We start from the raw sequence: 112,850 nt of genomic DNA on the forward strand, positions 1-112,850 counted from the left end.
GGTGGTTTGGGGGCTCGGGGTGGTCTGTAGTGGTGGCGCCACGGCGAGCGGCGGACCGGCGGCGAACTGAGCCGCGGTGGCGGCGCTCCGGCGAGGTGTGGAGAGGGCGGCCGGGCCGGTGAGCTTCACTGAGTGGTCGGGATGCCGTTTCGGGGGTTGACTTGGGCGGAGGAGGGCTGGAGAAGGGAGCTCGGCGTGGAGGCCGGGCAGCGGCCATGGCGGTGTGGCCGTTTCGGCGGCGGTGGGGTCAAGCGGCGGCGGTGTGGCGCGGAGTGAGCGCCAGCGTGGCCGGGTGGTGCTGGCGCGCGCGAAGGCGCGGCCCGGTGCCGCGCGGGCACTGCCCGCGGCTTGCAGCGGCGGCTGGTGGCCATGGCGAGCAGCGCTCGCGCGAGAGGGAGAGGGAGAGGCGTGGGCGGCTCAGGCAGCATGGAGAGGCTTCGGGAGAGGAGCGTGCTGGCCTGCGAGCGAGACAAGGACGGCATGGGCGGGGACGCGCGTCATGAGCGCGCGCGAGCGGCGTTCGTGGCCAACTTGACCACGACGACGACGCACGGGAGAAAGAGCAGAGAGAGCTACATGTGTGCTTGACATTTTTGACTCAATTTGAATCTTCAAACTTCATTTAAGGCTCCTAATTGAGTGCTAATTGAGGGGTGTTACAGGTACCGAGCGCCAAGCGCGGCTCCAGACTCGGGAGAGCACGGTGGTGCGCGCGGCGTCCTTGACGGGGAGCCGGGAGACGATGTTGCGGAGGAGCGAGGCGGGGAGGGCGCTGATGCGGTCTACTCCGTTGGGGCTCAACTCCAAGCCGGCGTGGTAGAGGGGAGCAGCGGCGGCGACGGGCGGCTCGGGGAGGGCGGAGCAGACATGCTGCGTGACCATCTGCGGCGTGTCCTCCATTTTCTGGAACTCCTCGCCGCCGAGCAGCATCTGCATGAGATCCTCCATGCTGGTGCGGCCGCTGGCGGCGGGGGATGGGGGTGGGGAGTGGCGGCGGGGTAGTGGGGTGGGTAGCGGCTTGCTAGCTAGGGTTTGTTTTGGAAAAATAGGCGATTTGCCCCTTAAAACTTAATTCGAGAGTTAAGTTCAGCCCCCACATATCAATTTAGTTTCTCAATTTTCATTTAGTTTAAATTCATCTTTATACTAACTAGGTCGTTACTACGGGTTAACACTTAACATTATGACCAAACAAATAACACCTAATTAACATGTAAAAATAACAAATTGACCCTACCATTAAGTGAAATAATTAGCATATCTAGCCAAAGGCTGATTGCCCGTGCTTTTCATTCATCAATTCCAGAGTGCTATTCCTCCCTCTGCAATATCATAGTTTACTGAATACAGAAAGTACCAGCGAGTTTTCAAAGAATCTAATTTTTGGATGAGATTTATCAAAAAATCAGTTTGTATTAGACTGTTAGTCAGCAGGGAATCACTATTATTGCTAGTAAGTACAGCAACGAACTATGGCGGATCTATATAAAAGCAACTTAATGCAGTGTCATATATATGTACGCTAATACAGTGTCATATGTACGCCTCTTCCCTTTAGTCAGGGGCAAAGCTAGAGCTGAATCGAGAGGGGTGCACTGTCCATGGTTCTCCTGCTAACTCTCTTATTTACAAGGTGAAAATTTGATAATTAAAAGTGAGTTTTTATTTTACCGTGGGAGTGGGTGCACGGGCACCCATTGGAGACTACATAGCTCTGCCCCTGCCTTTAGTATTTGCCGAAGAATGGATTTACAACTAAATTTCCCAATATACACATATGGTGATAGGGGCATATATTTGTGACTAATTAAAAACCTTTCAAATAAACGACTGATAAACATCAGGTGAAAGCAGAATGACAGCTCAATTATGAACAATGGCCGAGGAAACATCTCATCTGACTATTCTAAACTGCTCTTTATTAGTCCATCATAGGTGAAACTACTGCCGAAGGCCTCAAACTTCTGGTCATCAAGAGCGTTTCGCCCGTCAATTTGGGCAAATTCCATCCGCACTTTGTTGTGTGACATGATTCAATTAGAAAAAATTATAAGAAGTCAAAAGTCAAACTATAAAAAATGATAGTGGTTCTTAACAACTAACAGACTATTCAAAATACTAATAAAAAATGTTACTGCATTTTCTCACCAAATCAGAGTGGGAGCCCACATAAGGTTAAACTTGCATGGTGAGGGAAATCCCAGAAAGATCTCTCGCTGCTCAAGCATTCAAGTTGCCATTCTTTGATTCAGGAACCGCACAAATTGAACAGCAAAATCAGTTCAAGCGAAGTCATTAAAGATAAAGATAGCTCTACCACAGGCAAGAAATTTTCGGATAGCCTACGCATAATTTTCAGGCTGCTCGAACCAACTAGATTCGTAATTGCGATGTTCCGAGATTTGTTTGACTACCTATTTTTAGCTATGAAAAAATAAACGTTCAAAATATTGAATATCTGAGATAAGAACCTAGCTCCTGCTAAGCTTTTTTTTTCTGCCTCAGTACACCAGCAAATTTCATAGTAATCATTTCTAGTTTTAGTACTCATCCAAATTGGCAGCATATAGATATCTCTGAATTAAAGGGAAGCAAATGGATGCCAATATGCCAAATGCAAAACAACGAATCATATGTATAGTCTCTACCACTAAAAAGAACTCAGCATCATCATTGGAGATCAGAAAAAAGATCAACATAATCTGAAATTTGAATTGACATTGCAATTTCCACCTACAAATTCAGAACTAAAATTTCCTACTATCAGATTGCAAATTCTGAATTCTAATAAAAGGTGCACATCCAACACCTAAATTATCTAAACTTTATAAGATCATTGTGAAATCACCAAACCTATCACTGCTGAAAGTAGTAAATAATACAATACAATGGTTATGTTTTTCACTATGGCTGGGCACACCCTTTTCATACATGGCCAGTAGTTCTTTCATGGTAATCAGAATCCCAAATAGCATGTACTGCTTAACAATCCATGAAGAACTGAATTTTCTCATAAATAGGTATATCTTGTTATATGGATCAAAATCACATGTCTAATGGTTTATACAAATGTCACAATTATTTATCAGTTTAGTTCTGAAAACATTTAGAGTAAGACAAATTAATACCCTATCTTTGATTGATACGAACGGCACAATTATTTATAAGTTTAGTTCTCAAAACATTTAGAGTAAGACAAATAATACCCATGTCTCCGTTTGATACAAATGGCACAATTATTAATCAGTAGTTTAGTTCAGAAAACATTTGGAGCAAGACAAATTAATACCCATGTCTTTGTTCGATACAAATACTGCACAAAGTAAGATAGCAATATTAGGAGGTCAATTGCAGGAAATGTCAATCATTTCTAGGTATAAAACACTGACTAACTCACCTGGATGGTCAATGGTGTACTAATTGCAGACTCGGTGGTTCTTGAAGATGTCTGGGAAAGGAATGAGCAGAAAAAGTTAGCGGAGCAAGGGAAATACTGCATTGCAGCCATCTTCATGAGCAGAATGACTTATAGACAAAATTAGCCCTAATTTGCCATCCTATATCGGTTCATAGCAATCTGATGATGAGTTTCAGCTCAGTCATTGTTATTTAATTTTTTTTCTATAAATCTGTATATATACGACTACCAATTTTCTAGAACCAATGGTGAAAGGAAACTCGACTACCAATTTTTTAAAAAGTAGAAAGTTAACTTAAAAACATGAATTTTTAACCATCTCTATATACGAGTCGCACAACAAAAGAAGGCCAATGAAAGTGGCCATGTCACAGGCTATTCCCCAGCCGTTGGATCGACCGGGCAGACGGCTCGGACTGTGCGTTTTCGGTCATTTTGCAAAAAAGCCCTCAACTTTAGAGCAATCCATCTGCGGTTCGGCATCCTCTCTTAGAAAACTTTGCGAAAAACTCCTTAGCTTTTCTCGAAATCAACCCGTAGTCCAACAGACTAGGTTCAAGTAAATTTGTAAAGAAAAACTTAATTTTTCATAAATCAACCCGCCATCCTCGTCCTCTCTCATAATTTTTTTAAAAAAACCTCAGATTTTAAATAAATCAAACCACAACCTGTTTTATCCCTTAGTTCTACACGACCAACATTATACGTACTATTTGAATACCAAAACGCATTGGAACCAAAAGTTGCTCAACACAGTACTTCATCAAGAATTCCAAAACTGCATGTAGTAACGGTTGGTGCCATGACCAGTAGTGTCGTGGTGTGGCAAACCACAGCCGGGTGGCGGAATGTACCCGCCTAAACCCAGAGGGTGAGTACTCGGGGGTTAGCTAGGATTAGTTCGAATTCGCTCAAGAACACGATGAACACAGCAGATTTAGAGTGGTTCGGGCCGCCGGAGCGTAATACCCTACGTCCACTGTGTGATGTATTGCTCAAGACTGAAGAGTTTGGAGCTGAGTCCAGCGTGCGTCTGAGTGTGCCCAAGAGAGCCTGCGCTGTACAGCGGGCGCCTCCCTTTTATATCTCAAGGGAGGCGCGTACACGGCCGTTGGGTCCCCGACAGGTGGGCCCAACGATGTAGTACAAAATAACATACTGTTCATATATTATGGCGTCGCAGGCGAAGGAGATCTCTCCCCTGGATTTCCTTGCCTGCTCCTGGAATCCCCCGTTCAGCATGTCCAGGCGTTGTCTTGTCGAAACGGCGCCAGGCGTAGCTAGCGGCGTCGCCTGCCACGTAGCCGAACGGGCCGTGTAGCTTGCGGCGTAGGCGGCATGATGGAAAAGTGTTGTGCCGTCGTATCCAATTAATGCGGCAGACGGGCTCTACGGGTGCGGCGCAGGCGGCTGCACTGTATACCTCGGTAACACGCGGTCTACAGTGAGGACTGACAAAGTCTGCCCCGCGAGCCGCGGTGGCAGAGCACACCTCAACCACCCGCATTGAATGTAGCGGGTGGGCGAGTCTTCCAGCGGAAGACTCGCGCCCGCGCCTGCGGGACACGTGGTGGCTCCGGACCCCCCCGGCGGTATGTTAGTTCTACGCGCGTGGGAGGTCCGGACGGGCGCGAGGAGGTCCCAGATCCCTATGGGAGGTCCGGGATCTCGGTGGTTGGCTCGGAGCTTCCCTTCCTCAGGGACACGTGGCGTCTCCGAACCCGTCCCAAAGCGGGGAGCGGATCCGGGGCCGTTGGCCCGGTGAGATAAGAGCCTGACCTGTGGGCCCCGGCTGTTCCGCCCTTTATCGTGTAGTTACGGATGACTGCGCGGGTCCTACCTTGCTGCAGTAGAAGTGGGTATCCCTGCTACAGGGTACCGACAAGTAGTGTGCCGCCAACGGTGGATTTATTTAATTCGGCCTTAAAGACATGTCCTTCCTAATCCACGCTGAACATTCAAGCCTGACAATGTGAGCAACCGGGTCTAAAAAACTCGGCCGGGTGGGGAAAGACCGCCCCACTGGTATTAGCTTAAGAAGAAGCCTCGGCTTCCCCGACCGAGAAAATCCCCGATCCCTGGCCCCGCCCTGACACTGGGAGACGTAACCCCTGGGAACTACCTGCCTGGGCCATGTAAGGGTCCTCAGGCCGACCTGGGTCGTCTCACAACCAGTGCTTTGGCACACGGGGCCAGCGAGAGGATTTTTTTACCCTCAGCCTGAAATTCGCTCCCACGGGGAGTCGAACTCAGGACCTGAGGGGTGCCGCCGGAGTGACTAACCAACTGGGCTAGCAGCCGTCAGTTTCAGTCACATATTTGAAATGAAATGCATGGAAACAGATCAAAACCACTGAGAGCGACGACCACCGGAAGCTCTGAATGCTGGCTGAAATCTGATGATCCTGAGTCTCCAAACCGGCTCGGCTGTCCTGAGACTATTGACCCAATGACCCATGCCGTGCTCCACAACAGAGTACATAACGCCGTCTAGCAAAGCGTCATGGGACCGAGTTTGCCAAGTGCCAAAGCCTGTTCCGATGGCCAAGCGCCGAAGCGAGCCAAGGTGTTGTACTCGTCCACGCCATCGCATGGTTCAGACATCACTGTCGCCATTTCCTATAGGGAAAATTGGTTCTATAACACTGAAAGAAGACCGTTTCCGTGAAATACCATTAAAAGATCTTTGTTCCGTAAAATAGCACCGAAAGAATCCACGTTACCGTAAACCAGCACTCAGTCATGTTTTCCGCTAACTCTCCGTCACGAGCAGCTGGGCAGGAGCTCCTTCTTCTTCCTCGCGCTGCCCCGGACGCTGACACTGACCCACGTGCGGCGCGCATGGACAGGAAGCAGGGCAGCCGGGCAGGGGCGTCCCCGTCCAATCCCTGTTTGCCTGGTGTTTTTATTAGCTCCCGCTCCTGCCTCCCTCGACTTGAGCCTGGCCAGCGGCCGGAATGCCCGAACAGAAGCGCTCGCTCCTGCCGCCCACCTCGCTAAGCCACGGACCGGCGCCACGGTACTGCTCCTGTTGCGCTCTCGATCGCACGCGACGGCCTGCCGACGCTTGCCGTCTCCTCCCTGGCGATGCGCGTACGCATCGCTCAGCGCTGTTTGCTGAGCCACGGAGCGATAGTCGTCGTCGTAGAGTGTCACTCCCTCCCCTCTCCTCCACGCGCCGCTTCCTCCAGCCCCTGCTGCTTGTTGCGCAGCGCTGGTACCACAGAAACTCGCCAGAGCTGCAGGGAGCCCACCGCCATCATTTCCTCTGCCCGATTCGCAGCTATTGTTGGGCGCCGGCTCAATCCACCACCACCACGAGCTTCCCCACGTTGATCTGAACTCATTCCACCGGTCCCCGTTGCTCATCAGGCACCAAAGCATCGCCGCCTCGCTTAGAACCGAGAACTGAGCCGCTGGTCTTCGAGGGCGGCAGGGGCGGAACCAGTCCGGTGACAAGGCGACGCCGGTTGTGTTGGCGGCGGCCGGAGAGTGGGAGCTGGGGGAGGCACTGAAGCGGGGCCTGCTGGCTGCTGCCCGAGCCCCCGAGCGCCACCTTCGTGCCCTGCTGCCGGGAGAGGAGGGAGGGAGGGAGTGAAGGGAGGCAGCGAGGAGGAAGAAGAAGCTAGTAACGGAGGAGTTAGCGGAGAGTTAGCGGAGAAAGTGATGGAATGCTAGTTGAGGGTAACGTGGATTCTTTCAGTGCTATTTTACAAAACGGAGATCTTTTAATGGTATTGTAGCAGAACCGCCCAAATTAAACCGGTTTAAGTGCGCTAACTATCATTTTAAGTATTAATCAAGCCACCGCGCACTTAAAACGGTGTAATCCAGCAGCCTGCTGGGTTAAGGATCGAAAACACCGGAAGTCTCACCCGAAGGCGAGCACAGATGATTACAAGCAGACTAAAGTTCTAAAAATTAAGTTTACAAAGCAAAGTATTACAATTAAGTTTAAATAAAAAATTATCAGAGTTAAAAGTGCAGCGGAAATTTAGAAAGGAAATTCAGTTTGAAAACGACGAGATCTACGAAGTCGGGGATTTGTCACATCGAGCCCACCGACGTGAATCCTGGTTAGCTCCAACCAGCAGCAGCTACCTGAAAACAGGGTGACAACAAACCCTGAGTATACTAATACTCAGCAAGACTTAACCGACACGGGTATACTTAGCCCACTATCTAGACATGCAAAGTTTTTTGGCTCTGGAGTTTGTTTTGCTGAAAGACTACTAATACTGGATCCTTACTTTCAATATTTTAGCTCAATTTAAGTTTATCAAGTACCAACTAGATTTGCTTGACATCTAAAGCAAGCATGGTTGATCACATTAAACCTCTATTAAAACCATTCAAACGTCTTCAACTCACTCTCAGTTCATCCTTTATTACGATGTGACAAAGTGACCAAGGTTCTCTTAACCGAGAGAGACGGTGAATCAATCCAATTTAACCTTGCAAGGTGGACCTAACTCACACGACACGTGCAGCCACGCTGGACCACATATGTCAACCGTTCCCATCATTACCCCGACGTCTGAATCACGCCTGCCAAAACCCCGGTGAAGGGTCCCTCACAGCGAACTCCCAGAGAACTAGGAGGCGACATACACTCCAACACCCGCCATCATTCCACTCCCAGAGTAGCAGGTCGCGATTCAAAGTATCATTGCAAATTAGGTATTTAGCTTACCGGTTTCGACTATCTCCTACTTCCGGCATGTGGTTAGTACTGTTCAAACTTGGTCAGCACTGCCAACAACGGTACGGTCCTCAATCGACACAGGCGGAGGCTTACTTTCCATCCATTTCATATCCAGAACCAATTTATCTCCGCCCGGTCATTCATTTCTCTTTCCTCATTGAATCATTCTCAAACCACATTGCCACAAGTAACAAGAACCTATAGCTCGCGAGTGACAGCAATCACTCGACTTCTACCGGATCGTAGTTAAGCATGGCAATACTAACGACACATGTATACTAGTATAGACTCATAGGTACCTAGGGAGAAACATGCATACTAAGGTTCCATACAACTCCTAAAAATGTAAATGCACAAATACTTAAATAAACATTGAATACTCAAATTAGGGGATTATGCTCCGGGGCTTGCCTGGGTTTGACACAAAGTCAGTTAGTTAGCTTGTAGTCTTGCACCGGCTTGACATCATCCCAGTCCAAGCATGCACTCCAGTCGGTCCTTCCATCTTCTGGATTGGTCCACTCGTGCACCATCTTCTGGCTCGGCTTCAACATTGCCCTCCGGTTCCACGTGTCGCACATTTAGCGTACCTAGATGATATGCAACGATGCAAAAGCAATGCAATTAAAGGAAAGACATGACTGGCAATAATTTATTGAGTAACACAACAAACAAACTCAAAAGGCAAAAGGGGTTGGTGCTGCAATAAGAGAATTCAGGTTAAGTATTTTAGCCTGAAGTGTTTCCTTCAAAACAACAACAACTAAACTTGCTGAGAGCAGCATGGATTAAGACAGGAGTTTGCTTTGTTGAGGGTACCCACGCGTGAAATAATTAACTAACAACAGTTATAAAGGAAAAGAGCAAAGCTAGGGGCAATTTAAAAGCAAAAACCTAACTTGCATACATGATCTAGCAACAAATATTTGCCAGATTAACGGGATATTGACAAAGCATGCCATTTAATTTTTCCAACATTTATTGACGACCAAAGTATTTATTTTAACCCTAGAAAAAAAATCAAACAACAATAGATCCACACACATGCACATAGACCATGCACTTGAAAATTTTACAGTGGACTACACATACAAAGAGTAATCTACTGAATAAATTTCATAATTTTTAGAGCAACGGAACAACCTGGATTAATTAAACCAGCTTAAACACAACCCTAATATTTGGCAGGGGCAAAAGTGACATTCCCATGTACAAGTATTTTTCTTCTGAAGATCTCGATTTTAGAAACCTAACAAAATTTATTTGGCATTTTTCTCATTTTTCTGTGAATTATTATGCAATTATGAAATCTCAGCTAAAATAAAACAAATAAAAAGACAACATTAAGGGGGGGCTGACAGCCGGGCCCCACTTGCCAGGGGGCCCAGGCCCGCCCCCTCCTCTGCTCCGCGCATGCCCACGATTGACAGGGCACCGGCCGGCGCGGCAGCGGCGGCGGCGCTGCCGCCAGCCAGCGGCGCGTCGGCGGCGGGGTCCGGCCCGACCGCGGCTAGGGCATCCCGGCGGCAGGGCCGGCGCCGGGCGAAGCAGAGGCGGCATAGGGGATTTCGTACGGCGGCTCGCTGCGGCCGCTGCGGGAGCGTGCGGCGCCACGGCCAGGGGGCCCAGGCGGACCTAGGGCGCGCGGTGGGGCAGCGCGAGCGCGCGCAGAGCAGCGCCGCGGCGTGCGCGCGACGGTGGCGGCGCGAACACGGCGGCGCGGCGGCGTTGCGGTGGTGGTGGCGCCGGAATCGCGCCAGGAAGAGGTCGGGGAGGGGAAGGAGGTCGCGGCCGAGCGCACCAGGGGCTTGATTTGAACGGAGGAGGGCCAGGGATAGGAGATCGACGGAGAGGCGGAGCTTCGAAGAAGAACGGCAATGGCGGACGGCGGCGGGAGCTCGATTCGGCGGGGGAAACGGCTCGAACGGGCACGGGACGGGGGCGGAGGAGGTGGAGGAGGTCCAGGGTGATGCTGCGGGGCACTGGGCGCGGCGAATCGAGGCGGGGTGGCGAGGAACGGCCGGGGTGAATGGCGGCGGTGCTCTGCTCGCGTGGCTCAACTCGTCGTGAGCTCGAGGAAGCGACGGGAGCAACTGGAATTGGCTACGGACGTCGAGGAGAGCGGCGAAGCTTCGAGGCGCGACGCTCGCCGCGATGGCCGACGCGTGGCCACGGACGTCGAGAAGCGACGACGGCTTCGGCGCGGCGTGCCGAGCAAGGGAAAAGATGGAGTAAGGGCGATTTCGTAAATAAAATAAAGTTTCAAAACTCCTGTTTATAAACTCAATTTTTCTCCCTATACTAAAGGTCAAATGAAAAACTTTTGAATACGGAAGTTGTTCAAAATTTTGAGATCTTCAAATTTTGTTTCAGACACTTTTTCATTTGAACAAAGGTTTGAAATATAAAATTTAAAACTTGGGTGCATTTGAAAATGTCCTATTCAAAGCAAAAATTAAAGATTTTCTTTAAATTTCGTGCTGAAACTTGAATTTTGGCTAAAATGAAAGTTGCAGAGGAAGAAAAGTTCTACAACATTGATGTTGGGCAAAAGTTGATTTAGAGCTCGGATTAGGGAGAAAACAAGATCGAACGTAGCTCAGTCGAAAGTTACTATGCGAACTCAATTAGCGCTAAAGACGATGATTAGCCTCGATTAGCGATTAAGCACAATGTTAGCGTCAAAATTAACACCGGGGTGTTATAGGTATTTCACAAAAACGGTCTTCTTTCAGTGCTATAAAACTAGATTACACTTGACTATATTTACATGATATTTTTTTATAAAATATTTTTATTTTATTTCAAACTTTGTGGATTTTTTTTTCAAACTCAGGATTGTACTTTTTCGGGACGGAGAGAGTATGCTTTTTTACCGAGTGCATATGCTAATCTTAATTAACTTGTCCATACGCGTGTCGTAGCAATTCCCGCAATACATGGTTTGTGCATTCAATAGTCATGGCAGCCGTGCTCTGCCATAGCATAGCAGCAAGTCGTGCGCACTAAGAATAGAAATCTCCTTCTCTCAATAAACGGTTGTAGTTTTTTTGAAAAGATAAACGGTTATAGTGTTGTTGCTAACTATACGAATACCTCAATTCAGTTTTAAATTTGCTCTACTATATTAACCTTTTTGCCATGCCCATATGTGTGAACGTTAAGTTGACCATACACCAACTTCGCATCACTATCGCGAGTCGGCGTGGATTCTCTAACGTCTTGAAGGAAAGTCACGGCTGACTTTACCATTCTCGGATGCCGTCCATTGCATATCCAATGGCTACAATAGATTTTAGTTTTCTCAATGCACAACAAGTCAGCCCAACTCCAATTCTCAGCCTAAGTAACGCCCAGCTCGGGTAAAAAAACAGAGCATACGCTGTGTTTGTGCTCTGCAGTCGCAAAAATAAATTTACAGCCGACACGTATTCTCACCATTAAATCTTCACTAAAGATAATTAATTAGCACAGTTTCGCATTGTTTTTTAACAAATGCTCAACATATTCATCCCAAAAGAATAAAGGGAATTTTCTTGCCCCTATTTAATCGTGAACGGTGATGCTGCCCTCATTTTTTGAGTTGTGCGATTTTACTCCTGCTTTATTAGAACGAAAGTTGTGTTTGCCTCTCCTTTTAACACCGTTAGTTGTATGTCTAGTAAAATAATTAAAATAAATTGGAGAAAAACATAGAGCAATGGAAAAAGATGTTCATGCCCTTAACACTATCCTCATATCTCCTTTCTCGTTCCACAGCCTAAGTTTTCAATCTCGAGCCTCTCCTTGACCCTAGCTGGCGGAGGCAGCCAATCTAGCGCGAGCACGAGCTGACCAAGCTGGCGAGCTTGAGCAAGAGCGGGCGAATGCGGGCCAGGCCGGCGCGCGACCGCGAGCGCCGCGCGGATTAAGCATTAAGCATGAATCAAACAAAATACTTATAGATTTACTGATTTTTCCCACTATTCATTTGGCAAACAAGTGCATTATCCCATAATAGGAAATATGAATAGGAAGCTCACAGCTTGATATGCTAAATTGTTCTGCAGCCGCAGAGTGTCAAGTAGCGCGCACTTCCTTCTGTTCCTAAATTGAATCTTATTTGGGCTGAAAGCAAAGCTGGGCACTTTTCTCTCGAATTGGTACAAGATCCTTCAAGAGTGGCTGTAACACGTATGCATCCAAACAGCACTAAAAAGAAAGCATTTGTTCTATACTGTCATCATCACTAGTCGTCTGCTAAAATTACACACTAATCGCGCGCCTAATCACCTGCCATATGCAGTGATAGCCGCGCTCTGACTGCGCCCTCCCTCCATTGCCGTTCGGTTGAGCTCCCTTTGAGCTTGAGAACAGCAGCATGGAATGGGATTTGGGAGACAAGACAACCCGTCGTATACCAAGTCAAAACCGAGCGATAGCTCGCTGTGAGACTGTGTGCGCGTGCTTGGACCGAGTCAACGCAGTCGCCGGCCGGCATGGACGCCGCTACCCCTTCCTCCCGTTGACCGATGTCGACTCCCCCTCCGCCTCCTTCTTCGGCCACTTCGGACCCTCCTCCTCCGCGTCGTCGTCATCGTCGGCGGCGGCGTTGTCCCTGAACTTGGCGTAGATGTCGCCCTTGTAAAAGTTCCTGGTCCGCCACACCAGCACCAGCGACACGAGCACGGCGGCCACTGTGGCGGCCGTGATGATGAGGAACGCCTTGCGGAAGCACTGCACGCCGATGCAGGTCTTGTCGCCGCCGGCGTCCAGCGACCCGCCGTGCTGCTTGGCGGCCTCGGCGTCGTAGAGGGCGCCGGCGACGCGGACGTTGAGGACGTAGGCGCCGATGGGGCTCGCCACGGACCCGAAGTTGTAGAGCGTGGAGTAGTACTTGAGCCCGAACACCTCGGAGATGATGGCGAACAGCAGCGGCCACTGCGCGCCGAAGCAGAAGCCGATCACCACGGAGGCGGCGTACAGCGAGTGCGGCACGCCGAAGGCGATGAGGAGGTGGCCGGCGCACGAGAGGAGGAGCACCAGCGTGAGCATCAGCGGGCGCGGGAACCTGTAGCGCGCCAGGAAGATCTCGGAGGCGAAGCCGGCGGTGACGCGGCCGGCGTAGTTCCAGATGCTGATGAGGGAGACGAATGTGTTGATGCTCTTGGCCGGGTAGCCCAGAGACTGGCCGATCTGGCCCATGTTGTCGATCGCCGTCAGCGTGCCGCCGACGCCGCAGATAGTGGCCAGGAACAGCACCAGCATGTCCACGCTCACCAGGGCCTGCAGGATGGTGAAGTCCTCCCCCTGCGCCGGCGGGCTGAACATGTGCCTTAGGCACGATCCCAGGCAACTGGACCTGGACGGCGGCGGCGGCGGCTCTGTTCCATTTTCCCCAGTGGTGGTGCTCTGCTTCTGCTGGCTCTTGGCCGCCGGCGGCTCAGCTGCCGATGCCATCTGCAGCGAGGCAGCTGGATTCTCGACGGTCACCGTGGGGGGCTCGCGGATGGACTCCTCGAGCTCCTTCTGGATCTTGTACTCCTGCTTGACGACGACGGCGAGCGGCAGGAAGAGGACGAGGAGCAGCGCCGCGGCCGACACCGCGTAGGCGGCGTGCGAGAAGTTGACCTGCTTCTGCACGACGATCATGACGAGGAGGTAGGTGGCGAGGGCGATGGAGATGTAGAGGAAGCAGAAGAAGGCGTCGTTGCTGGTCGCCGCCGCCGGCGAGCCCGCGCCGCTGCCGCGCCGGGGGTACGGCATGATGCGGACGGTGTGGACGAAGAGGATGGAGATGGCGGCGGGGAGCCAGGCGATGAGCAGCACCAGCGACTTGGCGTCGTCGCCGTAGATGGCGAGGTAGAGCTGCGTGAAGATGGCGCCGCTGAGGCCGACGAAGCCCTTGAGCAGGCCCAGCACCATGCCGCGGCTCTCCGGGAAGTTCTTGACGCAGGTGACGAGCGCCCCCGTGTTGGCGAAGGACTGCGAGTTGGCCCCCACGCAGATGTAGATGCACATGAGCCACACGGGCGGCCGCGCCGTGCGCCCGTCGATGGCGAGGTAGATCATCAGGTACCCCGCGAGGTTCATGGCGGCACCCATGGCGAGCACCACCCACGGCGGCGTCACCTCGTTGATGAGCCCCGAGAGGACGCCCACGTTGGCGCCCAGGTCCTTGAAGAAGGAGAGCGTGTTGAGCGTGCGCTGGTCGTACCCCAGCGACGACTTGAGCACCTTGGAGTAGATGCTGAAGATGTACGTCGCCCCCGACGCCGACAGGATGAGCAGGCACGCGAACACCATGAACCACCGCCCGAGCACCACCTGCCGGACGAACCGCGCCGTCAGCACCTGCGGGCCGCCGGCGCCGGCGCCGGACGCGAACGCCATCACTCCAACTTCTCGGCAGCGCTCTTGATCTGCTTCGCCGCTCGCTTGTCTGGTGGGTGGCGAGCCGGCCGGTGAGTGACACGGGACAGCCAGGGGGCGCTGCGCCTGTGCAATATATAGAAGAGGAGGGGTAATGGGTGGATGACTGTACTCTATGGACACTGCAGATAGCAGATGAGTGTCGCTAGCAATCTAGCACGTCACTTTTTTTTATTTTTTGCGAAGAAATCTAGCATGTCGCTTGCGCTGCACATGGATATGTTTTGGTTGGAGACAAATTTTGAGGCCAGTAAAAATGACCACAAATTTTGCCCAATTTCTAGGCCAAATTAGATGAGCTTTTGGTGCCAAGATGTCCGCTCGTGTTAAACTTGAAATTCTCTATAATAAGCTAGTTGAGCTGTGATGTTGCTTTGCCACAGTAAGCTAGATGATCAGTGTGGCGACACTACTATCTGGCAACTCATTCATCCTGCGGTCTTGAGCTGTGGACCAAGACATGCCATGGTCCTCAAGGAATGGTCTGCCTGTCTACTGTTTTCGCCCTGGTCTTCAGGGAATGGAGATAGAACAGGCAGCCTGTAGAACAACATGCTCGAGGCCGGGTCTCGGACGCAATCCTCATGCATTCATCACTGGTCGCTGCATTATTCGTAGGATCGACTACCTTGACTCGAGGGTTTACTGGGAGGATTTGCGAGGACTAATGAGAGTGATCTCTGTTGACTAACAGAGAGTGTGTGGTTGAAGCATGCTGATGCTGTGATTCCTGATCTGGACTCCTGCAAGGCTGCAACCGGCTCTCCTTATCCGAAGAGGCGGGACCGGCTTGTCAGTGAACCATCTCATGTTTTCCTTTGGATATTTAGCAAAGAATTGATGCTGGGGATTAAGAGGGTTCAGCTCTGCCACGTGGGAAGGATATATTAAGAAATCAGAGATATGTAGCACTGCACTGAACTACTGACCTGTGTGCAGTGCAGTGTGATCATCTCCTTCCTGTGAAAACATCGAGGTGATTTAGGGCTTGTTTGGTTCCAAAGACTTTTTTTTAAGTTCCTGTCACATCAAAATGAATCTTACTATTTTAGAGTATCAAATAAATTATGTTTATAAATTTTTTTTGACAGCTGAGTGCTAATTCACGAGACGAATATAATGAGCATAATTAATCCACAATTTACTACAGTTATGCTACAGTAACCATCTGCTAATTATGGATTAGGATACCTTATTAGATTCGTCTTGCAGTTTAGCCCCAGGATTCTGCAGTTAATTTTATAATTAACCTTTATTTAATATTTTTAAATACTAAAATTCTCTTTGATGTGACATAGACTAAAGTTTAGCCCCTCGAACCAAACAACCCCTTAACTACCGATTAGGCTTTAAACTATACCCATGAAGCAATATTAACAAAGTGTTCGTGTGTGCCCTTGTGCTTGGCAAACTGCCACGGCCATCTCTTTCCATGCTGCTTGCTGCCACTCCCTTGACAAGGAGGCATCAAGGATTCCAACGAAAATGCCCATGGCAGGCAGCATAGAAGCGACAATAATTTGATGTCAAATAGTGGCGACTCGGTAACAGGTCGTAGTCGTAGAAAATTAAATCAACTTGTGGAACTGGAATGGCGAAGAATTCCACGGGAGTGACAACGGCTAACGACAGTTACTGAATCATGACAGTGGACAATGTCTACTCATCAAGTTTATTTTTGTCAAAGGTTCCCTTGAGAAAAAATGGCAACGGGCATCGCGACCAGTTCGTTCCAGGCTTCCAGCGTTCCAATTGGTCTGCGTCATTCCTCGTATTTTTTTCCTCAAAAGGCAGGTATGACTGGATATGGGAAAAATACAAAAGTTGGGTAAATCTTCGACCTACTTCGTACAAAGAGACTAAGAGCATCTCCAAGAGTTCCCCATGTTAACTTGCCATCCTTTTTTTTTTGGCAAATGAAGAAAAAAAGGTCTCCAACAGCTTGGCAAACAGATTGGCAAATTTATCAACTTGGCAAATCTTCCCCTCCTAGCGCGCATATATGCGCGCGCGCTTACGGCTTCGCATCGCGAGAAAAGCCGGCGGCGCGACTCTTCCCGTCTCGCGTGCGTCATCGCGCGTCCCTCTCCGTCTCACGTGCGTCGTCCTTCGTCATCGCGTCCCTGCTGCTGCTGACAGAATCTGATTTGCTAGGGCCGGCGCTCAACGATCTCAGCGCGCAACAGTCTGACAGCGACGACTACGAGCATGGGCACACGCCGGCCGGACAGGAATTCAATAGTCTCTGCAAGCTCCGATCCCTCATGTTCCGCTTGTCTTTGTCTGTCAATTATCCCTGATGGAGTTAGTGCCATAGCATGGGCACGTTTTGAAAGGGGCCGCCCGGGCCTGCCGCGCCATCGGTCATCGGATCGTGCCGTCATGTGGACACGTCGCCCCGTGCGCTCGATCATATCATAGCCGATGGCCGTAACTACCACCACCGTGAAACGTGTGCTCCTGTCGACGGCGCAGCAGCGGGCCGATATGACCGGCGGGGGCGACGATCTCCCTGCGAACGGAATCAACAGCCACCGCAACAAATTAACTGCTGAGCCCACTATTTTATGTTTTGGCAAGCCAAAAATAAGGAACTCTTGGAGATGGCAAGATTTTTCACTTGGCATATCTTTTGCCAAGTTGCTAAAACCCAACTTTTGCCAAGCTAATTTTAGCAAACACTTGGAGATGCTCTAAGGGTCACTTTTTTTCCTTCGTCATCCCACCACTTCGTACGTCGCCGTGTACGTCGCATCCTCTCCCCCGCTCCTGTTTCGTTCAAAAAAATCAAGGGAAATTTGTCCAAAGCACATTGTGAATGTTCAGTTTTGTGCTGCACACATCATGAAAGTCAATTTAGTTTCCATCACACCGCAAAAATACAATTTGATCCTGCAACACACTATGCCAAATAAACAAAATATTTTCAGCTGTGAGGAGGTGTAAAAAGACTACTTTGCCCTCATGGAAGGGAGAAATGTTTTTTTTTGTCCCTCCTCCACGGTGACGACTTCTCGCTCGGCTTCAATGTCGGCGCCGCCTCGCTGGCGGCCGGCCTCTGGGGCCTTACGGCCTCGAGCCAGGCCGCCGCCGCGCGAGGCGGTAGGCGCCGCTGGTGATGTCAGGATTCTCGCCGCCGCGCCTGCAAGCTCGTTCCACCACCACCGAGCTGCCGCCAACCCAGTGTTCCCAATCATCACTGCGGCGCAGCTCACCCTCGTCGACGCCGACTCCGCCTCCGCCTCCGGGAAGCTGCTCGCGTCGTCCGCTGCGGGCGCCATCCAGATCCAGTTCTGGTACCCCGGAGCCGCAGGCGGGGGCTTCAGCAGCCGCGGACGGCTCCCCCGGCAAGAAGGCCCCTGCCATGCTGGACCAAGGCCACGGCGGGGACGGCTCCGGGTCCAGCGCGGTGACGCTACAACAGCCACGGCTTCGACTGCAAGCTAGGAACGGCGGCGCAGCGCGGCAGCAGCAGCCTAGGAGCCGGCGGCACCGCTCAGGAGCCGCCGTCCAGAAAACCTTGCGCGCACAACAGAAAAGCAAGGAGCAGATAAGGCTAGCAACAGCTGCTCGTCAGCCACAAAATATAGCTAGGGCAAAATCGTCTATTTACAAGGCATCAGCTCTATCGGTGGCTGCAAATTTTTTTTTTTAACATGGCCGGTGTGCAACAAGCTAAATGATATATTTAGGGTGTCCATCACACAAAATTGAAGAGTGCAGTGTGTTCTACCCAAAATCAAACTTTGGGAGTGTCCTCTAGACAAAAAAAAAACCCAAAAATCAATGTACAACGATTCCCGCATCAATCACCGGAGACGTGTGTCCCTTCCTTTCCTCCGTCCCGATCACGCCCCCATCGCAGAGTCCTCACCATGGGGCGCCTGCCATCCCCCGGCACTGCTGCAGATCCACCACGCGCGGCGCGGGCAGCCAGCGTCGCCATCACCGTCCCGTCCTCGCCACGCCCGACGCGCCCCCCGACGCGGATTCCCCATGCGCGGCTACCGCCCCCATCGCCGTCCTCGCCGGGCCATCCCCACCCCCGCCGCGGATTCCCCACCACGAATCCCCATACACACGCCATCCTTGCCGTGCCCGACCCGCCCCCAGCCACGGATCCCCCATATGCGGCGTGTGCGGCCCCCGTCCCCGCCGTCACTGGAACGACTTGCATTGGAGGATGACGGGCACACCTTCAGCCCGAGCAAGGAGCTCCAGCCGCTGCCATCCCCGACCGCGCGCTGCAACTCCGCCGCCCATCGCGCCGCCCCGCCAGAGATCCGCCATCCGCGACGCGCGCCTCGGCTCATCCGTCCCCGATGCACCGTCCCATATGGCGGTGGCGTTAGCCCACGAAGGAACAGCTCGAGCATCAGGCACCGGGGATCGACGAGCGGCCATCCAGAACGGTGCTTGGGCATGGGCTCCTCTTCCTCCAAGCAGCGATGAAGAGTGCCGCCGGGCTGGCATGCCGGGGAAGAGGACGACGGAAGGGAGCAGGGTCAATTGAACCATGTTCTTCAATTCTCTGCTTGGATCAAGAGAGGAACATGGCGGGATCGCCTTGGGGGTACCAACAAGAACCTCATCATCAACGTGAGTGCTGCTTGGTTAATTTGGCATGGACAGACTTTTTTTTTTTTGCCGCATCTCTTTTCCTGTATTTCTTTTATTTTCGCATCCAGCGAATAATTTAGGCAGCTTCACGAGCTACAACCACAAAGTAAATAGCATTTTTCATTTGCGGCATGTTGAATTTCAACAATGGTAATGTCAGTTTTTAATCGCAGGAGAAACAAGAGGTTATCATTGAGTTTCTGTGATGATCATGTCAGACCGTTAACGTTTGGTATAATTTGGATGCCAGGACCTTTTAGGTACATCGGAAAGCGGAATACAGGAGGGTTGTCATTGACGTTGAATTAATTTGATGAAAAACTTGGACTTAGGTTATGGTTGACTTAATGGGATGATCCTTTCCTGACCTGATATGTGTTCAAGCTTCATCAGTTAGGTCCTCTGCTTAATAGTAGCAAATATGTCTTGTATCAGTTTTGTCCCTGAACATGCACATTAGCACAGCTACAGCTCTACACAGTATATATGTAAGTTTGATGAAATTAGGATCTTGGACGAAATTAATGGGATGATCTTCTTTTTTGTTTTGCTGCAACAGTGGTATTCTGTTCTGTATGATCAAAGCTTGGATCAACTCCCTTATGTTTGCCACACCAAGTTCCCAGCTTACCAAGTGAGCAAATATTGAAGAACAATTCCTTTTTTTTCTTCACTTTTCCACCTTGTTTGTTCAACCTGAATACAAAGGTACATTATCTTTTATTGGCAACCATTGTCATATTTATATTTAGGGGCAAAAGCGTTTCTACCCCTGTTCGGAAGCAAAATGGTGATTTTGCCCTTATTTTTTAAACTTTGTGATTTTACCCTTACTCTTCACAAAACAGGGGCAAAATCAACTAAGAAAACGGTCAAAACAGGGGCAAAAACGCGTTGACTAGGGGTAAACAGCAGCTTTGTTTGAAAATGACGAGGGTAAAATCACAAAGTTTAAAAATAAGGGGTAAAATCACCACTGAGGTTTAGAGTAGGGGCAGAAACACATTATTCCCTTTCAATTTCGATGATTGTTCACGAATCTCTTATGATACTGAATTTTTTGAGTTCCCGTTACAACGCAGAGGCATACACCTAGTGAATGACAAAAGGAGCCTTTCGGGGGAAAAAATTGAATGGCAAAAAGAGAGGAAAACACGATCGACGATACGTGTGAAGCTTTTGGATCCCTATCTGCAGGAAGTCACACCTCGACGAATCTAATCATTCGAGCTATATTCCCTCATTAGTTTTTTTATTGCGCCATGCAGACTATGATGCAATTCATGATTCGCCACCAAGTGTCCCCGTGAAATGCGTCCCTTTGGGTCCAGGTGCCAGCAGATAGGCAAATTCTGCGACGAAGCAAAGCATACCAATTCAGGGATGGAACGAAACTGGAAGGAAATAGGAAAATGAATATTCGAGATATCCGAATCCGTATGAGTGCAAATCTAATACGCTTGCATCCTAGAGATGAAAATAGAAAGGAAATAATAGGAAGACGGATATCCGAGATATCCGAATCTATATATGCATCCATACGAATCTGATCTGCTTCCATTTCTAAACCAATTTGACTTGGCAGCTGGAGGAAATTAATTAGATGGAATATCCGATCTTTCGCCAAAAAAAATGGAATATCCGATCCTCAGCGTTTCTTTCTTGGTTGACAGGTGTGTGTGTCGGGATTTTGGTGTGCCCCGTTCGTGAAGCAACTGCGTGCCCTTGTTAGTTGTCACACGCACAAAAATTTAAGCTCGGATTGCAACGCACAGCGACTAACCGTGTGCCGCTGTTAACGTTGCTCATGCTCTAAAAAAAATGTTCGGATCAGTTCCTATGAGTTTATGATGCAAGTTGTGTCTTGTGTTATCCCGCACTGGTATCTAGGGGTGGTAAAGGGCTCAATATTTTGAACTAGAAAATCTAACGGCCGGACACTAAAAGAGCCAGACTCTAATCTTATATAATTTTGAGTTAAAAAATTTAAGGGTCTTGTTGGGTTGTAAGAGACCACTTGACATGGTTAATTACTTATTTCTTGAGTTGTCTGCGCTGCACGCTAGCTTCACGCTAACACGCATATGTGTGGCTCACCGGAGTCAACATCGCTATATCCTAAGGTCAAGTATGTTAATCAGGAAGCTAGAAAACTAATGTAGGCACCAGCTAGCTAGCTAGATAATAATGGTGTCACGAGATGCTAAGTTGCTAACCTTAACATACAGATACAGTAGCAATAATAAACATATATACGTACATTGTCTCTTGACAAGCTGGGTCACGAAGTATAGTGTATGCAAAGCGTGCATGGGGATGGGCGAGGCACGTACACCGAGCTGGAGATAGACAACCGATACGACAAGTGGTAACATTGTTTTTTTGCGCAAGATTGTCGTCGAGTCCTTGCTCTTTGATTTAGTGCATACACTTAAAGAACTGTATAAACAAAAGGCACGTATCTCAAACCAAACAAAGCGCATAATTCTTTTTTTCCTTTCTTTTGCGCTGGTAGAATTCACCTTCTAATCTAGTTTCACAATAAAGTCTATTTGCAAAACCTTTTCAGGGATGGGTGTAACTTTTCGAGACGAATCTAGTGGCGGTAATTAATTGATGATTTGCTACAGTGATGCTACAGTACCATCCTCTAATCGCGCGGTCAAAGGCCTCATTAGATTCGTCTCGCGATTTACACGGGGGGTTGTGGATGTGGTTTTGTAATTAGACTTCATTTACTACTCTAAATTAGTGGTCAAAGGTGAAAAAAATTCCATGAAATCTCAACCAAACACGGCCATATATTTATTTGCTCTGCCATTTTTATTTTATTTTATTTATTTATTTTTGTTGATAAGGCTCTGCCAAGTTGGGAGCCCGGTAGTAGGCGGCTACTATACAATGCATGAAACACATCTCTGCTGTGGTATTTATCCACAAAGACCAAACATCTTTCCCTTTTTGGTTTGGTAGTTCGGAAATGCATGCCTTCCTGGGATATTATCTTTAAAGAAAACTTTGTCCTGCCATAGAATTCCATGGTTGACACTAGGAGACGAGCTGAGCTGAAATGTCACTAACACTACTACAGAACTCCACAATAATCTCGGTTGGCAACTGCCTTTTGTCCCGGTTTTTCAACTGGGGCTATGAATCCGGGACAAATGTGCCAGACTCTTTTGTCCCAGATGGTATGGAACCGGGACAAATGTGTTTTTTCGAATAAAAAAACAGCACGTCAGCGCACGCAGCCCAGCGTCAGCGCACGCAGACCGCAAATCCAACAATTTCTCCAAAATTAAAATCACAAAAACAATTACAATCACAAATTATTCATTCACTAAATTAATCATAACCACATTACAATCACCAAGTATTCATTCACAAAATCAATCACAAATCAATACCACTCACAGGCACTTTTGGGAAAAAATTAAAAAAACCATAGGCGGAGGGGCCTGGTTGCGCCGCCGCCCACCGGGCCTGGCCGCACCTCCCGCCGGAGGTGGCATTGCCGGGTCGCCGCCTGCCGAGCCTAGCTGCGCCTCCTGCTGGAGCAGGCCGCGCCGGGGCGCCGCCCGCCGGCCTTTGCCGCGCCTCCCGCCGGATCTGGAGCAGGCCGCGCCGGGGCGCCGCCCGCCGGGACTTGTCGCGCCTGTGCGGCCCGCACCCGTCCCCGCTGGAGCTTGGCCGTCGCTCCTGGCCTCACGCGGCGGTGGCGGCGGCTCTGCGGCCCGCACCCATCCCCGCCGGCTCCTGGCCTCGCGCGCCGGCGGCGGCCGCACATGCACCCGGTGGCGGTCGCACACGCACCCGGTGGCGGCTCGCCGGCCCCACTGGCAGCGGCGGTCCGCTGAATCCCCCCCGCGCCGGGGAGGGAGGAAGCCGAGGGAGGGAGGGGGTGAGGAAGCTAAGGGAGGGAGAGGCATGGCGGGGATCAGAAGGAGAGAAGAAAGAGATAAGGGGGGCGGGAGGAAGAGGATAAGGTATAGAGAGAGAAGAGGAAGAGAAATGAGAGGAGAGGAGCCAGAGACTTGGAAAATATCGGGAGGGAGACGTCGGTAGCTTCTTTTATCCCGGGTGGAGTCTCCACCCGGGACAAAAGGTCACCTTTAGTCCCGGTTGGTGGTTCCACCCGGGACAAAAAGGGTCGTGGGGCATTTTGTCCCGGTTGGAGCCACCAACCGGGATAAAAGGGGGGTTGGTCCCGGTTGGTGCCTCCACCCAGGACAAAAGGCTCATGTCTCCTCGCTGGCCCGGCTAGCCGTTATACTCAGGACAAAAGCCATCTATTGTCCCGGGCCCAAAGGCAGCCGGGACAAATGGTTTGGAACAAAGGACTGTTCTATAGTAGTATAAAATATAATTAGCCTTAACCTCAAGTCTCCAACCAACTCGATCTCAAGTGAACGTGTCTTGATTCCTTTTGTCCCATGTATTTGTCCTCACTGTCCAAGCACACTGACGAATTTTCTTATGCTCAATAAATCCAATTGATGGGATAACACCGGAAAGTAAAGCTTTGGTGCTCAGCTGTTGGTTTTTCATGGCGCGCCGAGAAGTTGGGCGACCACACCCACCACTCATCTTCTCTCCTATTAAGCCAGGTTCTTCATTTTCTACTGTTCTTTAATTTTTTTACGGGAATACTGTTCTATATTTCACTGTGACACACGAGCAAATACAGCTAAACCCTCGATTACTTTCCCCCTTTTCCAACTGTGGTTTTTCCAGCAGTCTCAAAAAGTTTTTTTTTTGTATTAAGTGTGACGGTGGAGTGTATTTGCTGGTACTCAAGATTCAAGATGCCAAACTCTCCGCAGAACTTAGCTAAGCTCCTGCAATTGTATAGAAAGTGATTGCCATCAAGTGGACATATACACCTGCAATTTGGCCTTCGAGCGAGAGACCATAATAATAATGAAGAAACTAGAAAGTGATTGCCATCAAGTGGACACATATACACCTGCAATTTGGCAAATCCAAAAAAGGATGGAATTGCTCCTTGTTTGGGTCATGAAACTGACGGAGATGCATGTCCGTTTCACCAAAACGTGGAGAAGCCACACCACAGTCGCTGTATCTGTCAGAGACCCATCGACCCACAGTGTGCAAGTAAAAGGGAAGCAAACCTTTTGCCAAATCTTTTGTTTACTATAGGCAGCGTCATGGAGTTGCTTTTTTCTTCGTCTTTTCTTTGGTATAGAAAGCACATGCAACACATGCTATGGTCCTCTTTTATTGACATATTACCCTAGTCCCTTGCCATACACTAAGTTTTCATTTTTTATTCTTATTTACCATATGGTTATGAAAAAGAAAAAAAGATATATTATACTAGTAGTCAATTACTGACAGGTAAATGTAATAGGAGTATGGTACTCATTTTCTTTTCTGTGCTTTGTTATAACTAATAAGGTAAATAAGCTCTGACGATAATGATTAAAGGAAAACGTAATTTTCAGGATGAAACTGAAGGGCTCCTTATTAGCCAGCTGCCACGCACTTGCTGAAACTTTCAGGGGCACGAGTCGGCACACCAACCAAACGAGCAGGATGAACAAACAGGACACGGCTTCGCCAAGCATGACAAGCAGCTAGCTGCCAAGGGATCGGCGCAGCAGGAACACGACTGCACAAGGGGACGAAAGGAAAGGAGATTCTCCTCCCATTTCTGCGCGAAAAGCACCCAAAACCTCCCTCTCAAATCGCCCCTTTCCACCTTCCACTCTAGAAGCCTTCATCACCATGAGTCCATGACCACAATCTTGTTTTTGGCTTTGTTTTTTAAAGTGAGCATTGGCCACATCCAAGAAGAGCAGTGACGCCTAACTGCGATTCCCAGATCTGAAAGATCGATCATCAGACCGGTCACCACGACTGAAACGATGTACCACCCTCTGGCAGGCAGAGTAGGAGGATTTCCACCAAGATACCTTCCTGACGGCACGCCGGCACCTTGCAACGTGTCTCTTCAATACTTGGAGCACAGAAGCAGTGTTGATCTGAACCAACATCTTGTTCAGAAAAAGTATCCATGTAGGTGATAGGTAGGTGCTCGATGGATTGGCAGTAGGATCTCATGTCCAACGCATAGGGCCTCTGATTGAGATCCGGAGTGGGAACCAAAAGGCGAGTGCGATGGAACCTAAAGTCTCTGGCTCTCTGCGCACTAGCTGAATAGTCGGTGAAAGCATGCTGCACAGCGCAGCGACACAAACTTGCTCAGTTTCCCGTCCCCACGCAACGCGTTCAGTTTCCGAGCTCAGAAGATGCTCCTCAGCTCAGTCCACAAAAGCAAACCATGGATTTGAGACGGAGACGATCGGTCTAACCGGTGACCAGAAACACAACACTGCAAGTCAAAGCAAGTCCCTGTCTGAGTGGCATCCCTGTATGGCAATTGCTGACCAGCGAGCTGAGACGGCGTTCTGGCTGCTGTGAGCTTCTAGAAAACGTTCACACCTGGCACAGAATCAGATGATGACCTGACAGTGATGAGCCAGACAGCGTTAGCGTGTCACATATCAGATCCAGATTGAACAATACGCCCAGCAGAAACAGTCTTGAGACTGATCAGCCTCGGTTAGGTAACACAGCTGGACGCAACGGGCTGTGCTTCCTTCACTTATTGAGAGGTCAACAGCAATCTAAGGCACGGTGTGGAACAGTCCAGGTACAAAACTCTGTGACACTGTAGCATCAGGGTTGGAACTTGGAACAGAATTAAGAAACGAATGGTGATGGTTGGAGTGAGGAAAGCTCGTCAGGGCAACGGAGTTATTATCGTCGGCAGACAGCAACCATGCTGAAGCTCAGGATGGGCCAATCGTCAGGGCAACAAGTTGAGTCTTGCGTGCTTGAAGAACAGGTAGAAAAGGACGGCAGATGACACGAAGAGGCTTAGCAGTACCAGCCAGATTTGCCACACTGCAGTAGTACTCAGGAGAGTGAAAATGAGGCCGCATTTTGGTAAACATTGGATAGAGCAAGACCCGCTTACAGAGACGCAGACGCGTACCTTTCCATTCAGGAGGGACGTCAAGTTTTGTTATCTCTGCTCCCCATTGATGTGAGGTGGAGATTACAACCCTGCATATCCAAAGACAGTATTATCACAGTGCATCCCATGACTTGAACAGTTGCACTTGCCAGTTGCCACCAGGGTAAGGCATGTTGAGTATGGTGTGGATGCATATGGAGGAAACATTTTGCTTGTTCCACTGAGACTCTTAGCATATCTAGTGATCTTCTGGATATAACAACTTAACAAGCGATCGTTGCTAAATAATAGAGAGCTAGTAATGCTAACCTATCACTCTAGTGATGTACGGTTTGTCACTTATTGCAGCAAATACGAAAAATTACCTTTCAGTAGGGCAAAATTCAATGGAAGAAATTGGAGAGCCAAGATGAACCTTCTTGCTCCAGTGAGCGACCTCCATCGTCTTTACTTCCACGACACAAAAGTCGCCGTCACGGTTTCCTCTAAATAAAGGTGAAAATTATATCAATAATAATGACACCTCACAACCAAAGGAAAATCAAGCTTTTGTGGTCAAACATTGATAGATACAAATTTAGTTTCAAAGAAGTGTAACTGGGATGGCAAGTGGATATGTTACTTTTGTAGAAAAGGAAAAAGGAGCTGGTATCGTTTTCAATATAATCAATTGGTTCAGAACATTGTAATAGAATAGCCATTATATGTTGGCTAGCTAAATGTACTTTAGTCATTTGGATAAACTTCAGGTTAATGATTTCACTATTTATCTGCAAAAGGGTGCATTTTCGAAAATATTTAGAAATATTGCAACTAAACATATACTTTTGGCCACAGTTTATCATCATATACATGAATTTGACATAATAAAAATAATGAGTTCAGCTCAGCAGAGTTCACAACATAATGGACAGCCAATGGAAAATGCAAAAGGAAGATGAATTTCCAGTCTTGGAAAAATAACTATTATAATTAGTTTCAAACTTTGGCATTACATTTGTTCCTAAAAGTAAAATGGTAGATGGAAATGTGCTGTCAGAGACAATTCAGTGGTATACGTTAGTATCTCCTTCACTTACAGTGCAATATATTTCCCGTCCAAGCTAACTGATAGTGTGGAAATGGGCTTTGCTGAAAACCGTTTGTATCCAATTCTTTTCCAATTACTTATGTCCACAGCCATAGTCAAAATGTTATGCCCTATTTGGGAGACAAAGATTTAATTATAGCTGACTGCTGCAGCATTTCTTTAACTTCATTTAAAGGATTACCTTTTACAAGTGTGCAAAACAGGAAAGGTTTAGTTCCATCCCTAGAAAAGCGGCAACACTCAATCTTCTCATCCTGTAAACAAACATAAAACAAAAGAAGATCAGACAAAGAATTCAGTTTCAACTATGATGAGGAAATATAGGAAGTTATCATACTACACCAGAGATTTTGTCAAATTGATCAGTGGAGACCCCTCATTAATCTTCCATATTCTCGCAGAACCATCAATGGATGTCGAAACTAAAAATTCTGAATCTAAGCTACATGAGAAGGGTAGAAGAACTATATCAGAAGACATGAATATAGGTGTTTAGCTTGCAAAGTAACGAATCTACAGTAACTATATCTTCCAAGCAAGGAACTCAGACAATGACTACATTAAAACTACCAAGATACTAGCTAGAAGGTATGATGTGCACTTCTGGATCCTATATACTTTTCTGAGTAAGTAGCTAGTAGGTAGTAATAATACACGTCTAAATCATGCAGGGAAAAAGTGTCAAATAAAAGCAGCTTCCCCGTTTCTTCACCTGATGTCCATGTCACGGAAGGATTTGTGAGCTTTAGGTTCGTCCAACATAACTTCGAGATTTGGCCAATGAAATATTCTGAGATGTCCATCCTGTCATAGTGAAATACACTAGGAAAGTTCAGATAGAAAATTGAAACTTTTAGTTTAAAAAAGAAAAAGTAAGTCAATGAAGCTGTATAACTCTTGAACAAACATATGTAAAAAATTATCAGTTGATGAATAGTTAGAACTTTAAGAAAAAAACAGAACTCTCATATCGTATCATTAATACATAATCAAAAAGATCACCAATAAAAAATTAAAATAACGAGACAGAATGAGCTCATACCTCACCACCAATAGCAAACTTGGCACCATCAGTGCTGAATGTTAAACATTTTTGAGGGCCAACAGATTGGATAGGTAAAGAATCGTTTGGAATAAGGTGAATACCGAAATCTCTACAAACCAGCTTGAACACCCTACAAGAGCGACAAAAAAGCATATATAATAGTCTAAAACAAATAAATTAAAAGCCAAAGAAAAAGGGAACTGATCTTCATATAGGAAACAAAGGGCTTCATATAAGAAAAAGAGTATATATTACAAGGAGTGCAATTATACACACGCTTAGCCAAAGCTTTCTACATTACAAGCCTGAAGAACGCTAATGTTTGTGTACTAGTTGTTTGTCAGTAATTTGATTGAAGTAGAGAAAACAAGTTCAGATAAAACAACAGTGAAGTGGATTCAGATAAAGTCATCTAGGCAAGAGATGACACTTCAGTCCTCTGCACATATAAATCAAGCATTTCGCAAGAGTTCTAGCACTTACATCTATTCATCTAAAAGGAAAGTTTCCTACAATTCAAGCAATGTGTTAATACAATTTCCTAAGAAAGAGACTCACCTGCATCCTTTGGCGGTGGCGCAGACCAACTCCCGGCCGCCGGGGTGCACGGCGATCGCGCCAGGCGTGTCGGCTGCCTCCTCGCCCACGACGACCCTCGCCTGCGAAACCACAAGCAGCAAGCAAGCGCGCATAAGCTCAGGGCGCGATCAGACCGGCCCTCCCTCTCGCCCACGGGGGAAGCAGTCGCCACTCACCAGGGGCTCGGAGGCGAGGGCGGAGGCCCCGGCGTCGAACTCGAGGAGATCGACGAGCGGCGGGGACGATGCCGTGGCGCCGCGCCCGAACGCCACGAGGAGGCGGCTGACGCCGGGCGGCCCCTCATCGTCCCGCCGCCGTATCCACGCCGCACAGGTCACCTTCCCGACCGCACCCTCGCCGCCGTTCCCCGCCATAGCGACAGCAGCGGCGTTGGTGTCCAGCGTCCTTGTGGGTGATGGCCTCAATGGGGTCCTGCAGTTCTGCTCTGCTTTTTGCTGGCGCTCGGACCTTGTACTCTTCTAGGAGGCCGAGACGAGGGAGAAGGCGGCCGGCCGCGGCGGCGCGAGGCGTTGGTTGGACGGAGGAGTCGGGGCGGGGCGGAGTGCGCCACGGAATCGTCGGCCGCATCCAGTAGGAGATATGCTCGCGCCGGCTTGCGCGCCCGCGTGCGCATCAGCCGGGCGCTCGCGCGTCAGCCTGGCATGTCGCGTCGCTGTCTTCCCCTCGCGTCTCGGCACGAGCGAAGCGAGCGCACCGCTTCGCCGGCAGAACGGGCTCGTTTTCCCGCGTGTGCTGTGTGTATCGCCGCCGCCGGAGCTCGCTGGAGACCGTGGGCCGCGGAGGAGACCCGTAGGCCGTAGGGCGGCGCGCGCGGGGGAGGAAGCTTCTTTGAATTGTGGAGACTGTGGACACCAGGACATGGAACCGTGGAAATCTACAACGCCGTGCACTATGAAAAATTCTCATGTTCGTCAATATCGGCATGTTTCATAGGCCTTTACGTATACTTTTATATTGCACGTTCTGAGGTATGTTTTGAGCTGAAATTCATCCACGAGCATGCCATGGATGAAATATACAATCTATATGCAAGGTTAGCTTTAATTATCACCTTATGTCCTTATGTGAAATTGGCAAGATTTTCAAATTATTTAATGTATGTACTTTGCTGATCATGTTAATGGAAATTGGCATATCTGTATTGTATTTCTACATAACATCGTGCCGAAGCTGAAGGAGTGAGACAAATTGTTTTTGTATTTCTTCTGACCTAACCAACATTATGTACATATGCTATGACTCCGAGATTACAATTTTTTGGCCAAAACTTTTAGGTGTACATATGCTAGGGACGCCCCTGGGTGGCTTCATCCTTCCAAAATTGTTGTTACTGCTGAAAGTGCAAACCGTACCATTTACTGCCGTTGGAATCTCTTCATCATGTGCCAAGGGACCATCCACTCCACTCCCTTTCTGCTACTAAACCATGGTAGTAAGCCTATGATATGCTGAACCATGGCAGTAAGACTATGATAAGTCAGCATATCATAGGCTTCATGGCACTGGCAGTTTGTGATCGAAGCATTTTCTCAGGGCTGCCCTTATCTCCTTCAGCGTGTCATCAATCCCTATGTGCTTCCTGGAGAACATAATGAGTGATGTCAAAGCAGGGCAGGAAACAGGCAGCCAAGAAAAATGTACTGGTAATAGCAAGGTTGTATGTTATAAACAGAACAACGAATTTATGAACTTTGCTTTGGAAATATGAACAGATTGAAATTGAAGGCATTAACTATGCAATTTAGCTGGGTAAGGTGATGAGACATACAATACACTTGCAGTAACAACAGCTTGAGGTCTTGGATAGACTTCAAGTTCCTTTTCACTGCCTTCAACGTTAGCGTCCAATGGGACCTGATGTTCGCTTATGTTTCCATTTAGGTTATCTTTGCTGTCGTTTTTGACATGGGCTTCTTCACAGCCAATTGAAGATATTTCTAAAGCCAGTGACGATAGCCTATCATGGGCCTACACGGAGAGGAGGGGGGAAAAATCAAAGCTACAATAGTTAAACACCGACCATGCTAGCGTGAGGTCAAATCTTCAGGAAATTAATTGAAACAGAAAATGGCATCCTCCAATTAGGAAGACAATATTTAACTCAAATTAAGGAATTGAAGGGCACCTTAGGAAGATCAATCTTGTTCAGGACCACAACGTAAGGTCGCTCTAGGTATTGGGGATAATACATCCTTAATTCCTGCAAAGAGATGCATTCCAGGTCACTGTTCAACACTTCACCTTGACTTGAAATATAGACAAATGATTCAGTTTTCACTTTCACAAATCACAAGCCTGATATCCCTAACTGAAATTTGCATGCCTTAAGAAAGCAAATTTTATTCTAATATATTTTTGCTGTCTAGAAGCCTAGGTATATTACCTTCCCACTGATGTTAGTCTACAGCACGGATTATACAAATTGTGAACATTATAATACTGAGAAGTGCAAAGTGAAAACTAAACTGCACATGGGAGAAATTACTTCTCTGACAATCTTATAATCATTCACAGGGTCATCTGCAGCAGCATCGACGACATGGACAATTACTCTAGTTCTCCTTAGATGTCTCAAGAAATTGCGACCAAGACCCTGAAGTTAATGAAATCACATGATGAGTCCAAAGAAAAATAGGAAGGGGAAACAGCACTAAACTTCAGAAGAAATTTAGTGTAGAACCAATAAGGACATAGAAGTAAAACAAGTACCTTTCCCAGATGAGCGCCCTCAATCAGACCTGGTAAATCTGCCAATGTTGCTTCTGAGGAAAACTGCAGCGCCCCTAAAGCAGGATCTCCACCAAGCCGGCCAAGATTTGGCATTAATGTAGTGAATGGATAATCGGCAATGTCTGGTCTTGCAAGAGTTATAGCCGATAGGAGTGTTGACTTTCCAGCATTTGGAAGCCCCTGAAGATGCAATTAAGACGCTTTATACCAGCATGGCAACATTCGGAAAAATAGCAATGAAACAAACTCAATATGAAAACTATTTAGCTAAATGATGTAAACAATGTCTTATTCCTGAAAACTTGAGATGCCAGGATTAGTGAAACACCATACCACAAGGCCAACATCAGCAACTACCCTTAAGATTAGCTCCAAGCTTACTTCCTCACCAGCTTGACCATGAGTTAATACCTGCAAACAAAAACAAGAGGTCATAAAATCACCAAACTATTATGGACATTGAGAATACTAGCCAGCAAAATCAACCTGACAATGTCTCTTGAAATATTTAGGTTATCAAAATTTATCACACTAACAATGATTGCCATTTACCAGCAGTTCAGTGTTCCATATGTTTTAAAATTTACAATTGACTATTAGCATTAATGTTAGATTTATATGTACCCTTTGTAGTTTCCCATTGTATAAGGGGTTTTGTGCATATTTCCTAATGTCTGTACATGTATATATTCGGGCCTAGAGCCCTCATATTGAATACAAGTGCACGCCTGTCACAATTACCACTTAAGCAACTTTGGCGTCTTCTTCTCATGATCAGTCATTAACCATAGTCTGTGAAACTTTAGGTAAATTTGTGCTTAACATGGCATTGCAGACATGCAAGCAGGTTGGCATTTGCAAAGCATGTAAGAGGAGGCAGTCAACTAGATTGCACTATGTTTTCTGATGGGCTGTTTGTACAAACCTAAGAACTAAACAAATGATGCATTATTAGAAACAAAGAACTATGTCTATCCCCAATAAATCCTTCTCCAGGGTAGAAGATGCAATGAAGGAAATGTGTTGGTAAAATGTCTTTCAAGCTACCATGTAGTCCTTTTGAAAGGCCATAGTGACAACTTACTTTGTCACTAGCATCACGCATGATGTTTGGTGATAAAACCATAGCTTTCCTCCTCCTGTACTCAGGCACATCTATCAAGCTGATCTGAAAAAAATATAAAGTAGGACTGTAAGACTGGAAGGTCGTAATAATATGACAAATGAGAGGGAATAAACACAATGAATGGTAAAAGAATCCACAGCATAGAGACACATGAAAGAAGAAAATTTACAAAGCTACGCAGTTAGAAATAATCAGAGCATTTATACTATAAACTCAGTAACTAATGGAATTGGTACAGTGGCCATTTCTAGTCCGTAAAAAGTGAAATCAACACCATCTTTCATATGCAAGTCACAAGTCAGTGACTGACACCCATTTATAACACACCGGTAACTATGAATGATCAAGTTGCAGTCTTGCAGATCTTTGCTAGAGCGCTTGCGTACAACTTTCAGTGAGTTTGCGTACAGCTTCATGCCTTGGAAATGTTGAAATGCAGAGAGGGATGGTTAAGATTCTTACCACGCACTAGTCACATTTATGCTCAAAGTAATACTGAAAAACAATGACGATGGTGAAATGCTAACTATGCCCCCATAGCATTTTAGGGGAATGTTTCATAAAGTTTGGGGGTATGCTTCTGGGAATAGAAATTCACATCTCCCCATGACAACATTTCAGTACATAAAAACTCACCCCGCCCTGTCCACCCCTAGCAACGAGCACTTCATCACCGGGATGAGCCAAATCAGCAAGAACAGTCCCCTTCTTGCGCTTCACAACAGTTCCTGCAATTCGATGCCAGGGCAATGATTATGTACCCATCCTCACACAGGAAAAACGCTCGGAATTCACAGCACCGAATCCACAAACCTACAGGCACGGGTATCCTGAGCGTCTCCCCGGCGAACCCGCTGTGCATCCGCGAGCTCAGCGTGCCACCGGCGGCGCCCACGTTCCCGCCCCTCTTGGCGCAGAACCGCGCCTTCTCGTGGAACCGCAGCAGCGTCTCCTCGGCCTCGTCGGCGTACACCACGACGTCGCCGCCGTGCCCGCCCGTGGGCAGCGCCACCGACCCGTCGTAGTTCCGCTTGTACGACACCTTCTTGCTCTTCTTCTCGCCCCTGTTGAACCTGCCGCGGGGCTTGGCGGCGTCGGCGGATGGCGCGGGCGGCATGGCGAGCACGGCGCCGTGCCCGCCGTCGCCCGCGCGGACCGTGACCACGGCGTGGTCGAAGTACTTGTGCGCCTCCTTCGCCAGCAACGCCGGCGGGGGCGGCGCGCCGCGCGTGGTCGGAGCGGCCTCCTTGACCCTTGCCGCCCGGCAAGTCACCGCGAGTGGCGTGCGCTTCCTCGCAAGGCCGGGGAGGGGAACGAGGCAAGAGCCATCCGAGATGGCGTGGTGGTGCTGGGTGGCCGCGCGGGGAGGGTGGGAGGGGAGGCGGGGATGGAGGAGAAGCGCCATGGTGGGGATGCTGGCGGCTTGCCACAGCGTGGCTTGCAGTGGCGCTTGCGCGGGGCTGGGGATAACTGATAAGCCCAGTTGCGGCGCAACGTCCGCCGTTGAACTGCTAGGAGGAAACCATCGGGACCGTCCACATTGTACTGGTGCGAATTATTTCATCTTCAGCAAAACTTTTTTTTAAAATAAAGCAGGAGAAGCAGAAAACAGTCTTTACAAGTTAACATAGCTGTAGGCCAGTAATCAGCGCAAAAGAACCAATACTACTTGCAGATTACCCAAGATCATGAACTTCGATATATGGTAAATTGGCAACTAAAGGTTTACCTGGTAAAAATTGGCAACTAAAGGTTCTAGAACACAACATTTTCTTCACTCACACATGCACTTTGATAAATGACCTATAGACCATGTAATATGGACTTGAAGCAGTGGCATGTTCCCTTCAACAGCACAGAGAAAGAGTGACAACAACCAGTACATCAAGCTACACAATTCACTCCACATGATTCATTCACATCTATGGATGAATACCATCAGGAACCAATCATACAGGAAGGTATCAATAACAATTAAAAGTGCGTGTTCTTGAACCCCGAACACATCATATCTACTCCAATCACAACTCTATGAGGCCTTTGATGCAGTAGGTGCCCACAAGGAACCAGCCAGTCATCACTGCGGCGAAAGCCACAATGCCAATCAGGAATGTCATGCCGCCAAGGAGGGTACCAATGGAGAGAACAACAGCGAATGGTAAGAAGGTCTTCACCACGGACACCGTGCTCACCCAGCGGCCTCGTAAAAACATCACAGCAGCTAGGCTGACCACGTTCCATTTGTCATGGCCGGAGTAAAACAGACGGTTCAGATTGTTCACAACAAAGGAGTGACAGTTGCAGGTGAACAGGTTGTAATTCCTGTTCTGGAACTCCTGCGTGCCTTTCTTCAGTGCACCATCCCACGTGGCATCTCCTTCAGGTTCAAGAAGCTTATAGCACTGCAGATTCCGAAAGATCAATGTTTGGTGGTAAGCACTAGCATGTTTCAAGCATTCAGACAAGTCAAAGAGAAGAGCAAAAACAGCAGCCCGCAGGGTACAAACCTCATCACAGTTTACTTGAATGTAGCGTGCAACAGCTCCGAATGCAAAGTTGTCAACTGATATAAAATTTGGACCAGCGAAGTCCAGAATCACACCATCTTCTCTGCAGATACCTATGTGACCGATAAATGGTACCAACCATGTGATGAAGGGTATTGGAGTCCATACGATGCAACAAGGAAAGCGGGCTCTTCTTGGGTCGATCTGACCAAGCTGGCTTCTGTCATTTTCCATCAGATCTTAAGTTAGCTGTTGATCGATAGGTGGAGGGAATTTCTGCAAAAGAATGATAAAAGGAAAAATATTGAGCACTACTCAGAAACAACTGGGCTGGCATGCATGTGGTCAGATAACATAATGAGAAGTTACACAAATGCATGAAAATTCAGTAGTTAGCAGTATCCCAATTCCCAAACCGCACGACGCTGAAATATGTAGCACTCATACAGGATTCCAAAGGTAATGAGCAACTTAAATCCACTTGCAGAATGAGGCTCACATATATCATCGTCGCAACCTATGGATAGAGTCCTAGAGATGACGCGACACAATCTAGAAGGTGGTGTAGACATCGTCTAATTCAGCAAAAATCACTCTAAACCTAATCGATCACAGGATCAATTCGAACGAAATATCAAAAGGGGGCTGGCGCCGACAGAGGGAAATACCAGATCTGTAACCCGTCCGCCGCGGTAACGGCGGCTAACTCGCCGCCCGCAGCACCTCGCCGTCTCTCGTCGAGCCGTCGCCCACCCTCTCGCCGGCGGCTCTCGGTGCCGTGCTCGCGATTGGGATTGGAATGGAGGGGACTGGAAGATGGAAAAAATTGGGCTGGGCCCTACGGTCTGTAAATGGGCCGAGTTTGAGGCCTGGGATCTGGGCCGCTGAATCAATGGCGGCCTTTGAAGTTTCCTTGGCGGCCTTTGAAGTTTCCTTGGCGGCCACTCGCGCGCCCCGACCGACTCGGAGTCCAAACCCACGCCGTCGTCGGACTCACCCGCCCGCCGCGCCGACCTCTCCTCTCCTCTCCTCCCCTCCCCTCCCCTCCCCTCCGCCGGCTACAAATACCCACCCCCGCTACGCATCCCTCTTTCCGAGGTACCTCCTGCCACTCTCGCGCTCCAGCCATCAATCCGCCGCCGAGAAGAGAAACCAAGAACTCGCGCCGCGCTCCAGCTACCTCGAGGAAAGAAACCGAGAGCCCGCGCGCCCGCGCTCGGCGGCGTTCGATCTCTCGGCTCGATCAGCCCCGGCCTCGCGGCGTTCGTCCCGTCCCTCCGTCCGCGCGCCGCCGTTCTTGGGAGGAGTTAGTTCTTGCCCGGGCCGGAGGAGATGGGGAGGAAGTCTGCGCAGATTGGCAGCCGGTACGGCCGCGTGTGCGAGGAGCTGCTGGAGATGGGCGCCCGGGTCGCCGTGCGGTCCTACGGGCACTGCCCCCAGACGGGGCGCATGTACTACAAGCCCCCCTCGACTCCCGCCACCACCGACGGCAGCGGGAACGGGAAGAAGGCCGCGTCTGGAGGGCCCGGTAGTACGTTGGCGGCGGCCGCGGCGGCGGCGGCAGCGAGGAGGCAGCGGCAGGCGGCGTCCAAGGTGGAGTTTCACGGCTCGGAGTTCATCTTGTACGGCAGCGGGAAGGATTGACCCGCACTACGCGTCCACGGCGGCGGCAAGGAAGAACCGAGACCTGGTTCCAGATGAAGAGATGGTTTTGACGTCCGCATGATCAGAGCAGTTCTTGTCTTTGATTCTTTCTTTCTTTTGTTCTTTGATGATTCGGCTATCCGAGAAGTTTTTCCAACTCCCTCGATTCTGTGCCGAGGGTTTTGAGAGTTGAGGTTGTCGTTGAACTAATGTCCTTGATTGATTGAGCTGAAACTAGTCTGAGAACTGAATCCATGATTTCGTCTCGAGAATTTTGCTTTGCCTAGTTCCAGTGCTATTTTAATTTCAGAATGCATGGGGCATCTGTGAAATTGTTAGTGTTGTGATCATTGATAGTATTCACTTGTTTAATTTCTAGACGAAGCTTTCATGATGACTGTCGGTACCCTGTAGCAGGAATATCCATTCCTATTGCAGCAAGGAGAGGCCTACGTAGTTAACCGTAACTACTCCCAAAGGACAAGGGCAGCCAGGCCCCATGGGTCAGGCTCTTACCTCACCAGGCTAACGGCCCCGGACCCGTTCCCCGCTTGGGATAGGTCCGGAGACGCCACGTGTCCTTGGAGAAGGGAAGCTCTGAGCTACCAGCCGGGGCCTCGGACCCCCCATAAGGGTCCGGGACCTCCCGCACCCATCCGGACCTCCCGTGCAGTAGAACCAACATACCGCCGGGGGGTCCGGAGCCGCCACGTGTCCCGGAGGCGCGGGCGCGGGCTCAAGCGCGAGCCTTCCACTGGAAGACTTGCCCTCCCATCGCATTCAATGCTGGTGGTTGAGGCGTGCTCTGCCACCGCGGCACGCGGGCAGCCTTTGTCAGGCCTCACTATGCACCGCGTATTACCAAGGTACACAGTGCAGCCGCCTGCGCCTCACCCGCGCAGAGCCCGTCTGCTGCATTAATTGGATACGACGGCACGGCGATTTTCCATCATGCCGCCTACGCCGCAAGCTACGCAGCCCGTTCAGCTACGTGGCAGGTGGCGCCGCTACCTACGTCTGGCGCCGTTTCGACAAGACAGCGCCTGGACACGCTGAACGGGGGACTCCAGGAGCAGGCAAGGGAATCCAGAAGAAAGATCTCCTCCGCCTGCGACGCCGTAATGTATGAATAGTACATTATTCTATACCGCACCAGTTGGGCCCACCTGTCGGGGACCCAACGGCCATGTACGCGTCCCCTTGAGATATAAAAGGGAGGCGCTCGCTGTACAGGGACACACACTGAGGCTGACCCAAGCTCTCGCGGGCTCTCGCGAGGCAAGGAAATACAACACACAGTGGACGTAGGGTATTACGCTCCGGCGGCCCGAACCACTCTAAACCCTGGGTGTTCGTCGTGTTCTTGAGCGAGATTGAACTAGTCACTAGCTAACCCCCCGAGTACTCACCCTCTGGGCTTAGGCGGGTGACTTCCGCCACCCGGCTGTGGTTTGCCACACCAGGACATTTGGCGCGCCAGGTAGGGGTGCGCGGGCTGGTTTCAGTTCAACGCTTGCTCGTCTCCATGGTTCGTGTGGACGACGTGGAGATGACTGAGGGTGTGGCGTCCTCCACGCCACACGCCTCTCGCGATCCTGCTCCAGGGGCAACTGTGCCCGTGGAGCAGCCACCGTCGGCGGCGGTGCGTGCTGCTCGCCGGCAAGAGTCAGGGCGCCCGTCGAGGGCCCCCTCAAAAGTCGCGAGCGGCGGAGCGCTGGCGGCAGCTAGGGAGTTGCTTCGCAACCATCCGGCTGCTGCAGCCTCGTCAGACGCCCTGAGGCAGTGGCGGGACGACGTTGACCGTCTCCTCCATCTGGCTCAGGCCTCCCCCAGTTCTGCAAGGACTGGACAACGACCTCCTCCTGGCAATGCGGTGGTGCCATACCACCAGCGCCAGGGCGGTGCGTCGGCATCTGTGCGCTCTCCCACAGTGAGGGATGCACAAACAGAAGACCTGCGGGCGGAGCTCAACCGCAGACGCGCGGGTGAGGACGCCCGCATCTCTGTGGAGAGGGCGCGCGAGCGCCGTCTCAACATTGAGGGCCGCAACCTCAACGCCGACTTGGACGTGGTGGCGCCCAAGCCTCCGGTGAACGCCCGGATACAGTTGGGTGTCCCGGTGGCCGGGGTAGGCTGTGCTGCGCTGGCGGAGCACCTCCGCGCGGTCGCCTGGCCGTCCAAGTTTCGCCTGCACCTGCCGGAGAAGTACGACGGTACCACTAACCTGTTAGAATTCTTGCAGGTGTACGTTACCGCCATCACAGCGGCTGGTGGTAACAACGCCGTCATGGCGAGCTACTTTCATGTAGCCTTGTCTGGGCCAGCCCGGACAAGGCTCATGAATCTCACTCTTGGGACGATCCAGTCCTGGGAGGAGCTCTGTGCGAGGTTCATTGCGAACTTCGCCAGTGCGTACCAGCAGCATGGTGTAGAGGCTCACCTCCACGCCGTGAGGCAAAAACCCGGAGAGACGCTCCGGGCCTTCATCTCGCGCTTCACCAAGGTACGGGGCACCATTCCTCGTATCTCCGATGCATCTATTATCACTGCTTTCCGTCAGGGGGTACGTGACGAGAAGATGCTCGAGAAGCTGGCGACGCACGAGGTGGAAAGCGTTACCACGCTTTTCTCCCTGGCAGACAAGTGTGCCAGGGTTGCTGAGGGCCGCGCATGGCACTCAACCCCCCAAGATAGAGACACCAAAGCTGGTGGCTCCGGTGCTACCACTCAGGACGGTAGCAAGAAGAAGAAGAATAAGAACCGGAGTCGTGGGGAGCCACATCCTAGCGGACCAGTTGTTGCGGCAGCGGAGCCGGCAACGGCGCCAGCAGCTGCGGCAGCGGAGCCGGCAACGGCGCCAGCAGCTGCGGCAGCGGTTGGGGGCCAGAACATGCATGGCAAGCGTCCGCGCCCGCAGGGTGGCAGTGGAGGTTCATGCCCGGTGCATCCCACCGCTCGCCACAGCGCCGCTGACTGCCGCGAGATCCAGAAGCTCGCGAAGCGGGTCAGTGGGCGACGTGAGCAGTCCTCCAAGGACGGCTCACCTCCTCCTCGCCAGCGGCCTGGTAAGGATAAGGCTTCCGACAGCGGGGCCGCGGCCGGGGAGAAGGAGCTGGGGTATCAATCCCCCGCTCGGGAGTTGAAGGGCGTGTACCACGATGACAACTCCGACTCCGACAACGATGACCCCCGCAAGAAGCTGTACGTGATGTACGGTGGAAGCTGGGAGCTCGTTTCCCGGCGGGACGTGAAGACCCTTCGCCGAGAGGTCCTTTCGGTGAAGTCGAGGTCCCGAAGGCGGCGCCGCACCAGATGTGGATGAACACCACCATCTCTTTTGGGCCATCCGACTGCCCAGAGAATATGGCTGGGGCCGGTGTACTACCTCTAGTCATCGCCCCTGTCATATCTAACGTGAGGCTCTATCACGTGCTGATCGACGGTGGGGCTGGCCTCAACGTCATTAGCTATGCAGCGTTCAAGCAGCTGCAGATCCCGGAGTCCAAGCTGACGCCCTCTCGCCCATTCTCCAGAGTGGGCCCACATCCGGTGTTCCCTCTGGGGAGCATCACACTGCCGGTTACGTTCGGGACCGAGGAGAACTTCCGCACAGAGAGCGTTCTGTTCGATGTCGCGGAGGTGAACCTCCCGTTCAACGCCATCATTGGCCGGACAGCACTCTACCGCTTCATGGCCATTGCTCATTACGGGTATTTGGTCTTGAAGATGCCTTCCCTTGCCGGTGTCCTCACCGTGCAGGGCGACCGCACCGCTGCCGTCGCTGCAGTTGAGAGACTGCATGCTCTGGCGACAGAGGCTGCACATTCCGAGGAGGACCCATCCCCCTCGCAACCCAGGGCGCCTGCAAAGGCACCTAGTGTTCAGCCGTCTGATCCGGACGATGTTCCCGTGAAGACAGTGCAGATTGGAGCGGACTCCACCAGGACCACCCGCATCGCGGGGAACCTGGAGGAGAAATAGGAAGACGCGCTCATCGCTTTTCTCCGGGCAAATGTCGACGTGTTCGCCTGGGAACCGTCACAGATGCCCGGGATCCCCAGGGAAGTGATCAAGCACAATCTAAGGATCTACCCTGACACCACGCCAGTACGCTAGAAGCCTCGGAAGCAGTCCGTGGAGCGGCAGAACTTCATCCGTGAAGAGGTCCGCAAGCTCCTACATGCTGGCTTCATCGAAGAGGTCCACCACCCCGAGTGGTTGGCCAACCCGGTCGTCGTCCCAAAGGCCAACGGGAAGCTTCGAATGTGCATCGACTACACTAGTCTCAACAAGGCATGTCCTAGAGACCCCTATCCTCTTCCACGTATTGATCAGATCGTGGACTCCACCTTCGGGTGCGACCTTTTGTCTTTCCTAGATGCATACTCTGGTTTCCACCAAATTCAGATGTCTAGAGAGGATAGCAATCATACTGCTTTTGTAACAGTAGACGGGCTTTATTGCTACATTGTCATGCCGTATGGTCTGAGAAATGCCTTACCCACGTTTGTACGAGCTATGAACAAAACCTTCTGTAATCTAATTAGAGATATTGTTGAGGTGTATGTTGATGACATTGTGGTCAAGACTAAGGTAGGGTCAACACTAGTTGAGGATCTGTCCCTCGTCTTCGACCGACTGCGCGCCACGCGCACGAAGCTGAATCCCAAGAAGTGCATCTTCGGCGTCTCGGCAGGGAAGCTGCTGGGTTTCCTGGTCTCACATCGAGGAATCGAGGCAAACCCAGCCAAGATCAAGGCGATCGAAGCGATGAGGCCTCCCGGCCACATCAAGGACGTCCAGAAGCTTACTGGATCTCTCGCCGCTCTTAGCCGCTTCATATCGAGGCTAGCTGAGAGGGCCCTTCCCTTCTTCAAGCTATTGAGGAGGTCCGGTCCATTTTCTTGGACCGAAGAGGCTGAACAAGCCTTCCAGGAACTGAAGCAGCATCTCACCTCGCTGCCAGTATTGGTGGCTCCAGAGCCAGGTGAGCCGTTGTTTCTGTATCTTGCTGCGTCTGCGGAAGCGGTCAGCATGGTGCTGGTCGCCGAGAGGACGGAGCATGCTCGCCAGGGGGACACCAGGGTCTCTCCGGCCAAGGATGGTGAGTCGGACCCCAGACATAGGGGCCCGTCAACCTCACCTCTGCCTGAAGCTCCAGAACCCGGACAAGGGGGTTCGGAGGAGCCTCGCACCAGTGGGAACCCAGAACCGCTGGGGGCCCAAGGACCTGACGTGGAGGATAAAGGCGAACCGGACCCGGTCACTAGGGTCTGGACCATCCAAAAGCCAGTCTACTACGTCAGCGAAGTCCTTCACGAGGCAAAGGCCAGGTATCTGGAGACGCATAAGCTTATCTATGCGATACTTATTGCGTCCAGGAAGCTGCGCCACTATTTTTAGGCACATCGAGTTGTTGTAGTGACCTCTTACCCACTAACAGCGATCCTGCACAACTCCAACGCCACGGGCAATATCGCCAAGTGGGCAGTAGAGCTGGCTGAGTTCCAACTGGACTTCCAGCCTCGCCACGCAGTCAAGAGCCAGATCCTGGCTGACTTTATAGCGGAGTGGACTCCTTCTCCAAGCAATTCTGGAGGTCCGGACTTCAACGCCGGACCCCCAGAGCCGGAAAACAGGACACCAGTCTTCTCTGGGCCCCACTGGACACTTTTCTTCGACGGGTCCGCTCGTGAGAAGTGGGCCGGAGCTGGTGTGGTCCTCATCAACCCAAACGGAGATCAGCTGAAGTACATGGTGCACCTTGAATTCAAGGCCACCAACAACATGGAGGAATACGAAGCCCTGATCTTTGGCCTGACACAAGCCCTCTCTCTGGGGGTCCGGCAGCTTCTGGTGAAGGGGGATTCTCAACTAATCATCAAGAAGGTCCGAGGGGATTGCGGCTGCAACAATCCCTAGCTCGCGGCATACCTCATCCACGTGAGGAAGCTCGAGAAGGACTTCGACGCCTTGGAACTGCAACATGTTCCCCGCGAACTCAACTCAGCAGCAGATGATCTCTCCGCGAGAGCATCTACCTGGGCATCCATGCCCGAGGGCGTCTTCGAAAGACGGCTGCTGAGACCTACCACCCAGCCTATCGAACTGGGTGAAGGGGATCAAGCTAGCACCTCGAAGCTAGCGGTCCTGGCGGCATTCCACCTATGGTGCCCGACCTGGGCTGTGTGCTCTGTTGAGGATCCTGGAGACCTCATAGAGCCACCACCACCTGCTCAGGGAAGCCCCGATGCATGGATCTTCGAGATCCCGGGCTACCTGAAAGATAACATCCTCCCTGATGACGATGTGTCCGCTGAGCGCATAGTCCGATTGGCTAAATGCTACGCGGTGGTAGAAGGGGATCTCTACCGCCGTGGCGCCAATGGTGTCCTCATGCGGTGAATTTCCCAGGAAGAGGGCCGCGAGTTGCTCGCGGAGATCCATGGAGGCGAGTGTGGAAGTCATTCCTCATTTCGCATGCTTGTTGGCAAGGCCTTTCGGCATGGTTTCTACTGGCCGACAGCGCTCCAGGATGCGACTGAGCTGGTGAAGTCCTGCAAAGCATGCCAGTTCCATGCAAAGCAAATACACACACCGGCACAAGCTCTGCAAATGATTCCGCCCTCATGGCCATTTGCTGTGTGGGGCGTAGATATCCTGGGGCCATTCCCCCGGGCCGTCGGCGGGTACCGGTTCCTCTACGTCGCCATCGATAAGTTCACGAAGTGGCCGGAGGTTACCCCGGTGGTGAACATCACCAAAAAGTCAGCAGTCGCATTCCTCAAGTCCATTGTGTGCAGATTTGGCATCCCAAACTGCATCCTCGCGAACAACGGGACCCAATTCAAAAGCAGACTCTTCCAAGAGTATTGCGAGGACATCGGCATCCAGCTATGCTTTGCGTCCGTAGCACATCCCCGCAGCAATGGGCAGGTTGAGAGAGCGAATGCAGAGATCATCAGGGGACTCAAGACCCGCACCTACAACAGCTTGAAGAAGCATGGTGCCAAATGGGTTGATGAGCTTCCGTGCGTACTATGGGGCAACCGGACGACACCCAACCGAGCCACCGGGGAGACTCCATTCTTCCTGGTATACGGGGCTGAAGCATGCCTTCGCCCAGAAATTCACCTGGGCTCGCCATGGGTCCAGGCTTTTAATGAGTCCATGCAGGAGCAGCTGCGACATGATGACGTGGACTTCGTTGACGAGCAAAGGTGGCAAGCAGCAATCCGAAATGCACGCTACAACCAGGTGCTCCGGTGCTATCATCAACAGTTCGTGCATAGTAGGGAGCTCCGGGCTGGCGACCTCGTCCTCAGACGGATCCTGAACCGAGTGGGGCTCCATAAACTTTCCCCCAGCTGGGAGGGGCCCTTCAAGGTCACAGAGGTATGCCGGCCCGGATGCATTCGCCTCGCCACAGAAGATGGAGTGCCGCTACCCAACCCATGGAACATAGAGCATCTGCGTAAGTTTTACACCTAGGCAGAGCAGGGAAATAAACTTTTCCTTTGTAATAAGATAGAGTTAGCGTGCGGCCCAGAGCGGTTGGGGTCCACCCTCGTAAACCCGACCTCTGGCATCCATCGCACCATCGGCTAACACGCGGCTCAGAGCGGTAGAGGTCCGACCTCGTAAACTCGGCCTCTGGCATCCATCGTGCAAGCCATGTACATCAAGTTGCAAAGGAAAAATTTACCCCAGTTCTATCTTTGTGTCAAAATTTAATTTCGCACTTCAATTCTCAAAGATTTTACTTTTCTAACTTCCGCGCGGACTTCCACTCTTGTCGCTACACCCAAGATCTGTATTGAGTTGCTGGACTGCCGTCCAGATCCGGACCCTCTTGCTGCTGGAGAGGGGTCCGGACTCCTAGGGACCAGCTCTGGTGAGGGGGTGCTTGTTTCCTGGGGTGGTACGGAGTCCTGTGTAGCCGCTTAGCCGGTTCCGTACCCAAAGCCTACACACTCCACCACCCTGTAACGAGTGCCCTAGTACCCAGAGCTGGGTAATGAGGGGCCCGGACCTCGTTCTAGCCCAAGGGTTGGCTTCCTAAGTCCTAAACGGCATGTCCAGCTCCATATCTCAAAGGATCGAGTACGGAAAAATGACCTCACCCACTGCTGGGAAGGGTCTGGGGCGTCGAAGCCAGGTCCGGAAAGATGTGTTGTTTCCTGGAGTGGTCCGGAGCCCTGTGTAGCACCTTTGCCTGGTTCTGCACCCTAAGCCTACACCCTCCACCACTCTGTAACAAGCACTGAGCTACCTGGACCTGTGCATCTAAGAGCCTCGGACCTGGTACTAGCCTGGGGCCGGTCCGGAATAAGTCCCGCGTGCCTGCTACTAAGCTGTAACTTTGGAGTGCTACGCAGGGGGTCAAGCCTTGACTGGTGGTAGCTAGCCTAAAACCATTGAGCCTACCTACCAGGGGGTCCCGGCATCCGCTTTAAGGTTTCATGCAGATCGAGGTCCAATTTCGATGGTAGACAGACTCAAAACAACTGAGTCTATCTCCCAGGGGGCCCGGGGCGTTTGCTTTGAGCCACAAACCAGATCGATCCTGCATACATCGAACAGCTAAGTTGCAGTATCATTGTTTTCATACAAGCGAGTTTGATTCTTCTGCCTGTAGTTCTTTCTGATACACAGGGAAGAGAATAACACGCTCGCTCGGCTTGCAAACTATGCTACACCTATGCCCAAGGACACTTGCCCAACCTCATACCGGGGTCCGAAGTGTCTTCTACGGCTCGAGTGACAGATAGGTCCAGACACCTGCACCTATCCGCCAGGGGGCCAGGACGCCGGGGTGCTGTATACCGCAAACCAGCAATTGACAAAAAGCTAAGTTGAAGTTTTCTTCTATTCCAAAATTTCAACTAGTACAATGTTTGTTACATAATGCAAAAGATACAAAGGAACAATGCCCAGCTCAAGGCTCTGCAGGCCCCCGCTTGAAGTAGGCGGCGATGAAGTCGACGACCTCCCGCACGCTGTCCCGAGCGGCGGCCTCCGTCTCCGCTACAGGACCGTCAACCACGGGCGTCAGTGAGATGGCTGGGTCGTGGCTCCGGAGGCAGGTCAGGATGTGCTCCGCCACCATCCGGATCAGCTCGCGGCCCTCGGCTTCAAGATAGCCAGCAAGGACCGGCTCCAGACGCCGGAGCCTATCTGAGGCGGAGTTCAGCACTAGGAGGGCATCAGCTATCGATGCTGGCGGCTCCGCCACTTGGATTGGGCTCAGTCCAAGCGGCACCAGTGGTAAGCTTGCTTCGGATGCCCAGTCAGCAATTCACTGGGCCCCCGCGCGTTGGTCCTCCTGGAGCTTCCGGACCGCCTCCTGGACTGCCTCCTGCACCCGGGTGTCCAGAGCCGCCTTGGCCACCTCCATCTCGCGGGACCTCTCCTCGAGCTCGGCCTTCCTCTTCTCCGCCCACTCCTTCTGCTTCTTGAGGGAGTCCCACTGGCGCCCAAGTTGCTTCTCTGTGTTGGCGGCGTGGGACTCCCGCCTATCGAGGGACTTCCGGTCCTCCTCCAGCTCCACCTCGGCAACAACCAGCTTGCTAGCTTTCTCCTGCAGTTGCTCGCGCCATCCCTGCAGAGTCGCAGAGAGATTGTCGAGCTCCTTCCTCCGGACCTCGAGACCCTGGCTGCGAGCCTCCAGCTCGGACTGCTGGGCCGCGAGGCGAGTCTCGAGTTCGGACCGCTGAGCCGCGAAGCTGACAACCTCCAGGGCAAAGGTCTCCTCCCGCTGCGCCATGGTTTTCTCCCGGTTCGATACTGCGAACTCCCGGTCAAACACCTTCCGAAGGTTGACCCGGTAGGCCTCCTGGTCGGCCTTGAGTTTGGACCGAGCTTCCGCAGCATGGGAGGCTTCAGCTTTCGTCTGCGCCTCCAGGCGGGTGTGCCAGTCGGAGAGGCGCTGGCGTTCGCTCTCCATGGCAGCCCACTCCCGCCGGAAGGCCGCCTCGACGGAGGAGGGGTTGCCTCCATTATTGACTCCCGGACCTGGACCAGTACTCGGGGAAGCGGAGTCGCTTCCTCCTCCATGGGACCCTGCAGGAGCTGCCTGCCAAAGACCACCTCCAACTCCTCATCTGCTACAGGATTGGAGCTGGAGGTGGGAACTTCCGGTACAGGCGTCGGGGCCTCAGTGGCCGTCGTGCTCGCCGCTGCAGCGCTTGTCGCCGTCGCGCACGCTGCCCCTGCGTCGGGTGCAGCTGCGCCCAGCACCGGCGCCTCCGTCGCCGCTGCGTCGGGTGCGGCTGCGCCCAGCACCGGCGCCTCCGCCGCCGCTGCGTCGGGTGCGGCTGCGCCCAGCACCGGCGCCTCCGCCGCCGCTGCGTCGGGTGCGACTGCGCCCAGCACCGGCGCCTCCGCCGCCGCTGCGTCGGGTGCGGCGGCGCCCAGCACCGCCGCCTCCTCCATCGCCGCGTCCGCCGTTGCGTCCGCCGCAGAGTCGGGTGCTGCTGAGCCTGATGTTGGCGCGGCCGTCACCGCCGCATCGGGCACCTTTGGGCTAGCAGAGGTCGCTGCACCTGAGGTTCCCGCGCCCGCCATCGCTCCTGCTGTCGCCGCCAAGGCCTTGGTCGCCTGGGCACCAGTCGACGAGCCGGCGATGGCGGAAGAACTGCTGGGGCGAGGAGCCCTGGCAACAAAGAGGAGAAGCCTTCAGTAAAGAACAAGAGCACCCAGAACAAGCGGAATAAGCAGGATGGCACTAACCCAGGATCGCCGGGTATCCAGCGACCACGGAGGCCCGACGACTGCTTCTGTTGCTGCCGCTGTTCCCGTGGTGGCGACGGAGGCGCAACCCGGGACTGGTCCTGCTGCTGCTCCTGCTGTGGCTCCTGCTGTTGTTGCTGCTGCTCCTACTGTTGCTGCTACTGCTGCTCCCGCGGCTGCCGCCGCCGCTGCTGCCGGAAGGAGCTGTCTCTCGGCGGTGACGGTGGCGGCGCGGTCGCCCCGGAGGACCCGCGAGGGCCGGTGGGCCGGGAGCTGCCCTAGCCCGCGCCCTCAGCGGTCCTCTGGCGCTTCGCGGCGGGCTCCCCAACTAGGGTCCCGTCGCCCCGCTGCAACCTGCGCCGGCTCGCATCCCCCAACGACGCACCGGAGCTGCTCTGTACCTGGCTGGGACCAACTGTGGCGGCGCTACTGGCCACGGCCTACTTGCCCTTCGTAGTGGGCCCGGCCCCCACGTTGCTCGGCGTAGCTTGATCCCCGGACGCGCCAGGGATCCGGAGGCCACGGTTCGGGTCGCCTCCTGTCTGGCGTGGGGCCAGCCTCCCGTCGTCAAGAGTTGGCAGGGTAGCCAGCACCGCCACCCTCGCAGAGTCCTCGCAGAGGGGGACAACACCCTGGGGAAGGATCAGGTTCTCCGGGATGAAGGCGTCCCCCGTCACCGCTCACACCAGGACCTCCAATGCTTCCTGGGTCAGGTCGCTCCCCTCTCCGTGGTGGGTCCTGCTACAGTCATTGAGGCCGGTGAAGCTCCAAGCAGGGCGCGGCCGCTGCTTCAGGGGGGCGATCCGGCGCTTCAGGAAATCTCCAAGCACGTGCCACGAGGTGAGGCCGCTCTCCACCAGCGACATGATCTTGCCCAGCACGGAGTCGAATTCCGGCTGCAGGGACGGCTTGGCCCTCCAGGATGCTCGGTCGGTGGCGGGTCCCTCGGTTGGCAAGGCGAGGCGCTCGTTGGCTTCGGTGGTGGCGATCACCCAATCCTTGCGCCACACCTCCCACTTCCCGCCGGTGAGGCCGGGAATGTAAGGCGTCGGCGGGTCGCTCCTTGTCTGGAAATAATACGCCCCCACCTCGTCCTTCGCCCTCCCAGACTTCACCAGTATGAAGAAGTAGCGGAAGAGGATGATGCAGGGCCGCACTCCCACGAACATCTCGCACAAATGCACGAAGATGGACGTCAGGAGGAGGGAGTGGGGCGTCAGGTGCTGAAGTTAGAGACCGAAGTCTTCCAGCAGCAACAGCAGGAATGAAGAGATCGGCAGCCCCACGCCGGTGGAAATGTGCGAGGTGAATAGCACAAACTCCCCGGCGCGGAGGTTGTCAAGGGGAACCGAGCCTGCTTGAATCCCACAAGCAGTCTCCTGGGCACTCCATCCAAGCAAGCGGCACACCGTGCTCAGCTCCTCCTCGGACTGGAAACGATGGAGATGAGCAAGGGATGCCATTTCTCTGTGGAGGTGGGGAGAAATCTGTGCGGGGGAGCAAGGGGCAAGGAAGCTCGAAGGCAAAGGGGCGCAAAGGTGGAAGGAAGAAGGCAAATGCAGGAAATTAGCCGCGGTATGCGGTTCACCCCGTTATAAAGCCTGACTCAACCAGCGCGCCCCGGAACCGTCGCCGGAAACCAAGCGACGCCTGCACCTGGTGTTAACTGCCCAGTCCATGACATGGGGGCCCAGGTCCACTTGTCAGGGGGGCGGGTAACAGACAAAGGTGTGAAATGCGGGATCCGAACCGTCGCCCGCGCGCGGAGCGAGGCGGAAGCTGAGCTGACGTGCGCGTATTAAGCGCTGGCGTGGCCAAGCTTTTCGGGAACTGCGCCGGTAGTAAATATCTCGTTTACTCCGGCCGCAACAATGTTGAGCGTCGCGCGTGACTAGGTGAACCACTGTATGTGGGGTCCATAAGTCAGTAAGCCGTCGCGATGCGATGAGGCAGCAAACAACCCGATAGATCGTCAAAACCGGTCAAGACCCCTGCAGTAAGAAGCTTCAAGCTATGCAGAACCAAATCGCAGTAGTGGCCCCACCCGCGGGTTCGTACCTCCCCCGAGGTGGGCCCGGGGGCCACTGTCGGTACCCTGTAGCAAGGATACACACTCTTACTGCAGCAAGGAGGGGCCTACGTAGTTAACCGTAACTACTCCCAAAGGACAAGGGCAGCCAGGCCCCACGGGTCAGGCTCTTACTTAGCCAGGCTAACGGCCCCGGACCCGTTCCCCGCTTGGGATAGGTCCGGAGACGCCACGTGTCCCTGGAGAAGGGAAGCTCCGAGCTTCCAGCCGTGGCCTCGGACCCCCCATAAGGGTCCGGGACCTCCCGCACCCATCCGGACCTCCCGTGCAGTAGAACCAACATACCGCCGGGGGGTCCGGAGCCGCCACGTGTCCCGGAGGCGCGGGCGCGGGCTCAAGCGCGAGCCTTCCACTGGAAGACTTGCCCTCCCATCGCATTCAATGCTGGTGGTTGAGGCGTGCTCTGCCACCGCGGCACGCGGGCAGCCTTTGTCAGGCCTCACTATGCACCGCGTATTACCAAGGTACACAGTGCAGCCGCCTGCGCCTCACCCGCGCAGAGCCCGTCTGCTGCATTAATTGGATACGACGGCACGGCGATTTTCCATCATGCCGCCTACGCCGCAAGCTACGCAGCCCGTTCAGCTACGTGGCAGGTGGCGCCGCTACCTACGTCTGGCGCCGTTTCGACAAGACAGCGCCTGGACACGCTGAACGGGGGACTCCAGGAGCAGGCAAGGGAATCCAGAAGAAAGATCTCCTCCGCCTGCGACGCCGTAATGTATGAATAGTACATTATTCTATACCGCACCAGTTGGGCCCACCTGTCGGGGACCCAACGGCCATGTACGCGTCCCCTTGAGATATAAAAGGGAGGCGCTCGCTGTACAGGGACACACACTGAGGCTGACCCAAGCTCTCGCGGGCTCTCGCGAGGCAAGGAAATACAACACACAGTGGACGTAGGGTATTACGCTCCGGCGGCCCGAACCACTCTAAACCCTGGGTGTTCGTCGTGTTCTTGAGCGAGATTGAACTAGTCACTAGCTAACCCCCGAGTACTCACCCTCTGGGCTTAGGCGGGTGCCTTCCGCCACCCGGCTGTGGTTTGCCACACCACGACAATGACGATCTGTATTCTGTACTAAAGGGTTGCCTAATTCTTGGATCTTTTGATGATGTCTCAACAAGGCAACTATACTGTCGACAGAAGTCACTGACATTGTAAAACGACATAAGGGGGGGAAATGGAAACTATGGTATGGCACTCAATGAGTAAATATCTAACTTGTTTTATGGAAGTTTGAGGCCGTCGATACTCGATATCAGCAGATTCACATGGGGATTGGATTAGTGTCATTATTGAATTGAAATTGTTCATGTTTAATTTGTGCTCAACGGAGCGATCGCACACTTAATGTTCTTGACTGAACTGAAACTATTCTGAGAACGCAATCCATGATTTTCATCTCGATCAAGAATTTTGCCTGGCCTAGTTCTGGGCCTGTGCGTGAAATTGCGAGTGCTATGATCATTGATGGTTAGTTCTTTCTTCTTTGTTTAATTTCTAGATGTGATAATATATATGTGGTAGATTGCGCGCTATCTTCCTCGGTTTCAGACCATTGTCCACTTCTCTTAGTGGGCAGAAGAGAGATAGCCAAGTACTCGGGTTTCAGATTTGAGGTTTTCTGGCCAAAAGTAGCTGGATATAGTGAGGTGGTTCAAACAGCATGGGGGAAAGAACTCACTGTGGTTAACCCGTTCCTGAGACTGCACACAAAACTACAAAGAACAGGAAAGGCGCTGAGGAATTGGGCTCACTCCAAGATTGGCCATGTCAAGTTACTACTTTGTACAGCGAAACAACTTATTGGAATACTTGATGTTGTACAGGACTTCAGGCAACTCACTGAACAAGAGATTCAGCTAAAAAGAGACTTAAAGGCATGGGTTTTTGGGGCTTTCAGCTGTTGAGAAAATCAGAGCAAAACAACAGTCAAGGCTGACGGCAATAAAAGCTGAAAATGCTAACTCTAGGATGTTCTTCATGCGGATCAACGGGAGAAAGAGGAAAAATTTTATTCAACAGCTGCACACTGACTCCGAGGCGGTGTTTGGGCACAAGGAGAAGGAAGAAATCATCTTCCAACACTTCAGCAAACAGTTTGGCACTCCTGAGCAACGACAATTCACTCTGGATTGGGGGGCGCTTGGCATGTAGAGCCATGATTTGAGTGTCCTGGAGGAAGAATTTACAGAAGAAAAGGTTCTCTCAGTGGTGAAGGACATTGCCTCCGACAAAGCACCAGGGCCTGATGGATACATTGGAGCTTTTTTCAAGGCAAGCTGGACAACGATCAAGCATGACCTCATGGCAGCAATCAATTTTTTCTATAACCAGCACGACCAGCACTTCAAGCAACTGAACTCAGCGCACATCGTCTTGATCCCACAAAAGATGGAGGCCAGGTCGATCGGGGATTACAGGCCCATCAGCTTGTCACATAGCATTGCAAAGCTGGTGTCTAAATTGTTAGCAAACCGGCTCGCGCCATTTCTGAGCGTGTTAGTGTCTAGAGCGCAAAGTGCGTTCATTAAAAAGAGGAGCATTCACGACAACTTCCTCTACACTCAAAATCTGATCAAAGAGTTGCATCATGCAAAAATTCCCTCACTGTTCCTTAAGCTCGACATCGCAAAAGCTTTCGACAGTGTCAGATGGGATTATCTAATGGAGGTACTGCAGGTTCTGGGGTTTGGTCCGAAATGGCGCAGTTGGGTCACAACGCTACTAGCTACTGCAACAACCTCAGTTTTTCTCAATGGTTCGAGGGGCAGGTGGTTCAGACATTACACTGGTCTACGACAGGGCGACCCTTTATCGCCAATGCTCTTCATCATTGCGATGGAGCCATTGCAACATCTGTTGCACCTAGCCACAGTGGATGGCGAACTTGAGCAGATACCAACCCGGTCAGCAAGACTCCGGCTCAGTTTGTACGCGGATGATGCAGCGATTTTCTTGCGACCGAAGAAGGAAGAAGTGGCAAAGGTGCTGGAAGTTCTGACCACTTTTGGGCGGGTTTCTGGTCTGTTGACTAATACTTCCAAGAGCGCGGTTTATCCAATCAGTTGTGACAGCATTGACATAGATGCCGCAATGGAGGAGTTCAGGTGTCCGATCAAGGCTTTCCCCTGTACATATCTTGGGCTACCGCTGCACACAAGACAGTTAAGGAGAGTGGATGTTCAGCCTCTGATTGATAAAGTGGCAGCTCGGCTTCCATCGTGGAAGGGGAAGTTCCTGAATAGGGCAGGTCGTCTTACCTTGGTGAACTCAGTTCTTTCCTCAATTCCAGTGTATTTTCTCACGGCATTCCCTCTGCAAAAGTGGGCGATTAAACAAATTGATAAAGTAAGGCGCAGCTTCCTCTGGAAAGGCTCGGCTTATGCAAATGGCGGTCACTGTCTGGTTCAGTGGGCTAAGGTGAAAAGACCGAAGAAGCTTGGAGGGCTTGGAGTGTTAGACTTGGAGCTTTTCAGTAGGGCTCTAAGGTTACGCTGGCTCTGGTTTGAATGGGTCGACATGGACAGACCTTGGGTTGGTGGTGCCACACCGGTCAGTGAAGTTGACCGACAGCTCTTTAGGGCCTGCACCACGGTGCAAATTGGAAACGGCAACAAGGCTCACTTCTGGGAATCAAGCTGGATTGAAGGCAGAGCACCACGAGATATTGCACCACTCCTATACAAGCTAGCTTGGCGCAAGAAATTGAAAGTCAGAGACCAGTTAGAGAATCACAGCTGGACGCGTGGCTTATGGCGGATGTCAACAGTTGAGGAAATGGCTGAGTTCGTCAGGCTATGGGACTTGGTGCAGGATGTGCATTTTAGTGATGCCGAGGATCAGATTGCTTGGAAGTTCACGGCGGACGGGCACTATACAGCGAAATCGGCGTATGAAGTACAGTTTAGAGGCTCCTTTTGCACCTTGAGGCCCAACTGGATCTGGTCAGCGCATGCAGAGCCCAAGCATCGTTTCTTCACATGGTTGCTACTGCAAGAAAAAATCCTCACAGCAGACTTGTTGCAAGCTCGGAATTGGCCTTGCAACCCTGCGTGTCCCTTGTGTCAAACAGCTCCGGAGTCAGCGCTACACTTATGCCTGCATTGCCCATTTGCGCAGAGAGTTTGGGAGCTCGTCCAAGCCTGGACGCATGATCTGGTTTCCAAGCCAGCTACGGACATAAGCCTCGAGGTTTGGTGGCTTCACTCACTGCAGAACCTACCAAGAGCACAAAAAAGAACAAAAGCAATCGTGCTCATGTACACGACATGGAACTTATGGAAGGAGAGAAACATGAGAGTTTTTGAAGGGAAGGAAGCTGAACCCTCAACGGTGCTGCACTTCGTCAAAGAGGAGGTCAACCTGCGTTTTAGGGCGTGTGGTGCCCCTGATGTTTGTGATGTATCTTAGTTAGCTATGCATTTGCCTTTCATGCGTGCGGAGGTTTTAAAGTTTTTATGTAATCACAGTTATGTAAGACTCGGCCTTCTTCTTCTAACATGATCCGGCAGTGCTCCTGCCCTAATTTTCAAAAAAAAAACACGATCACCATAGACACAGACAAATCCAATAAAAACTGTGAAAACTCAATGAACTCCTAATAAAATCAACGACTTAACAAGAACATAAATAAATCAGGGACTCAACAGGGATATGCGGAGATATTTTGTGAGGAAAAACTCTTGGTTCTTGATGTGTTTACGTGAAAAACAGGCAACAAGGGGAAACCCCTCCTGTTGCTTCCAGATAGGAAAAAACAATGGGATGGGCTTAACGCTAGTGTGAGTTTCTTGGTCTGAGCCTAGGATGATTGGAGTGCCCGCCACTAAAAGGAGAAGCCACTACAACTTAGCAAAAACCAGAGCGCTCATTTACCAAGCAAAGAGCAGAATACTTTTTTAAAAAACTGAACACTGTGTTCGGCTAAAAATCTGCAGGAATTCAGTGGTGGTAGTGGGCTAGTAGCCTAGTACTACGCGAACCAGATCATTTTATCAGCTGGGTCATTAAGCCATATTGCCAGACTGCCAGTATACTCGGGCTCCCTGCACAGACTGCATTAGTGACAGAACCAGATCACACAAACACTCATGCATCATCAAGTACTAAACCGGCCGTCATAACCAAACTTGGCACTTGGAAGCCCGAACAGCACAATGGATATCTGCATATGCTAGGTGGATTAACTGTAACAAAATCAGTAAGTATGGATGGCAATCCTCTGAGTGTTGGCCGCGTAGAGCAGGACAGCGATCCCCGAAGAAATCGGAAGGCAAGATAACAGAGCTAATGACATTAGGGGTGCAAATAGGCGCCCCTGAGAGTATCCGCCACCCTTCTTTAGTTCAAAAATTTGTACTAGTTTTGAATCAAAGTAGGAGCTTATTTTGTGAAACTAGCATAAATTTTTAAACTAAAGAGAGGGATAATGGATACCCTAAGGGGCACACCTCTAAATGACACAGTAGTTGCGAACGTGTCCGAAGCACAGGCAGCTCTTGCTCAACATATCAAAGGCTTCAAAGCTGCAGATGTAATCAGGCGGGACATGGACACCCCTTTTGTGGCGCGTTTTAGGCAGCAGGAGGCAGAGGCCGTCCTTTAACAGCTCAAGCTGGCATTCATGGCGCCGGCCTTCATCCAGAGCTCTTCCAAGTGGAAACTCTCGTCCTCCCAGCGATCCGGAGAGTCCACAGGCACACAGTTGGTGATTTGGGTTGCAGTACCAAAATCCAAAAAAATTCGCGAACTAAACAAAACCCAAAAAATTTTGGGCTGGGCCACGCCAATGGACCCAAGACTTCTAACTTTGGAATTTGGAACAGTCAGTCATATAAGTTTGAATCTTACTATTATTAATTGGAGGCTCCTTTTGAAGCCTTCAGGTGAAGCCACCTAGAATCCTAGGTGGACAGTCTAAAAAAATAGAGAAATCCTACAAATTCTCACAAAAATCAGAAACATCCAAGCCATCAATTCGACAACTCTAATCATAATAGCAATTGGATCTGTTATCTTTTTTTAATAAATTACCCAACTTTGCCATTATGAAAATAGATTAAAGTAACCCCCTAAACATGTATCTAAATTACCCACCTCTGCCACTATAAAAGAATAATCTAAAGTAATCCCTAATATTCATATAAATTACACACTTATGCCATTATAAAATAATATCAAATAACCCTCCTAAATTTTCATATATATCTTACTATTACTAATTGGAGGCTCCTTTTGAAGTCTCCAGGTGAAGCCACCTAGGATCCTAGGTGGACAGTCTAAAAAATAGAAAAATCCTACAAATTCTCACAAAAATCAGAAACATCCAGCCATCAATTCTACAACTCTAATCATAATAGCCATTGGATCTGTTATTTTTTTAATAAATTACCCAACTTTGCCATTATGAAAATAGATTAAAGTAACCCCCTAAACATGTATATAAATTACACACCTATGCCACTATAAAAGAATAATCTAAAGTAACCCCCTAATATTCATGTAAATTACCCACTTATATCATTATAAAATAATATCAAATAACCCCCGTAAATTTTAATATATATTATCCAATGATAACATAATAAAAAATAAAATCAACCCCAAATCCCAAACAAAATTATGTTATTATAATAAAATCATAAAGCGCATCAATATAAAATTCTAAATTACTATTCCTATCATTATTAAAATATTATTTATGTTAGTATTTATATAAATATATATACTAACCATAAGGTGTTTGTCACCATATATTCATGTACAAGAGAAGAGATAAGAATACCAATTTTCATATTGTTTACATAGCTCAAACATAGTGTTCAATTAAACACATATCAAACATATATGGAGGTGTGATGCAAAGTGAGAAAAAATTAGTAACTAAATCTATCACATTTATTATAATTATATAATGATAAATATGTATCTTTGCAGTACTAGATTAGAATATTTAATTGATTAAAGAGAGCATGAGATAGATAATTATTAGATATCTCTAACTAACCCGTGCGTGAGCACGGGTTGATAGACTAGTTCTTGTTTATTCAAATAAAACGGAATTCTTTTAGACGAGGGAACTATATAAACCAGATGACAACGATACAATAACTCAGCCGTAAACGTTTGCTGTGATTTGTACGAAATGGTGGATGAAAATTTGAGTTTTGGATCCTAAATAAAGGAGAGAGGAACACATAGGGATATATAAATTAATTAAACCCTTCATCTAGCGCCCTTGCTCCTTTTTCTCCCGAGCCTAACGGAAGCATGAGGAAGATTTGATTTGTTGTACTAGGTTCCTGCTAGCGCCCGGCACCGGCAGGAGTCGGAGGGCACACGCCGCCGACGTTGTAACAGCCCGCTCTCGCGGACTGTCCGCGAGTTATGGGCGGACGGTCCGCCTCTGCTCGTCCAACTCATCTTTATCCCGAACAGAGCCTCCTCTCTTCTCTCTCCTTATCCATTTCTTCCCCAACCCGACCCCTCTTCTCTCCTAGGCGCCATGGGGGAGCCCCCATAGCTCCTTTCCCATTTGGAGCCTCCACCCTCGCCGGAGCTTCGCCGGAGGTCGCCGTCGCCGAGCTCCACCACCTAGCCATCATCTTCTTCCCTGGGATCGAAGTTTCCTCAAGTTCTTCTTCCTCTACTTCAAGAATAAGGTCAAGCCCGAGCTCAAGCTTCCCCAAGGCCACTTTACTCCAACTTGTGGCACCTCACCGGAGCCCTAGCCATCGCCGGTGAGCTCTCTTCCTTTCCGAATCATCCTCTCTTCTCTAGGGTTTTATTTTGGATTTCTTCACCATTATTGGTCTAGAGCTTCCAAATATCGATTCTCATCAAATCCATCCCTTGGAATGAGTGCTAGACACTCCTAGAAGCCTTTAGGAATAAACCCCGACCAAAGCCGTGGCCGAACTTGTCACCGGCGGCCTCGCCGGTGCGTCTCTGAGTTCTTGCAGACAGTCCGCTCGAACCCGGCGGACGGTCCGCCACTTGCACATCGAAACCACCAAAAACATCGCAGAAAGTTGTTTTCCAGTCCGTTGAACGGCGGACGGTCCGCCCTTCACCCACGGATGGTCCGCAGTTCATTTCCAAATCCCACTCAGAAACGGTGTGTTTCTGGAACCCAATCTGCCTTTGTACGGCGGACGGTCCGCGGTACAGTACCGGACGGTTCGCAGTACATTTTTTGACAATTACACAGAACCAAACCTTTTCTGGAACCCGTCTCGAATTTCACCGGCGGACGGTCTGGGCCTTAAGGGCGGACGGTCCACGGTTACTGTACCACTGTGCAGTAACAGCCCAATCAGCTTTTCTGTTTTGATGCATTTGCATGTCTCATCTTGTATAATTCATATAAAATTACATATAGCTCAGAATAATATGAAATAAATTTTGTTAGCTTCATTATGATATCAAGAATCAATTAAAATTATGTTTTACCCCAAGACAATTAAATTAATTATCTGAATAATTAATGTGTCATCTCATGTCTTTTGCAACTCATTCATGGCATATTTATTTATCAAGTATCATTGCACTCGTGTAGAGACCGAAGCGCCAACTCAAGTGGAGGTTGAGACCGAGCCGGAGTCCGTCGTCGACGACACTTCTTTGGTGAACCAAGGCAGGCACCCAAGCATCGTTTTACCCTGTTTTGGATCAATTAAAATATTTGAGTCTTATTTGTGTATAAGTCTATGGTATAAATGTTTGCTTAGCTCCTATCTTATGCATTACCTTCCCTGATTTAGAATAAATCCTTTTAGGTGAGTATGCTTGTGTAGGCGTCCCGATTTAATTGCTTATTCATGCTTAGTTCCGGTAGAAGTCGGGAGGTGGCAAGGTCACCACCACCCGCGAGCAATAGGTTGCTTGCTTAATTCTTAAAAGTTGAACCACTTGTAATATGATGCGGACTTGAGCATGAATGGTAGGGTCAAGTGAGATGGAGCTCACTTGGCTTAGTGTTTGCTTGGGTTGATTAAGGACCGTGACCCCATCGCTTTGATACTTGAGCACTTATGCGTACAGACCACATACCAAATTATGGGAATGATAAGTCAATTACCATAAGTCACACTTTGCCTTGACCGGATTCGGTGCGGGGTTGGTTGAGGTGTGATCGGCCGTCGTGTGGTGCATCTAACCATTCCGATCGTTCGTTCATAGTCGAGTGTGGTTATGCGAAAGGTTGAGGGCATGATTCAACCCTTATCCTAGGCCAAGGGTATGGGCGTTGGGCTTGCGCCTCGTGTGGGAAAAGTTGTACCCCCTGCAGGGTTTTTCATCTGTTGCGATAGCCGGGCTCCATGGTTAAGGAGCAAGTTCTTGTACTTTGACCTTGGGTGTAGAGTTACCGACTGAAGTTCATGGAAGATTGGACTTACTCACATGATGATCATCTTTACTTTATGCAATTTGATTGGTGTATTGCTAATAAGATAGAAGTCTTTTGCTTATCATAACTTTATCAAATGCTTTTATGCAAAATTAATTACCTTGCCAGTTTCCTTGCTACTAGCCAAATGCATCCTCCTTGAGAGTCGGGTTTTAGACCCTTGTTGGATAAGCCCTGCGGAGTACCCTTGGTACTCACGGTGCTGCCGTTAAGTTGATGCAGGTGAGCCTCGGCAGGAGCTCGTCTTTGGGTACTTCTACCCCGTGGACGGTGGAGCGGATGAGAGCTGAAGGCCAGTGGTTGAAGTAGAGCACTATCTCCATATAGTGTTCTCTTCTGGGTTGTATCCGTAGAGACATAATTAAATATTTTCGCTGTAAAACTCTGAACTTGTAATGTAGTCACTTGAATCTATTTATGTAAGAGACTTCTATGTATGGATATACTTGTATGTAATTGTGTTTTCAAGTTGTGCTTAGTGAGGTGTGTCATCCTAGGCATGTTCAGGACGCATCTCAAGAACTACCGGGGTTATTCTCCTTTAATTGGATGGATAAATGGATGATGACCCGATTAAATGGGTTTAACTTAGTCGGTTCCTCACAGACGTTGTTCCCGTAGGTGCAGTTGGACGGCTGCGCTGAGGAGTTGGTGGTGCCCGTGAACTCCACCGCGACGACGGAGCCGCCGCCCTGGCTCGCCGCCGGCCGCGCCGCCGCGCCAGGGACACCGCCGGAGGCGGCGACGGCAAGGACAAGAACAGCCGCTGCAAGCGCTGTCGACCTCACCATCATGGACGACGATCAGAATCGGAAGCACCGTGCCTTTGATAGCTTATTAGGTACGCTGCTAGCTGTTGTGTCAGTGCGTGCATGCGAGCTGTGTGTGTTGCAGCGTGGATCGATGCGTGCGTATAAATACACGCGCACGGGCACGGCTAGATGGGACTGCGTGGAGAAATGGGGGAGATGATGAGAGGGGGAGACGTCTAGCATTGCTGCATTGGATCTGACCTTGGAATGCTTGTCGTCCAGGCGAGAAAGAGAGAGAAAAAAAACCGGCGTTGGGTCTGGAATTGGAACGCGCGTTATTCCTCAGATTCAGACTTGCAGTCTGCATGCATGCACCCGGCAATTCAGATTCTTCAGTCCAGGAAGCAACAAGGAGGCCGATGCATTCTAATTCCTCTTTTTTTTTTTACTTTTCTCGACGTGTCAACAACTCAACATGACAGCTCTCTCTCTCTCTCTCTCTTCGTTGGGCGCGTGCTTGACTGCTAGACGAGGAGCTGGAAGCGTGTAAGCGGAGGACGGCGGCCAGCACTTTGGAAAGCAGGGAGCACTTGCTGCCGAGCCCCGCGAACCTGGCCCCCTCGGAGCCCAGGGACGTGGCTGCAGCTCAGAGTCAGAGCTCGCCTTGACGCCTTGGCGCAGGGAAGGAGGGGTGCGCGGATCATGGGTCGGGCCTAACACGCGAACCCTTTCGGCTCTTGTCTGCTGCGCCGTGCGCGCGTGTTGTATCGAGAGCACCAGCAGCTCAACTGCTCAAGCCATCGTCGGCGCTGGAACACCGAACAGGCGAACACGCACGTGGACCGGCGCACCCACGCGCACCCCGCGCGCACGGGCGCCGGTCCGATTGGCGGAAATGGGGCGGCGGCGAGGCGAGAAGGTTACGGCAACCACCATCGTCGGCGCCGGAACACGCCACGCCGGCGCGGTGCGCGTGATCCGGTATCTGGCTGGCTGATGGGATGTCTCATGTCTGGGTGGTCGACAGTGAGGAAACTGGGCGGCGGTGAAGGGGAGGCCGGAGAAGGCAGGATGTTTTGAAATTGTTTTCTTTTCTTGCATTCTGATTTCTGAACGTGTCCGGAAAGAGCCAGCGTAAACTGTGAAGTGGCAACATTCTTGCATCAAAATATGGGTCGACTCGCGTCAGAATTTTCGCGTCAGACACGTTTGGTTGGCCAGGACAGGGAGCAACCCAAAAGCTCTCCCAGGGAAAAGAAACCAAATCCTTTCAAAAAAAAGAAATAAAAATAAACAAAAAATGTTCTGGATTTTTTTTTTGAAAACAAAGCCCTATACATCATCTTCAGGGAAGAAAGAAAGAAAGAAAGCTCTCAAAAGTGCATATACACCGGTCACACGCAGGCACCAAAACTCTGCAATGCAATGCACATGACTTCACGCGAAATGCTCGGCGCACTTGCATACCCACAACCACAACCAAATGACAGCAACCGCAGGCACATGCTCCACTACAATCAGCTCATCATTATTTACACCCTGCAAAATTGACAACCGTCAGATAATTCAGTCAAGCTGAGGATAAATAACTTGTAACAACAAAAAAAAGAAAGCTGGATCAGAGACTCAGTAGTATTCAGACGTTTTCAGTTCAGTCAATGGGCTGACTGAAACATCCCATTACCTCTGCTACAGCAGTGACCGCCATCTTCAGCTAATCGTACTCCTTCCAAGTGATCCCCATCTTCCGGAGCTCCCTGAGGCTGCTGGCGATGTCGCGGATCAGCTCCTCGCCTGCCTCGCCGTTTCTTAGCGAGTTCACGCTATGCTCCAGGAAGCTCCGGTCCGCTTCCAGCGCCATCAGCCTCCCACTGACTTCAGATATCTGGTCTTCGAAAGAAGCCAAGTCATTCTCACTGACCATGGCATGGTACTGCCCCTTTGGATCATGTCCTCTGCCGTGTTTCAAGTCCCTGAATCTGTCCCCATTTCTTCCTAGATGCTTGTTGAATTCTGAATCGTCTCTGTTGTCGTCTTCGTCGTCATCTTCACACACATCCTCGTTGTTTCTGTCATCAACTGAACCTTCTTTGTCATCACTGAGCTTGGGAAATGGAACAAGCTTGCTACTGTTTGAGAAGTCATGAAGCTTCTGTCTCAGATTTCTCAAGCGCTTTGAGATGTACGTCTTCTCGTCCTCAAAACCCGAGAGTGATTTGACTCTGGAGATGCTAGTACCATATTCTTTCGGACATGAAAGGCGCATGTGGTCGCGTATTTCGTCGACGAGCAACTGATCCTTAAGTTTTATCTTGTAGCCTTCGATCTCTGATTGGAGTGTTTGAACTGTTTGAGCCATCTTCTGAAGGTCCTCGCGGTCGTACTCGCTTTGCTCTTCCATCATCCTCTGGTACTGCAAGGCTTCCATCTGCATTGCTGCCTTCTCTTCCTGTAGTCTAGTGATCATGGCCATTGTTTGGTTCGCTGCAACAACTGAAGCGTTTCTTTCTTCCTCCAGCTCCTTCCAAAGACGGTTTATTGACTTGCGGTCTAATTCGATTTGTTGCTTCAGTTGATCAATTGTGCACTCTCCTTCAGCTTCATGCACTGTGCTCTCAGAGATACCTGAATAATTCCTATCAAGGGAGAGTGCCCTAGTGATATTGTGAAGTATGGCTTGTTCATGCTGGTTCTGGACAGTAGGACTATCGAAGTCAGGTGCCTGTGAAGCAGTAGAAAGCTGTGACAACAGTGACTTCAAATCTTCATGAACTCTAAAAGAATCCTTCCTTCTTGCTGTGTGAGTAAATTCAGCTTTCTTTTCATCGGTTATGGTGTCTGTTTCAGCTGATTTAGTGTCTACTGTTAACTCCTCAGTAGAACTAAGAGCATTGTGCCAAGCATCATCTTCCAATTTATCTAATGAAAAAGAGATAGCATTGTCAATATATGAAGGAAAGGATCATAAGGGTGGAAAGATACTTTAACATGTTTAAGGATAAATTTGATAATTAAACCTTTTGTGCCGGGATGTTTAGTAATTTGCTGCTCATCTTTGATGGTAAGATCAGTTGATTGGAGGCTTGCCTTTCCATTTCCATCATCTAGGATGTTGTGCAACTCTTCTGACTTTTCAATAGGCATACTGTCAGAACCACCATTCTGGACTAGTGTCAGCTCAGACTGCTCAGGATTTTTCTCCTGTGAGCTGTCATATGGAGGCATGTCATATGCAATCTCTGTTAGTTGATGATGGCCCATTGCAAAACCTTCCTTCAAATTAACATAGTCATCCTTTAGTAAATTTCCAACATTACCACCAGGCTGCCAGGCCTCTGATTCAGTGTCAGAGGTCTTCAGCTCACTGTACGCGACATAATTGATCTCATCGATACTCTGATGATCTCTTGAAACAACTCTGCAGATCCCCTCGATGCCAATGCCACTAGCTTTACTCTGAAGAACGACAAAAGGATGAGACTTCACTTCCAATGGCCTCGAGCAGCATGAGCATAGAGTTTCCTTCAGGACTGGTGCTTCAGTTGCCTCATTTCCCGAAGTGAAGTTGTCTCTGCAACGTGCATTGTCAATACCGACACCAAGTTTTCCTACCAAGGATCGGTATGTCTCAAGGTTTGATTTCTTGTCAGTAGCAAATGAAAGAAGGCAGGCCTCACACATACTGTGGACATCAACAAGCTTTTGGTGGATGTGGCAAAATGCCCATGATGATGCTTCTGCCTTGTGAGAACTACACACAAGGTTGCAGTAAAAGCCCTTCTTTGCCTTGCCCAAGATATGATCCAACCTTGTGCACATTGGGCATGGCGGTTGCAGCTTGCAAAGGTGTGCAAATGTCGTCACCAGATAGGAGAGTAGCCCCTCAAGCAGCAGCAGAAGCATCAAAACCCATTCTAGGACTGCTGAAGATAATAGAGCAGAGAGATGCTGATATCTCCAAGGTTTACCGGTACTTGGTCTTGAACCCATTGATTTCGGCTGGAAACTTGTCACTGGATAAATAGTTTGTATCTTTCCTGGGATGATGATATTTTGGATAGGTACTGCAAAAGATACCTTTTTTAGGTGGTTAGAGGCAAAACGATAGCCTAAACTCTGAAACATAAGTCAAGTGGCAACCCCAGCACTACCAAAAAAACCCCGCAGTTAGATTCATCTCGAACATGCCAACTTAAATTTCCATGTCTAGGGGAGAATCAGGGTAGAAGGTTTAACGAATAGAACTTGTGATTCCATCCATGCTAGAGGGGCTCCTAAAATAAAATCCAAGATTATACAGTAACATATTTTTTTTATTTAACAAAAAAACTTCGACAGCCTAGTAGCCTACAACCTTGAATGAAATTAGACTATTAGAGGCAACTTATGACCCACTGCACACGAAGACTGCAAGAACGCAGAAAATTCAGCTTGCACTGGATCAGCCACAAAAAACCAAGAACTCGAATGAAGAACCAGTTCACACAACCGAAACTTCCAATCCTACTTTCCCAGTGCAGAGTCGGATCAAGAAAACCGAATTAACTCAAGAAACCCAACTCGTATCAAGGATTCAAGAAACTGAAGATCAAACGGCTCATCTAACATACCTTCATCACATTTCTGAGGTGATCATCAGCGTTCTTGGCTTCTTAGGATGGGAGACAAGAATGAGGAAAGGAACAGCTTGCTCAGATCTCCCCCATTCCGTGTCCCCAGAGCACAACTGGCCATGGAACCAATAAATAAAACCGAAAAACAAAGATTTTACTTGCATAAATAAATAAATTAAAGGACATGGAAGAAGATATCAATTGGAGAAATTAAAGTCGGGTACCTCTTGGAATTCGTCATAACAGGCTGTGATAGTACAGAAGGTTAGACACAGAATAAATAAAGAAGAGGCAAGCGAATGCTGATCTTTTCTCCTTTTTCTCGATTTTTCAAATTAAACGTTGTAGAGGTGACTTTCTCAATTTTTCAATTCAAATATTCTATCACACTCTGTCAGCCTATTCTTTTATTTATTTCATTTTCTGGCTCTGGGTCACGAAGTTTAAACCTTGACTCTGACACTGTAACGTGGGCCCATGTCATCACACACTACACCTTTGATAATATCTGGGCATAATTACTCATATTAGTTGGCCTCGAAATGAGGCGTTAGTTGCAGGCACCATCGACTATCCAGCCTGAATTTCAGTCTGAAAATTCACCGTCCTCTCCCTGAATTTCAAGGTGAAACTGGCCATCACTCGATGCCAGGAAACAACAGGAATATTGGGCAACTGTTGGGGCAAACTGCATTTCAACTGAAGCACACCTCACAAAATGGAGGCACGGAACTTCAGGATCTGCAGGCACCACAAAAGTCCACAGGGTTTCCAAACCTGGGGACACATGAACAATGCCACTCCAACAGCTTTCAGCCCACAAATTACTAGACTAGTTCAAGGGCTTCAAGGACCAATATATCGAGTGAGACTCCTTACAAAGACCCTCGAGTAATTTACAACATGGAACATCACATGGTCCCAGCAACAGAGTTCTTACAAGTACAAGGCGAATGAAAGAGAATGGATAAGGTCCAGCAGCGCATGCACTTGGCCATACAGCCTTCTTTTGGTGGCGATTTAGGGTGTAAAATAAGAGCAAAATGTCATGGAAAATGGAAATGGCTAAGAGTTAGGTAATTAGGTTTCTACAGAGACAATCGCATCGCTTGGCTGCTCCACGCTCTTCAAAGGGCCTTCAGCTCAGGTTTGACAGCTCTGGTTTTAGTTGCCACACCATTCTTCGGTGAGCATTGTACTCTATTAGCGTCCTTAGAACTTCCGATACTGTGACGATGTGACCGCGCAGATGATGCTATAGTGTTTTTACCCTCTGGTGTCTGTGCTGTATCACTGCAACTCTTTCTCCTTGAACTTGTAAACTTTGGTGATTTGGCACGAGTAGGAGGCACCTTGACAGAATAGAAGGCAAAACTCAAATTCACAGATAGAACTATTAAATAAGGGGAAAAGGTAGCTATGTATACTAACAGTTCACACAATATATTCATGCTACAAGCAACAATCATGCATTTCAATTTTTCGCACAAAAATAGTTCTGAAATACTACTTGCTCAAGCTAATTATACTCATGTTATTATTGGATGATTAGATGGTGTTAGGAGCAATAAAAATAAGGGCACAAAGTATGCCCTATTTATCAGTATATGCACATTTCCCTCTTGGAATGTTAGTATGTTACCATACCCTAAGCAATATGTGGCATACAACAAATAGGGTAACAATCACAGAGTCAGAGCTAAAATGTTTTAATTGAAATACAGCATTGAAATTACCTTCTTAAGTTCAGCCTTTGGTGGGGGGCCTTCTTGATAGAAGCTTGGCATGGGTTTTGCTCTAATGACCAATGACTTCCTTAGTTGCTTTAACGCAGCTTCTTGCTCTTCCTACAAAAAAAATAACCAATATGATTAGTTAAGGATAGATAAAAGACAGTGATAGTACTTTCCACAAAACTAGACAACATTTAAAAGGGAAACTAGAACATGCACTTACTAAAGGAAAAGCACAGATGCATACAGTCAATATAACTCTTGGCAGTTAGACAATTAGTTGAACGAAACAGTATATGATGGTCAATGCCATAGAAAAACAATATCTAACTTAGCAAAACATTGACTAGATGCCTATGATAGCCCTAAGATAGTAGATGGCATTCAACCAACCATAATTAAATGACCCGTCATTGATTAGATGGCCACAACAATATTTTAAAAACTATATGTGATGTCAGATTGAAAGTGCATAAAGTGTTTACAAAAGTAAATAGGAGACTATAACTGTTTATATTGTCATTAAACTATTAATTATATATGTGAAATTTAATATATCCCATGTTCCCATTTCTTGTATGTGCAAAAGGCATTGACATCTCAAACCTCAGTTGAATACAGAGAAAAACTGAAAAAAGAACTAGGGAAAGGAAGAAATAAGACTAGCCTGTAACTAAAACAGAAGGCAGGACTATGTGTGGTCAGTGAGAATCTTCGATGAATTTTGCAAATTTGTTATAAAGAAAATGTAACAAAAAACTCTCTTTGAGTGTACTCAGAAATAACCCTATTTGAATAGGGCCCATTATAGCTTTTTTCAAAACAGCATTACCATATAGATCATAAAAACAATCATTACAAAACTCAAGTCACCTGACCTACGATTGGTTGCTTCCAACACCCAAGAGACAGATCAGGTTTAAGAAGTAAGTTATTACCTTTTTCCTAGCCTCAGCCTCATCCTTCTCTGCTTCCAAAGCCTTGTGTTTCTCCTCTAGTTTTGTGTAGAACTGGATAATTAACAGCATCGTGAATATCAATAATTCATTAAAAAAACAAATCTGGAAATAACACGAGAAATTGTATACACACCTCCCTCCTCTTGTCAGCTCGGTTAGCACACACAAATGAAGGGGGAACAGGGACAGTTGTCTTAGTTCTACCAGCTCTTGTTGACGTTGTAGTTCTTTATGCAGCTCAGGAAAGTCGCATGCAATTCCAGAATGCTTGTGTTGTAAATTCATTTGTTTCCAAATTCAAACAATTAGCTGAGAACAAATTTTGTTTCCACATTCAAACAATTAACTGAGAATGAATGCATCATCTTTGCCGTGTGCATAGCAAAATGTTTTCAATTTAGAAGACATGGAAAACAACCATGAGGACCATGCTTTCAAGTTCACAGAAGATTCAGTGTTCATCATTACATATTCAATGGGAAAATTAGATAATTCAATGCTCAATTATGAAATCCAGTATGTGATTTTCTGATTATCTTTGAACATGAAGATTCAAATGTATTATTAGTCCATACATATGTAACTAGGTGTGAAAAGTTAGTAGGTCATTTTCATAAACTTAAATGTTAGTGCATAGCTATGGAACATCACAAGAAAAAGGAAAAGAAGCTCAACACATCTAAGTAGATAGAAAAAGGATACGAAGAAGTCACAGAACACGCGTCTTCTTCCTGAGGGTGAAATGCCTGCTCAGGCTGCAAAGTCTTCCTAGGTGCCATTGGCGTACTCTGAAATAAATAGCCAGAGTAATTCTGTTAGTATAACCTCCTTTTCTAAAAAGTTTTCTGAAGAATATTTTCGGACAAAGTGAAGAAATGAGATATGTCCCCCAATTAATTTAGAGATGATATGGATTCAGTTTTGTACAACAAATTTAAGATACTCCCATGTGGTCGAAAGACCCTTGTCTGATCAAATAGCTTCAAATTTCAATGCATAAGATATAATACATATGATATTAACCAGTAAGAAATAGCAGTTTATAATAATTGCGCAACAGGTAATATGACCAAAACAAAAACTTGCTAGGTAATAACAGCCTCAAAGCAAGAGGTAAATAATGTAGCAGTGCCTAGCTTCTCGCGGTGGACTGGTTAGAGCGTTGAACTCCGGAAGTCACTGAAACTTCCGTTCCAACCCGGGTTCGAAGCACGGCACCTTCTTAGAACAAAGCCCGGGTGGAGTCTCCTCCCGTGGTCGAGTTTTTTAGTGTCAGCATTTAATGAGAAACATGCAGATGGCCAGGACCATACCTTCTTTGTCATGCTTGCTGGAGAGATGCTATTTTTGTCACCAGATTTTTCCTTATTGATGGGTGGACTGATCACAACACCATTTCCTCCAGAAGACCTTCTTTGAGAAGAAAGGGAGAATGGTTGGGGAACAACACGTTTAGGCCTCTCCGATCCAGAACTTGCAGACTTCACTGGGGACTTGGGGGGAGCAGACTTCTCTTGATCAATCAACTTCAGTGAATCTTGATTTACACACTTGTCTTCCTGTGTGTCACCTTCCACGTCAGAGTCCTTAACAGAACTAGTTACTTGGTCTTCCGGGATATCATCATCGTGATTGCCACTAGTGGCTTCATCACATCCATCAGTATTACTTTTACCATTTGGATGGCATAAAACAACACCATCTGATTCTTCGTCTGTAGAAATTTCCAGAGTCCCTTTCACAATTGGACTGCAGAAAAAGAAATTAATATAGAACAAATAGACATATAGGTCAACAACTGGAGTCACATGTGAACTCAAATAGAAGAGAAGAATAATTATACGGTACATAGTACAATTGATGTCACTGGCTCACGCCACCATCAAGGACAAAAGAAACATATTATGAACTATTCACAACAAATAACATGTCACCTACATCAGAAATACTGCGATCATGTTATCAGGTAACTGAAGGGCCTCAATCTTCTAGAGTATTCTGGCAGAAGATTACCGACACACCTATACTCAGCTATAAATACAATGACAGATCCACAGTTGAAATATTTGGCGGTCTTTGATGTATGTGACTACAGACTTGGTAACAAAAACAGTTATCCAAACTGAACGCATTTAAAGTTTTAAACAGCATAGCACCAGGACAAGTAAACATTGATTTTGTTTCGTACTTTTTTACTGAAACTCACTTTAACACACTTATTTACTTATGTGCCTAATGCAGGTAATAACAACCATGTGCTGCATCCGAATAGTCCACGAGATTCCTAACGGGTGTCCAAGAATTGGGCCACAAATATCAGAAGATGTCAACTCTGTACGAACATTAAGAGATCATAGGAAATGTAACAAGGGAAACAAATCAGTCATAACCCAAAAAAATCTAGCAGGAAGCCACAGATAAAATATATCAATTGCCAGGAACATTAGAACCTCAAATCAGATGTCTAAGAAGTGCGACATCAAATATTCAATGCTGTTCCTGCAGGTTTAGAAACACGTCCATAAGAAATTTCAAAGCACCATAGAATGCTTCAGCATGTTCAACAAGATGGGACACAGCAGGTTCAAATTTGCCTCTTCAAAAAGAAGCCCATATCAATAATTCCCTACATGTAAACCCCCAGCAGTTGCGCACAATGACATAAATTGCTGAAGAAGCACTCGTTGGGCCTCTTGAAGAGCGCATTGCTTGGGGCAAGCAGAAGCTACTGTCCGCAAGACCGTAACAACAGCGATGAGGGATGCAATGCGATAAGGAAACACTTGCCCATCTCGTTCCCCTCAAGCTGCACATCTGCAAGGTCAAGCTATGTCTAACAACCAAACCCTAACTTGCCAGCCTAGACTAAGTAAAAAATCACCCAAAATCACAAAAAATCTCGTAAATCGAGGATACCTCAACCAGATCTAACAATCAGGTAGAAGATGAGCTCCAGCGCCAGCATTGCTGGCGAGAGGACACCGCTACCCACCCCAAATCCTCCGAAACAAAGGGAAACGACCAGAATGCAGCTAAAGGCAGTGGCATTACGTGCTGTCGGGCCCCTTATTGGTGAGATCCCACCGCCGGCGCGCCGCCGCCGGATCCCCTCCGCTCTCGCCGCTGGCCGCCATCGAGGGACAGAACAGCGCGAGCCCGCCGCTCCTGTTTTAGCACCGCAGCACTAGCTCCCCCCTCCGGACCTCGAGACCCTCCGTAGCCGCCGCCTCCCTCCAGTCACGGCGGCTGGCGGCGCCTCCGCCTCCCCGCCCCGCAGCCGATTGTGTGGAAGCGGAATGCGTTTTTTTTTCTTCTGGGGGCTCGCTGGCTCCCCCGTGCCCGAGGGGTCGGTGCTTCATTCAGTGGGAGGACCGAGGAGCGAGCCGTGATGGCCGCCTGGGCCCACGTGCAAGTGACCGAGGTTTGATGCTCCAACCAACAGTAACAGTAAATCCAACGGCGCAAAGCCATTAACTATCCGTTTTCACGGCGCAGGCAGGTGATTACGTTTAGTTAAGCTCAGCTGGTAAATCAAGCTGGAGCCCGGAGCAATTTCTGACCACTGCCGCAGAAGATCCGAAGCCCGGCGAGCTGGAGAAGACGATGGCGGAGGACGGCGACCGGCCCCGTTTGCTAACATCGGATGCTTGTACCTGACAGTTAAGCCGGTCAACCGTAAGCCTCACCGCACAGCGCCGCCCCCCATCACTCGGTTCCGGACGTGCTCCTCCGAGTACTATTTAGCTAGTATAATTTGGACCACGACGTGTTTGGTAGACGCTCTACTACATGTGTACTGTTATTCTGATGATGAGATGCTCCGTTTTGCGACGAGAAAAACACTCCCAGTGTTCGAATGAAGTCCGATCCCTCCCGAGGATCCGAGATGTTTTCCATGATTTTTGTGTAATTTGTGTGAGATTGTCCCCGGTTTTGAAGGGATCTCAGAAACAGTAATTCAGGATGTGGTTAAGATTTCGAATTTTTGTGCCTCACCATTACAATTTACATGTCATGTGCCGGAGATGACAGTGTACCGTAAAGACGCTGTCGGCGCGTCTTTTCCAGGCGTTATTTTCCTCTACGGGTCGAGTCAGCCGCAAGGGAACCCGTCGTGCCTTATCAAAGACCAGTACAGGTGAGCAGTGGCGATTAACCTTTGATGACGGCTTATCTACTGGGATTATTACTAAAAAGGCGATTCTTTACACAAAAGCAAAGCTTATGCTTCCACTGGTGCTGTCTTATGGTACAATCTATTGCTAACTTTAGCTTCTCTAAAGCAAACGGATTGTGGCAGGCAAAAAAAAATCGCGGAAAGGAGCTTGATAGTGAAGCTTGAGCTAATACCATGAGAAGTTAAATCTTTCAGCGTGGCATTTACTTGGAATTTATTCATGTAGGAGCTAAGCTTACCAGCCGAGAGGGTTTGCAGGACAACTAGCATGAGCGGGCACACTTTGTCAACTGAAAAATGATTCGGAGTCCACTAATACAAAAAAATGTAAATTTGTAATTAAATCACTGCTAACAGGTTGTTATTAGCATTTTCTCTTTTTTCTTTTTTTTTTGGATAACGGTTGTTCTTAGCTTTTGCTAGCTTGCTGCCGGGTTTTGCGGCTCCCGGCCGGATGGAACGTGCATTGCAAGCTCTGTCTGCACCAGCATTACAGCAAGTCAGCAACGGCTCGTGCATGTCGTTGTCGGTCGCTCATCTTAGCGAGTGGCGACCGCCGAATTAGCCGCTTGCCCCCGCTAGTGAAAAATTAGCCTGCACCTCTCTAGAATGGGCTAGCGCTCACGTTGGGCCGGCCCTGTTTCGGCCGGGCTAGGCCCACCGACCCCGAGTCCTCCACGTCCAGTTTAAAAACCCTAGATAGGTTTCAGGTGCGCCACGCTGACGACTCCCCCTGTCACATCCATCAGCCGGCCCGGCGCGGCGGGGCGTGTACCATGCCATGCGGCCATGCCGGCAAGGCGGCACGTCCGCGTCGGGTCATGGTCATCAGTTGGCAGTTGCCAGTTGCCAGCACTGTAAAAAGGTATGTAGTTTAGTGCTTATAAGAACCTCACTAATATATGAGGTTCTAGATTCGACTCCTCATGGGAGTGAATATTTTGAGATTTAACGGCATGTTCAGTGGCGATGTTCAACGAGACGCATGTGGTGGCTTCGTCAATCTCGAAGATTTATCGGCTCAGACTTCGAAGATACTCATAGAGGTAGAGTTTGCGTACGTGTGTTTCTTAGGGGTGTAAGTGTACATGCATGTGTTGTGTGTGTGTCTGCGTTGTACTATATAATTAAAAAAACAGTTGCTAGCACTGGTTGACGTTCGCGCCCTTCGCCTGGCGCTCGCCTCTTGCGAGTCCAAGTTCGCAAATGCCCGGCTGCGCCCGCACGGCCACAGACATCAAAGCTCGTGAACCGGAAGCACACCGTCATCTACTGCGCCATGGACGTGCTCGCAGCAGCTGTCTCCCCCAGCCTGGCTGGACCACCGGACCACTGCGGCGCGGAAACGGAAAATTCAGGATAGCGCCGAGAGCAATGAGCTGCACGGAACGGTGGGGAAGCCGCGGCAAAACGAAAGAGATGCGAACTCGGAAGGCAAAAAGGCTGGGTGCCACGAAAGGGGGAGAGGTCAAAAGATGAAAGTTTCCACGGCAAAAGAGGCACCCATCCTTGCCCCCACCTGCTTCTGCAGTGTGTCATTTTGTGTCACCTTAGCTTGGGCAGGGCGCTCGGCGGTTACTCGCGGCTCAAGATGGCAATGGTATCCGAAATCCGAGTACCCGACAGGTTTTACCCGATAAAAAGACGGGTATGGAATGAGTTTTCTACCCGTGGTTATATTATTGGGCAAAATCTTGTACCCGTCGGATATGACGGGTACGGGTGCGGATGTATACTACCCATACCCGCCTACCCGCGGGTAAGAAATACCCGCACAAAAAATAAGTCATCTTAAGTGTCTAACTCATTTTAGTCCATATGACCCATGAATTTGGCCCAAATTCAATTAATCCCTCCTATTATATATATTGTTGAACTCTCCTTCAAATCCTACTCCACACTCACTTCAATTTTAGTTTGAAATGAATTATTTTTCATATGAATATGTGATATTTATATGTAATTCTCGGGTATGCTTTTTGGGTACGGGTTACCCGTCGGGTATAAATTACCCGCCGGGTACGGGTATGGAAACATTTTCCTACCCGTGTACGGGTAACCCGACGGGTAAAACTTAGTTCTAGCGGGTACGGATATGGGTGGCCAATACCCGACGGGTATATACCCGTTGCCATCTCTACTCGCGGCGAATCTTCATCCACCCTGCCAGGCCTGGCCGCCTGGGTTTCTGATCCAATTCAAAAGCCGTAGGTCGGGGCACGTGTCGGACGGCCCGGCTTCACCGTTGCATTGGGTTGGGCCTCTCACGAGAACAGCACGAGGGCCCGCGACGATTTCAATTGTTTCAGCCCAACGCCGAGTGTACAGCAGCAGGCTTAGAGCCCAGAGCGCATTGAGACCAATCTTACACGGAACGGTTATGAAAAACGGCCATTATAATTAAAGACCATTTAATTTACAGGTCATAAAGCCACGTGGGTACTCCGAGACGTAGGGCGAAAGCAACATGCAAAACCGGAGGGAAAAGAATGCTGTACAAGTTGGGTCACGAAATCCACGCCAAGGCCCAATTCCCACCACCCCATAAACCCTCAACGGAAAAAAAAATCACATCAAATGTTTAAAAAATCCCATCAAATGTTTTGACATATTCATGAAGTACTAAATGAAGTTTATTTATAAAATTTTTTATATAGATGGGCTATAAATCGCGAGACGAATTTAACGAGCCTACTTAATTCATGATGATTTGCAACAGTGATATTAACGTGACCATTCGCTAATTATTGATTAATCGTAAATTAATTAACATCATTATATTCGTCTCGCGATTTACAACTCATAAGTGAAAAAATTTTGTACATAGATTACATTTAATACTTCAAATTCAAATTAGTAAGATTCTAAAAAAATTGTGATTGAACTAAACAGGACCCAAATCATTCTACCAACTTCATTTCAAAATACTTGTCACGTCAACTTTAAGCAATTATTTTTTTGTAAAATGTTTATCAATGTTTAATGTTTATATATCATTAGATTTGTTATAAAATAGACTTTATTATTATTATATATTTTAAATATTTACAAGACTTTTTAAAAAAATATTTATTCAAAGTTGGCACAATAAACAAAGAGTGACAAATATTCTGAAACAGAGATTAGTATTTCAGATCTGGAATTCAGACCAGATCACAGTGAATATAGTAATTCTCGACAAAATACTATCACCACATAATAAAACTTTAACAACACAATGCGGACCTCAAACACCTATATCAGCTACAGAAAATACAGCCCCTAACAAACTCCTCGTCGTCATCGTCATCGTCTCCGTTCTTTCTTTTCCCCATGGGTACGGAATGGCCACTGTACCCCCGCTCCATATCAAATTTACAAGCTAGTCCACCTGATATCCCCGCGACTAAGGGAGGAGGGGAAAAAAACGGAGAAACGTCTAGAAGAACCAAACGAGAACGAAAGCCTAGATTCCACATTTCCACTGACGCCGACCGCTCTACTTCTTCGCCTTCCGGGCCGGCACCTTCCTCGCCGGGGCCGCCGCCTTCTTCGCCGGAGCAGGCTTCTTGGCAGGGGACTTCTTGGCTGCCGCCGCGGGCTTCTTGGCCGCCGGAGCCGCCTTCTTCCCCGGAGTGTCCTTGGCCGACGTCTTGGCCGCCTTGGCGGGGCGGGTCGTCCGGGACGGCGTGGCTGGGGCCTTTATCTTGGCCGCGGGCTTGGGCTTGGCAGCAGCAGCCTTGGCCTTGGGCTTGGCGGCCGCCTTGGCCTTAGGCTTGGCGGCTGGCTTGGGCTTGGGCTTGGGCTTGGCAGCCGGCTTGGCGGCTGGCTTCGGCTTCGCAGCCACTGCCTTCAGCTTGGCCGCGGGCTTCGCGGCCGGCTTCGGCTTCGCGGCGGGCTTAGCCTTGGCGGGCGCCTTGGCCTTGGGCTTGGCGGCGGCCTTGGGCTTCTTCGCGGCAGGCTTCGGCTTCGACTTGGGCTTGGCGGCAGCAGGCTTGGCCTTGGGCTTGGCCTTGGGCTCGTCGGCGGCCGGGGCGCGCCCCGCTGGCAGCTTGTACGAGTTCTTGACCTTGGTGAGCTTGCCGGCGGCGACGAGCTTCTTCAGCTGCACGAGCAGCAGCTTGCGGAAGTTGGGAGGCAGCTTGGCCTTCTGCTTGTCCTCCACGAACTTGGCGATCGCGTACTGGCTCGACCCCGTCCTCTCCTTGAGCGACGTGATCGCCTCCGAGATCATCTGCGCAACCAACCAACCACCGCACGAACCCGTGAGATCCAGGCGCGACGCGGCAAGAACGAAAAGCAGCAGAGCAAGGACGGGGAAGGATTGAGCAGTTACCTCAGCGTAGGGTGGGTGGGTCGGGTTCGCGCGCTTCCGCGGCGCGGCGGGCTTCTTGGCCTTGGCCGGCTTCGCGTCGCCGGCGGCCGCGGCCGCGGCCGCGGCGGGGGCCTCCGCTGCGGCGTCGGGGGCCGCCTCCGCCAGCGGCACCGGAGCCTCAGCCACTTCGGTCGCCATCAATGCACCTCGACGAGGAAGGAGAGCTCGCGCGCGTGCGTGCCGAGAGAGATAGCAGAGAGGTAGGAAGAGAGCTCGGTGAGTCGGTGATGGTGGGTAGGGGTGAGGAGGTCGGGGCGGAGGAAGCGGTGCTTAAATAGTGGAGACGACGAGAAGACGAGGAGCGCCCAACGCCGCGCGCTGATTGGTCGAGAGGGCCTCGCCTCGGATCGCCCCCATCAGCGCCTCACATTGAACCTGGGCTGTCCGATCCTATCCCATCCAACGGTTGTCAACGAGCCTCCCGCGGTGCCGCGGATTGCTGCCCCGCAACCGGCCGCCGGGCTCCGGAACTGGCCGCAGACTGTGCTTCTCCTCCCGATTTGCGTCCGAATATCTCTTCGCCTGATGAACGAATTCAGATGAAATTTTGAAGTATCGTAGATACGGAGCATATCTTTCAAACGAGTGTCATATTACTGGATTTGGTTGGGTATCCACGGAGATATTGGCTCGGGAACGCGAACTGGTCCGGGCGGCGCCTTTGTGTGAGTTTGGACGGGATTTCCGGGCGGCGACACGGGGTGCGCCGGCGCACAATCCGGTCTGCCGGCACGGACGCGCAGCAGGCTAGCAGAGGAAGCCGGCGAGCTCGGGATCTCGCCGAACCGACGTCGTTTCGACGGTCTACGGCCGGCCGGAACGCGACGCAACTGACACACCTCGAAGCACCCTCGCCGGACCGTGTGCGAGTTCCGGCCACTTCTGCGCCTCCCGCCGGCGCCGCCGCCGGCCGGCGCGCCGGAGCACCGCCGCCCTCCGGCGCGCCGGTCCGTGGGCAAGACGGCCCGGCAGCTGCATTTGCGTCGCGGCACTCCGATTCGTGCCAGTTCGCTCGAGAGTGACACAAGCTGGTTGCCGCCGTTGGGGAAAGCATCCCCGGTGACACGAGCCTATCTCGGTCTACTTGTGAGGCCAACTGCGTCCATCGAACTCGTCTTGTGCTCGGAACACAGCACGATTCGCGTCGATCTCGTGATGGAACGATGAACTGGGTTTGATCTTTGCGAGTTCTTGTTACTGCAGTGACGGATGAACCCGTCCAGTGAGAGGTCAAAGTAGGGGCAGGGCGTGTACTCGTTTGCCTGATGGAACGGGCTGGTGGTCAAATCGGCGTTCCAATACTGGCATGCCAAGAAACTTTTTATACGGATTCTCTGCTCCTGGATGCGTACAATCTCACGTCCCAACTGGTCAAGGATTTGCGAAAAGAAAAGTTTACAGGTTTAAACTTGAGGCTAATCATCCTGTTTCACCAAACGGAAGGTTGAAGCTGGGTGTACGAGTGTGTGGTCTCGGTTCACCATGAACCTGGGCAGCCTTGGAACGGACGGGCACACGGCAACTCGCCTCGCACGCAGCTCAGGCACGCCAACACGCCTGCTGCAAACTGCAGGCGGCACCGGATCGTGAGCTTTGATCGACGGCTAACACCTGATCATGGCAGATGAACACACGGACGGGATCATTGGTTGCTAGGGCTGTACAGGTGTATCGTCATCCTCGGTTTCGTCCGTGCACCGCGCGGCACGCCATGGAAACTTTTTGCTTCCGGCAATTGCGTGCCCTCGTCCATGGAGTTCGAGGTCCCATGGTAATTTTCACTGAGCAGTAATAATTACCGTGGTGAAATGCTAATGGCCTTTGTTTGCCTGGTTCACCAGTAGTAGCACAGGTGGGGATCGAATTGGCTGCTGCTGCTGGCGCAGATAGCACTCGAGCTGAACGTGCTTGACCATTCCATCATGCCACTCAAGGCTCGATCGATCTATAAAGGGCATCGCTACATCTTATCTTTTGTTGCTCATCTTAGCATCTTAGCTCGAATTGCTGCTAAAGACGAACGAAATTCTGCTCGAACAACTAGTTTTCGGTTCCGTTTCGACATATCTTCGCCCAGAATTCGACATATCTTCGCCCAGAATTCGACGGAGTTGTTGTTAGCAAGAATTTGGATCGCCGAGCGATCACCATCTCCCGTCTCCATCGCGTGCCGCTGATGCCGCAGGCCGGTGACGTGAGGTGAAACACGGGGGCGCTACTAGTAAAGTACTTCGCCGTGGCCCTGCTGCGATTTCGCAACACGCCTGCTGCCTTTCCTGGGCTCTTCGGTCGTCCAGCCCTTGATTTCGACCCCCCCGTCTCGCCGTGGAAAGTAGAAACGCACTCTCGCCGGTCTCGAGCCCGGCGAGGAAGCAGATCGCCGGCGAGGTAAACGACTGCATCAACTGGGCGGATCTGCGAGTTCCGCGACTGGGTGTTGGGGTGACAACGACGTCACCGGAGGAGATGACGAAGCGAACGATGCTAGGTAGCTAGACCAGACGCCCGGTGGCTGCCACTATTCCCAGGTGCTCTCTGGCCACAACTTTGCACTGGCTGCAACTGCAACATCATCGTGGAGCTTTATTTTTTTTCATGTTATGGCCAGGAACTGAAGATCCTGTTGATTAGTTCACTGAAGCTTTGGGCAGGCATGATAGGAATTTGTTGCTGCCGCGGATAGCACTTGATCGAGCTGGTTTGACCGTTCCATGCCATTTGCCCCCTTGGGCCTTGGCTCCGAGCATCATTCTCCCCTACTGCCAGGGTACGGTACACACCGAAACAGAGAGAAATTCCGATCGAGCAGTTGGCTTCCGGGGGTTTTTTTTTCCCAACGTACTTTGCCTGAACTCGATGGAGTGTAGAGTGTTTGAGCAACCAGCAAACTTTTTTGGCGATTTGGAGTAGTAAGAAACATTTGCTGTAGTAGCTAGTAACCTTTGTTGCAGTAGTAATCTGCTGCCTCTGTCGAACTGGGCGGTAGTAGTGAAATCTTGTGTAGTTCCAACGCGGATGAATTTAGGACGCTGAGACGGATGGCTGACAGCATCGTGTTGGGGGGGAAAAGGGCTGCTGAAACAAGAGTAACGCTAGCTATCTGTTAAGTTCGTTTATTTCAAAGGAACCAGCAAAGGATTAGCCGGCCTGTATCCGCACAAGGTACTAGCTGCGCACTTCCGTTGCATCACACAGCACACACAGCGAGCATTAGGCCTGATCGCTATTCGCTAACCGCAACCGTGATGAAATGATCGAGCGGCATCAGGGTCCGATTCACCAGTTGTTGTTTTTTTTTTTGAAAAGTACGATTCACCAGTTTTGCCCAGGCACACACAGGACAAGACGGGAGAAGTGGCTGCTGGCGCTGACGGCACTTGGCCTGCAACCTGGTTGACCGTTCCCTGCCAGTTTTGCAACTCCAGCCCGCGGCATGCAGATGTAGGCGGCCGCCGGCTGCGTCATCATCTTGCAACCTCTCGCTCGTGCGGTCGTGGTCGTGCGATGGCCCATGGCTGTGAGCGGAAGTGGCAGGCAAGGCCGTCAGCTAGCAGCGAAACATTCTCGTGCAGCTCCGAGGCCGCCTGGACTCTGCCGAGGCGGCTACAGCGGACACGAATGGCACTCGTTGCCACACATGGCTCGCGGTATCGATATGATCGTCTTACAGAGAAATCTGTTCGAGCAATAATGGCTGTGTTTAGTTCCCCTGAAATCTGCTGCAAAGAGAGGTGAGGATAATGGAAGGGAAAGTAAAAACAAGTTGGGGGTTGATGATGGCGGCGAAGTAACATCACCAGCTAAAGATAAAAAATGCAAAGATGTTCTACTGTCCCCAAACAATACAGCTCGGAAGCTTTTTACAGGAGATTGTAAAGAAGCAACACTCACCACAAAGAAGCGAAAATCTGATAAGAGGTGGGTTACAAATGGTTCAGAAGATGAAAAGGATGATGAGGTAAATCCTATGGAAGTCATTGAGGGATCATCCACAGCCTTAGTGCTGTTGTCGCAGAGCGGGCAAAATAATCAAGAAATGTTGGGTGATAATGAGGAGGTTGCTGAGGGTTCAAAAAAGTTAAAAACTGATAACGTGGGGCTGCAGGAGCGGCCTCGCAGGCAAAAATGAAGCTTATTAGTTGGAACTGCCGGGGGCTTGGGAACCGACCGGCAGTTCGAGGACTTCTGGATCTCCAGAAGTGTGAAGCTCCCGACATCCTTTTTCTTTGTGAAACTAAGTTAACAAAGGAGAGGATGGAATGTTTTAGATGGATGCTAGGCATGACCAATATGGTGGCCAAATCTTGTGTTGGACGTAGTGGAGGTGTGGCTTTATTTTGGCGCGTGATTTGGATGTTCGTCTTAGAAGTTTCTCGAAATATCACATAGATGTAGAAGTCAAAGAGCATGACGGCTTTGTTTGGAGGATGACCGGAATTTATGGTGAACCTGATATGGAAAGAAGAGATATTACTTGAAAATTGTTACGTATTTTGAAGAATCAGTCAGACCTTCCATGGATTTGTCTTGGAGATTTTAATGAAATCCTATTTAGCCATGAAAAGGAGGGGGGCTGCAGAGAACACAGAAGGCTATGGAGAGTTTTAGAAAATGTTTGGAGTACTGCCAACTCTCCGATTTGGGTTTTATTGGGGACAAATTTACTTGGCGAAATAATAACCATATGGCAGAAAAGTATATCCAAGAAAGATTAGACAGAGCACTTGCTACCCAACATTGGTGTCTGTGTTTTCCTGAAGTGCAAGTTGTACATGCAGATCATAGGCATTCTGACCATAGACCTACTGTGGTCTGCTATGATCATCAGAGCATTAGAATGGGGGAGAACCCACCGAGGAAATCATTTTCGTTTTGAGGCGAGTTGGCTACTTGAGGAGGACTGTGCTGAAGTAATACAAAATGCTTGGACATCAGCTTTCTTGAAGCAGTCTATGACTGTGCATGAAGCTTTACAGAGAACGGCTTGTGAGCTTATGGATTGGAATAAAAATGTGCTGAGAGACTTGTTGCAATACCAGATCAAAAAAGTAAAGAATGAGCTCGAGTTTTGGCGTAGAAATTAGAAAACCAATTTCACATCATAAAGTTGACCAGGAGCAACTTCTCCGATATAGAAAAGCTTGAGAATCAAAAGGAGCTCTTCTGGAAACAAAGGAGTCATGCAAATTGGTTAAAACATGGAGATAGAAATACAAGATATTTTCATGCTTTTGCCTCGGAGCGAAGAAGAATTAATTGGCTGAAAAAGTTGAGAAATGAACATGGAAATTGAGTGGAGGGTGAAGAACAATTGAAGCATCTAGTGTTTATATACTATTCAGCCCTCTTTACCTCGCAGAGTGGTTCTTTGGTGAGCTCATTCCTAAATCAAATTCAACCAAAGGTAACTCAGCAAATGAATGAAATGTTGTTGGCTAATTTCACAAGTGCATAAATCAAGAGAGTTTTGGACCAAATGGGGGACCTAAAAGCTCCTGGGCCGGATGGCATGCCAGCTATTTTTTATAAGAAGTGTTGGCATGTTGTGGGTGAGAGAGTAATTAAGGAAGTTCTTCAGGTTTTAAATGGTGGGGAAATGCCAGCTGGATGGAACAACACAAACATAATCCTTATACCCAAGGTAAAGAATCCTACTGAGCTGAAAGATTTTCGCCCTATTAGTTTGCGTAATGTGATCTATAAAATTGTCTCAAAGGTATTGGCAAATCGTTTGAAGAAGATTCTTCCAGATGTTATCTCCAGCACTCGAGTGCCTTTGTTCCAGGGAGGCTCGTAACAGATAATATATTGGTTGCTTATGAGGTAACTCAATTCTTGCGTAATAAAAAGAAAGGGAAAACTGGTTATGCGGCTGTTAAACTGGATATGTCTAAGGCTTATGATAGAGTGGAGTGGTCTTTTTTGCAAGCAATGATGCGGAAATTGGGCTTTCATGACAAGTGGAACAGACTCATTTTGAAATGTGTCTCAACAGTTTCGTATAAAATTAGAGTGAACAATGAGAGTACACCTAAACAATTTCTCCAGATTGAGGACTTCGGCAAGGTGACACGTTATCACCATATTTATTTGTTATCTGTGCTGAAGCTCTCTCCATGGCGTTGCATGCAGCTGAAGCAGCAAGAAGAATTATGGGAGTTAAGATTTGTAAACAAGCTCCAAGCTTAACACACTTGTTCTTTGCAGATGATTCCTTACTTTACTGCTACTAAGTGTGAGAAAGGATGAAGCTATTGAGGTACGAAATATCTTATCTAACTATGAAAAATGTTCAGGGCAAACCATAAATAAGGATAAATCTGCAATCTTGTTCAGTGCTAATGTAACAAATGATGTAAAAGGGAGCTTTTTGCACCATATTGGAATTACAAGTGAAGTTTTTAATGAAAAATACCTTGGTCTCCCAGTGTTTATTGGTAAATCCAAAGCTAAAGCTTTTACATTTTTGAAGCAGAAGATTTGGAGTCGTATTCAAGGATGGAAAGAAAAGCTGCTCTCAAAGGCAGGAAAGTAAATTCTGATCAAGGCTATTGTTCAAGCCATTCTAGTTTATGCGATGTTATGCTTTTACCTCACTAAATCAGTATGCGATGAATTAACAACAATGGTGTCGTTGTCCCGACCCGGGGGCCCGGATTCCAACTAGTAAATGTTGCGTGTTTCATCGTCCCAGATGATGATGCAAGAGGCAATCACAGTAACGCACGGTTTATCCTGGTTCCGGCCGCGGGGCCGTACGTCCAGCAAAGGGGTGTGCGAGGGCAGTGTATTATCTTGCACCCGGAGTGCTTGTAGTAGGGGGTACAAGCGAGGCGAGAGAGGGAGAGAAGCTCCCAAGTCTCAACTAAGAGTGGAGTCGGTGGAGATGAGTGCTCAGTAGTCCTTGTGCGTCCTCTTGAAGAGAGAAGCCAGAGAGACCAAGCAGACTAGAGTCCAGACCCGCCAGTCTAAAGGAAACCTGCCTCCTCCTTTTATAGTTACAAGAAGGGGCGGGACATATGAGTGGGGCATGGAAGTCGTCGTCCTCCCCTAAATTGCGGGGTACAGTGGTCGGATACTGTAGTAAGTATACTGTGGGAAGGCGGCGTGCGTCGCTGTCGTCCTGGATTTCGTCCTTCGTCCTGTGAGGATTGCGCCGCTCGTCCTGCAGTGTTCCAGCGGCAGTTATGGCGCGGGATGGCCCCCGACACCCTGGTCGGAGTGCAGGCGTGCACACTAGAAGGCCCGGGGGACACGTGGAGGTCCCGGACCTCTGAGAGGAGGGGGGAGGTCCGGGACTCCGACCGTGTGTGATGAGCACCTCTTCCGGAAGGACACGTAATATCGCCGGACCCCTTCCCCAGTGGGAGGCGAGTCCGGGAGGTCGGCGGGAGCAGTACCGAGCTTGTCTTATCCCGCGTCGCAGGTCCCAAGGCGCTGCTACAGTGCCCAGGATGGCGGAGTGGTGACCAGAGTCAGCGGATGGGACCCCGGTCATATCTACTGTGGGAGTGGCGGCCTGACGCCGCTTGTCCTTTGAGCCGTGGTGGAGTGGCTGGCTTTTAATGCCTTCGTACGACGAGCGGTCGGGCGGCGGAGCCGTTTGTCCCTTGTGCCAAGAGACGGCCTTGAGTGAAGCGGAGATGAGCCACCGCTCGAGGGTAGATCCGCTACCCTCGAGCGAGGCGGAGGTGTGTTGCGTGATCGAGGGTCCCGAGAGGGACCCTTGAGCGAGGCAGAGAATGAGTTACCCGCTCGAGGGTAGGTCCGCTACCCTCGAGCGAGGCGGAGATTGCCCAGCGGATCCAAGAGGGACCCTCGAACGAGGCGGAGATTGTTCCGCGGGTTCGAGGGGAATGTAAATGGGCCGCACGCTGGGCTTCTTTGAGTCCTTTCCTTTCTTCCGGATGGGAAGCAGGCCGTGGGCCTTCGTGGGCCCAGATGCCTTAGCAGGTGTTTGTGTTTTTAAAGCAATCTTAGTACCCCGATTAGGGTGTCCCTAATTGTGGTACCCGACAAATGGTTTTGCACTATTGGTGGGCGCAACAAGAGAAGGATAGGAAAATCCATTGGTTGGGAAAAGAAAAAATGATGAAGCCAAAGAGCAAAGGTGGTTTCGGCTTTCATGATCTTCTTGCTTTTGACATAGCTATGTTAGCTAGACAAGGATGGAGGCTTATTCATCACCCTCAGTCTTTGTGTGCTCAGATTTTAAAGGCAAGGTATTATCCTGATTCGGATGTTCTTCATGCTCACTCAAGAAGTGGAATGTCATATTCCTGGAGAAGTATTCTTAAGGGGATCGAACTCTTGAAGAAAGGAATTATATGGAGGGTCGGAGATGGAGAACAAATCGATGTGTGGGATGATCCTTGGCTGCCGAGGAAATCAAACAGGTTCATTAAATCAAGACGTGGTCCAAATCTCATCCGAAAAGTTTGTGAACTGATTGACCCAATTACCAATCGATGGGATGCAAGTCTGATACAAAGTATGTTTTGCCAAGAAGATGCAAATGTAATTCTGAAAATTCCACTTCTGGAGGATGAGGAGGATTTTATTGCTTGGCGCCCTGATACAAAAAGTCGATTCTCAGTTAGATCAGCTTATAATTTATATATCTATAAAGTGGAAAAGGAAGAAGGAATGCAAGGTCAATCAGGTGGGGACATCACATGTTTTAATTGGAAATGAATATGGAAATACCAAGTCCCAAATAAAATGAAACATTTCATTTGGAGATTGGCCCATAATAGTTTACCACTAAGACAAAATATAAAGAGAAGAGGGGTGAAGCTGGACACTATTTGCCCAATGAGCCACCGATTAGATGAAGATGGAGGGCATCTTTTTCTTAAGTGCAAATGTGTGCGTCAATTATGGCATGCTCTAGATCTCGAAGAGGCTCGACTTCTTCTTGTTAACTGCACGTCAGCAAAACATCTTTTGGAGGAGATATGGAAATTAGATGATGAGCAACAAATTGAAATCATCTCAAGGAGAATGCTCCTTTATTTTGGATGATGTGATCTTCTTCTATAGAAATCATCTCAGAGACTTTAAGGATTGTATGAATAAGGGAAATAAACACGATCATAGCCCCACTCTCTCTTTGTGGAGACCACCTGAAGGGGATTTCTTGAAGATAAATGTGGATGGTTTCTTCTGTGAAAAGACTGGAAGTGGGGGTTGGGGAGCTGTTGCTAGAGATTGTGAAGGGAGACCAAGAATGATGGCAGCCGGTAAATTGCAGAACCTCCAAGATCCTGTTCAGGCAGAGTTAATGGCTGTCACTAATGCCTTGAAGATTGCTACAGATCTTGGCATGGGCAATGACAGATTGTCAAAATATAAAGACTTTCTTGTTAGAAGAAGAGATGAATAACGGCATCAATGCAGTTGTAGTTAGGGAAGCAAGAATGTTACTTTTTCTGAACTTTGATGTATATCATGTAATGTATTGTCCAAGGGGTTGTAACCGTTATGTTTGTGTTTGGCTTGATGACTTCCCAGGGCTTGTTTCGGACATTGTAACCAGCGACTGTGCTGCTCTAGTTATCTAATGAAAGTTTGTTGTTTTTCTTTTAAAAAAAAGGCAGGCGGCGCAACGACGCGAGCAATTCGGTCGATCGAAGGGCCGGCGCGGGCATCTGGTACTCGACCGGTCGGCCCAGCTAGTTCTAGTTGGGTGGCGAGCTCGAGGGTTCAGCTCGTTGCATGCTTGCCGATGCCGTCAGTAAGACCTGTTTGTGCTAGAGCGCCGTCCTCGTAGCTCTGAGAACTTGCTGAGACCAAGGGGATCGATCGGCACCTCACGCAGCTTTGCCCGGGCAGCTTGCTTATTCTATAAATAAAATTGACATGCAAAATGCTCTTGTTCTGATTTTTTTTGTGACCAAGGGGATGGATATATAGTGGCCCAGATGCACGCCCTGTCCAAATTGTAAAACTCCCAATGGCACTAGTCCTTAAGGACGCCGGCCTGGATTGTTCTGCAACTCTAGGGATTCATTACCTAGGTTCAGAACTCTAGGGATTGGTTCAGAACTCTAGGGATTCATTACCTTGGTTCAGAACTCTAGGGATTCATTACCTAGGTTCGTTGACTGCACGCTCGAGGTCGCGAGAGATTCATTCATCGTTATGCCAGTGTCAGTACAAATGTCATAAGAGTATTATAAATATTAAATTTGCTAATATGTATTAATAATATGAGGAGAGAGAAAAGAAGATTGTTATGAAATGTGAGAGAAGTGTCATCACTATGACACTCCACTAGCACAGTTCTTAAGATTTTAGTGTAACTGTGTCGATGACACTCCCACTGAGACTGGCTTAAAGCAAATTTAGTGATCCCGCCGGCAGCGGACTGCAAGCAAGAGGTGAGGTGGCGCATGTGGTGGCGGGTCCCGCAAAAATTTAATGTCCAGCAGCTCCGTCGGCCAATAGCAGCAGCGGTAGCAGCTCTCTGCCGACGCCGAGCGGGCGTATTGCCAGACGCCCGCCTCCCTCTCTCTCCTCGTTCCTCTATCTTCCACGTAGATATGCCTCCGCTCTCCGCCGACCATTATAGCTGCTCTTAGAAGTTGTATTTGACATCTCTTATCAATAAAAGACACTGACATCACCTAACACTTCACCAATTGACACGCTCTTAACTACTGTAGTCTTACTGGACCGTATCATAAACCCTTTTTATATGTCTTTTGCTGACAATTTGACAAAAACACCACGAATTCTTTCAACTTGCTTCTACTTGTCCAATCCAGCTACCAGTAAGCGAAGCAACACAAAAAAAATGAAGCTATATGTATATCCGGAGCAAGTGATTAAGCCCCTGTTTGTTTCACTTTACAGCTGATTTTGAAGGCTCGAGAAATCCAAACATCAGATGACTCTTAAAATCTAGAATTAGGAATTCATAATCAGCTCGATTCCAGAAGTCATCTGACTTATAAGTTTTTCAAAGTCAGAACCTTCAAAATCAACCAGAAGCCGAAACAAACGAGGCCTAAATATTCGTTAGATCTTGAGTAGAGTTGAATAATGGTTTATTTAACTATTTCCACCTGCAGATGTCTTTATTTATGCCGGTAACTGAAAAAAAGGAAACGAAAAATCCTCCTCTTTCGTTCTTGATGAACTCGATGCTTTTGTCCAAGAAATACTAAGTACATGTTTCTTGTCTTACCTTATTTTTTTTAGCATGCAAGTTCACCGTACGTGGGAGTATGCGCAACTACTCAAAAAAAAAAAACTCCGTATCGGCCCATGGCGGAACCGGCTGACAGAGAGGACCAGCTCTTCTAGGCCCAGGTTTTCAGCCCAGCAACCGTACCACCCAAACAACAATCCGGCAGGCGCCACGTGGCACTTACGGGCACTATATAATCCCCTCACGAACGCCCTCCCCAAACCCTACCCGCCGCCGCCGCTTGCTCCTCCAAGCAGCGCCTCCGCTCCCATCTCCCGCGCCTCGTCTCGAGCCCCCGCTCTCCCATCCGACCATGGTGAGCAGAATCTCCTCCGAAATCCTATCCGATTCTTCTTCATCTTCGTCATGCTGAGCTCTGTGGTTGTGGCAGGCGGACGTGGAGGTGGATCCGGAGGTGGCGGCCGCGGGGCAGCCGAAGAAGAGGACGTTCCGCAAGTACAGCTACCGCGGCGTGGACCTCGACGCGCTCCTCGACATGTCCACCGACGACCTCGTCCAGCTCTTCCCCGCGCGCGCGCGCCGGAGGTAACGAACCTTCTTACGGCGGTGTCTGTTGCCGTTTTGGGCTTGGTCTCGTGATCTGATCTGATGTGTTCGATTGGAGCAGGTTCCAGAGGGGTCTGAAGAGGAAGCCCATGGCGCTCATCAAGAAGCTGCGCAAGGCGGTGGGTGTCTCGTTTACTTTTGCTCTGAGTTTAGTTGTGAATTGTGTGATGCGAGGCTTATGTAGGTCTGCTTGTGCTTGTACTGAGCTCTGAGTTGGATAAACTGTGGGGGGTGCATTACCGCTGGCAAGGCGATAGTATTTCTGTTATATCAGCTGTATATGCCACTTGATCATTTTAGGCTTTACAAGATGAGGTGAATTGTCATTGGAACTGAAGGGCATGCGTAGTGGTCTCTATCTATTAGATTGCCTTCTGTCCATTTAGTGTAGAGCAGTGTAATGTTGATTTAATGGAAGTAAACTGCAGGGATAGTTTTGTGCCGATGTTGATAGGACGTGTTGATAGTTTATTTATAGGATGAATATTTCCCCATCAATTTCTGTCATTTGTGTTCCATTGGATATTGCATACTAGATTGCATTCAACCTGAAGCATGTTTGTTGGTTTACATGTTTACTGCTCTGGAGCAACTGTTTTCATGTTTCAGATATTTTTTTCTTTTAGATTAGAAGACTAATACCTTTCTTAAAACTTACTGTAGCCTGACTGATAGTTTTATCTGAGCAATGCTGACAGTATATTAGCCGGAAATGGAAATTTATTTCTCAAATTATTTATTTTTGTAGCAAACTTGTGGGCTATCATATTTAAGATGTGTAGCTTAGGTCTCTCACTAGGTGAGCTTCAGTAAAGCCACAGTGCTTCATGTGTTTGTTCATTTTTTTCTAACAGGATTAGATTTGATAGCATATATTATTAATACAGCAGTTCTCTTTTAGTATTAATATTCTAGAATGCTGATCATACGCTCCTGCGTGAAATTTATTTAAACAGAAAAAAGATGCTCCTGCTGGTGAAAAGCCAGAGCCCGTCAGGACCCACCTCCGCAACATGATCATTGTGCCTGAGATGATTGGTAGCATCATCGGTGTCTACAATGGCAAGACCTTCAACCAGGTTGAGATCAAGCCTGAGATGATTGGCCACTACCTTGCAGAGTTCTCCATCTCGTACAAGCCTGTCAAGCACGGTAGGCCTGGTATCGGTGCCACCCACTCCTCACGGTTCATTCCCCTCAAGTGAGGCCGGATATGTGGTTTTGTTCTCTTCCAGAGTTTGCTTCTCCATGTAGTTTGGGCAGTCAAGTTGAACTCCATATAGATGCTATGTACTGAGTGCTCTATTCAGAACCTTTTATTAACTGTTATGTTACTGTGACGTATTATTTCAATCACCTTTTCACCATTTCGGCTCATTGAATGAAAAATTACTTTCATATATCTTCTTATCTATCCTTGCACTATATCCTGGTGCTGTACTTTTCTCTGCCATATGGTCATGGCCTTGTCATGCTACTGGGTCTGCTGGATTGAGAGTTGATTGCACTTATATTTGGATAGATTTGTGCTCGCCTTGACAAGTGACTGATGCATTCATTAAACTATTTTCATGTCGAATTCGCACCAAGTTCTAAACCAAGTGTTTTTTTATATGTTTATTTTTTGTTCGATTGGCGACTGGACTTGCTCTGTAACTGATTGGGTTTAATGGGTTCATTTGGCTCGTATTTTGTATGGACAACATTGTAGTACTGGTACTCTAGAGTCCATTGATCTACTCTAGTTCAACTTAATCTGTGCTAGGCAAACAGAAAAATTAGCTCGTTTAGTTGAATTAGAAAGGATCAGTGGACTCCATCCCCAGTTCTATGCTATTGTGCATCAGCAGAGTTTGCGCTTTGTTACATCGGTTTCTGCTGAACAGAGCAGATCAAAGAGTTTCAGCAGCGTGGAAAACCTGTTTGTTCCCAGTTGTGTCCTGCACTTCAGATCCGTTCTCCAGCTCCTCAGCCCAAAAGCACCTTCTCTTCAATCTCTCCACCCTATTCTACTTGAATGTGCTCGATGCTCATGGTTGGTTCGAAAAAGAAATGGTAGCTAGTACTTGTTGTAAGAGAGATTCACCAGTCTCTAAATCCAACGAAGAACAAATCAGCAGGGAGGTAAATAGAAAGCCGCAGGGTGACCAGGGCATTGGAGAAGGCTCGTGATTGAACATTGAAGAAGCCCGTAGGAGAGGGGATGAAATGCTGCGAGACCGGCTTCGATTCCAGATGCACTCGAGACTAGGCCTCGGCATTTTTTCAACGAAAAAACCGACCGAACCGACCCGAACTATCGGTTTTTTGGTTTTTTCGGTTCGGCTTTGGTTTGGATTTTTAGAAAGTTCGGTCATCGGGTTCGGGTTCGGGTTTTAGCTTGCACCGAACAGCCGAACAACTGAATTAAACCTGTGCAGCCGTCCCAAAGGGCAAAGGCCAAAGACAGCCAGTGCAGCCCACGGCCCATTAAACCTGTCCAATATATACCTACCAGCCTCCAAACCTAAACCCTAACCTTATCCTTTCATTCCTCCTCCCCACCCCACGCACACCAGGCGGCGGCGGGCGGCCTCAACGGTGCAAGGCCAGGCAGGGCGGGTGCGCGCGCAGCCGCGCAGGGCCGTGCGGTGCGAGGCAGTGCGCCCCCCCCCCCCCCCCCCCGGCGCAGCCTCACAGGTGTGGGGAGCCATCGCCGAGCAGCGCAGGCAGCAGGAGCGGGCGGCAGGTGTTGGCGCGCGGGAGCAAGCAGTGGTGCGATGCACATCTTCGACAACAACGGCCGCAATAACTGAGGAGTCCTCCAATGTATGTAATCTTCTACTTCTTTGATCCGGATGCTTGCTATTCCTTGACTTCCATCTCACGAGTATTGTCATGCCCCTCTTTCATTTGTAGATGGGGGACACTGAAGAAACCGTGGCAAATCAAGCAATTGAAGTGATAGAGGTAGACAAGGTAGATGAGCAGCAGGCCGTGGCCGTGGACGCAGAGAAAGAAGTCAAGAAAAGAAAAGCCATGGCTCCAAGATCTGATGTGTGGAACCACTTCACCAAGGTCAAGCTTGAGAGTGGAGAGGAGAAAGCCAAGTGCAAATACTGTGGAGGCTTATACATGTGCGACACGAAAACAAATGGTACGTCATCTTTGAATGGCCACTTGAAAATCTGCAGGAAGAATCCTAACAAGAAAGTAGTTGATAAACAAGGCACTTTGCAACTACAACCTAGTCATGGCAATAGTAGTGTTGGTACTGTGTCCACATGGAAATTTGATCTTGACGAACTTAAACTTAGTTTTGCGGAGATGTTAATTGAAGATGAGCAGCCTTTTGTTGCATCTGAACGCCCTGGTCTTAGAAAATTTTTAGCCAAAGCATGCCCAAGGTTTGTTATGCCTTCTAGAAGAACAGCCACTAGAAAATGTGTGGCAGTGTATGATGTCCACAAAGAAAAACTCCAGAAATTTTTAAAGGAGCATTGTGAAAGAGTTAGCATCACAACTGATACATGGACAGCTAACACCAAGCAGAACTACATGTGTGTGACAGCACATTTTATTGATAAAAATTGGAACCTGCACAAGAAAATAATTGTTTGGCAGCCTGGGGAATTGATAAAGTCTTTACTATAACAGTAGATAATGCTAGTGCAAATAACAATGCAATAAATTATATGAGGAGGGTCTTGAATGAATCGAAGGGTAGCATTGCTGAAGGAGAATATCTACATATGAGATGTGTTGCACATATTATCAACTTGATTGTGACTGAAGGCCTAAAGGAAATTGATGTTTCAGTTAGTCGTGTCCGTGCTGCTGTTAAGTTTATCAAGACGGGAACATCTAGGTTGGTAAACTTTAAGAAATGTGCTGAATTAGCAAAGGTTCAGACCAAAGCCTTTCTAAATCTAGATGTTTGCTCTAGATGGAACTCGACTTACCTTATGTTAAATGCTGCACAAAAGTATGAAAAGGCATTTCAGAGGTACAACGATGAGGACCCATACTATGTGCTAGAATTAGAAGGTGAAGGTGGTCCTGGAGTTCCTGTAAAATCAGATTGGGATAAAGTTAGGAAGATGTCTGATTTTCTTGAGCACTTCTATGAACTTACTCTTCGCGTTTCAGTAACAAAGCGTCCGATTTCTCACACATTCTTCCATGAAATTGCTGATGTTTTGGTTTTGCTACGAAACTGGTGTCATAGTGAGGATAGATTGTGTCAGGAAATGGGTAAGAGAATGTTGGTGAAGTATTATAAGTATTTTGGAGAGAAATATGGAGAGAAACAGTCAGATAGAGAGAAGCGAGGTGAGAAAGATAAGGGGGATCAGTTGCTTAACTTGGTTATTTTTTTTTCTGTGTGGCTGTTGATCCAAGGTATAAACTTTCTAATTATATAAAGATGGCTACGATGGTGATGTTTGGTGATGAAATAGGAGATAAGTTGTGGGAAACAGTGAACTCTTCTTTCCGTTCTTTGTTTGAAGAGTACAGAAATATGTATGCTCCAAGTCAAAAGGTGCAGCCACCTACAGATTCTCAAGAACCAGCATCAAAGAGCAAGAGCTTGATGAGGTCTATCATTGATCGACAAATGAGCAACAATGGTGGTGGAAATGTCACAGTAAAGTTTGAACTTGATAAGTTTTTCTCGGAAGATAATGAGGAGGATAAGAAAGGATTTGATATTCTTAAGTGGTGGAAGGACAATGAAAATAGATTTCCAGTTTTGTCTCGCATGGCCCGTGATCTGCTAGCTGTACCTATATCCACAGTCGCATCCGAGTCAGCATTTAGTTCCGGTGGACGGATTCTTGATGACTTTAGAAGCTCGCTTACACCTACAATGGTTGAGTGCCTCATTTGTGCAAATGATTGGATTCGTGGACCTGAATATATTAGTGTTGAAGAGAACACTGAAGAGTTGGCCAAACTTGAAGAAGCTAAATCAGTTTTGTAATATCATGATTTGATGTCAATGTATTATTTTTTTAAATCTAACTGACTCACAACACTTACATGATTTGTTGATTTTTCAGAACTTTGTGCTCTGGCCATTTCTTCCAAGGAGAAGGAGAGCACACCTGAGTCTTGATACCCAATGCTAGCTGCTGGAGCCAGGAGGATGCTCATGACGATGGTTGGTCTGAGCAAGAACAATAATGCTGCTGCAGAAATGCAATGTTGTTTAAGTTAACGCCTTTGCTTGTTTGAAGACTTCATTGTTAAATTGTGTGATGTGAAACTTGTCAATTTGGATTTCTGTGTGGCTGATGTATTGTATTTTTAAACTGCTATGTTGTTAGCCTTTAAATTTTAACGTTAGAACTAATATTTTGGTTGTTGTCTGCCTGAAATGTCTGAACTGTTGCTTGATATCTTTCTGTCAAAATGAGAACGGTTCTGTTCGGTTGCACCGAAAAACCGAACCAAAAAACTGACATTTTCGGTGTCGGTTTTTTGTTTTCTTGAGGACCGATCGGTTTATGGTTTTAGACAACCGAATTTTTCTCAAACCGAAAAAACCGACCCGAACTAAACCGAAAAACCGAATGCCCAGTCCTACTCGAGACAGTCCACAGCTTGAATTGCTTTTTGAAAGTGAAATGGCACGGCTTGCACTGCTTGCAGGGTTGCATCGTCTCTTAAAGCTCACGTTTTCATTTCATGTATTATTTATACAAAAACATCGAAAGATATCACCAGTCACAAAGTTTGGTGGATCAGGTATCCTACAGTTTCAGGATTTTTGATATATGCTTGGAGTTCCTACGGTTGTGGCCCATATATATAAAAGTGAATATATCAGGTGCAAACCAACCTTTCCATGCAAATCATGCAAACTTTTGGATCAACATCTTAAGGGCATGGGGGATTTGTTGCTTCCTAACTTTTGTTTTTCCTTCTTTCCATTTTTGCAAATGGCGGCTAATTTTGTTGGACTAATGACTGTACTACAGTCTTACAGCCTTACCGGCTGTTCCTTAGTTTTTGTAATTTACAATAAAAGGACAAATTAGTAGTCAAATTCCTATTCGTTTGCCTTGTTTGTCAACCTCTACTAGGTCCCAGTGTTTAGTTTCCACTTATTATCATATCCCTAGCTAGCTAGCCGCGTGGACCGCTAGTTATTGTTTTCCCTCAAGGCATCTCCTATCATTCTAATCCTGCATTTTTAGCCTTGCAGCTGGCATCGTTAGTCAGACCGAAAACAGTGATGCAAGCCATGAATTAGAGCTAAACAAATCAACAGTGCTTGCTTGCTCCCACTAACTGAATAATTGGAGCAACCAAATTGTGAGTAGAATGCCATCTTCTTGTTGCACTAGAAAAATACAATGTATACAATACAGCCCCAATACCCTACTGCAAATTCATAAGAAATTCCTCTACTGCAGAGAGCAACCAAGCTGTAACTTACTGACGAACAAGTTGCAACTGCATGGACTACGGAAGCTGCAGAACAGACTGTACACATCATAAACAGCCTTATTATGACTCCAGTTTATCATTTTGATTCATTATATACAGATCAAATCTGCCAAGATATGCTAAAAAGTATAGCCCACAAGCCCTGCAGATGAGCATCAATAATCCCATCAAGCATTCAAGCAATGTCGAAATAATTGCGTGCCAGCTCTGTCTCTCCTGAACATAATCAGGATTAGAGTGTCAGTAAGATCCACGGCACGGGGGCCGCGCACATGCTTAGCTCCAGTAATCATCGGCGCTCATCGTGGGGGCGCGCATTAAATGCCCTAACGAGCCTGCGCATGTGGATAATCTCTCTCCAGGCCACGGCCGATCCAGCCAGATTAGCAGCTGACAGTTGCTTAACTGCATAGCATGCTCTGCAGCGACGAACAGCATGAGCGGGGGCTAAACTATGGAGCGTGCGCTGTGATGGCAATGCCAATCAGGGCTCCACGAAATCCGCTTAACTGCATGCAGATGGCCCGGCTTGGGATTCGGAAAGAGACGCGTGCACGTAAGGTCAATTTTAGTGGGAGTGTCATAAGAGTGCTATGAACATTAAATTTGCTAATATGTACTAATAGTACGAGGAGAGAGAAGAGAGGAGTATCATGAAATGTGAGAGGAGTGTCATCACCATAACACTCTACTGGCACGGTTCTTAAGATTTCAATCTAGATAACTGTATCGATGACACTTCTACTAAGACTGCCCTAATCACCCGTTGTTAGCTGCGGCTGCGGCTAGGAGAATCTGTGATTATTCAGCTGACGATGTGCTCATGTTCTTGAGGCACTCGTGTGCCTCGCATCCATCCGCTGTAGATAGCCGGAGAGATCAGTTAGGTTTGACGAAGCAGGTTGGCCACACGTGAATTCTGCAGGGAAGATCACACAGCTACAGTACTTTGCCGAGATCAAACATAAGTAAGCTAAAAGTAGTAAGACGAACCAGACAGGGAGAGGGAGTAGACTACAAGTTCACAACGATGAAATGAAATAATCTAGTTGGTCTTTGGCAATCACGAACCAGAGGCCTCATAGAAATGAATTCATCTAAACAAACACAAGAATCGATCAGAAGCGGCGGAAGCCAATCGAGTCCTCGATCACTGTACATCTTGGGAAGAATTCAAGCTACTTTCAGTTACAGTTCGTCGCTCAAGGCATTGAAGACGGGCCCGGATCCTCTTAGGCCTCTGCCGCGGTCGCGGTAAGCACCGAGGGGTCGAGCGGCTGCGCGTGGTTGTGGTCGTTCTCGTAGGTGACGATCAGCATGCTGGCGTCGCTGCGGCACCGCTCCACGTGCTTCCTCGCCGGGCAGTCCTTCTTGCTGCTGCACCGGTAGTACCCCCTGCACGCACAATTGATGAGATCATGAAATGTTGTTCATCACTCCCCTCTCGTTGAGAATTGGACACTAAGTAGTACTATGTGCTAAGTCTCTTGGTTTTTGTTTCCTTCTGAAATTAGTTGATGAGAACAACGTTTGTCAGAACAATGATCACCGTCAGACTGCCAATTCTATTCCATGGGAATTTGGAAGAAGCCAAGCACGGTGGTGCAAAATGCAATTGGTCTGACAATGATCAGAGAGTAGCAGCAGAATGGCATAGACAAGATGGCATGGGAGCTTAATTAGCAAAAGGGGAAACTCATTGAGTACCAACAAAACAATGGTGTGAAGACAAATCCTCAAGATACCTTGGGTGAGGAGAGCCTTTGATCGGTTTCTGCCCATACTTCCTCCATGAGTAGTTATCCGCCGGTATATCGGCGTTCTTGTCGCTGATCGCCGGCACCCTCACCACCCTCTTCTCCCTCGGCTTCCTGGGCAGATTCGATTCACCAGCAACAGATCACAATCACAGCATCATTGCAAAGAACAGAACCCAAACCAAAGATGCGAAATGGAGCTTACTTTTTCTTTGGGCAGTGGCACTTGACGCTGCCGTCCTCCCCTCTCTTGGCGCACGCCTTCTTGGCCGTGGCGGCGGAGCTCGTCGCGGCGTCGGACATGCTGATCAGCTGGCTGCTGATGGAGGTGAAGAAGGAAGTCGCAGCCGAGGAGGTGCACACCGAGTTGTTGTCGAAGCTGAAGCTGATCACCTCCTTGGCAGCGCCGCCGCCGCCGCCCCGGGGAAGCGGCACCGGCACCTCGATGTGGAACTGCTCCCCTCTCGGCGTCTGGTCGAACTGGAAGCTCTTCTGCTTCTTCGCCTGCTGCTGCTGCGGCTGCGGCTGGAACTGGATATGAGCGGCGATGGTGGTGCAAGGATTGGGCGAGGGGGCAGTAACAACTGTCGATGTGTTCTTCTGCGCCGCCGCCATGGCCGGAGAGGGAAGCACGCCGCAAGAGTTCAGCTCCAGGAGTGGCGTCTCGAGGAACATGTTCGTGTCGAACTTCTTGGCCGCAGCCGGTGCCACGCTGGCACAAGGCGATAGCAGGACCGCCGGCGCCACCTCCGTTTCTTGGCTTCTCATCGGCGCAACGCTTCGCATCGTCGCTGCAGTTGTCGCCGCCGACGGCGGCGGTGCCGGAGTACTACTGACAACGTGCCCGCCGTTGGGAGTGTGGCCCGGTGCCAACGACGACGGACGATCCAAGAGGCAGCTTGCATCGACGCCGACGGGAAGCGCCGGACTTCTCTTGCCGATCCTTGCTCTGGCATGGCCGAGCCTGTCGCTCAGGACGGCGACCACCTTGCTGAACCGGGCGACCACCTCGTCGGTCTCCGCGGCTACGGGCATAGGCCGGAAACCATCGCCAGTGGACAGCGAGAGGAAGGCGACGAGCTTCTTGCAGCTCTCCACGGCAGCCCGGTTGGCTTCCTCCACCACCTCCATGGCGATACCAAGAACTTGAACCTACCAAGAATCCAAGTGATAGTAACACAAACACGCTAATCTTGATGCAGTGCAATGGAGTATCAAGGTGACCAAAATCGATCAGAGGTCAGATTTTGACCATGGATTGAAGATGCAACGATGAAATCTAAGATTTGCACATGAACTGGTACCAGAGGATATGAATTGAGTGGAGAGAAAGGTAGCAAGAATTGCAGCAATGGTGGCGTTGGAAAGGGTCTTTGCAAGATCTTCGTGTGAACTTATACAGGGAGAGCAGATGTGAGGCAGTCTCATTGGGTCCTTCACTTGTGCAGGAAGAAATTCTCGCGAGTATGATATTCCAATTGGGAATGAGAGGTGGAGCACGATCGGAATAAAAAATTAGGAAAGTCAACGAGGTTGATGATCAAATGATCACGGCCGTCGGTACGATGGACGGCCCGGATGTCTTATGATTATTTTCAAATAAATTTTTTATGTGTCAAGATATCCATTCCGAGTTATCAACTATATCCTCTTGTCGTTTTCTTTTGTTTTTTTAAGCTGGTCAATTACGGGCGTAAATTAAAGCTGACAAAGTGATAAAGAAAATGGTAATTGGTTTTAAGTTATAGCAACTTTCAACTGATATTGACTTCATGTATTCTCCAGCTCAGTGTCTGAAACGATCAACAATTCTACATCGTGTGGTTGCTGAAAATTTCAATAGTTTTTGTTCATTGCGACTTGCGAGTGTGTGTCCCACAAAGATAGCTATTCAAGTACTCCAGCTTAGCGTCATAACACACGGTTTTGATAAGAATTGCCTGATAGTTTATTAAAAAAACTCCTGTAACCGATGTATGATAATGATACGACATGAAACGCAATCAAAGCATTAGTGGAGTAGTGACTAGAGAACAATTTATGGGGGCCCAAATTCGGTCTGGTGGGATGGCACAATAGAGATCGGAGTCAACACAGCCCATCTGTGAGGAATTGCTCTGGGCCATTGGATTAGGATCGTCGACCAGTCAGTGAGTCGTCCATCTGCAACGGAAGTGACGGTTCAGACTTCAGAGCCTGTTTCTCCCCTCTCTGAAGCAGGAGCACGTTTCTACTGTACGAGCGTTTCATCTAAAGTTGACCAGTCAAGTTTAAATAGCGTCTTGATCCGCGAAAGAGAGGGGGAAAAGGGGGGGGGTCTACGTGTTGACTTTTGGCTGGTCAGTTGTTTTCATTTGTTCATCTTGGAAGTTTCAATTGTCATTCTCTTCAAAAAAAAAAAGAGAAGAAGTTTCAATTGTCTTTGTTCAGTGACTGCCCGTGTCCGTGTCCGGTCCACGCCGAGAGTGAGAACCGAGCCCATTTCTTTCGGAGTCAGCTCTGGCCCATTGCATCACCATTCGAAAAGAAGACTGGAAGAGCCCAAGGGCGTCTGGGCTGGCCAGTTAGCCATAATGGCAGCACTTGGTCAAGGTCAACTACTTGCGCACTAATCACTAACCAGACGCTACCAGCTTTGAGTCACCTACCAAGTTATCGCCGAGGCATCTTCGTAGTGAAATTGGGTTCCAGCCGAGGGCCATTTGGTCAGAGTGGTGTGGAGAGCAGCATGCGCTTCAGAGTTCAGACGGCTCGAGGAGCGATGAGCCGAGCGCCACTGCCGCCGCCCGCCTGAGAGCAGAGAGCTACCAAGCCCGGACGGAGCGACGGGCGGCAGAGGTCGCCGGCGGCGAGGTGCCCCCCGGACAGGATGATCTGGAGTTTCCGCAACCTTTTCTCTGCTACTTCGCCACGCTACGATCCGGTCCCGACTTTTCTACGCTGCTTGGGCGGCCAGGCACGTGCCGTGTCCTCTGTCCTCCTCCCAAGCCCATTCCGCGATCGCCCCGGCGACCGGCGAGCGCCGTCCAATCCAAGACGAGGGTGTACCGGCAGGTTAGGGATAGGCGCCCGCGGCCGGACGGGCGCGTCAGCCGGGGCCGGCGGTCGGGAAGACGGCCCGGGGCTCAGCGTGGGCGCGGGCGGTCGGTACGGTGTCTGTTTCCCCGTGTCCGGAGCCAGCAAACATCCGTTGCGTGACACGACACTGATGGATCGGATGGCTACTGTTCGGAGAAGCTGTAGGGTTAGGCTCCTGCTCCTCGTTACACAGACGCTGCATGGCTCGATGTGGCTGGTTCCGAACCATGAGTGATAACTTAGCTTCGAGTAAGAGATATTCCTCCCTCTTCTTCTTTCTTCCGAGAAAAAAGAGAGATTTCTTTCTTTTTGAAGATTATAAGGCTCAAGTGGAAACACATAAATTTCACTGACCTTTGCAAAAGCGAACCCAGCAGCGCTCAACAATGACAATGTTTTTTTATTCTTTTAAAGAAGAAATTCTCATGTAGCCACATGGCACACCGCACACCCATGATCATTTGCACCTGGGAGGAGGTTGCACTTGTTCCTCTCATGTTAGTAATGCACACAATTTCGGTCAATTCGTCCACTGAGCAGTAGCTATCCGGTGTCTGCCGTCGGCAAGGATAATGGCACCGCTGCCACAGGATACAGGAGAGCTCGTCGACCCCGGTCCCCGGCGGCTGGTGACCATCGCCGCCGGCGAGCATGGAAACCCTCTGCTTTTCCATGCGCTCTGTCCTTGATCCTGCGAATCTTGCGATTGCGCTAGGGGTCCCGTCGCTTCTGCCGCAGGCTCGCAGCCCCGCCCGGGATCATACCGCCCAAAGCCGACCCGCCGGCCGCGGCAGCGGGCCGGGGACGGCCGGGAATACGTAGGGCTTCAACGTGGGCACGTCCAGTCCGTTGGGTGTCCGTTTCCCCGTGTCCGGAACCAACAGAACACACGTCGCCTGACACGAGATTGATGGCTACTGTCTCGAAAGCTGCAACAGAAGACCGTGCAGCAGTACTCGAGGGCAAAGCTCCGGTTTGCTTGCAAATATGGTCCTTCTATTTCTTTTTTTTTAAAAAAGTACGAACTGTATTAAAGTCGCATACAGTACACACCTGCTTTTTTTCAGAAAACACCCGGGCTGTGTTTAGATGAAGGGAAAAGGGGATGCGAAAAATTACATCGGACGCTGTAGCACACTGTAGCACTTTTCGTTTGTTTGTGGTAAATATTGTCCTACCATGATCTAACTAGGCTCAAAAAGATTCGTCTCGCAACGTACATCAAAACTATGCAATTAGCTTTTTTATTTACCTACATTTAGTACTCCATGCATGGGTCATTTGCTATATTTAATATTTCGATGTGATGGAAAGTTTGGAAAGTTGGGAGAAATTTGGGGTATCTAAACACACCCCCGGTACATTTGAACGGCGATGCCTCCATCTTCGTTCTACACGCCGGCGACCTCAGACGATCGAAGCACGACCAAATCCTACTTCATCCATGTCAAAGGGACTCCAATATCTTGGACACTGCTGCAAGACCCGGCACCTTAGACCATCCACGATGCTTTGAATCCAAAACGCGCATCAGCCATCTCAACGGCACCAACAGAGGAGGAAGCAATTTGCACCGGCGCTCAACGAAGCGCCAGTCAGAAGAAGCAGCCACCGTCGCCAGCCACACTACGCTTAAAGCCAGTTGTTTAGGTTGTGCGGGATGTGAGTAGTTAATGTGAGAGTTTTTCTTTTAGGTTGTGTTAAGCTGGTTTTGCCGGCTTGTGTCCATTTGGAGTCCGTTCTATTTGGGTTGTAATTGAACACTGTACTAATTTATTATTCATCTTAATACAATAATATGTTGCGCGTGTATTCGAGAAAAAAAACTCAGCAAAAACTTGCAAAGCAGGGGAAGAACGGATTGGTTCCCCTTTTGCAGCAAAAGAGAAGGTCCCTGACCTCCCAAAGATCTTGCTGAAGATCTCGCCGGAGAAGACGCTGTAATCGCCGCCATCACATGAGGAGCTCCATCGCGGCTGCTACCCTCGACAACCATAGCTCCACCGTCTTCATCGACGGCAAGCATACACTAGGTCTAGACTAAGAATCATCTAATCTATATACATTCGAGCGGCAATTCACTAACTTACCTCCCTCTCCAGCGCCGGGCCGGCCGCCAGAGAGGAAGGGAGCCGGCAAAATTGCCGTCGATCGGAACCCACTCTCACCCCGGTGTCGCCGTTGTCGCTTGTCTAAACTGTAGCAGGGGATTCTGACCACGATCCTTCTATTTCTTAAATTTAAAACGATGTCATAATATTTTTAGATACGGATAGGGTAGTTGCGGTCTTTGTAGATTTTCGTACTTCTATGAGAGATGATGCATTTCCGCTCCGAAGAAGACACAGCGCCTTCTAATTTCGCTGGATTTTGCATGAGGAATAACATCATGTTCAACAAGGACATGTGCCAAATTTGGTTTCACAGAAGAAAAGAAAAACAATCTGCCAAATGCCTACGGTAGTGAAATTTTGTTCCTTGGATACACGATTGATCTGGTCTTCTTTCTCATTCTCATGAAGCCAAGTGAGTGTATGCCATGCATGATCGTTCGCAGTTGGGAGAAGGTTGTGGCACTCATGTTCGCATGCCCAAAACCGTTTCCGCTTTGCACTAAATCTATTTTTTTCCAGCGGTTTTGATCTGCCGACGCTGCAAAAGTCCCTGAAAATGGCATTAAATAAGCCAATTGGCCACTTGAAAAATCAATCCCCAAACCTTTCCCCTTCTCTCTCTCTCTCTCTTCAGATCCGCTTCAGCGCCCCCCGATCGAAGAAGCCAAGCAGCCAGCCCGAACACAGCTCGCGCAAGCCACCGCACCAATCCCACCGCCCGAGGCTCGATCCATCGCCTCCCCCGCCCGTCGCCCCGCCCCGCCCCGCCCGCGCGCCATGTCCTCCTCCACCGCGTCGTGGTCGCGCTACGGCGCCGTCCCCACCTCTCCCCTGCCCCCGCCGGCCAGGCCGGAGGGTGTTGGGGCCGCGGTGGCGGTGGCGGACGGGGCAGCGGGCGGCGAGGAGGCGGCGCCCTCGTCGTCGTCGGCGGCGACGGCGACGGCGGCGGAGGCCGGGGTCGCCTTCTTCTCCCGCGCGCGGGCGTTCGCGGGGTCCGCGGCGGGGCGGCCGCGCGCGTGGCGGGAGGTGCTTGACCCGACGGCGTTCTCGCGCCCCGAAAGCTGCGGGGAGGCCCGCGCGCGGGCGCGGCGGAACCTCGCCTACTTCCGCGCCAACTACGCGCTGGCGGCGCTCGTGCTCGTCTTCCTCGGCCTCGTCTACCGACCGGTGTCCATGCTCGTGTTCCTGGCGCTCTTCGTCGCCTGGCTGGGCCTCTACTTCGGCCGGGGCGAGGGGGAGCCGCTCGTCTGCCTCCGCCGCGAGGTCGACGACCGCGTCGTACTGGCCGTGCTCTCGGCCGCCACGGTGCTCGCCGTCGCGCTCACCCGCGCGGGGCTCAACCTCCTCGTCTCGCTCCTCGTCGCCGCAGCCGTCATCGGCGTGCACGCCGCGTTCAGGGTGAACTACTACCTCGACGAGAGGGACGCGTTCGACGTCGCCGGCAGCTCATTCACGGATAACGGATACGGCTACACGCTCCCGAGATGATAGAGGCGGAGGCAATTCAGCTGATGAGATTGTTGATTGATTGTGGTTCTGATCCATCCCTGGGATTTTGCAAGGTGTTCATGGAAGCTGTGATGTTCTTACTATTTTTGCAGCGTGTTCTTAACTTCATTTGTAGTTTGCATGCTGTGTATAGCAATTTTCAGGCTCCTTTTGATTTGGATGTAGTATTCTGTAATTTCTGAGGGGATTGGGATTTGGGATTATTTAAATTGCTTTTGAAGACAAATTCCAGAGCATCCTGTGCCGGGAAGTGTATATCACCAGTTAAACACACGTATATTAAACTAAAACAAAAGCAGGGGAGCTAGTACACAAATATGGCAGGAGATTCATGTGAATAGCTTAGCTATGCACCTTGATCCAGAGCCAAGTGAGCTTAAATTGTGGAGGTCATATGGAACTGCAGAAAGTAAAGCTGATGATGGCCATCCCTGCTTGACAAGATGCCCGGATAGTCTCACAAATTTTACAATTGGTTCATGCCTTCATAGCAGTACACGAGATTATACCCCGCTGAGATAAGTCACCATCCACAAAAGCTACGACACCAATGCTATGATCCTGTTGGTGTTAACCACTTAACCACCCTCCTCCCGTTAGATGTACAAAATGCCTGTCTACAGTTCACAAAATGCTGGAAGAGTCCAGTGCCGATCACATGCAAGCGGCTCAGCGCTTGGCGTCGATGGCTTCCTTGAGCTTCCTCCCGAGCGCGTAGGCAAGCGGAGGCGGCACGGCATTCCCGATCTGCCTGTGCTTGCACTGGATGTTGCCCGCGAACCGGTAGCTGTCAGGGAAGCCCTGCATACATAGACCATGCAAATAGGATTAGGAGATTCAGAAGAAGAAATGCATAAATGCTCTGAAGTTCATCATAAGGTACCTCAAGTCTGAACCTGTGTGTGGTTCTCTTTAGATAATTCAGACACTATAAAGCAGGCTACTAAGCGTTGGTAATTTAGGTTACTGAAATAGGATTAGTTGTTGCGGTGCCAAATTGGCGAATTACCTGAGACCTGGCACACTCACGGACTGTGATGATCCTGTCCTGCTCAGGGTGGAAGCACATGCCGACCTTGCCCATAGGCTGGGGATCGGTCACAGAGGTGGGGAAATTGCCGTCCCAGTCCAGCCTTCCATACAGCCCCTTCCACTGATTGTGCCTTTTGGCTGTGTTGGGCAGGCACCAGGGTATCAGGTCCACCAGTTGCCCGGTTGACAGCTTCACCTGCGGACTCGCATCCACGAGAATTTTCTTAACCATTGGGAAAGGGGCATGGCTACCTAGAGCAAAGGCAAAGGTATTATAAAACCACCGGGGGGCAAAGGAGCATAATACGGTTACCTTCTCATCTGGCAGGTCATGCCAGTCACAGCCAGGTCTCTTTGGAATGTGCTTGCACCTGATGAGATTCAGCTCGTTCATCTCCTTGGAGATGTGGTCATTCAACGACATCGTGTTGCGCCTGATCTTCTTCTGGAACCATGACACTGGCTCGCTCCCATACTGCACCGCAGAAAAGAGTAAATCCAGCTGATGCTACAAGATCAAGGGCACCAAGAGAAGAAAGCGACCAGAGAGTGAAGTTGCCGTGACACTGACTCATACCTGTATTGTTGGCTTGCTGGCGCCATTTTCCACAGGTGGGAGATCCCCAACTGTATCTCTAACTGTTATTGACCGGAAAGGTGCCCCTGCGGCAGTGCTCTTGACAGCCGCGTAGTATTTGCCATCAGGTAGGTTTATCTTCAGCTCAGGGCTAGCAAAGACGTGCATTGGTTCAGGCCACTCCGGAAGGATTTCCCCGGGTGCGGCAGCCCAGATGAATGCCCTTTTCCTGGACTGGGCGACACCATAGGCACCTGCCTCTAGAATGCCAAATCGAACCTGAAAATGTGAAGGAAAAGGCTCCAACATTCAGTGTGGAACAAAATGCTAGAATGCAAGTACTAGAAGAGAAAAATGGCAAGCACCTGGTATCCCATCTCAAGGAGTGATGCAAGTGTTAGTCTGAAGGTCTGGCATTTGTTGAACGAAACGAAGTTCCTGACATTTTCTAGGAGAAAGAATCTAGGGCGGAAATATTCCGCAAAAGAGAGGAATGCTAGGATCATCTCACACTGAACCTTGCTCCAGGGACTTTGATTGAATCTGTTCATTCCAGAAAAACCCTGCAAAAAGGATGCACAGAAAAAGTCATGCAAAATATGCAATTGATTTAGAAGATTGAATAAGCATAAAAATGTGTCCTGTTCAGAGGAAAAACAACATACCTGACATGGAGGTCCACCATTGATAAAGTCTACTTCGCCAGGCACAGGCAGATTCTTGGTCTTCCCATCAGAAAGTTTTGATGCTCGTTCAGCAGCCTCAGAAGTAGATATGCAATCATCAGCATCACCACACTTATCCATTATTGCCCTACGTGACAATGCTCAGAAATGAGTTGAAGACACAGTATGCATGAATAATCATATCCATAAAAAAGAATTGCGCGTACTTCAAAATCACATTGCAGTTCTCCACAAATACTGCTGCTTCTGGATGATTTTCACCAAATGCTTCCCCAGCAGGCTCTTCATATTCAATTGCCCACTTTGTTTGTGATGCTCCTACAGAATTGTATGGTCAGAAAGTAAACAAATGTGGTAGTCAAGGTGTTCCCATCAACCCACATGCACAAAAAATGCATACCAGCTAGCTGCAATCCTTCAGATAAACCTCCGCAGCCAGCGAAAATATCAAGGGTTGCAAGAGCATTCTCTGATAGCGTATCCTTATTTTTGTCTGAACCAGCTAGCTCATGCTCACAAATTTGCTTTCCTTTATTCTTCTTTGAAGTGGAAGGTGCCCTCCTTATCAGTGACATTATTTTAACATTGTGTGGAAGCTGGTTCATGATAAAGCAAGATAAGTTCAATGAACCATCTAAAGAAAAATTTTCAGAAAAAAGAAGTCTGAGTTACTGAGAAATGGAAAACGTGAAATTCAGAATGTCTGACCTGTTTCAGGGCCCCAGTAGCAGGATCGAACAAATGTTCACAGTAAAATACGTGCTCAGCCACCACTGGAAGATCTGAATTTGGAAGGTCGTCCTTAATCCTAACTTCACATTTTCCCTCAATCATGGCCACTGGTACAGTCAAGGTATCTTCACTGTAGTATACCTGGATGAAACGACAGCTCAAATATTAAAGATCAAAAGACAACACAAGGGAAGTGTGAGTGGTTAGTCACAAGTTCATCTACATAATTTAAAGAAGAATGATGCAGTGATTATTAGACATAACTAGCGAACCTCTCTGATATCTGATGCATAGGCTTTTGTTGATGATATGTCATCAGGCCTGTAAAACCTTCTTACATTGACTTTTGTCGATTCTGGATGTGCTTTATTAGATCCAGCAGGAGCATGGATACTCAACACATGACATACAGCATAAGGCTTTAGGCCCACGTTTCTTCCAGCTTTGTAGGTCTCGTGGCCCTCCCATTGGGAGAAAAATTCAGGCCTAACATACAGATAGTCATTGACATTGTATCTGATATTCTTGAAGACAAAACTGGCCTCTGAAAGTATCTTGAATTCATCACCAACTTGTTTTCTCTCCTTACAGGAGCTACAGGCACCAGTTCCAATGCCAAGTTTATCATGAGGAACAGAGAAGAAACCACCTTTCTCTGGCCAGTATAAGCTTTTGCAAAAATATTCGACAGGTAGACCCTTCCTCTTCCTCTCCTCTGCCTTCGCCCTCTCAATCCTATTAACTTCTGAATTCTCTTTCCTGTATTTGTAGCCCCAGGGCACCAATTGGACATTAACAGTCACCAATTCTTTGATGTCACCTACTTCGAATTCTAGACAATCATTAGTCAAGAAAACCTCCCTTTCATTTGCAGCATTGCCAAGGATAGTCTGAAAACCTTTTTGCAGAATTCTTCCATGAACCATTTTCGTACCATCATGTTTCTCATACATGTACTCAGTAAAGCACATGATAGCTTCTCCTGAATCATCTTCCAATGTGACTGACTGACCAACACGAATAGTAAGACCTCGAACTGTAACACATTTGTATATAACTTCCCCAGACACTGTTTTTCCAGCAGTTTCCCCTTTCCAGTCAACTTCTTTGCAAGTCTTTGATGGTGACCTTCTAGACCGTGTTGATGGTGGGGTCCTCACAGGCTGTTCAATTTCAACGATAACCTCCTCTTCAGTATCATCTTCATTTTCTTCTTGCTCCTCATCAATTTCCTTTTGTTCATTTCCATCTATCATAGTATCTTCTGGGAAGTGTGCGGCATAATAATCACCCCATATCTTGCTGATGAATCTTGTAGTTGTTGCACGCATAAGCTTCCTTCTTAATATTGGGCCCATTTTTGCACTTGGGTTCAGATTCTCTCCTCTCATCGATTGAGATTTTTTCTTCATTACCAACTTTGTATGTCTCCTTTCTTCCATCTTCAGTACGAGGCCTGTGACAAAAGCACTCCGTCGGATAGAATCATCTGGAAAGTCTGCAAACTGCTGAAGTATAATTTGTCCATGTACCACAACATATGTTTCAACAACAGTTGTGCTTGATGATATAAATGCAGGGTGTCCACTGTCGAATTCTGCTACTTTTTTAATCACTTCGGTGAAACTAAGCTTTGAAGCACGACTTTGTTCTTTTAAAAGGGTGATGATGCTAACAGCCAGCCTTGCTGTTTTCAGCACGGGCTCACACCATGGAGCATATTGCTTTGTTGGCTGGCGTAATTTGTACCTAAAAAAATGATATCAATGATCAAACATAAGTTGAAGGAAGGCTAAAGAGAAAGCAACTGAAAGATGCCATGCTTAAAATAAAGTGTCAAATTCAAGGGCAGAGCTGCAATCCATGTGAAGCCTTTTTAAATCAAAGAGCTAGCATCTATTTTGACACAGTTACGAGTATAAAATGCAACAGAGCTCTCAGGGTATTTACCAAGCCACGTCAGTTCGAATGGTTATGCAGATCATTGAACCACCAAATTCAATAACCCACTCCTTTATTGGGCTCAGATAAATTGAAATTCCCTGATCTTCTTGGCATGATTTACTTGAGGAAGAAGATAACTGTGCTGACTCAGCAGTTGAACAGCAACTACCATCATCTTCTCTCATAAAACCAGATCCAAAGATCACTGTATCATTTTCAGCTCCTGATTTCATAGGGATGAGCTCCAAAGGAATGAGTCTGGAATCTGAATTATAAAGAGCCCAGTTGTTAAGGATTCTCACGGGCATATCACCAGAAAACATGTCAATGTCACTATCAAATATGTACTCGTCCATTTCTTGACTATATGATTTATAGTAAGATGGCAATGGATAGTCATTTGCAATCTCAGTTTCACTAATTTTGATGTAGACATTTTTCTGTGAGGTTCCACGTTTCCGTCTCTGCTTCATCATCTTCCATTCCTCCTCTTCCTGCAACAGTCTTGCTAATTTCTCATCATCCTCGCCTACTACCTTACACAGCTCATCCTTTATCTTCAGAGTTCCACTTGAAGGGATAGCAGAGAACTTGTTGATTTCTACTCTAGACTTACTTTCATTTCTTAGTGCAATAAGAACAGGAAGTGTGGCAAATATCTCATCATTGATGGCTGGTGTATTATCTAATACAACAAGTTGGTTGTATATGAACTCACCAATGGAGATGACAAAGTCTTTGCTCATTGTCCCACCAGATTTTCTGCTTGAATTAATGGAACGAATAACACTAGAAAGCAACTCTTCCAGGCCTATCTGAGGATTTCCACCAACTGATTTAACTAACTTCCTGTAAACTTCAACACAGACTCGAGTCTTCTCACTGAAGTGTTCAAAATAGGATCTATAACTGCTTGCCGGCTTCACACATTTGTAATCAGCTATTTCTGTTGAAACCCAAATTACAGCAATACCTTCATTGTACCCAGAAATTTTCCAGTCCTTAATTCGCCCAAATCCTGAACAGCGTATACCCTTTTCTCTATCCTTTTCCAGACCATTGTCAAAGGGCATGACAAGAGCTGTTATGAAAATAGCATCAACTTCAGACATTTCAAAGGGCTGCACATTACCATCTGCATCATGCAAGGTGAAATCAATGAGTTTTCTGGAAGGTCGACGATCTTCATGTTCTGTTTTTGTCAACCTGACAGCATCTATTTCCCATTCTTCCACCCTACTTTCCTTGACTGTGATAAATAAATCTTTTTCAGATAAGTCCAATTCCTTCTCTTTGAAATTAGAACGAGCAGCTGCCCTCTTTGGTCTCTTGCACACAATAGGAACATCAATGGTGCCCTTGCTCTCTGTTTTAGCCTCATGTTCAGTCACCATTTCTTCATTCTCGGTGAAATCAACTTTCATATTCTGAAGCTTTTTCCGCTTCTTTGTCCCTGAAAACCAGAAGAGCAATGAATGAACACATTAAAAATAACTGAATGCAAGGAAGGGAAGATCTGAAATACATGCATTCATTTAAACATGGAAAAGAGTTTGAAAAACAGAATTGTATTTAATAGACTTTAAATGAATGTATGCAGAAAGCAACAGCTCAATTCACGCAGCAAAAGATGTACCATGCTGAATCAATTTGTTAGTACATATAATCAAACCTAGGCATGCCTGACTAATGAACATGAGTGAATATGGTGCCTATCTGAGGACCAGTGGTGGTCACCAGTTTTTGAAGGCTCCCATTCACACCCCCCCCCCTTTGGTCGCGTTCCGGTCCCACACTATCCCAGATACTTAAAACTGCAGGTCAGGCAAGATGATGACAAATGGATAAAGTTAGAAAAGAGAGGAATTGGGACGTTTTGTATACTTTTTTTTTTGCAAGAGACCTTTTATAAACTATACTAATTTAGTTGCAGACTGGTAAATCCCTAACTACACAAAGAATGGACACAATAGTATGATTGAATCGGATAAGGATGACAGTTGCAGAACTACAGTATCGATTCTGCACAAATGGATAGATAAGTACCACAATATTGCTGGTAGCATACTAGGATATCCTGGCTCCTAGCATACTAGCATGTCCTGAAATAAGGATGGTTCTAAACTCTAAATGTAATCATTAAACAAGGTGGTATCCATGAGGCCTCATAAACACTAGTGTTTAAAGGTTTAAACACTTACAGCTACCAAACAGTGAACATTAGTTAAATTTGGTGCTTCAAAGGGTTCCTTTGAGCAGTGTTTCAACTTTCTAGTGGCTCACTCTTACCCCCACCTATATGGCACCGAAGATTGCAAATAAATGCAAACAGAAACCTTTAACAAAGCAACGCTCACTTTGCCTTCTTGGCATTGACATGAGCTCAAGCTATGGCAGAATGTGATCAAGGAAGGGGACAGCATGAATGATAGTGAGGGAGACAATGGTGAGAAGGAAGGCAGCAGCAGAAAGGACAAAGGAATGATAGCAATTTGATTCATGTGGTAGCAGTTTCATGATGACCTAACTGCAATGAGAAATTGAGGACAATTTATATCAAGGAATATTGGGTTTCCCCTTTGTTTAAAGTATAAATTAAAGTTGATGCTTCCTAATTCCTAAATCATATCAGTAGGTATCATAGCCATCTTAGCAATTTTTTTCTCAAACATGCAGGAGAGCTGTGTATCATTATATTGAGAAGGAATCAGGACCATCCTAGTATCCAACATGTATCATAGTACAGGCACAACATAAACTGGACTACTGGAGAATTGAAGTAACCTAGTTGGCATATATCAGCCTTACATCTTTAATGCATAAACAGAAAATAATTGTGCCCCAGTTCACAGCCTCATATGGTGCGCTACAGAATTGATAAAGAAAAGTCATATTGCAGTTACAAGGCATTTGAGAACAAGACCTGTAGCTGTTGCAACAGCAGGATGTGGATGCTTCGCCATAACACCTCTGTAAAGTTTAAAATCAAGCAAATATGTCAACAAACATTATAAAACAAATATGCAATAATGTAAAACATCAAATTGCAAGCTAAAATGGTTTTAGCAATTAAATTAGGAAATAAACATAATAGGAAACAATAACTTCACTAAACACATGATGATGATGCTTTGGTGAATGTTTTGCTGCTCAACCCTACTCGAATAACTACCTTGTTACACAGATTTAAAGCATAGCAACTAATATGCGGCCGAAATCAAATGCATATTACATGCAACTGATCATGTGCTCCTTTTGCAAATATATGATATTTGACAGATCAAAATTCCTCAACTTTGACTACCAATATATTTGTTACAATATAGGTTTGTTGTGAAAATAATACAATAGTCTAAGTGCTACATATTCTTGAGCACATGTACCCCTATGCTGTAATGAAAATATGAATAATTGGTAAGTACAACTTTCAATTCAATCATATTAAAATGTTGGAATAAGAAAACGCATTATCACCACATAACTAGGTTACACCGAGTTGTGCACCCGCTCACTCATTAAATATGGTACTATAAAAAGAGTGAACTTGTGAGGATTAATTTATTAAATACAGCGGGACCGTAGCTAAATGCCATCTTGTTCTCATGACTAGAGCAGAGTTTAGCACTAACAAACAATATAGCAGCAGCAACAGTAGGTACTTCTTGCAAATCAGAGAGGCCCAAGTGCCAAACCAAGTATGAATAGCTACTCCACCTGTCCACCAGACCAAAAGAAGCATGTCAAGGGAACTCCCCACTGATTTCACGATGGTTCATAGCTACTAATTAACAGCGATTCAATAAATGATTCGTAAGCAACTAGTACTTAAAAGAGCACAGATGTTGTTCGACTGAAGTGCTGCCATGATTGCTTGAAAAATGAGATACGCCCTCACAGAAAACGTAGGGACAGCATTACCAGTACGATCAGCGAAGTCCCCGGCGCTGGTCACAGTCACAGTTCCATCACCGAAATTCGCGATCCCTGCACAACGAAACAGCCAAATAGATCGTCAAAAGAACAGGAAAAAATATTCCGCACCGGATCCTAAAATGTATATCGCCTAAAGGAGCGCAGACGAACAAGGGATGCAACCGTTAGGCACATTAAGGCAACCTACGCACGCGGATCGGCAGCAGCAGCCAGCGGAACGAAGCCCCAATCCCTGCCTCGCTCGCCCATCAAACGGGATCCCACCAAATGAAAAATTTACACTGCCTCGGAATGCAGAAGAGCACGAAGGGGAGAGTAAAATCCCCAATGGAGACCGCAAAAGAGAGCTCGCTACGCAAACCGAGCGAGCTGCTGGGCGCCGCAAAATGCAGCCCGGTCCCGGGGAAGCACCTCCCGGCGACGATCCCCAGCGCGATCGGCGAAACGACACACCCGCCTACACGGCGGAAGGGAACCCCACGCCCAAAACCCTCTCGGAAGCAGTACTGCAAACGAAGCGAGCGAGCGAGCGACGACAACGTGCTCACCGAGGGAAGCGAAGAGGAGCAGCTCCCCTGGCGACGAGAGGCGCAGCGCGCGTCGGAGGCGTGTTTCTGCGGCGGCGGTGGCGGCGCGCGGCGAACGCAGTGTGGGGAGGCGAAGCGCGAGGGGGAGTGGGAAGGAAAGGAGGGGAAGTGGGGGGCAATAATGGAGCGGAGAGGAAGGATGCGAGGCGACGCGGCGGGGGTTTTGAGTTTTGAGCGGAGGTCGTGGGGGACCATTTTGGCGCCCTTGCGCGGGGATGTTGTTTGGTTACAGGACTTTTTTTTTTAAAGTCTTTGGAACTTTTTAGTATTTAGAAGTATTAAATAAATGTTAATTATAAAATTAACTGTAGAATCCTGGGGCTAAACTGCGAGACGAATCTAATGAGGTATCTTAATCTATTTTTAGCGAATGGTTACTGTAGCATCAATGTAGCAAATTATGAATTAATTAGGCTCATTAGATTTGTCTCGCGAATTAGCACTCAGCTGTCAAAAAACATTTATAAACAGATTTTATTTAATACTATAAAATAGTAAGATTTCTTTTGATGTGATAGGGACTTTTGAAAAAAAGTCTTGGAGCCAAACAAGGCCTAAATTTTCCGCGGCGATTTCGGGAACTGTTGGGCTTTGGAAATCGGGGAACCAAGATCGGACTTTTTAGCCCCCGTTTGGTTCTAAATAAATAATCTACTTATAAGTTAGATGACTTAAAACCAGTGATTTATAAGTCAGGGGCGTTCGGTTGTTAAGTGACTTAAAACGTGTGGGCCTCACGCGAAAAAGGGGGACTTATAAGTTTTAAATTGGGGTGGAGCTGCTTAAAACTTATAAGTTGAGGTGACTTATGAGTTAGGGTTGTTTGGCAAATTAAGTCATTTTTTTTACTTTTTAGCTTATAAGTAAGTGATTTATTTGGAACCAAACAGGGTCTTATTTAGGCCAATCTATTAACTGTGGTCATAAAACTCTATCTTTTTTTCTCTTTGTCATCTCAGCAAAATTGATGATATTTAAT

General features: G+C 48.7%; 12 protein-coding genes, 1 long non-coding RNA gene and 1 pseudogene across 18 annotated transcripts in view; 4 read left to right on the forward strand and 10 right to left on the reverse strand.

Annotated features, from left to right (window-relative positions):
- LOC120648965 (F-box/FBD/LRR-repeat protein At1g16930-like) overlaps positions 1 to 1,004 on the reverse strand; it is a 4,733-nt gene extending 3,729 nt beyond the window's left edge. Inside the window, exon 1 of the mRNA XM_039925584.1 lies at positions 667 to 1,004. Within this exon, the coding sequence (XP_039781518.1) occupies positions 667 to 948 (282 nt within the window). The 5' untranslated portion in view covers positions 949 to 1,004. The remainder of the gene's footprint in view (positions 1 to 666) is intronic.
- Positions 1,005 to 12,204: 11,200 nt separating this feature from the next.
- On the reverse strand, positions 12,205 to 14,591 carry LOC120649438. Of its 2 annotated transcripts, XM_039926231.1 has the most exons (2): positions 13,734 to 14,591; positions 12,205 to 13,646 (listed from the first exon to the last, which is right to left on the reverse strand). In XM_039926231.1, the coding sequence occupies exons 1-2, from the start codon at positions 14,493 to 14,495 to the stop codon at positions 12,612 to 12,614; spliced, it is 1,797 nt and encodes a 598-aa protein (XP_039782165.1). In that variant the 5' UTR covers positions 14,496 to 14,591; the 3' UTR covers positions 12,205 to 12,611. The 2 variants fall into 2 exon arrangements, with proteins under 2 accessions (XP_039782165.1, XP_039782164.1); XM_039926230.1 differs by having other exon boundaries at positions 12,205 to 14,590.
- Positions 14,592 to 18,375: 3,784 nt separating this feature from the next.
- Positions 18,376 to 19,884, forward strand: LOC120649439. 2 transcript variants are annotated; one of them, XR_005665255.1, is made up of 3 exons: positions 18,391 to 19,133; positions 19,405 to 19,546; positions 19,714 to 19,884. It is a non-coding gene; the product is annotated as an uncharacterized LOC120649439 (long non-coding RNA). The 2 variants fall into 2 exon arrangements; XR_005665254.1 differs by having other exon boundaries at positions 18,376 to 19,133; positions 19,405 to 19,877.
- Positions 19,885 to 25,652: 5,768 nt separating this feature from the next.
- LOC120649442 (SEC12-like protein 1) lies at positions 25,653 to 29,872 on the reverse strand. The gene is made up of 10 exons (XM_039926233.1): positions 29,048 to 29,872; positions 28,851 to 28,951; positions 28,290 to 28,422; positions 27,960 to 28,051; positions 27,590 to 27,689; positions 27,429 to 27,501; positions 27,237 to 27,357; positions 26,523 to 26,642; positions 26,176 to 26,246; positions 25,653 to 26,084 (listed from the first exon to the last, which is right to left on the reverse strand). The coding sequence occupies exons 1-10, from the start codon at positions 29,243 to 29,245 to the stop codon at positions 25,987 to 25,989; spliced, it is 1,107 nt and encodes a 368-aa protein (XP_039782167.1). The 5' UTR covers positions 29,246 to 29,872; the 3' UTR covers positions 25,653 to 25,986.
- Positions 29,873 to 29,979: 107 nt separating this feature from the next.
- LOC120649440 (probable GTP-binding protein OBGC2) lies at positions 29,980 to 34,188 on the reverse strand. The gene is made up of 9 exons (XM_039926232.1): positions 33,562 to 34,188; positions 33,385 to 33,476; positions 32,707 to 32,790; positions 31,956 to 32,033; positions 31,602 to 31,802; positions 31,378 to 31,485; positions 31,018 to 31,092; positions 30,661 to 30,860; positions 29,980 to 30,471 (listed from the first exon to the last, which is right to left on the reverse strand). The coding sequence occupies exons 1-9, from the start codon at positions 34,151 to 34,153 to the stop codon at positions 30,387 to 30,389; spliced, it is 1,515 nt and encodes a 504-aa protein (XP_039782166.1). The 5' UTR covers positions 34,154 to 34,188; the 3' UTR covers positions 29,980 to 30,386.
- A 328-nt stretch (positions 34,189 to 34,516) lies between these two features.
- LOC120649443 (protein RTE1-HOMOLOG-like) lies at positions 34,517 to 36,083 on the reverse strand. The gene is made up of 3 exons (XM_039926234.1): positions 35,924 to 36,083; positions 35,256 to 35,531; positions 34,517 to 35,150 (listed from the first exon to the last, which is right to left on the reverse strand). Exons 2-3 carry the CDS (start codon positions 35,487 to 35,489, stop codon positions 34,770 to 34,772), a joined length of 615 nt encoding a protein of 204 aa, XP_039782168.1. The 5' UTR covers positions 35,490 to 35,531; positions 35,924 to 36,083; the 3' UTR covers positions 34,517 to 34,769.
- A 331-nt stretch (positions 36,084 to 36,414) lies between these two features.
- On the forward strand, positions 36,415 to 37,022 carry LOC120648470. The gene has a single exon (XM_039925243.1). The coding sequence runs from the start codon at positions 36,588 to 36,590 to the stop codon at positions 36,897 to 36,899; it is 312 nt and encodes a 103-aa protein (XP_039781177.1). The 5' UTR covers positions 36,415 to 36,587; the 3' UTR covers positions 36,900 to 37,022.
- Positions 37,023 to 61,103: 24,081 nt separating this feature from the next.
- On the reverse strand, positions 61,104 to 64,623 carry LOC120649444 (probable myosin-binding protein 6). The gene is made up of 4 exons (XM_039926235.1): positions 64,501 to 64,623; positions 62,908 to 63,967; positions 61,575 to 62,809; positions 61,104 to 61,429 (listed from the first exon to the last, which is right to left on the reverse strand). The coding sequence occupies exons 1-3, from the start codon at positions 64,504 to 64,506 to the stop codon at positions 61,605 to 61,607; spliced, it is 2,271 nt and encodes a 756-aa protein (XP_039782169.1). The 5' UTR covers positions 64,507 to 64,623; the 3' UTR covers positions 61,104 to 61,429; positions 61,575 to 61,604.
- A 690-nt stretch (positions 64,624 to 65,313) lies between these two features.
- LOC120649445 lies at positions 65,314 to 70,588 on the reverse strand (annotated as a pseudogene). Its single transcript, XR_005665256.1, has 7 exons — positions 70,247 to 70,588; positions 68,509 to 68,944; positions 67,898 to 67,983; positions 67,329 to 67,422; positions 67,175 to 67,246; positions 66,240 to 66,350; positions 65,314 to 65,855 (listed from the first exon to the last, which is right to left on the reverse strand). The product of XR_005665256.1 is annotated as a protein WVD2-like 1 (transcript).
- A 3,890-nt stretch (positions 70,589 to 74,478) lies between these two features.
- LOC120649446 (histone H1-like) lies at positions 74,479 to 75,979 on the reverse strand. Its single transcript, XM_039926237.1, has 2 exons — positions 75,688 to 75,979; positions 74,479 to 75,585 (listed from the first exon to the last, which is right to left on the reverse strand). The coding sequence occupies exons 1-2, from the start codon at positions 75,862 to 75,864 to the stop codon at positions 74,851 to 74,853; spliced, it is 912 nt and encodes a 303-aa protein (XP_039782171.1). The 5' UTR covers positions 75,865 to 75,979; the 3' UTR covers positions 74,479 to 74,850.
- Positions 75,980 to 87,110: 11,131 nt separating this feature from the next.
- Positions 87,111 to 88,889, forward strand: LOC120649447 (40S ribosomal protein S15). The gene is made up of 4 exons (XM_039926238.1): positions 87,111 to 87,236; positions 87,312 to 87,466; positions 87,549 to 87,606; positions 88,444 to 88,889. Exons 1-4 carry the CDS (start codon positions 87,234 to 87,236, stop codon positions 88,690 to 88,692), a joined length of 465 nt encoding a protein of 154 aa, XP_039782172.1. The 5' UTR covers positions 87,111 to 87,233; the 3' UTR covers positions 88,693 to 88,889.
- A 6,092-nt stretch (positions 88,890 to 94,981) lies between these two features.
- Positions 94,982 to 97,134, reverse strand: LOC120649448 (probable WRKY transcription factor 39). Its single transcript, XM_039926239.1, has 3 exons — positions 95,885 to 97,134; positions 95,668 to 95,793; positions 94,982 to 95,317 (listed from the first exon to the last, which is right to left on the reverse strand). Exons 1-3 carry the CDS (start codon positions 96,808 to 96,810, stop codon positions 95,155 to 95,157), a joined length of 1,215 nt encoding a protein of 404 aa, XP_039782173.1. The 5' UTR covers positions 96,811 to 97,134; the 3' UTR covers positions 94,982 to 95,154.
- Positions 97,135 to 101,474: 4,340 nt separating this feature from the next.
- LOC120649450 (PRA1 family protein E-like) lies at positions 101,475 to 102,606 on the forward strand. The gene has a single exon (XM_039926243.1). It carries the CDS (start codon positions 101,649 to 101,651, stop codon positions 102,357 to 102,359), a length of 711 nt encoding a protein of 236 aa, XP_039782177.1. The 5' UTR covers positions 101,475 to 101,648; the 3' UTR covers positions 102,360 to 102,606.
- A 145-nt stretch (positions 102,607 to 102,751) lies between these two features.
- Positions 102,752 to 111,997, reverse strand: LOC120649449 (DNA (cytosine-5)-methyltransferase 1A-like). 3 transcript variants are annotated; one of them, XM_039926240.1, is made up of 15 exons: positions 111,833 to 111,997; positions 111,270 to 111,335; positions 111,011 to 111,065; positions 110,275 to 110,321; positions 107,358 to 108,804; positions 105,680 to 107,156; positions 105,384 to 105,548; positions 105,076 to 105,271; positions 104,882 to 104,993; positions 104,655 to 104,802; positions 104,355 to 104,552; positions 103,990 to 104,268; positions 103,726 to 103,887; positions 103,390 to 103,608; positions 102,752 to 103,181 (listed from the first exon to the last, which is right to left on the reverse strand). In XM_039926240.1, exons 4-15 carry the CDS (start codon positions 110,312 to 110,314, stop codon positions 103,050 to 103,052), a joined length of 4,575 nt encoding a protein of 1,524 aa, XP_039782174.1. In that variant the 5' UTR covers positions 110,315 to 110,321; positions 111,011 to 111,065; positions 111,270 to 111,335; positions 111,833 to 111,997; the 3' UTR covers positions 102,752 to 103,049. The 3 variants fall into 3 exon arrangements, with proteins under 3 accessions (XP_039782174.1, XP_039782176.1, XP_039782175.1); XM_039926242.1 differs by having other exon boundaries at positions 110,981 to 111,065; XM_039926241.1 differs by lacking the exon at positions 111,011 to 111,065 and having other exon boundaries at positions 111,833 to 111,994.
- Positions 111,998 to 112,850: the final 853 nt, after the last annotated feature.

The sequence above is a fragment of the Panicum virgatum genome, chromosome 9K (genome assembly GCF_016808335.1).
Source record: "Panicum virgatum strain AP13 chromosome 9K, P.virgatum_v5, whole genome shotgun sequence".
Taxonomy (NCBI): domain Eukaryota; kingdom Viridiplantae; phylum Streptophyta; class Magnoliopsida; order Poales; family Poaceae; genus Panicum; species Panicum virgatum.

Bases quoted from the DNA above. Each gene is read 5' to 3' on its own strand.
- LOC120649438 (XM_039926230.1), bottom strand. From the start codon at position 14,495: ATGGCGTTCGCGTCCGGCGCCGGCGCCGGCGGCCCGCAGGTGCTGACG.
- LOC120649449 (XM_039926240.1), bottom strand. From the start codon at position 110,314: ATGGCGAAGCATCCACATCCTGCTGTTGCAACAGCTACAG. The intron at 105,549-105,679 runs GTTCGCTAGTTA...CGTTTCATCCAG, and splicing joins ATGCATCAGATATCAGAGAG to GTATACTACAGTGAAGATAC. The intron at 104,803-104,881 runs GTACGCGCAATT...ATTGTCACGTAG, and splicing joins AACTGCAATGTGATTTTGAA to GGCAATAATGGATAAGTGTG.
- LOC120649450 (XM_039926243.1), top strand. From the start codon at position 101,649: ATGTCCTCCTCCACCGCGTCGTGGTCGCGCTACGGCGCCGTCCCCACC.
- LOC120649444 (XM_039926235.1), bottom strand. The intron at 62,810-62,907 runs GTTTAATTATCA...CTTTTTCATTAG, and splicing joins TAAACATCCCGGCACAAAAG to ATAAATTGGAAGATGATGCT.
- LOC120649443 (XM_039926234.1), bottom strand. From the start codon at position 35,489: ATGGAAAATGACAGAAGCCAGCTTGGTCAGATCGACCCAAGAAGAGCC. The intron at 35,151-35,255 runs GTTTGTACCCTG...CGGAATCTGCAG, and splicing joins TTCAAGTAAACTGTGATGAG to TGCTATAAGCTTCTTGAACC.
- LOC120649442 (XM_039926233.1), bottom strand. From the start codon at position 29,245: ATGGCGGGGAACGGCGGCGAGGGTGCGGTCGGGAAGGTGACCTGTGCG. The intron at 28,052-28,289 runs GTATGAGCTCAT...TCACTATGACAG, and splicing joins AGTTTGCTATTGGTGGTGAG to GATGGACATCTCAGAATATT. The intron at 27,358-27,428 runs GTAATCCTTTAA...TCTCCCAAATAG, and splicing joins GTTTTGCACACTTGTAAAAG to GGCATAACATTTTGACTATG.
- LOC120649446 (XM_039926237.1), bottom strand. From the start codon at position 75,864: ATGGCGACCGAAGTGGCTGAGGCTCCGGTGCCGCTGGCGGAGGCGGCC. The intron at 75,586-75,687 runs GTAACTGCTCAA...TTGGTTGCGCAG, and splicing joins CCCACCCACCCTACGCTGAG to ATGATCTCGGAGGCGATCAC.
- LOC120649440 (XM_039926232.1), bottom strand. From the start codon at position 34,153: ATGGCGCTTCTCCTCCATCCCCGCCTCCCCTCCCACCCTCCCCGCGCG. The intron at 31,803-31,955 runs GTATGGTGTTTC...TTGCATCTTCAG, and splicing joins TTGCTGATGTTGGCCTTGTG to GGGCTTCCAAATGCTGGAAA. The intron at 30,861-31,017 runs GTGCCCTTCAAT...CTCTCCGTGTAG, and splicing joins ACAAGATTGATCTTCCTAAG to GCCCATGATAGGCTATCGTC.
- LOC120649447 (XM_039926238.1), top strand. The intron at 87,467-87,548 runs GTAACGAACCTT...CGATTGGAGCAG, and splicing joins CCCGCGCGCGCGCGCCGGAG to GTTCCAGAGGGGTCTGAAGA. The intron at 87,607-88,443 runs GTGGGTGTCTCG...TTATTTAAACAG, and splicing joins TCAAGAAGCTGCGCAAGGCG to AAAAAAGATGCTCCTGCTGG.
- LOC120649448 (XM_039926239.1), bottom strand. From the start codon at position 96,810: ATGGAGGTGGTGGAGGAAGCCAACCGGGCTGCCGTGGAGAGCTGCAAG. The intron at 95,794-95,884 runs GTAAGCTCCATT...GAATCTGCCCAG, and splicing joins TGCCACTGCCCAAAGAAAAA to GAAGCCGAGGGAGAAGAGGG. The intron at 95,318-95,667 runs GTATCTTGAGGA...TTGTGCGTGCAG, and splicing joins AAAGGCTCTCCTCACCCAAG to GGGGTACTACCGGTGCAGCA.
- LOC120648470 (XM_039925243.1), top strand. From the start codon at position 36,588: ATGGGGAGGAAGTCTGCGCAGATTGGCAGCCGGTACGGCCGCGTGTGC.